The 125,239-nt window shown below is 44.0% G+C and overlaps 2 protein-coding genes across 3 annotated transcripts in view; one reads left to right on the top strand and one right to left on the bottom strand.

Moving 5' to 3' along the window:
- The window catches only part of JPH3 (junctophilin 3), a 198,321-nt gene extending 189,787 nt beyond the window's left edge, over positions 1–8,534 (top strand). Inside the window, exon 5 of the mRNA XM_069085594.1 lies at positions 4,405–8,534. Coding sequence (XP_068941695.1) covers positions 4,405–4,485 — 81 coding nt within the window. The 3' untranslated portion in view covers positions 4,486–8,534. The remainder of the gene's footprint in view (positions 1–4,404) is intronic.
- An 11,504-nt stretch (positions 8,535–20,038) lies between these two features.
- KLHDC4 (kelch domain containing 4) lies at positions 20,039–114,385 on the bottom strand. Of its 2 annotated transcripts, none has more exons than XM_069085592.1 (12): positions 114,139–114,385; positions 108,855–108,946; positions 103,539–103,617; positions 99,877–99,975; positions 87,936–88,072; positions 56,476–56,568; positions 53,117–53,276; positions 34,076–34,154; positions 26,996–27,204; positions 24,485–24,887; positions 22,082–22,195; positions 20,039–20,666 (listed from the first exon to the last, which is right to left on the bottom strand). In XM_069085592.1, exons 1-12 carry the CDS (start codon positions 114,235–114,237, stop codon positions 20,491–20,493), a joined length of 1,740 nt encoding a protein of 579 aa, XP_068941693.1. In that variant the 5' UTR covers positions 114,238–114,385; the 3' UTR covers positions 20,039–20,490. The 2 variants fall into 2 exon arrangements, with proteins under 2 accessions (XP_068941693.1, XP_068941694.1); XM_069085593.1 differs by having other exon boundaries at positions 20,039–20,663.
- Between the last annotated feature and the right edge of the window lie 10,854 nt (positions 114,386–125,239).

Here is a 125,239-nt window from a genome sequence, read left to right as displayed (position 1 = left end):
TATGCCAGGCACTGCATTAAGTACTGGAGATACAAATACAAGAAGGAGAGAAACAAGGCACCATATGAGCACTGGGGATACAAATATGAGAAGGAAGGGAACCATAAGCCTGCTGAGGCACAAATTCCCTTCCTTTGTTGTTCCTTTGTTTATTAAGCACCTACTGTGTGCTGGGCACTTCACAAATATCATCTTATTTAATCTTTACCGTAACCCTGGGAGGTGGGTGCTGCCATCACCACCATGTCACAAATGGGGAAACTGAAGACAAAGGTTAAGTGACTTGTCCAAGGTCACCCCAGCCTGACGCTTGATTTAAAGTTGGGTCTTCTGGACTCCAGGCCCAGCACTCCATCCACTGTCTCTAGACAGTCTTTCTGCCCTCGTGTGCCTTAGCTAAAAGAGGAAGGCCAGACATAAAGGGGATTAGCAAGGGGGGTGGTGTGTGCAAGCGCTCTTCTTAAGTTGAAGAGGAGGAGGGTCAAGGGGCTTGCCGGGGCCACACGGCTCTGTCTGTGTACACCGGAGCAGACATCCATTAGCTAAATGCCCATCAGTTAGTCAGAACAGCATCTTGCAGACTCAGAGCACCCAAGGATGGCCCAAAGAGAAGTGACCTGGAGGCCTCAGCCCTCAGTCCTCCCTCTGTGGGATCTTGGGCTCCAGAAGCCACGGTGCAATAGCTATCTCTGGCCTAACCCCCTAGAACAACGCGACCTTGTTTGTGCCCCCCCACCCCCAGTCTCCTAGCCCTTGGACTGAGTCAGCTATGTCAGTCTCCCTGGGTCTCAGGCCCCTGCAGTGAACAGGTTCCCTTCGATGGCTGCTGAGGCCCCTTCTGGCCCCAGGAGAGGGCAGAGGGACGATTGCTTTTCCTCAGTCAGGGTCCTGTTCCCTTGGGCTGGGGCAGGTCAGCTTCCCGAGTGAGAGAGAACCCATAGCAGCTGTAATCTACCCAGCAATGTGCTTCCACCTTCAGAGAGGGGGTTTAAAAGCGCAGGGAGATGACCAGAGGCACACTGATCAGAGCTGCTGAGTCTGGTTTCAGCCCAGGAGACTGGGGAGGGGAACAGAGGGGAGGGGAGGAAGGAGGGCTGGGGAGTCAGTCTCTTAAATGCGGTCCTGGAACGCAAGCAGACAGAGCCACAGTTACCAATCCAGGGCAGCTACCTGGCTGCTGGGAGAGGTTCTGAGAAATCCTTCCCTGTGGTTGGCTCCCCTGACCCTGTTGCTATGTGACCACGTAAGCCTTTCCAACAAGCTCCAAGGCTTGGGAGACAGCTCCCCCCCCCCCACCCCCCATGCCCCAAGTGAACTGAGTCAGTGAGCTCAGAAGAGGAAACGTTAATAGGGCCAGTGTGGAGGCTCCTTTAACAGATCAGAGGGATGAGACTGAGACAGATGGTAAATGTTGCCCAGCTACATGGCCTGTGCCGCAGAGCCCATGCCCAGGGCCCCCGGCAGAGGACAACTGCAGCCAGTCTGGGAGAATCTGAGACCCTCCAGTGCAGGGATGATACCCAGAATCTTCTTCATCAGAGCTCAGGAAAGAATCCAGCTGGAGCCAGTCTTGAGATTCTAGAACCCTTCAGTCTGGGCTGGCTAGAGCGATACCTAGAACATTCCTCATCAGGGCTCAGGCCCCAGGCAGAAGAGAGCTGGAGCCAGTCTGGGAGATTCCAAGGCTTTTTCAGGTCTGGTGAGATAGAACGACATATAAAACCTTCCTCATTAAGAGACCAGGACCTTTATTGTCCAACTCAAGGCCCCAGCCTCGCCAATCCAGGCTGAACTTGGAGCACACGCTAACCTTTCATTTGTGTCTGGTTAAAATATCTACCTACCTACTTACCTAGTGTAATTTTGTAAAGAAATCTGTTTAAAACAGAGCAGTTACATTAAAAATCAGCTAAGTAGAAACAGCTGAGTAGGGAACTGTGCCTCGGTTTACCCATTTTTCTCTGCAGGGCTGGGGAAGGGGCTGGAAGGAACAGTCGGGATTTTCACAATCCCTGGAAGCTGAAGCCAGGCCTGCAGCCCAGGGTGTGTCTGTCCTTTGCTGCAGCCTCACACACACTGAGCTCTCCTGTTTTGATTCAAGGAGATATGGGGGTCAGTGTCTTCCAGACAAGAGTGACTTTGAAATGCTAACCTGACACCTTGGTCCTAAGTCCCCTACTGATCTGGCAGACGTGTTTCCTGAGGAGACCTCTGGCCTGCATTTCCGGGGCAGGGCCCTCACGCAGGGGCCACAGAAGTTTGCCGGAGCATCCTGGCTCTGTTCTTCCCCCCATCTCATCCTCCTCCCCCCATATCCTCCTCCTCCCCCATTCCCTCTGTCGTTAGCACTCCTGTCCAATGCGGTCCACTCCGCCGCCTGGGCTGGCTGGAGGGGCTGGCATGTGGGTGCTGATGCGGCTTCCAAGGAATCTCACTGCAGATTTCCTGTCCCACTGAGGTGCGGCGGGGACGCTGATTGGTTTCAGACAAATTTTGCCCAACAACAGCAACAGTAGCTGAGGAGAAGCTGCTGTTAGAAATCCCTGGGCTGGAGAGGACCAGGACAAAAAGAGGACTGGGAGTGTGGAGGGGTGGGGGAGTGTTGGAGAGAGAGCCCAGAGCCCAGATGCTCTTGTGTCGGGGCACTGAGAGTTTGGGTGATCTGAGCAGGGATTCGGCATTCCAGGATCCAGGGAAGAAGCTGGAGAAAATGCCAAGTAGTGAGGAGAGACAGAGACAGAGAAGAGAGAGAGAGAGAGACAGAGAGACAGAGAGACAGAGATAGAGGAGAGAGAGAGACAGAGATAGAGAAGAGAGACAGACAGACAGAGACAGAGAAAGAGACACAGAGAGAGAGTGAGAGAGAGAAGACCCCTTAGCTTAATAGCTTAGTTTTAACTTGCAAAAAACATCAATAACAGCCAACATTTACATAGTGAATCTCTACAAATATGATCTCATTTGACTCTCAGTAATGCTGGGAGGTAGGTGCTATTATCACCCCTATTTACAGATGAGGAAACCAAGGAAAATGGAGGTAAAGTGACTTGCCCAGGGTCACACAGCTAGTAAGTATCTGGGGCCAGATTTGAACTCAGTGGATTCACTGATAACTCCCTAGATCTGGAGTTAGGGAATTCAGTTGTTCAGTCATTTCTCAGTCATGTCCAACTCTTTGTGGTCCCATTTTCTTGACAAAGATAATGGAGGGGTTTGCCATTTCCTTCTCCAGCTCATTTCACAGATGAGGAAACTGAGGCAAACAGGGTAAAGTGACTTGCCCAGGGTCACACAGCTAGTGAGTGTCTGAGGCCAGATGTGAACTCAGGAAGACTCACCTTCTTGACTCCAGGCATGCCACTCTATCCACTGCACATCCTAGCTGCCACAGAGTCAGGAAGACCCAAGTTCAAATCCTTCTTCAGACATTTACTAGCTGTATGACCCTGGGCATATCATTTCTGCTGTCCTAATTTCCTTGTCTATAAAATGGAGGTGATAACAGCAGCTAACTCCAATATTATTGTGAAGATCAAATTAGCTAATACTTGTAAAGACATCTGTAAACTTTACTTAAAGTGCAGTACAAACACAAACTTCTATTATTACATGTCCTCACAGCAACCCTATGAGGAAGGTGCCATTATTATCCCCATTTGGCAGAGGAGGAAACTGAGGCAGCCTGAGGTGGTGTTTTGCTCGCTAGGGTCACATAGCTAGGAAGCGTCTGACATAGGATCCAAACTTAGGCCTTCCCCCTTCATTGATGGCTTTTGAATAACTGGAGTGGGGGAGGGGAGTGCCAGCAATTAGCTTCCAGGACTACAAAACGGAATAGGAAAATGGTTTATATGGGAAAGCAGCCTATGTGTGTGTGCTCTCAAAAAAGCAGGATTCTTTACTCCAGCAGGGTTGTGGGGCAGTGGACTCCAAGGGGGTGGGGTCGTGTGGACAACATGGGCTATTCTGAATTGGCCACCAACAAGGACGTCCACCACGGTGGCTCATGTGACTGCCTGAGTCATTGATCACTTATCCTTAAGAAGGCCTGCTTTTATCTTCCAAAGGGGTAACCTGAGGGATCCGTGCTCCATTCTGTCAAGGCCATAAGTAGTTGGTATTGCCCATGACCCCATTTGCAGATCAGCCACTGATGGTCCCAAATAGAGAGTGGTATACGCTGGCAACCTCTGCTTTCACCTGGTTTTTCTGGTCCTTAGTATTCTAGTGAAATGTGCACATTTAATCCCACTGATCCCTAAACTGTGGACAGTCTCTCATTCTTCTGTCCTTTTAATTCCCAGTAGTTTGGTTTATGGGGAAATAAGGTTTATTCACTAAAGAGAAAGTTTTGCATTTCTTGTGACCATAAAATTCACCTCTCCTTCTCTCTCTCTGTTCCAGGGCTCAGCTCCTATTCTGGTAGTCATGGTGATCTTGCTAAACATTGGAGTCGCCATTTTGTTTATTAACTTTTTCATCTAATGAGATTGTCTTAGCAAAAATAACAGTTCTACATACAGATGGGGAAAAGGAGAGGAAAACAAAACACAAAAGGGAACGAGCATAACTCTGACTGTCCAACAACTTCCAAGTCTTTTCACAGAAGAACAACATGATTGGGTATCACTCACAGTTTGCCTTTTTTTCTGGGTAATGTTTTTTGGATTTTAGCCAAAATTCTTTGCTTGTATAACACTATGCTGTGTGACATGGCAGAAGGTGGCCGACACGCCAGCCCTCCCAGCTAGACACGGAAAGAGAAGAGAAGGGATCTTGGGAAATCAAATCACCTTTGTCATCACTGTCACCATCACGACAAGGAGAACAGGCTGCTGCTAGCGGGCAGAGGAAAGTCGCGGCGGCCAAAGAGCAAAGTCCCGGAGGAGCGTCTCATTTTGAGCTGGGTCAAGCGAGAAGGAAGCAGCTGTCTTCAAGACACCAGCATCAGGGTTGGGAGATGGAAAGAAAGGTAGTTCATACTTTCTTTTCACTCTCAGTTCCAAGATATCCTTCCTGGTGACGAGCATTCATGGGTTATAGAGTGCAGGGAATAGGAGCTGTCTTTTCCCAATGGGTAGGGAAACTAGCCCTTTTTATTGTCTTTAAATGAGCCTATACTTATGTTAAGGGGAGACTGGAAGAAATGTCTTCCCCTTTTCTACCCATCTAAATCAATTGCTCTTACCATTTTCCAACACTGCCCCATTGGCTTTCTTTGAAAAGGCCAAATCCCTGACCCCCAACTCATAACCTAGGTTTTAACCAAACACAGGTGTGTACAGACACATCTGGGCCAGTGGTTCATTTTTGTATTTGGCATCAAATTCCCTAGCCCAAGTGTTTTCCCTTGCCTCCTTGTCACCCATACACCAGCTCCTAAGGGAAACCATACTACTGGAGGTCCAGGAGTTGGATTCAGGTCCAGATTGGAGTGTCTAGATGGGAAACCAGGGCAGTTATTCAGAAGAGGAATGAATGCAGTCAATGTGTCTGGTACATCTTGCCATGGACAGTTTCCGACATCATGCTTGGGCTCAGAGCATGTGGTATTTTTGCACTTTGTATGCAGGATGTATATTCAGGCTTCCAATATGTCCCTTGTACGCCATCATTGGTAATGACAGCCCCTTAAGGATGTATTGTTTTCTACGATATATGTCACTTAAGTTCATTGGTTTTACCATCTTTGTAATAATGCCTGCCTTGATTTCCCCACTGGTAGATACGCATAGTCATTAAAGATGCACTATCCCTGTTCTGAAGCTGTTCGGGTCCCAATAACAGGATCATATTTTAAAACTCAGTGGCTAAAAGAAAAATTCCTGAGTTCATTAAAAAAAATCTCTACCTCCCTCCCCTTATCCCCCCCCCCAAAAAAAAAACCAACAGTGCAAAAACATACAACCTGAGTGTTGTTTCAGTCAGACCAGGAGATGCAGTTTGTTTCTATCTACTCTGCCAGCGTGGCTTCATGATCTGACCCAAATCACAGGCTAGACCGCCATGTCTGACTGTCCCTCTCTGATCAGTAGTCATTAGAGATAGCACCTTGACATGCCTGTGCGTGGATGTATATGTCTGTATTGACTGTGGACAGATCCACAGACAAACACCTCAGTTCCACATTGGGGAAATCTCTTTGAAAGAGGATTCCACATATAGCATTGTTGGGTATGGCCCAGACTTCTGCACTCTGCTTTGCTTCTCCTTAGCTGTTTTTCTGCTCTGTTTGAAGCAGATTTCTTTAAGACACTGCACTGGATTGCTATATTTTTAACCAGAAATAAACTAAAGATTAGAGCATGTTCCATTGAAGTTTAGTTTTTTCCTTACACACTCACACACACATACACACACACACCATCCTTCTCACAGTTTTGTTTAGTTCAAGGGTCTTTTTTGGGGGAGAGGGTGGGAGGGGACATAGGAGGAGAGAGCATCAGTAATACAAATACATTTCTGACAATTTGCTTTCTAAAGGGATATTACATCTTTTGTACATCTTAATTTTCTGTTCCTCTTTTTTAATATTGAGTGGTTGCTGCAGGGCCTAAAGTGAGCCAAATAAAGATTCTTGTTAACTTGCAGCTCTGAGAATCCTACATGCTGGGATATGGGTTTTGTAATTCTGTTTGCAACTCTTTGTAAAGATGAGCAAGACTTCTTTTGTACATTCCAGTAACTGCATGCCACAAAACGGTACCTACCAATGCAGGTTACATATTTACATGCAAATATTTACATGCAAACACCATACGATATTTAGATATGTATTAAAAAAGCAACAGCACAAAAATGCCTATCATTCAATACGAGAACTAGTGGTTTCATGCCTAGGTACTTCACCCTGGTGACTGACTGTTTTCCATGCCCACCATTCCTGGCTGCCAGTGCACTCCCAACAAATATCCTAGGGCTTTTGTCCAGTGGTCATTAGAGTCACTAGACCAAACCATTTCCTTTCATTCTGAAATGACTGAAAAAGCCTACTCCAATCAAGGCTGCAAAACAGACTCTGGGGTCTGAAAGACAGCTGAAGAGTAGCTTTAATTGGTTTCCAAAACAATGTGATTAAAAGCAAGGATAACTTGATTAATTGTTGCAGGTTGAGCACTTTCTGAAAGCACCTGCCTGTCACACCTTGGCCAGAGCCTCACATTTCCCTGACAGCTACATTACTCATCACTTTCTTCCATCAGGTGTCTACAGACTTGCTTCTCTCCATCTCTTGCCTGAGTACACACATGCTTGTCTCACTAGAGGAAGGTAAATGAGAATTACAGGGTGGGTGGGGCAACATGGAAGCATTCAACACTAGCAGCTATCTCCCAGTGGCCCAAAGCATTTAACAATTTTTTAATTAATACCCAAAGCAATCCTGTAAGAAAGGTGCCGTTGTCCCTATGCTGCAAATGTGAAAGCCGAGGCACAGAAAAGTGAAGGGACTTGGCAGCTAAGATACCAAATCAGCTTGGAGAGGGGCAGGAGAAGAGTCTTAATGAACCATTCTTTGAAACTTGGTTTTCTAAACCATGTTTCAAACAGGGTTAAAACAAAACAAAAAGGGTTTTTTTTTTTTGAAAGAGCATACAGTAAGAAACTTGAAAAATCAGCAATCCTAGTCTTTGTCCTGAAAACAAAGCATTTTTTGGGTCATTTTCTTGCCATTTAGTGGTTAGTCCAAATATATGAAAAGATAACTTGGGAGGAAATGAGTCCTTGATGAAATCAGGTGAAGGAGGACCTGGGAAGGGATTCACTTTATAAAGGGATTTCCTGTAGGATTCAGTCCAGTTGTTTGACTTCTCTGTGCCTCGGTTTATCGATTTTTCTTAACTAAAACTTGAGGATTTTTGTAATGTGTATTTCAGGTTTATTTTGTGCCTTTTGAATTTGATTTCCTGCACAGGAAGCATCTGAATAGTTGAATACCTTAAAAATTCCCCTTATCTATCCTCTTGAACTCATGTGCTGTCAAGATGATATGAATGGTTTGATGTATGTAAAATAAAGAGTATGGACAAGCCAGGCCTAGCAGCCAGACAGAAGGTCAGCATGGCTCCCAAGAAATGACAGCAAATACTGTTGAGCAGATCACAAAGGAAAAAAGATCCCAGAAACACAAGGACTTACTGACTGATTTTCTTGAAGTGACCCTTATCCCTTTCAAACAAATGCCAACATCCTCTATTTTATTGTTTTGAGTGAAAACTTCCCTAAGGATGGTAGGATTGGACATGCCAGTCTCAAGCCAATTCACTGAGATTTCCCAGAGCCATTGGAAAAGAGGCATTTTATGAAATCACAAGACAAGAGGCTGTTATCTCAATTCTGGGTTCTAGATGCTTGATCCTCTGGCTTGTGATGCCAAAAGAAATTATAGACCACCTAGTGTGGAAAATGTCCAAATAGAACCGCCATGTTGGATTGGTTGCAGTGAGCAGGTAGCTGGCTTGTAGGGAATCCATGGGCTGGAGTGGTTTGTCATTCAATTTTGGAAAAGACTTTCTATAAAGTATGGATTAACATGTGTTATGCCTCAACTAGAGCTTTTGTCCTTGAGACACCATGTTGTTCAAATGAAAGGGAGAAGAGGAAACCTTGCAAGGCCTGCTAGTTCATCTCCCACTTCCAATAATAGTACAGCTAAACCATCTCAGGTGGCTCATCATAAGTGACCATTTGGAGATCCCACTTTATGGTGTTTCCCCATCTCTAACTTCGGATGTCTTCATGGTACACACGTCTAAGCTTGTTTCTTCTTCTGCCTTTAAGCACAGATGGAACTAAAAGGTTATCATCGTTTGTGCAATAATTTGTATTTTTCTCTCCTAGGTTCAATCCCATCTCTCTAACTTTTTTATAGAATCTGTCTTCCAACATTTATACCTTCCTTTAGTTCAGGGAAAGTAACTAAGGGAAAGGTGCCTCTCTAAAATTGTGTAAAATATCCACTCCACTAACTTTAACCAACTACTTGATCCAGTGGAGAAGGGATGAATACCAGCATTTTCTTCGTACCAAGTTAAGCTAGGCAGGAGTTCTCAACCTTTTCTGTGTGTCCTGGGGCCCTTGGGCAGTCTGATGAAGTCTATAATACTTTTAAATGCCTCAAATAAAACATGGGATTACAAAGGAAACCAAAGGTTAGTGAAAAGTAAAATGTCTTTTCCTGCCCCCATCTGAGTTCACAGACTCTCCCAGGTTAAGGAGCTGAGACATATTAATTCTTATAGTATATATGAACAATCACTCCTGGGGGCCGGGGAGGGAGGGGGAGAAGTGAGAAGAATTAGACTTCTATTCACTTAAGAATAACAGTCAAAACAGTTAAAGTGAAGAGTAGAAGGCTGAAACTTTGGCCTATTCAAGATAAGCCTGAGGTGTTAGTAATATTGCCTCTCCTCTGGCTGGCAGTGTCGCCTAGATATTATCCAGAATTAAGAGTAAACAAAATGAATCCTTTGACATGTAAGTTCTGAGCAGCATTGCTAAGACTGCCTTAAATGATGCAAGGGGGAGGAAAAAAAAACAACATGCCGTTGCCTTGACTGAAGCAATGCCCTTGAAAAACACAGGGCCCCTAAGATATATCTATCTACATGCCTGGAAAGGATGTGGAAATATATGAGAAGCCTAAAAATATAAGGTCTCATAGATTATAAACCAGGCCAGGCATAGCCGTCGTCCTTGTGGCGTTGTGTCCAGGAAGGATGGGAAAGGTTCTTATTAGTATAAGATGGAAGGGGTTTGAATGATTTGGAGCAGACTTGGCAGCTGAAAATCTCGAGAAAAGATGGCCCAACCATCTTAGGGAGTTGATACTATTGCCTGATGGGGACTTTTACGTTAAAAATCCCTGGATAGGCACATTGACAACAGGAGAGGTTATCTAGCTCTTGTGTGGATGAATGGTTTAATGCTTTGCCTATGGAGAGGGACTGATTGTATTGCAAAATTAGAGCCTGCCTGAGAGGAGCAGATAGTGTTTGTTTCAGTGCATAGTACCAGATTGGCAGCACCAGAGGCATTATTTTGTTCTGAGTCTTTCCTATGCCAGTCTTTGTGGGCAGATGGAGGAGCCTGAAATCAGGCACAGACCCAGTACTTTGCAAGCAAAAGCGCCTTGGCTGTAGGAGTCTGCTTAACATTAAGACCACGGCCCTGGCTCTATTCAATTCAATACACTTCAATCATTTACTGAACGACTGTTAACTTGCAAAATTCTGGCCAGGGTGTCTCAGACCCACAATAATGAAGGTCCAAGTGAAGAATGGGTGCGAATTTACATCCCTACCTCATTTCTTGCTATTTTTCTACCGTTGGTTGGGAAAATGAAAATCCTATTCTGGAGAAAAAAATAAATTTTAGTGGATTACCAAATCAGTGTCCACAGTGAGATATAGCAACTCCAAGAACTACCATGATCTCAGGCTGTACTGAAAAGCATATAATCCCACTGTCCAGTGTCCTCCTCAGTCCATGCCTGGAGTACTGTACTCAATGCCGGGTGCCATATTTTAAGGACACTGAAAAGCTAGGCAGAGTGTGGAGGAGGGCCTCAGAGTTCATGCCACACTGAACAAAGGGAGGGTGGTTTGACCTATAGGAAGATAATAGCTATCTTCAGACAGATGGCTGTCAATGTGGAAGAAAGATTGGACTGTTGTGTGAGGCTTTGGAACAATGGGTTCATTACAGACACAGATTTAGGCTGAGTAGAAAGGAAAAGCTTACAAATAATGAAAACTGTTCAATACGTAAGGTGAATTTCCTAACAGTTAAGACTTATCCAAAAGGGGAGAGGTCTACTTTGGAAGCAGATCTTGGGCAGAGGCTGGAGGACTCTTTGTCGGGGATAATATAAAAAGGTTTCTTACACAGGTGAGATGACCTCCGAGGTCTCTGTTGTTCTCTGTGAAGGGTAGACTAGACCTTCCTTGGAAGGGAGAAGATTCCCCCTCCCTGGAGATCTTCACAGGAGAGATATGCCCACCTCTTGACATGTAGAGATTATTATTCAGGTATGGGTTGAACTAGATATCCTCTGAGACCCCTTCTAACTGATACTCACTGATTCATTCAGTAAACATTTCATCTCCAGTCCCATACTCAGAAGCAGAATAAAATATACACTTCTCCTTGACACAAAAAGTTTGATCTTTTTTGCTTGTCCCCCCCACCCCCCTACAAAGGGGCTTAGTGGACTGAAGTGAGGCAGGGAGTCATGACATTTTCCTTCAAGTACATTTCTTCATGAGGTGATTTTCTGCTTCCCATCCCTTCCCTGTCCAGTTTACCTGGGTCTCCTCCAACAGCTCCAGTATCCTCCATGCTGGCAGCTAGAGGAGTCTTGACCTGTATGAGGGGAAGTCTCTTCCCCAGACAGATGCTGTCCCCTTCACTCTGACATCATTCAAGTTAGAAACAGTCTAACATCTCCTTACATTACGAATAGTCCGTAGGAATTTCAGGGGCTTCGGAAAACTCAAGATTCCTTTTAGGCAGTCTTAGGTACAGCATTCATTGGAGTCTGAGGAAAAGCCATTTCTAACTTCAGTAAATGCCCTATGACAGAGCCCATATTTTGTGGCTGGAAGGTAAATTCTCTGACCAGTCAGGATGGCTTTTCTCAACAGTCAGGTCAGTGTCAGGGGAGTGGACAGTTCATAGCCCATATGATGTGACAAAAATGTCTGACAGAGAAGCGCCCACTTGTCTTTTCTTTAGAAAGGATGAAGGTGTCATTGCTGCCAAAAAGCAGATGGACATCATCTGATCCTCTGTTTTTGCTGCAAAAAGACATTCTCCCAAAGCCAGAGCCTCCCCCGTTCTAGCAAGCCCTGCTCAGCTCATCCCTGTCTCTCTCTCCAGCTCTGGACTGTCAGCTTTCTCATTTGAGACTCTCCAAAAGAAAGCAAGACCTGCCCACTTCAGCACTGTGACTGCCGTAATCAGAATAGCTGTGACCCGCACTCTCACCTAATGCTGGGTCCTCCTGGGGGAAGAAGGGGAGGGCACCCAGGGCCCAGTGCTGCAGATTCGAGTCAACTGGCCAGTTTCCCATTCCCCTGCTGCAGTTCAGCAGAGAGCAGTCCCTGGAGGCGAGGGCTTTCTCTTAATGCCCATGGTGACATTTCCTTGTTTCTGCTGCCTCTGTGACTTCTGAGGTCCTGACTAGCACCCTACTGGACACAATTTATTTATATGGACTCTGAATCTTTGCATCATGCGCCCACCCAAAGTAGCCCGATCTAAAAAGAAAAACCCAATCGTCCTTTTGGAGAGCTGCATATGAAAACTTGATCATACACTAGACATGAAACCACTAACCCTTACATGGATGCCTTTTTGTGACTCCTTAAGTAAACAGTCTAAATCTGCATTTTTCTTTTTTCTGGTTCTGTTCTTTTTGTTTTCCTGGTGCATGTAAACTGTTTGCTGATACAGTGCAATTATTTTGTGCATTGACAAAAAAAAAAAGGGAATGTTGAATATATTCTGATTTTTTTTTCTCATTGATGAAGTGGCTAAAAAAAGTTACCTCGGCCTTTTTTCTTTTCTTTTAGCTGAAAGAAAATAGCTTGGTTACTTAAAAAATGATAATAAAATAATTTTCTTTAATGAATGTAATTGATTAAATCATCCCCTTATTCTGCATTTAACTACCTAATGGAAGATGATGAAGGGACACCGTCAAAAGGAAAAGAAATATTATAAATTACACAAAATTTTGAGAAACTCGAATCTTTTTCCGATGAATAACAAGCTCCCTTCTCACTGCCCTTAACTCCCCATGAACTGCTTTCTTTGTGGGGAGTTTTGTTAGTGGCCTAAGAACATTAAGAAGATGGCCTAAATTTGTCTCCAAAGGATTGAATCTAGATTGACAGTGTCCCTTTAAAAAGGTCTTTTGAAAAACGTCTGGATTTCCTGAAGGAATACTGCAACAAACATTTGGCCAAGAAATACTAGATGCCACCTTCACACCCAATAGTCACCATTTTGCACTTGTTGTCCAACAAACACTGATTAAATATTTACTGAATTCAAGATACTGTGCTATGTGTGACAGGGAAATATAAAATGAATAATATTAATGGCTGATATTAATAGCTAATATATTAAAACATTGCCTGGCACATAGTAGGTGCTTAATAAAAACTTGCTTCTTTCCTTCCTAATATTTTTATAATCATAGACAGGTTACTTTTCTGTGCCTGTTTCCTTCTTTGTAAAAAGGGAGATAACATTTATACCCTCTAACTCAACAGATTATTGTGAGGAAAACACTCTGGAAACTTTAAAACACTGTGGAAGTAGACAGTATTATTTAGCATCTTAAAGTTTACAAACACCATGTGAGGTAAGGTATTAGGAAACCATTTTACAGATTTATTCACTCTGCAACATTAAGCACATACCCTAGCATGGCTTTGTTCGAAGTTCTGAGTCTGCAAAGATAAAAAAAAAAAAAGACCTCATCCCGTTGCTCCAGAAGCTTACAATTGGAAGGGATTCAACATGGACACAAATATAATAAAAACTGGTGAACGAGCATGATAAAAACAGAGCTCAGAGTGTTCAAGTTGGAGGGGGAGATTATTAATAATAGCACTAGTACTGACAGAATGCTTTAAGGTTTGCAAAGTATTTTACAAATATCTATTTAGTCCTTAAAATGCCCCTAGGAGGTGGGCACTATTATTTTCTCTATTGTACAGATGAGGAAAGTGAGGCAGACTGGGGTTATGTGGATCATCCAGTGTCACACAGGTACTTAAGCGTCTGAGGCAGAATTGGAAACTCCAGGTTCAGTGATTTCAGCAAAGATGCCCAAAGGAGGAAATTGAGGCAGGTCATATGTCCCATGTGGCCCCTTATCCTCAAAGAGCCTAATTATCTGGCACTGCGCCCATTTTCATTTTAAGTGCATGTCATCCTTCATTTTAAGTGATTCCTGCTTAAGAGGATCCGTCTTCCTCCCAGGATGTAGATGCTGTCTCCCCTCCTGTCCCCAGGCCTGAACAGGCCTCCAATTTAATTTTGTTTTCCCTGGGTAATTCCTTCTTGGGGCAGACTGAACAGGGTTTCAAAGTCCTCTCTTTGCAGAAAAGAAACTACTGTCTTAATAGATCCCCCCATACCCTTAGTTCATCTGTCAGCCAGGATTTCATCTGATAAGCAATGCAAAGAAAAGCCTCGTGCTGCCAAAGGTCATCATCATCATCATCATCATCATCATCATCATCATCATCATGGTAATTTTTTAAAAATCAAAATATTTCCTGGGCAGTTATCAACATGGCATAAGGACATTGCGCTAGGGCCCATTTAGGTTTTAAAAGCCACACTACAGAGGGTGAGGGAAGGGGAGAGGGAGGGGGGATAAGTATTTATACAGCACTTCCTCTGTGCTAAGTGTGTCTTACAAATATCTCCTTTCAGCCTCACAACAACCCTGCATTTTTACAGTTGAGAAATCTGAGCTAGGCAGGGGTCAAGTGATTTGCCCAGGGTCACACAGCTAATAAGTGTCTGAGAACGGTTTGAATTCAGGTCTCCCTGACTCCAGGCTGTCAACACCAGGACAGCATGGTTCAGATGCTCCCATTGAGAGGCTGGATTACTTCCTGATCTTTACCAGGAAGGGGGAAGGGGAAAGGTCAGGGGAGAGAAGGGCTGTTAGGTCTGAGGGAAAGGGAGGAAATTGGGAGAGGCAGGGTGATTGGTATAGGATGGGAAAAACTGAATTTGGATGCTGAGGACACAGGTCTGGAGTCCCACTCCTGATATTCAGAAGCAGTGACCTTTAGGCAAGATACCTCCCCTGGGCCTCAGTTTTCTTCTAATCCTAATAATAGCTAGCATTTTTATAGCACTTCAGGATTTGCAGAAATCCTTCATGGTATCTCACGAGGACAAACCTCCCAACCCTGTGAAATAGGTGCTATTAGTATTACCATTTGACAGGTGAGGAGAATGAGGTTAAGTGACCTGCCCAGAAACTTATACCGTGTTTCCCCGATAATAAGACACTGTCTTATTATTTTTTGACAGAAAAACACCAGAGGGCTTATTTTCAGGGGAGGGCTTATTTTAATGAACATTGACAGCAATTTTAATAAACAGGTAAATGTGAACCAAAAAAATGTACTTTTATTCAATAAGCAAATCACTGGGGAAGAACAGGATGACGCGCTCACTGCTGCAGCTCTGATTGGATGCAGCTCGGAGCGCGGTGTGCGTTTCACGGGGGGCGGGGGGACAGTGCATACAGAGGGTACCGTAATGTAGCATGTAGCTCAGGGGATCACCTTCACTACAGTAGCAATCTCAATAGGGCTTATTTTCGGGGGAGGGCTTATTTTAGAGGAATCTTACACAGTAAGGGGAGGGCTTATTTTCGGGATAGGTCTTATTATCAGGGAAACACAGTAGCTAGTAAGTATCTGGGGAAACTTACATCTGAGGATTTATGGTTCAGCTGTTTTTTCAGTTGTGTCCAACTCTTTGTGGCCCCATTTGGGGTTTTCTTGGCAAAAATACTGAAGTGGTTTGCCATTTCCTTCTCCAGCTTATTTTACAGATAAAGAAACTGAGACAAAAAATTAGGTTTTAAGGATGAGAAAACTGAGGGCAAATAGGTTTGTGTCTGTAAGTGGCTGAGGCCAGATGAGTCTTCCTGACTCCAGGTCCAGCACTTTATCCAATGCATCACCTAGCTGCCCCATCTGCAAGTATCTGAGGATACTTCCAGCTAGTACATATCCAGGGCAGGATTTGAACTCAAGACTTCCTAACTCCAAGGTCTGCACACTATCCACTGAAACCCCAAAGCTTCATTCTTCAATGCTACATTTCACCACAATGTCAGAGTATATAACAGAGTCATTTTGTAGGAAGGCAGGGAAGAAATGGTGCTTTGCCCTACCCTAAGATCTGGTCTCTGGCAGGTTCAAGTAATGAACTGTTATTTCATTTATGTATGACCAGGTCATTATAAATGACCATTTGTTATTTCATTTATTATGAATAACCAACAAATATCCCAATTGGTCCAACAAAAAGCAAATTATCTCATATTAGAAAATTTTAGAGCTCATACCTATGATCCTAGTAAAAATTAGGTCTCCCTATATATAACATTGACTTCCTGGTTTTAAGACACCTATGGGAAATACATTCTAGTGATCATTAGGACATGGAGTAATTATTTAAATAGATATCCAGAACAAAAGTAATCTCCATTCCTCATGAGAGCCCTTAAAATGTTCTCATTGAGGTCTCCAGGTTAAATATTCCTTAGTTCTCCCTTTGATCCTTGGGTGACAAGGTCTTGTCTTAATTCATCTTCTTCCACCAGCTGATGGTTTACTAGTGAGGAATTTTTGGAGTTGGGGATGTTAGTATATAGGACTATTTTTCTAGAGCTAGAAAACACCTTAGGGACCACCTAGTCTAACCTTATTTAACAGACAAGGCAACAAACCCAGGGAGGGGAAGTATTTTGCCCAAAGTTATTTAGGAGTATGCTAGCGAATATTTAACAACCAGCTCTCCAAAAGAAAAAAAAAAGATGCTGTTATGGCATACCTTTCAGTTTATTCTGCATTATGCTGTCTCCATCACCTTCCTAAGTCTAAAAATCAACAAAACAAGCCCTGATTTGTAGCATTTGCTGATTTCCAAGGTATATAGGCTTACACTGAAAATTTAATAATCAGCCTGAGCTGGCTCCATCCAGCACATCCTTATTGACTCAACTAGGCAATGGATGCTGAGAGGCAAATTTTGGCTTCATGGTGTTACAGTGGATAGATGTTGGACCTACAGTCAAGAAGACCTGAGTTCAAATCCAGCTTCAGACACTAGCTGTATGGCCCCAGACAGGTCACTTAACCTCTGTCCACCTCCATTTCCTTAGCTGTGAAAGGGGGAGATAAATAACAGTCCCCTTCTAGGGTTGCTGTGAGGATAAATGAGGTGTCTGTAATACTGCTTTGCAAACCGTAAAGTGAAATGACCTTTTGTCAGGGATAGTTTAGAGATTTCTGCTCAGATACAGGTTCAGCTGGATGGCCTCAGAGATTCTAGGCTCTGCTCAAGTGGATAGAAATCAAGCTTCTCCTCCAAACTCCCCTTTTCTCTGAACATGGGGGCTTATCAGAGCCCTTCCTTTTACTCTCAGGTCATTATAACACTAACTAATACAATAACCAAATTCATCAGGGTTTATTTTATGCTAATTATATCTTAGGCTAGCTGTCTCCTGACCTCATCTGAGACACTTTCTGAAAACACTCATATTTCCCCAAAGTGTGACTTACTAAATACAAGGTGTCCTTTCTCCAACATCGGAAATCCTCAAACCTGTCTTGATTTAACCTACGTCTGGGGACCAAGAACCCATTTACTCTATCTGCCCACTTCCTCCTTTTAAGAATTCACTGAAAAATCCCAACAGAGGTTGGAACCTGCCACAATCAACCCCACTAAAATAAAGACCTCTGAACAAAAGACATTTCCAAGTTTCAGCCAAAAGGTTCACTTGATTTATTTCAAGAAAGTCACACTGTAATTTCAGCCCAACCAAAGAATTTGAATGATCATCTGGAATTTAACAGGATTTGTTCTATACAGCCAACTTGATAGGTCTGCTATTGTGAGCCAGGGAGAGATAATGTCCATCAGTTGTCCATACACTTCAGGAATCCTTCCTTGTGATCTCTTCTCACCCAAACTTCCACGGGACAGGCTAATGAGTGCCCAATGGGCTGGTTTGTTCTTGACTTCTCTCTGTCCCCAAGTCCACAAAGGGTGCCTCAAAGGTGGTAAAAGGAAACAGGACGAATCCAGGGTCCACAAAGGGATAATTAACCACTGAGTGGGGCTTGGGGGAGGAGGTTACAGTGCAAAAAAAACTAATAACAAAAAACCAAGCTGAACAAACCAAACTGGACAGGTATGTGAGTCCAGGCTGTATCTCCTCGCTGGCACTGGGCATGGCCATTTAAAAAGACAAATTAGCTCTTCAGTAAGGGCATAAAATGAAGACATTCTTGGCTTTTTGGCTGGTTATTCATTACCATGAACCACTGACTGAGCATTAAGTATATTCTGCTTGGCAAACCAACCCACTGATGAGACAAAATAAAAGCGCGCACATTTTCTGCTGCTCCCTAACTGAACACCACGGATTCTATTCTGGGTTATCTCACAACCCTGGATAGTATTTTTACCTCTCCCCTGCTGTTTGCATTTAAGGTGCTTTCTTTATCAGGGCTGTTTTAATCATGGCAATTACACAGTACAGGCAGCTCATTTTATTGAAGCTTGTTTATTTAATCTTCATTGGCTTCTAATTAGCCTCTTTCAGTCAAAGGGACTGACTCTCTACTGATAACCTCACAGAAGGGAGAGAAAAGACACTGCCGGTACCATTTGTACAATAAATGTGTCTTTTGGCCTGCGTTTGATTTAGCCGACTCCAAAAAAGATCGTCCTTCTTCAACTCTGGTTCCTGTAGCTCTGCTGGAAGAAAACATGCCTTGGATTGACAGAGCAAGGTCAAAGCCCAGGAACAGACGCTAGTAACAGGGTCCCTCCATCACCAGCCCCCAGACCATCACAACAAAAGGTCATGGGGTATAATCACTCCCGGGCTGCCTCCTCTGTATGGCTGTTGTGAGCATCAGAGCCCTGGGAGCTGCAAAGCTCAGACATCCAGGCTGGTAGATGGTGGCATTACTATCGAGCAGGTAGGTGGTAAAGATCTGGAATCAGAGAGGCCGGGACTCAAATCAAGCCTCCCACACTGGCTATATAACCTTGGGTAAGTCGCTTAAACCGTTTACTTAACTGTAAGATGGGGATAAAAAGGACATCCACCTCCCAATGTGGCTGTGAGGATCAAATGAGTTATGCATGCATGTGTGTGTGTATGTATGAAGAGCTGTATGTTATGTGCGTGTGCACGTACACACACACACACCACTCTGCTAACTTTAGAGTGTCACCTGACTATAATTAACAGGCCTCACTATAGCATTTTAGATCTGGAAAGGTCCTTAGGGATCTAGTCTGCCTGCATGTCTTACACACGAGCAGCCTGAAGCTAAGAGGAATCCTGTCATCTGTCCACAGTCCCAAAGACAACAGGCAGCGTGCAGTCCTGATCAAGCACACGACAACGGCTGTCTTGTCTCACTCCATGGGCACCGCTACAGAACAGGACGGCCATGGTCTGTGCCCCGGCAGCCTGCCTCTACTCAGTCCCTGAGCTGTGTGGCCAAGTACCAGGGCAGCTCTGGCTGGACAGTCTGGGCCAGCCTGGGGCCAACCCAACACTATTTCAGGACATGGGATGACCTCTATGTTAAATCCTCTTCCAACTATGTCCTATGAAACATTGCCACAATCCTAAGCATGACTGCACTGTTACAAAAGCATTCACATTGAGTCCCAGTATTTTTTTTAATGTTTTCCTGTAACAGGAGGGATGACTGCTGGCTAACAAATTCGACTTACTATTAAAGACTATGAATTCTTACACAGGATGCTCAAAACAAAAAAAAAAAAAGCTGTTCTGTTATTTCATTTCTAATGCTTTCACACTGATTATGTATCAAAATGGTGCTGCTGTCATTAACCTAATGGTAACTGTATACTGACTGTGTGCTCATCACCACACAGCGCCCAGAGATCACACCAGCTTATGCCAGCTTCTAAAGGAATGCCCTCTTCTTGTGAGAACTGATCAGCCAGCTAGCACCCACTGCTGACCAGGCCCCGTGCCGAGAAATGGCAAAGGGCTACAACCAATTCCCCTTGGTTTGTCCTTTCCTTCTGGGGGATCACACACTCTCATTATCATTCAGGGAAAGTGAAAACCAATGGGAAAGGACCCCTAAAGGAACAACTGGGTACAAGAGGGAGTTGAAATCAAAACTGAAAATTAGGTTTGGAACTGTGGTAACACCAAGAAAAGTCCTGAATGTGGCAACGAAATGCAGTTCACAGAGAAGCCGCAGAGTGAACCAAACAAAGCACTTTATTTTGTGAGCCAACCTTGCTTCTACTTCCTAAGGGGTCAGAGATTAAATGTGCTGAAGCATCTGGGTTTCTAGAGAACCAAAGAGTAAAAGGGTTTCCAGTATACACTTCTTGTTTCTATAAAGGCTTCCAAGCCTCCCTGGACCTCATTATGAGCTCTCCGTTCATCCTTCTGAAGGTTTTATGTTCCAGGTCTGGCCCTTGGGCCCAGTCAGACGGTTTCTGGGCACACTCCCGGCTGGTGGGAGCTCTGCTCCATGCACTGCCCTGATCCCAGCTGAGTGACCCAGACACGCTGCTCTTCCCAGGGTTTTACACTGACCTGGTAGGCCACTTAGCAGTGGGCTCAGTTTATACAGTAGTAACATTTTCAATAACGTTAATGATTTGAACTACTTTGCCCATTCTGAGAAGTAAACACCAATTTTGTCCTTAAACCGAATCACCATAAAAGGTCTTGGCCATGGCATGCGCTACTTTGATCACTTTCTTTTCCTTTGCATCAGGCCCCATGTTGTTCCGAGCGACCTTAATCCAATATTCTTCAGTCCGAGGCAAATAGTCACTGTATTTTTCATTAGGCTCAACCACTGGATGCTGATCACCTTCTGACAATAAAAAATAGAGAGGAAGAAGACAGAGGTTCAAGTTGATGGAGAGCAGGTGGCAGACATTTTGGCAAAAATCAAGTCAAAGAGCACACTGTGGGGTGCAGGAAGGGAGGGGGGTGTTTAGGACCAAAGAGCGGAGGGTCTCTGCTATGCTCCTCTGCTCTGGCCAAACCATACCTGCAGAAATTCTACATCAGGAATGATTTTGATCATCTGGAGACTCTCCACAGGAAGGCATCCACCAAAATGGTGGAGATCAGTGGAGGGAAGTGGGTATTTTTAACCTACAGAAGTCTGAGGGGTAACATAACCACTGTCTTCAGCTAACTGAAGATCTGTAGCATGAAGAGGGATCAGACAGGTTCTATTTGGCACCAGGGGGCTGACCTATGCACAGTGGGTGAAAGTTGCAGAGGCAAATTTAGAATCCATTTAAGAAAAACCTTAGGGGCAGCTAAATGGCGCCACAGTGCACAGGGCCTGGAGTGAGGGAGACCCGAGTTCAAATCCAACCTCACTTGTTAGCTGTGTGACCCTAAGCAAGTCACTTAACCCTCAGTTAAGTGGTTCTACCTCAATTTCCTCATTGTAAAATAAGTAAAATGGCAAACCACTCCAGAATCTTTGCCAAATGGGGTCACCAAGAGTCGGACATGACTAAAATGACTGAACAGCAAAGGATGGCAGAGCTTTCCAAAAGTGGCTACAACCAAGTGTCTTGGGCCGTGGCGGCTTCCTTTAAGCAAAAATGAGATGCCCTTCCCTGAGTGAACTGCAGAGAAGATGCTTGCTCCCCTAAGGGTTGGTCTAGACTGGCCTCTGAAGTCCCTTCTGTGCTCTGAGCTACTCACTTTGTGCAAAAAAGGGTTTTCTAAATAGCAAGCTCTCTCCTGGTGCACTTTCAATGATTCTGTTTTTAAATCCCCATTTTTGTAGAAAATATTTATTGTGCAAAAGCTATACTTCTGGTTAAAAAGAATAAACTAACAATCAAAACCAAAAGCAACTGTCCTCCATCCCCATCTTTAAAAAAAAAATTTTTGCAAGGCAGTGATATACCTGTTCCAGGCGGTGTGCAAACTTCTCTCACTTTGGTGAAGTTTCTGCTTAGGGGTGGGGAACCTGTGGCCTTCTAGGTCCTTAAGTGCGACCTGCTGACTGAATCCAAATTTTACAGAACAAATCCCTAAGGACTTAGAAAAGGCCGCAGGTTCCCCACCCCTGGTCTAGGATCGGCCTCACAAAGTCCTGATTCACTGGTCAGCGAGCCTCCACGCCCTGCTCTGTAGGGTTCCAAGAATAACTCCCACTGTGTCAGCAAACCCTCATCTTGTCCCACCTTTGGGAGGCCCCATCAAACCCTCCCCCTTCACACCAGAGGCTTAGAAGATGAACGAGCACAAGCCCAGTACCTTCATCCTCTTCACTTTCTTCCTCTGTTTCCTCATCTTCCTCTTCCTCCTCTCCCCCTTCTGCTCCTTCGACTTCATCTTCTGAATCACTTTCCTCCAACCATTCTTGAGTTTCTTCAACAATAAAATCAATCAATCAACCAATTGATCAATAAAACTAAGGCCCAGGCATACCAGGAGAGAACTGCAATACATACTCTTCAATAATTCATTATTAAGCAAACAGATGACTTGAAAGACAACCCTCCCATCCTGGACCACTCCCTTCTCTCCCACCCCCCGAACCTGAAAGCAGACAGTTCCAGGTCTGATTAAATGAGAGCAGGATAGGGAGGCAGGGGAAGACTTATCTGAGCGATGAAAAAAGCTCAAGACAACATGCCAAGATCAGAAATGAGCAGGTGTCAAACAGCACATTCATAGCCTGCATGGGAAAAGAAAGTGCCGAGGCTGACAAGGGCAGCTTCTTGGGCAGAGGCCCAGCCCTGCCCGTTCCGCCGGAGCCATCACGGAGAGCTCGGCTTTTAGCCACTGGCAAGGGAACTCAAGAGTGAGGAAGGGGACAAGCAGAAGCACTGGCTCCAAGGAAGAAGGGACAAAAAGGCAGTATTTCTTGAATAAAAAGTTTTGAGGACTCGGTCCGTGGGCTGGGCTCTAGACAGGTAGGGAAGGCAGGCAGGGTGATGATCTCTCAGAAGAAGGCAAGGAAGCTGGATGGTGCCCAAGGAGAGAAAGTGTGAATCATCCCATGCCAATCCTTCTACCCTTCCCCTGATTCCCTAGGCTAAAGGGAAGGCCTCAGCCCCATGGGGAATAATGATGCTAATATTCGCTGGGGCTGGGAACTTGGTTTAATTTAATTTTAAGGTTTTTTCTTCCCCCTTTAAAGATCTTTCATTAATTTATATAGACTTTAAAGCTCAGAATCTTTTAATAGCACCAATGCCAAGGAAATGAAGCCTGAAAAAGCTGACTTGGCTGGTCAAAATTAAAGCAGATTTTTTTTAAAATGCACACTAGCACAACAACCATTTGCACATATCTGTCTATTCCACAGCGGGATACACCTCACAAACTCATGTTTTCCATGGTGTAACAATGAGTGTTTCAGCCACCTGCCCAGGCTTCCCATTCAGCCACTGGAGGAGGAAGGGATGACCTGGGCCACTTCCCGTTGGGGGCTCTGTGCTCACCACATCAAGGTGGAGAACATCTGCTCTGTACTAACCCAAGCCAAAGAACAGAAATGTGGATTCTCAACTCCCCGTACTTTCCTCTCACCAACACCCAGGTGGGTGATGCAGTCTGGGTTCCTTACATAGTTGAACAGAGTAGCTCTTTCCCCCTTCTTTCCCTCTCAATCTAACAGAGAAAGAACTTCTCTTCCCTCTCCCAGGCCTCCCACTTGTTCACTCTCATCTCCCCCTCTCTAATCGGATATGCCTACTCCAAGCTTGGAGGACCCCCTGCTTCCCCAAGTCTGCCTTCTAATCATCTGCTATGTTCAAATGCAACGACTTTCCAAAATTCTCATTAAAAAAGTCCTGTGCTTTCTGGGTTCCCTCTTCGCAGTGTCTTCCATTTTACACACGATATCAACATTTTCTCAGAATCCATCAGCGTTCCAAGATCTCACCAATGCTTGTTGCTCCAGCAGAGCAAGGAAGATACTTCCCGTTCTGCTGCCTGTCAACTCCCTCATTCTACAAAGAAAGACATGCCCTCCCTAGCGTCAACCCTATTGATTTTTCTTCATTCTTCAGTCCTGAGTTTCAAACAGGAGTAGCGAGCTCCCTGAGTCCTCAACAATTTTCTTTCCTTTAGAAAAAAGTTAAGTGGAAAATGAACATTGATTAAAGAAAGATCAGAGGAAATATTTCAGAAGTGACAATAAATAAGGCTAAAGAATTCAAAATCAGAGGTACAAAAAGATTGTTAGAGGAGACTAATCTGTGCCAAGTTTAGTTCTTGTGCATAAATACAGCGAGTCTGACAACCTAAGGAACAAGGCCTCAGCTCAAATCTGCTCTGCAATGACTCACCTGTCAGCAGCGCCCCAAAAGGCCATACTCAAAGATATGCAGCTAAGTCAACAAGTCTAATCCATGGTTAACAAGAGTCTTGTGATATAACTAACCAAGCTGTCTAAAGACACCAGGACATGGGGACTGAATTTTAAAAATATTTATTATGTTCTATCAGCCTGTCTGTCCCTCAACCTCACACTGCTGATAGATGAATGAAAACTGAATATTGATGAAACTAGCCAAGTGGGTTATGTTGGGGAATGAGTAAGAAGACAGTCCTAGAAGGGTCTGGATAAGAGCACGCCAAGGCCTTTGGCAACTCTTCCTCCCTCCCTCTCTCCATCTATGTCTCATGTCAGCCCCAACCCAAGCTTACTGGGATCCATCTCTACCAAGACCTTCCATTCTTCCATCTTGTGCAGATCCAGGCAGTAGAGATCATTGAGTGTGAACTGGCGGTCCCCAGCTTCAAACATGCCGCCATAGACGTAGAGTATCCCTTGCTTCACAGCCAGCATGGCATTCGAGCGAGCACAGGGCTCTACCACAGGGCCACTGGCCTCCTCAGAGGCTTCCTCCTCTTCAGACTCAGAAACTGCTGACGTCCCAGCCACAGGGATCACTTGTTTAATGGTCATGACTGTTCCATCCTCCGCCACCACCTCTTTGACCTCCTCCTGTGACTCTGGGGGACTAGCCTCTTCCCTCTCCGGATTCTCAACACTCTCGGGCTCTGATTTTCTGCCTCGCCTGCGTTTCCTCTTCTCTGCTTTAGGGCCCTATATTGATGAGAGGAAAGCACATGACTGGGATGCAACAAGCTTTAAAAAGTGTGCAGCTTAAACAAGAGATACAAAGGTCAGAGTCTCTTCCCACCCCTGGGCTCCTCCATTCAGGATATACTTTCACAGAATGGCTGAAAACCTGAGGGAAATCTGTGGCAGGAGAGCCCTAACGCCTGCACTCTGGTGACCGACAGAAAGCAGACAGCACTGGATAAAGAGGAGCTGCCCCTCTCTCTTCAACTACCGCTTCCATGTTGGGAACAGAAGGCAAGAGAAATGAAGTCACTTTGCCATAGAATCAAGATACAATCAGTCAATGGGAACTTCAGGCCCTGACTGGGAAACCCTCCACACCTTCCGAGGCTGGAAAAGACACACCACACTTCAGGAGCAGTCATTGGCTCGCCAAGGAAGCCTGTCTTGAGTAAAAATCCAATTTGCTCCTGAGGGCCAACTGAGACGCGTGTTGTCTCGTTCCCACCAGCTAGTCACCAATACACCTGTCAGGAAGCCCATGGACTGGAGACAAATGGTCTGACAGGAGTCAAAGCCCTCACTTCCAAAGGTTTTCCAAATGAAAAACTATTTTTAGGTTGTTTTCCTAAGGAAAGAAAGCTTCTAAAAATTATCCCACGGATTCAATCCTTTCTTCTCCTCCCACATGATGACTAGTGTTGCCCTGGTAACTTTACATGAAAAATTTGCTGCTTTCTCTAAGTTTGTGTCAAATGTGGATTGAATCTGGGTTATTTCATTTCCTCTGTGTGTAAGCGGTGTGACTTCGGACAAAAGTGATTAAAACCCTCTGTGTCTGTCTCCTCACCCCTCGATGGGAAAGGAGCTGCCTTTCCTGGTACTGTAGGGATTTAAGAATCTCCTAAGAGCAGCAGAGGACGCTGAGAGGGACTGTCTAAATGTGAAGTGTTCCTAGGACTGTCTACAAGAAACCAGGCTTCTTCAGAGGCTGGATGTCCATCTTTCATCAAGACCTCTGAGACCAGGAAACAATAAAAATCTACTATAAATCTTCATTTCAGCTAAACTGGAATAAGGCTCACTTAAAACAGTCCAGTTAGAGAATTGGCTATGGCCACAAAAAGATGAGTAAGAGAGAGAGAGAATACCTGGAGAAGAGAGAAAGGGGAAACTGAGGTCACTATAACAGCTGAGTGGGGCAGAAAGGCCATTCATAAAAAGCTCTGAATTCCCCATATGGTAAGAGCTTTCTAATAAACTGTTAATTAAAAGAAAAGTCAGGAAGCACAACCAAAGAGTTCTAAATCTAAAAATGCTGTAAAGCATTTCCCTGGTGATTGCCTTCACTGGAAAGAATCCAGCATTATCTCAGCTTTCAAATTTCCCTCCATCTCAAGTAGCAGGAAAGGTCCAGCCCAAGCAGATTTTCTCTTCTTCTTGCCTCAGCCCCCTGCCCCTCTGGGCCACCTCCCCTGCCCCAGGCTTGGGGCCTGCTGCTCTTTCCAACAGGCACAAAACCAAGGTTTCCATCTCTCCAGCCCCATCCCCTGCTCCTCAATCTCATATGTCTGGTCTCCTGTTCTCTCTGAGCTTGGTTCACAGACGCTGTAGCGATTAGTCAATAACATGCTCTCCCTCCCCAGTCACATACCTGCATTTTAGAGGAAGTTTCCAGGATTCTGAATACTTTAAACTAAAGGAATGACTCTGGTTGAGCAGAATGACAGAAATATTTGTGGGCAAACCATCTTTTATTACTATTAAAATGTCAACTGTGCCTCAAGTGCTGTCCTAAAATTAGAGGCCAAAGCTGGTATCTTCTCTTTTCTGCCCTAAGTTAACAATGACCCAGGTATCAATTTGGCTGTTATCAATGATTGTAAAAGAATCCACAAACCACTAATAACAAGAGAAATGCAAATCCAATCAGCCCTGAGGTTTCCCCTCCCACCGAGCAGAGAGGACAAGACAAGGCCAGAGCCAGTGCTGGAGTGGCTATAGGAGGGCAGGCACACTCACACACTGCTGGGGAGCCATGAAGGGTCACACACACTCTGGAAAGCAGTATGGAATCATAACGTTGTTACAACATATTTTAGGGATAGGAAAAGGGATCATGGCAGTACCTTCAGCTGTCCTGCAAACCAGCGGTTCTTGGCAATGTCATAGAAGTAAAAGTCATTGAAGAAGTCCCCCTCGATGCTCTCCTCCTCCTCTTCATCACAAACGCCCCCAAAAAGCAGTGTCCGCCCACTGGGAGCCGTGGCCACAGAGAAACCAGACCTGGGAGTGGGCTTCACTCCAGAGGGGCTGACCCGAGTCCACATCCATTTGTCTGTTAAGGGAAGCGAGGAGAGGCAAAGGCATTATGGGAAGAGAGAAAAACAGGCCTTTTTCTATCCAGTCACAGAGACCTCCCCCCAAGTCCCTCAGCCTGCTCGCCCAAGGCACAGAAGAATTCATATCAGGACCAGAGAAAGCACTGGAGAGTTCATTCCTTTTGCTCCCTGTGATAACCTTCCACAGGGAGGCCAAGAAAATGGGCCACGGTCAGCATGTTCTTTTACTGATTTATAAACCCTGAAACTTCAATACACATACAATAAAAAAATATTTACAAACCTCTTTGAGAAGCTCAAAAGACCCTTGGAGGCCTATGAATGATGGGATGAGAAGACAATGATCCCTGCCCCAATTTATTGTTTTTTTTTTTAGTGTAAGACAATGAATCAACAAGAATTTATTAATAATAATTATTAAATAAATTAAATAAAAATTTAATTTAATTAATAATAAATTACTTTATTACTATACACTAAGCACTGGGGACACAGAGAAAAAGCAGAAACAGTGCCTGCCCTCAAACAGCTGACATTTTAAGGGGTTTTGAAAAAATGGGGACCTGCACAGATATACATGAGATACACAGTGAGAAGGGAAGACGGTATGAATTACATCTAAGGAAAAGGGCAATGATACCAAAGGTCCCAGGCATCCACAGACAGCAGGCACGCAGGGGAGTAAGAGTGCTAACATGTGTGTTACACATACAAACACACACTGTGTATCTATTGCATGTGTGTGCATGGGTCTTCTTTAGGATGTGCAAAGTGCTTTGCATACATTAGATCATTTAATCCTGACAATAACCCTGGGGGGTCAGTGCTAATATCGACCCCCATTTTGCAGATATAGAAAATGTGACAAAGGCTAAGGGACTTGTCCAAGGTCACAGAGGTAACAAGTGCCTGGGGAAGGCAGTGAACTCAGGGTGCTAAGCACTGGGCCACAATAACCATGGATCTCAAAGGTCAAGTATAGACTTCATATGAATCAGGGATATCTGGTAAGGGAGGTCACTGATTTTAATATTTCAGTGTCTTGGTGGTTTTTAAAACTGTTATTCATGATTATTTACATTTGCTAGTCAAAATGCCCTGTAAATGCATGTGCTTCTTCCCATCTTTCCCTCAAAGCCTCAGTTATGCAAGCAAACATGATTTAGGCCACCCCCGCCACTGCAACACTTCAAGGTACATATTTTAAGGAACAAGTCAGTCAATCAACAGAACCTACCAAGTGCCAAGTGTTGTGCTAAAGTCACAAGTGCTAGGAGACAAAAAGAAGCAAAGTCCCTGCCCTCAAGGAGCTCCCATTCTAAATGCAGGATAAACAGGGAATAATCAGCAGAGGGCAGGCCTGGCAATGAAGGGGTTTGGGGGCAGCTTTCTGGAAAAAGTGGGATTTTAACTGGGACGTGAAAGGAGCCAAGGAGGTCAGTGGTCCCAGCAGAGGAGAGAGAGCACTCCAGGGGCACAGCTAGAGGCCAATGTCAACGGCTAAAAGAGTATGTGCTGGGCCTGGAAAAGTAGGAGGGCGTGGGGTGACGAAGGGCTCTGAACGCCAAGCAAGCATTTTAGATTTGATCCGGCCTAGAGAGGGAGCCACTGGAGCTGAGTGGAGGAGGTGACTTGGCATAAAAGCACAATGGTCTCAGCTGTGACCATGAAAAGCAGACCCCATTCACGCAGTGGCCTCTCTCCCCACATCTGGTAAGTGACCAGCGATCCTCACTCAGCAGTGTTTTGTTTTTTTAAATTTTACTTATAATATAACTAAAACAATTCTATAACACAGTACAATAAAAAAGATGATCGCGTGTGAAACTGCAAATCTACTATGTACAACTTGCTATTCCTTTTAAATATACAAAGTCATTATGTAAATTTCTTTTTTCCTTTTTCTCTTCTCCCCCCCCTGGGAAATGGTCACCATTAGACACAAATGTGTGTGTGTATGCATACACACAGAATTATTTTATGCATACTTCTATTTGTCAGTTCTTTCTCTGGATGCAGACAGCATCTTCCTTCATGCGTCCTTCGCAGTTAATCTGGGCATTTATAATAGTCAAAGAGCTTCTTAAAACCATGCTGCTGTCACTGTATACAATGTTCTCTTGGTTCTGCTCAGTTCACTCTTCGCTATTGGGTGCAGATTTTCCATGTTTTCTAAGATCACCGAGGTCACCATTTCTTATAGCACAGCAGTATTCCATTCCATTCATTTTTACAACTTGTTCAGTACTTCCCACTGATGGGCACCCCCTCAAATTCCGGTGCTTTGCCACCACAAAGAGAGTTACTATAAACATTTTGGAACATATAGCTTCTTTTCCATTTTTCCTAATCATCTTTGGAATCAGAACAAGTAGTGGTATTTCTGGGTCAAAGGACATATAAGGCAGTTTAATAACTCTTTGGGCCATAACCACTTACCCGTCCATCTAGAGCAACTTAAGTTTTACAAAATGCTTTCCTCCCAAAAAGCCCAGGAGGAGGGAGGGGGGCACAAGGACTATCACAGCCGTATTAGAGATGAGAGAACGGACACCCAACAAGCTTAGCTTGCCCATGGATAAGAACTGAAGAAATGAAGCCTGGGATACAAACCCAGCTCCCCACTCTGAGTCCAAGTGAGTGTGCCTCACCTTACACACCAGGGAAGCATCTATAAAGTTCTACACTAATGAGCTTTCTCAAAATCAGGAATTTAAGGACACCCAAGGACTCACTATTTAAAGGAACTCCAGGAGAGGTTATGTGCACAGAGTCAAAGATCCTTTTGCAACTGAAGCTCTAATAGCAGGAAACTGAGATTTGATTCATAGACTTTTTTTTAGCACAATAACTGTCAATCAACATGTGTCTATTAAGTCCCTCTCTGTGCCAGTAGCTGTGGATCTTAACCCAAAGTCCCAAATGATTCCTCTTCCCTGGATACTCACAGACGGCGCATCATAACCTGCCTGCTGGGCTGCTCTCGACTGCACTGCGGTCCCTCTTGACCCAGCCAAGTTTTATTCTGGGCCCTTCGAAGGGCATGGCATTCACCACATGGAGAGTTTTTTTTTTTTAACATATTTCAAGGATAACTAGGAAGCTATCCTTAACTTTAAGTTGATATATGTATGCTTTCATCACAAAATCAGACTTGGAAGCAACCACCAAACTTCCTGACTGAGCAGCCCCTTCACAGCATTTCAAATACGTGGGCCCAGAGCCCTCCACTGAAGACTTCTCACTGGGAAGCCCATTTGAAGTTCAGATGGTCAAATGATCTGGTTTCTCTTCCTCACGCTGGCCTTTGCCACTTCCACACTCTTCTAGCTCCATATTCTAGGGTCAAATGAACAAATCATATCCCTCTTCCAAAGGAAAATCCTTCAATTTAAGGAAGCTTGAACAATGAGGCTGACCAAAAAAAAAAAAAAAGTTTGTTTTTTATTCTAATTTCTTCCATTCATGAGATTTGGCCCAGTCCAGTAAAAAAGGTAAACGTCACTGGTTCTATTGCACTGATATGAACATTTCTGGAGTACGGCCATTTTGGGAAACTTTATCTGGTCATCTTGTGTGTAACATGGCCCAGTGGTCCAGGTAAAATATAAACATTCAGTGCAAAGAGGCTGAACTCCTTACCCAGAGTTTTAAAAGTCTAGCACACCCACAATATCCAGTCTGATTATCTAGCACCCCAGAATGCTGTATCATAATCACTGTCTCTCCACAGGGAGGAACAGAAGAGAAAAATCAAAGAATAAGCATTTAGATAATAATCAATTCTTATACATGTCAATCAGTGAGGAACAACTCAAAATGTTTTATGTGAAGAAAAATTATAAAAGACATTTTGTATTTCATACTGTAGAATACAAGGACTCAATATCCTGACATAGTAACACAGGAATGTCCTCACATAAAGTATGAAAAATGAAAAAATGATGCTTTAAAATAAGCATATACAAATAAAAGAACAATTTTCCCCTGATTCACAAACTAAAGTGGTCCTGCACTAAATCCCAACGAGAATTATTGATATTAATAGGGCACTGGGCAGTTTACAAAGCACCTGGATCCTACAAGGAAATGCCCCTCCATTATCAGTCTCTGTACAGGAGAGCTAAGTGGCACAGTACATAGTCGAGCACTACACCAGGAGTAGGCAAGACCCAGGTTCAAACCCAAGCCTAGACACTTACTAGCTGTGTGACCCTGGGTAAGTCAACTAACCACTTTGTCTCAGTTTACTCATCTGTAATATGGGAATGATAACAGCACCTATCTACCAGAGTTAATGTCAGGATCTAATGAGTTGAAAATCTTAAAGCGCTTTATAAATGCTAGAGCTATTATTACTATTAGGAGTAATCATATCTTAGCAGGTACCATCCTTAAGGCTTCATTTGTTGTTCTGAGAATTCCAAAAATCATACAAGTTCTGTTACTTGACCATTAGCTGAGTCAAATATCCTTTTTGAGAATGAGGATGAAGTATAAAAGTTGCACAGTACCAAATACTTTAAGGAAGAGGAAAGAAAAAAATTCTTGCTCACCCAAATACTAATTGTATAGGCTGTTTATGAAGCCACCAAGCAGAAAGAATTACCTCTGCCTGGGATTACTGAGGGAGCAAACCCTTCATGGCTCTGGGCCCATCATCGTCAAGGTCCTGACAACACTTTTTCTAACGTTTACTACTCCTGAAATGCCACTCTGGAGTGGGCGATTGTAAAAATTATTCACATCCTTTAAAAGGAAGGAGCAAAGCACCACAGAGGATTTCCAGCAGCAGCCCCAGGATGGCTATCACCATGTGTGTCACTCTGAATTGCACTCACTCTGGCAAATTTGGTGTGTGTGCACATGTATGCAAATGAAGGCAGGTCCAAAAAGGAGCCAGAGCTGACCCCCGAGGACCTACCAATGTTATAAGGGGACAAGCAGGCCCAACAAAAATCATGGCAAAGCAAGCAGACACCTACCTACCTTTCCAAGATTTTCCCCAACTGCAACCCTTTATGAAGCCTCTTTTCTAGTCAAACTGGAATATCAGCTATTCCCTGAACTCTGCTATCCAAGTCCTGCTGGCACAGGTCCCCTCCCTCTTCCATCTCCACCCTCCTGCAGAACTCAGCTCAGGCGCCACCATCAGAAGAAGTGCTCCCTGATCCCCCAGGTGTGGGAGCTCCCCCATTTTCCTCGTTTGTGGACACATTCCATCCCTCCTATAGAAAGCAAGCTTCCTGAGGGGAGGGGCTACTATCTTTTGGTCCTCATATCTCAACACCTGGCAGTGTCGACAAATGCTTGTCAGACTAAATCGAATTAAAGTCCAGAAAACATGTTAAGGTTAACATTCTATCCTCCAAAATAGAGCTTTTACATTAATAACAATGTAAGGGACAAACACAGACATACCCCTATGGAGCCCTTTACATTTGGTAAAGAACTTTATACATTATAACATTTGAGCCTCAAAACAACCCTGTGGAACAGGCACCACAAACCATCTGGCAGAAGAGGGTAATTCTTGGTGAGCCTACATGACCTGCCCATGACAGAGAAGGAAGGGGGTGGGATCCAAACCCAGGGCTCACCTGCCTTCAAGGCCACCACACTTCACTGCCTTTCACAGTTTAGAAGGAGCACCCTGTCCTGGAAGTGGGAGGTCTGGGGCATGCCCACAATGCCCATCACGTGGGTGCCTAGTTATACAGACACCATACAGCCTCGGTCCAAATGGGGGAATCCTGGGAGAGGAGGAAGCCGTCAGTGGGGAAGTATCCACTGCCATGGTTAGGGCCACTCTATCAGGTCATGTCCTAAGGGGGCGTAAACAGAGTTCCTTGCCATGGGGTGAAGCCCCTCCAAGGCACATTCAGAACCAAGGGAAGAGAGGAAGATTCCTTAACACTACCAGGTGAGGTGCTGTTCACCACAGCTTTCCATATCACTTAAACGTGATATCATAGAAGTGCTTGAACCTGATCTTGGAGAAAGAAGAAAAAAGTAAATTGTAGTTCATTTTGTTTAGCATTAATACAGATTCACAATAAAGGTTGTTTTCAGGGGATGTCTCAGAGCTGAGACCATGGAAGATCATCTAATGCTCCAAACCTTTCATTCTACAGATGAAAAAATTGAGGCCCAGAGATGTTCAATGACTAATCCAAGATCACACAGCTAGTCAGTCAGTGATAGTGCTGGAACTAGGAAGCAGGCTTAGACTTAGAGTATCCTGATTCAGCTCTTACCCATCCTGGGAAGGTCTCTGGGGTTCCATTTCCTCCCTCGCATCTCGAGAATCCTGTGGCCCCCTAATGCCCATGATCATACAGGGATGCAGTGGGGACAGAGGGCTAGTCTCAAAGCTAGAAAGAAATAACTGGAAGAAGGTTCTATACTTGACCATTAAATTTATGAAAAATGCACAATCTGAACAAAGTGACCAACAATGAAATGAGCAGAACCAGGAAAACAATGAATGCAGTTACAACAACACCATTAAAACAAACAATTCTGACAGATGTGAGGATCAGCCACGATGCAGGGGCTGATGAGGAAGCAGGCTCTCCTCCTCACGGAGGGCCAGAGTCATACAGGACTGATCACAAAATGAAGGCGTCTGCACATGCCAAGGAGAGCAGAGCTTTCTGGCACAGATGAAATGTAATATTAAAGCGTCCCTCAATGAACTCTGATCCTCCCCACGGGCTTCCTACTTGGTCCACCCTTGTGCAACCTCTGATAATCCCTCATCATGATCTTGTTTCTCTAAGAGGAAGAAAGATGGCCTGGCTTTTGACAAGTGCCTGGAATCAGGGCTGGTGTGAGCAGGCACCAGGGGCCCAGCAGGTACTGTACCTCCTTCCTTTCCTTCCTCACACTTCAGCAGGAACATGTCTGAATGCAGAGTGCCCCTGTCAACATCCTTCTTCACTCTCTGCAAAAGGAAAAGGGAGACTCAAGTAATTAGGACTGACATCTACACCCAAATATTCATTCAGGGCATCCCCATAAGCTACAGAGTTTCTTTTTTTAATTATTTTTAATTTTCAACATAGATTTCCATAAGATTTTGAGTTACAATTTTTTCTCCCCATCTTTCCCCTACCCCCCCACCCCAAAGTAGCAGCCTACTGAATACCTCTTCCCCCAATCTGTTCTCTCTTATATCCTCCCCCATCACCCCCCTAATTTTCTAGTAGGGCAAGATGGGTTTCTATACCCTAGTGCCTGTATATCTTATTTCCCAGTTGCATGTAAAAAACAACTTTTTTTAAACATTTGCTTTTCAAACTTTGAATTCCAGATTTTCCCCCTTTCTTCCCTCCTCACCCACTCCCACTGGGAAGATAAGCAATTCAATGTAGGTTATATATGTGTAGTTACCCAAATCATTTCTATAGTAGTTATACTGTGAAAGACTAACTGTATTTCCCTCCATCCTATCCCACCCCCCACTTATTCCATTTTCTCCTTTGACCCTACCCCTTTTCAAAAATGTTTGCTTCTAACTACCCTCTCCCTCAATCTGCCCTCCCCTCTATTCTCCCCCCTCCTATCCCCTACTCCCCTATTTTCCTATAGGTTAAGATACCCACTTGAGTGTGTATGTTGTTCCCTCCTTATGCCAAATTCAATGAGAATAAGGGTGTCCCATTCCCTTTCAACTCCCTGCTCTTCCCCTCCATTGTAACAGTTTTCTCTTGCCTCTTTTATATGAGATAAGTTACCCTACTCTATTTCTCCCTTTCTCCTCCTCCCAGTAAATTCCTCTCACCTCTTAATTTTATTGTTTAGATATCATCCATTCATATTCAACTCATCCTGTGTCCTCTATGTATACATGTACACACATATGCCCAGACACATATATATTTATACACATAAACATCCTCCTATACATATATATATAATATACATACACACACATATATTCCCTTCAACTATCCTCATACTGAGAAAAGTCTTATGAGTTACAATTATTATTTTTCCATGTAGGAATGTAAATAGTTCAACTTTAATAAGTTACTTATGATTTCTTTTTCCTGTTTACCTTCTCATGCTTCTTGTATCTGAAAGTCAAAATTTCTGTTAAGCCCTGGGTTTTTCATCAAGAATGCTTGAAAGTCCTCTATTTCATTGAATGGCCATATTTTCCCCTGAAGCATTATACTCAGTTTTGGTGATCAGTAGGTGATTCTTGGTTTTGGTCCTAGCTCCTTTGACCTCCAGAATATCATATTCCAAGCCCTTTGATCCCTTAATGTAGAAGCTGCTAGGTCTTGTGTTATCCTGATTGTGTTTTCATAATACTCAAATTGTTTTTTCCTGACTGCTTGCAGTATTTTCTCCTTGACCTGAGAACTCTGGAATTTGGCTATAATATTCCTAGGAATTTTCTTTTTGGGATCTTTTTCAAGAGGCGATCAGTGAATTCTTTCAGTTTCTATTTTGCCATCTGGTTCTAGAATATCAGGGCAATTTTGCTTGACAATTTCTTGAAAGATGGTGTCTAGGCTCTTTTTTCGATCATGGCTTTCAGGTAGTCCAATAATTTTTAAATTATCTCTCCCGGATCTATTTTCAAAGTCAGTGGTTTTTCCAACGAGATATTTCACGTTTCCTTCTGTTTTTTCATTTGTTTGGACCTGTCTTATAGTATCTTGATTTCTCATAAAGTCATTAGCTTCCAATTGCTCCAATCTAATTTTGAAGGAGTTATTTTCTTCAGTGACTATTTGAAATTCCTTTTCCATTTGTCAAATTCGGCTTTTTAAGGCATTTTTCTCCTCATTGGCTTTTTGGGCCTCTTTTGCCATGAGTTAGTCTATTTTTTAAGGTGTTATTTTCTTCAGTGTATTTAAGATACAGAGTTCTTAAACCTTTTTTTGTGTGTCACAGACCCCTGGGGCAGTTGGGTGAAGACAATGAAGCCCTTTACAAAATCATGGTGTTTATTTTAATTCATAATTAAGGAAATGCTAAATTTTTTTTCCCTATCCAAGTTCATGCCCCTTCTGAAACCTTAGCTTCAAAGGGAGATTTAGAGTTGGAAGGGATCTTAGTGCAGTCGCCCTGTTTTGCAGAAAGGGAAACTGAATCCCAGAAAAGTTAAATGACTTGTATTAAGTTCTTTTAGGTCTAAAGTGGCAGAAGCAGAGTTTGAATTAATGTCTTTAGACTCCAAATCCAGCAATCCTCCCAAAGCTGGGGACACTGCTGCCTATGTTTAACTATGCTATTTACCTGAGCCATCAGGTTCTTCCTGGGGCATATAAAACAACCCAACACCAAGGAGGAGCTCCCCTAAATGTTTTGGTCTCATGTGGTGGAGACATCTTCTGGAGCTTCTCGTAAGGTGAGTTTGGTTTTCCTGTTCTTTTCCTTCCATGCCGGATGAGTAGATAAAAAAGGATTTATTTTAGTAAGTGATCATCACTTCTATACCCTTGACTTTGAACTCATTATCTCAAAATTAAGTATATGACTGACAACTCATTCTCTAATTAAGAATGGAGAGGGGAAAAAAGTGAAGAGGAAAAAACCCGACAGCTCCGATTACCATATGTTCAAGCTTAAAATATCTTCCTCCCGCCCTCCTTCTCCCTGGAGCTCCCCACAATGGCTTTCGCCCAACTTGCTCTATTATAAGGTGGCACCATTCAATATCACCACGGTGATTTTTTTTTTCTTTTTAAAAAACTGTTTTAACTCCCGTTGACATTATATGCACTCAAATAGATGAGAACCAAAGAAAGATAGTAAAAGCAGAAGCATAAACTGCAATAAACAGAAAATAAACACCCAAAGAAAGCCAATCACGGAGCAAAACCAAAATCAAAAACTGCAAATGATGAAACAAAGTAACAAAAAACCATTGCAAAGGCTCCTGAGAAAATCACACCTCTGGTTACCTACTGGTAAATAAAAGGCAAGGGGAATCCTACGACCTATGTTCCATCCCTTTTCGCCTGTTCTAGTACTTGCTTATTTGTAATTGCCACCATCTTATAAAGAAGGGGTTCTTTACCTTGGATCTGTGAACTTTTTTTTTTAAAACATTTTGATAACCATATTTCAATATACCTGTTTCCTTTGAAACCCTATGTATTTTATTTTATTTTATTTTATGTCTTGGGGGTCTATGAGCTTCACTAGATGCCCTATGCATCCACGACACAAAAAAAGTTAAGAACATTCACTATAAATGGAGATTCAGCCTCATGGGCAAAGAATCAAATAAATACTTCATCAAACAACTGGCTGCCGAAACAAAATTAATTAAATATTTTAAAAACAATCCCACCTCCCAATTACTCCAGAACTTTAGGTATAACTAAGCCCAGATGTGTCTTAAGTCTTCTTGTCTTCACCTCCAACTGATGCTATCATCCTAACCATTACTCACCCCAGCATAAACAGCATTTAACCTCATATCTTTACAAACATCACAAATAATAACTATAATAGTAGTAGTGATGATGATGATGGATTATGATGACAGAGTTAGTTAGGGGGTACACCTGGAGTCAGGAGGACCTGAGTTCAAATCCAGCTTCAAACACTTACTAGCTCTGTGACTCTGTGCAAGTTACTTAACCTCTGTCTGCCTCAGCTTCCCCATCTGTAAATGAGGATAATAATAGCACCCACCTCCCAGGGTTGTTGTGAAGATCAAAGGAGATAACATTTGCAAAATGTTAACACATAGTAGGCACTTAATAAATGCTTATTCCCTTCCTTTCCCTCTCCCTAACAACTTTCAGTACGTTTTAGGGATTCCTCATTTCCTTTTGTACCAATGTCAGACAGGGCTGAACATTATAGGGAACTTAGCACATCAGCACTGTGGTTTTTAGGAACATCTTTTCAGTAATGATGACAATATTTATATAGTTCTACAGGGCTCACAATGCACTTTACATATGTTAAATTAACAAAGATGACAAAGATAAGAATAGTCTACTTGGAGGGCTTGGGGGAATTTAGGCATAACAGTACAAATGGTTGGTGGACCTTCCAATCAGTACAACCATGTTGAAAAACAATTTGGAATTATTCAAATAAAGTCACTAACACGTCCCTATTCTTTGACCCAGAGATCCGATTTCTAGGCTTATATCCCAGAGAGGCCACTGATAAGAAGAAATTCACCACATACACCAAAAAATTTAAGACAGTATGTTTTAGTATAGCAAAGAACTGGAAACAAAGTAATACCCGTCAATGGGGCAATGGCTAACACTGTGATACATGAAAGTCATGGGATAGTTCTCTGCTAGAGGAAATGACTAACATGAATATGGAGAAGCATGAAATTCTTCTATGACTTGATGCAAAGTGAAGTAAGTGACAATGACCTTGGTGGTGTCAACATAAAGAACAAGTAACAGTAAAACAATCAAACTGAATGTTGCCAAACTAAAAAGAGCAATCTTGGTCCCACAGAAGGGACATGACTAGATCAGAACAAATCCTTTTATTAAGGGGAGATGTCCTGTGAAGTCTGATTCAGTCAAAGGGCTGCAGCTGAGGACCTGGAGGGCCCTGAGACAGATACTTCTCCCTATTCCTTTGTAGGTGTGTCTGCAGGACTGGGGCAGGAGGGGAGAAGTGTCCAGGAGTATACAACATTGCATTTAGTGCCAAATTTTTTGAGTTTTTGATTCGTTTTGCTAATCCCATCCCCCTTCACTTTTTCTTTTTTGCATTTTTAAAATAAAATTCTTTGTTACAAGGGAAAATTATCTGGGAGGGGAGGGATACAGGAAAAAATCTGGACAAAGTAAAAGATAACAATTAAAATCTTTAAAAAAAAAGTTCCCTCCTTTTAAACTAGAATATTAAATTACACCCCTCTTTTCCTCGGAACCTGTCAATCAGACAGGAATAAAGTTTGGCTAAACTGGTGCTCTGTTTCAGTTTGAAAGACCAAAGAGTGGCATTAGAAGGAATGATTAAGAAATAAAAACCATAGTTAACACCCACACAAAATAACTGGCCATGTAACTTTGGGCAGGCAAGTTACTTAACCCCAACTGTTAAAAAAAAAAAAAGAAAGAAAGACCAAATAGCTTCTACTCTCCACAACTATCAGAGCATTATTTAGAAATACTAGAAATTTCAAAGTTGGCCACATCTACAGTCAGATATAAGAAAAACACATTTCAAAGGTAAAGCTGATTTTGTTTTTGTTTTAATTATCTGCCATTTTAGATGGTCTGGGCCATGAGTGCAGCCTAGAGTGTCACTTAGATGAGTGAAACCACATGGAGAATCTGCCTGACTTTTCCACAGTGGCTTTCTGACTCCCAAGAACAATGAGCACAGGGCTAAGAAGCCTTGAAAGATGAGTGTGTTGGGGGGTGGAGATGAAGAAGAGGGCTACCTTTCCGGGGCCTGGATTGTGGAGCCAACAAAGCAGGGGGGCTAGAACACAGAGGGCACCCACGAAAGCCATGTGAGAGCAGGCTAGAAAGGGAGGCCAAAGCCACATGGTGGAAGGTCTTACATAAATGGCAAAGGAGTCTGCAATTTATTCTACTGAAGGCTTCTATAAAAATTTAATATTTCCCCTCAATTCACAAGCAGTTGTTGTTTTCTCTCGCCTTCTCTCCTCCCCTCCCCTGATTGGGAAGAAAAAGAGAAACACAATCCTTGTAACAGACAGTGACAGTACATAGAACTCAATGAATCCCTGCCCCTTCTGTCCCTCTCGGCAGAAGGGGAGCAGCACGTTCCATCATGGGTCCTCTTTCTTGGACTGAAGCAGGGCTTGCCCTTCAAAGCTGTCTTTACATGCTGCTTACAAAGCTGCTGCTATTCTTCAGAAGACTCAAGAACGCTGAAAGACCCAGTGATTTGCTCTAATTCCAGAGGGCCAAGGATGAGGCACCGCACACGCACCTCAGGACAGAGGCGAGGGCTCTGGATCTGGAAGGAACGCCATGGGGTCTGTCTGGGTCTTCTGCCTGACTATAAAAATCTGTGTGTTTGTTTTTTCCATTGAGGAAGGATAGAGATTGGGGAGAGAGAAGAGAGTTTTGCTACTTGAAAAAAAATTACGACAGTAATGCTGTGACTGGATAAACTGCTCTTCTGGACCTGCTCGTTTCACTGAGCCTGAGTTCATACAATGGTAAGGCAGCTGCTAGCATGTCTATTGTGCTCTAAGGTTTCCAAAGCACTCTACAAATATTATACCATTTCAGCCTCACAAAAACTCCAAGAGGTAGATGCAGTTATTTTCCCCATTTTACAGATGGTGCCAGAGGCTGGATTTGAACTCAGGTCTTCCTAACTCCACGTCTAGTACTCTGTCTGCACCTCCTAACTGATGGGTGTAACATAGAACCTGAGATTTATTTTAATTTGCATTTCACTAATTATTAGTGATTTGGAACATTTTTTTCATATCACTATTTAATAGTTTGGACTCACTGAAGGTTAGAGAAGAATGCCAGGGTAAGAGCAGTGCCATAGGAAGGTGAGTCTGACAGACATCTGCAGGCAGCCATCTGAGGGACCAGAAAGTGGAGAGGCTACTGCAATAGTCAGAGCAAGAAGGGATGGGTAGTAGCCATGTGAGCAAAGATGAGGCATCTTCAGATGGGAGGGATATCATGCAGGTAACCATCCATGAGACTGGGCAACTGACAGGCTAAGAGGATGAGGAAAGGCAAAGAACTAGGTATGAAGTCAAGTTGTGAGCCTGAAGGACAGGGAAGAAATAAGGAGGTCTGGAGGACAGTGAGTATGAAAAGGCAGGACGTTGAGCTGGAGATGCGAATGGGACACTGAGGCGGCTGTGCCCAGCATGAAACTAGAGGGCAGAGAAAGAGCAAGATTCAGGCTGGATCAATAGGTCTGGAAGTGATCTGCATAAAGATAATTAAATCCACAGGAGTTAAGATCCTCAAGAGAAGACCCAGGGTAGCACTTTAGGGGATACTTAGAATAGAAGACAGATGATGAACTAGCAAGAGATTGAAAAGGAACAGTTAAATACAAAGCAATTAATGTCAACAAAAAAAGTGTTAAGGAAGCCAGGAGAGAGGAAAGTGTGCAAGAAAAGGGGGTGATTGATGGAGAAATCAAGAGGACGCCAGAGAAAAGGCTTCTTTTTGCTCATGGAAACCCTCCTCTTCTCAGCTGTTACTGCAGTGTTGCCAAAGAAAGGTCCCAAAGAGGGGGGTGTGAGTAGACTGCCTCCTCTTGGTCCAGGGAGTTAGAGAGCACAAAAGAAAAGGGAGCAGGTTTCCCCCACATGCCAGATGGAAAGAGCATGGGACGAAGAGCTGGATGAAACAGAATCTCTTCACAACTGAGTGGCAGTGCCAAAGAACCCAATGGGAGGATCAAGGAGGAAAGAGATTTGACAAGATGGTTGGGCCAAGGTGGAAAGGGATGAGAGGGAGGGGAGAAGCAGCAAAGGAAACTGTTCCTAACTCCTCAGATCTCAGAAGCATGGCCTAGGGCATCAAGAGATGAGAATGTGCCAGCCACATCCAGGAGAAGGATCAAGCACCTAAGGCCCCCACCTTTCAGAAGTCTATCCTGACTGACTTTGACACTGGAGCACTGAGTGTGAGAATCCACAGTCAAACACTGAGAAGCTGGAACCAGAGGAGGTATAAAGTTCTGGCCAGGCAAAAACGTCAATGAATACTTGGTGACTGGGGCCTGAGGACTGGCTTCGTGCCAAGCTGATGGAGGATGGCAAGCACCTGGGAGATAGCCCTGATGGCTCTGGGTCTCTGGTGATCAGGGCCCCAGGATCCCAGGTCCGCTCCCATTCCAAGATAGTAAGAGAGGAAGTACACCTAGAAGAATCTTCACATTTGGTTAGGTTGCTCCTCACTAGACCCCTCCTAGAAGCTTTTCTGGCTTGGTTGGGCCTGTCCAGTCTCTAGGAATCCTGGGGTTCCACCATGCCAGAGGACTTCAGTGGAAACAAAACATAGTGACTAATGCCATCTACAGTGCCAATCCTCTGCCCAGATGGAAAATAAAGCTGAAAAAAAAACTAAGAAAGTTGCCCTTCTGGATTCAGTTTTCTAAGCCCCTATTAAATTAAGTTGATCCACATAAAAAATTAAAGCAATTGCTAGGAAAATACTGTATACTAATTGTTTGTTCTACAATTTGAAGGGGGAAAAACACTCTGGTTGCTTTAAATTGGAACTGTGAGTGGGAGATGAATGTGTGGGTACAGATATGAAGCAGGGTGGGGGTGGCAGAGGAGGGGGGCAGAGGACAAGAGAGACAGATCTGCTGGCAGCGCAGCTGTTTGCCACAGAGAACTCAACAAGGTGGGGCGGGGAAAAGCACACTGAACACAAAGTGCAGAGCTGAGTGCTGTCAGCTCCCACGTCATACAGGGCTTGTCCAAATAACTGCTATCATTCATACTGAGAACACAAGGCCCCGTGAAACTGGCACGAGAGGCCCCGATCGCACTCTGCTTCACTGACTGAGAACAGACAATTCCAATCCAGACTCCGTGCCTGGAGTTGTCTTTTTAGGAATTCAAAGAGAAACTACTTTTAAAAATTCAAAAGCACCTCCCCATTACAACATCCATGTGGCTGTCAGGATAGCCAGCCCTATTTCAGAAGAACCTCCCTGCTTTCTTCCTAACCTGTCAATGCTACTCATCTTGGTCCAGCAAGATTCCTGGACTTCAATTTGCCAAAGTTCTCTTTCTTTATTGTTCTACATTTCCCAGAGTAATCACTTCATTTTTATGCCCTCCACACAGGTGGCGTTTCCCTAAGGCTGAGCAAACACTGGATCTGGACTTGGGTTCCAGTGCTCCCTCTGCTCCCTGACACCTGTGTGATCTGGGCTGAGTTACTCTCTTCACGAGGCACCCGTAGAAGACGAGGGAGCTCTGGACTCTGTGGGCGGTGTCCAGCTCCGATGTTAGTGTGTGTGCCAGGTGCGGCCATGACAGCGAGAGGCAGCAGGGGGCCGCCGTTCTGCATCCCAAGCCTAGCTCCCTGCTCCGTCTGGGCGGCCCGGCTACAGGGCCTACGCGGGTTCTTCCGGCGAGGTGCAAGGCAGTGAATCTTCTGACATCTGCACAGCTCCATTCAGTGGCCTCGTCAGACAGACTGCTCGGGTTGCCTAGCAATACAAAGCCCTCTCTACTTTCCACAGCTACAGATGCAGCTGCTGCAGTCCCATCTTTTAAGAAGATGGGGGAAGAGAGGACGACCAAGGGAAAACTTGCTATAAGGTCAGAAAACTCTGAACATGTAAGCTCGTTTATCCAACCAGACTGTACGTGTTGCAGAATGCTGCCCTACAGGAATGTGTCCAACCCGCACAAAACAGGCGTGCCAAACCATCTACTCCCAGCTATTCAAGTGGGAAGCATTCGCAACACAGATTAATTGTTCATGTTCTTCTGTTAATTTCTATAAGGGTTTCAGCTGAAATACCATGTAAATCAGTCAGTTCACACTCTTTGCTGCAAGAGGAACATTTCTACTCTATGCCTATTTTGATAAAGTGAGGGAATATTTAATTTGACAGTCTCGACTAATTTTCACCTTAATGAATGAAAATAACTGGTTTCCACAGGGAGGAATCTAGCCCCTACTTTTTCTTCCAGCCACCCTCTGTGCCTAGCTCTCCCTAACACAATCTTCCCCTTGGGGCATGACCACTTGACATGGTCCCATTTCCTATCAGAAACTCTTAAACTCAAAGCATTATAGTTTCACCCAAGAAGGCTATATCTCTGAAGAGTTCACAGTTCACGCTCAATACCCAGTATAGACCCAAAGTGTAAATCACCTTTAATTCTTGCTGGTGGTGTTACATGGCTGCAAAAACCCCAATCTGCAAAATGCCAAATGCAGGCAACCATGCCATGGACAGTCACTGGCAGGGGTCAGGAGGCTTTAGCACGCTGTCAAAGATGGCATGCATGTAAGAAGGGGCCTAACAAGGGACAATCTGGACAAAGGGGATGTGAAAAGGCAGCAGGCTGGTGTCATGTATAGAGGATACAGAGGAGGAACCATCTGAGTGAGCACTACCCGGGCTGACCCTCTAAGGAAAGATGTGGATAAACATCACACAAGATGAGAAATGTGCATGGGCCAAGGTGTGCAGCACTGGCAGAACACCCAGAATCCTAAATCCATTGTGTAATGACTGGGGCTACACAGAAAGTCTTTCTGTTTCCCGGGATCTGGAAAAAGTTAAGTCAATCCCAGGACGTGAGTCCTTGCTATGGGGAGCTAAGAGTCCAAGGACCTGCTCTGATTCAGAATCAAATCACACATCAGGACACGGGGCTATGGAGAGGGATTCTACACTTCCTCTTCCCAGAAAGGGCCATCCTTCAGTGGGCCTCACACCAAGTATGTGGCATCACACACCAAGCCTGGGTGTTCTACTTGTTTCCTGCAGCTCTGACTCCTCTGTGCCCTCAAGCAGTCACACGTCTGTCAATGTGCAGGCTCTAGGGAACCCAATTCTCTTTTCCTGCTTTTTGACTCAACTGCTGAACCAACAGCACAACTAAAATGATGTTTTGGTGTCTGATGGCACTCAGCGTGGGTCTGTGTTGAAACAAGAACAAAGCTAAATTTCAGAGGGTGGCGTGGCTGAGGCAACGTTCCCCATGCACATCGGTGTTTACCTTCTCTGCTCTCATCATGATGGCAACAGGATGGGGAAAACAGCCCCAAAGCTGAAGCTGGGGAGAAGGGGAAAGGCAAGAGGCAGATGCAAAGAGCAGTCAGTCCAACTGTCAAAAAGCATTTATTAATGCTTCCTATGGGTGAGGCACTGAGTGGAGGGCTGGAGATACAAAAGAAGACAAAACCACCCCCAACCTCACAGCACTCAGAGTGGAAGGGAAGACAACGTGTAAATACCTACATACACATGAAATATATACCAAGTGAGTGGAAGGCATCATCAGCCAGGGATATGGGAAAGGTCTTCTGCAGAAGAGGGATGTGGGCTTAGTTTTGAAGGAAGCCAGGAAAGCCAGGAGGCAGAGAGGAGTGGGGAGAATCCCTCTACCAGCACAGTCAGGAAACGGGAAGTCCTGTGCCTCCTTGGAAGCAAGCAGACCAGTGCCCCTGGATGCCAGACAGCCACTGCACCAAATAATGGCCTACTTCAATTAAAGATGCACGCCGTATAACCTTAACCAAGTGTTTACCATATTTATAAGCAGGCACCTCTAAATCTAGTATTACAAATCATCATATATGGTACATTTTGCAAAAGCTTCCAATCAAATTAAAAATACTGCTTTTTTTCGCTGTGCCAAAATACTCAGAAAGGGTTTATTAGCTTTAAGCCATCAGCAAATCCGTTGGCCAACTGGTTATAGAAAATGAGATGAGCCTTCATTTTTCTGGGAGGGGAAGGGCAGAGTTAGAATCCAGAAATTCTCCAGAGGAAACTCAATATATGATAAACCAACCCAGAAAAGGCCCAGATTCTACTGAGCTACAAACTAACAAAAGGGCCTCAGCTGCTCTCCCTGCCCACAGACCCATGTCTGCTTAGCAGCTCTGACTGTTCTCCAATCTCTGAGGGAAAGAGTAGTCAACAATAATAATAGCTGGCATTTATATGATGCTTTAAGGTTTGCAAAACGCTTTCCAGAGATGAACTGCTTTCACTCCCAGACACTGAAGGCAGGCACTATCATCCCAAGCCACACACAAGTAGGGGGATGCCCAGGGCTAGTTACATAGCTAGTGTCTGGGGCAGGATCTGAGCTCAAGGCTTTCTGACTCCAGGTGCTGAGCTCTGTCCACAGTACCACCCAGCTGCTCGGGAAGAATGGGGCAGACGGGCATGGAACGCATGGAAATGCAGTACATGGGCAGAAGACAATCTCATGCCATCTGTAGAGTTTTAACACGCTGCAGAGAACAGCAGAGGCGTTTCTAACTCAATGAAGGCTCCTTCCTCGCCCATCTCATGCCCCTGAGCGCCGATCCTCTTCTGGGGCTGCGGCGGCAGTGAGGCATCTTGCCTGAGACAAGCACCACAATCCTGCTTCCATGCTGCCAGCACCACCACCAGACCCATTCTGAACATCAGAAGCCCTCCCAATGGCTGCCAATCTAACACTGCTGAGGACATGAGGCCGGAGTGAGACAGAAACTGGGGCCGCCCACCATCTGGCCCAAAGGGCTGCCCAGCACAAAGCGAGGCCAAGCGAGTCAGTCCAGAGCCTGTCAGAGGCCTCCAATGGCTTCCCAAGCTCGGCTATCATTACAGCTCCTGCTTTGACTTCTTACTTCACCTGCAGAATTAGTGTCTATTTCGCTACATATTTATCCTCATTAATTCAAGATCATAGTTACATACAAATGTCAAATAGCTCCATCTGCAGCTCTAATGCTTGCTTTTTCCAGAGGGAAAAGAGCTCACTCAACATCTGGGAAACTGACTTTAGACAGACCAAGATGTGGTAAAGCATCTCACAACGACAGAAGCCACTGTGCTCCTGGAACGTTCTGGACACGGTTCTGCCTCCTCGCCTGTGCTCACACTATTCCCCCCCCCCCCTCCTGGGGGTGCCTACTTTCTCCTCAAGGATCCCAGAAACACTTTGAGGCCCGGGTTCAAGTGCCGCCTTCTCTGACAATAGCAGCCCATGACAATCTCTCCCTCCTCTGGACAATTCCCATCTGTTCTCTTCTTTGGCGTTCATAACATGTCGCCATGTGGATGAGTCTTGTCTGCCCAGATTTGATGCTCATTTCCTGGAGAATCTTTCTTGCTTGTTGCCCCCACTGCACACAGAATCCATGGGGTTACAGAGCTGCAGCAGCCCTTAGATCTCCCCAGAATCCTCCTCAGAGGCCTTGGCATGGCATGCTGTGGCCATGACATTGGCCTCTCCAAGACTGCCCACAGCATGCAAGTTGTGGTAGGTTCTACTGAACTGGAATGACTTTAAGTGTGGCCCTGAGTGGTGGGCTAAGGCAGGCCTACGCAAGCACATTACATGGGGAAGCAGCAGGTTGTGGGGAGTTATAAGAATTTCAAGATGGAAGTCCCCTGGCACATAGGATGACAAACCACTAGGAGCTGAGGGATCCCAATGGCAAAGAGTTCCTGCCACGTGGGTCACCAGAGTTCAGATTTCTGGTTTCATGTATAAAAGAAGACACTAGCCAATGCCACCAAGTGACAAGAAGACTACGGGGGGCTTGGGAGAAAGCCCCCCTCTCACGTCCCCCATCCCATGGGATAAGACCAGGGAACCCTGACCGGCTTTAGAGTGGGGCCCTGGGCAGGAAGGAGAAGGAAGAGAGACAATGTCCACAAGCAAAAGAAAACCCTCCCAGCCCTTTGCTGTCACTTTAACCCCTTAGGCCCTGAGAGAAAATCCAATTGCTTCCCTAGGTCTCCTGGAAGATAGAGAGAATTTTTCTGGTTCACTTTCTCTTTGCTGTGTTCAGTGAATATGTTGTGAGCACTGTCTGTTTACATTTTGTGTCTGGTTATTGGAGCAGAATTGGAAAAAAAGAGAAATACGTTTATGACTCACTTTTTAATATGGACTTCCAAAATGTGGAAGGAATGTGACTGTTTTTTATAAACTAAAATATCTTAGACAAATGTTTAGGGTGTACCTCCCTAGGACCATGTGCTCAACAAGACCCCAGTAAAAGACCAATTCTGCTCTCCTAGGACCAACCTAGCTAACCACAGGTGGGCACATCACCTGAAGACTAGTCACCTGGTGATGACTATTTTTTTAGCCACAGCAACTGATGAAACAAAGGGAAAAAAAAATGGTTCTCATGCCTGTGTGATCCCCTCCTGCATCTGCAGTGACAATTACAGGGTGATAGGAATGGGCCAGAGGGCACTATAAGAATCGTAAACATAACTTTTAGAATCCTAATAAATTTTCACTTGAATACTGGTACTCTCAATGCGAGATCACTGTATAGTGACCATCCGAAGGATGTAGCTCTGGAAAGGGTGACCTATATCAGTCTGGGCTTTCTCACTAAATAACCAAAGCAGAAGAAAGAAGAACGCTGCAGCTAAGGAGGCTGGCTCACAGGGACCCCAGGCAAGGGTAAAGAGAGGAGCTGGATGGCTGGGCTCTAGAACATGCTCCAACGTGAAAAGAAACATTTTTTCATGAGATATCTGGTCACTACATCTTGCAGTCCTAACTATACATATTTGCAAAAAGACAACCAAGAAAATAACTGCAGCTTATCCTCCAAATCAAATCACTCTGCACTGTGATACAGGAGACTTCAATACAAAGGTGGACAAAGGTGAGGAAGGAGACAAGCCAATCACAAGCACTAAGGGCTGTTGCTGTGAATAACTTTAAGGATCTCATCACATACCGTGTTTCCCCGATAATAAGACCTATCCCGAAAATAAGCCCTTCCCTTACTGTGTAAGATTCCTCTAAAATAAGCCCTCCCCCGAAAATAAGCCCTATTGAGATTGCTACTGTAGTGAAGGTGATCCCCTGTGCTACACGCTACATTACGGTACCCTCTGTATGCACCGTCCCCCCCCCCCCCCTAAAGAACAGGATGACACGCTCTGAGCTGCATCCAATCAGAGCTGCAGCAGTGAGCGTGTCATCCTGTTCTTTATTGAATTCATTATTGAATAAAGGTACATTTTTTTGTTCACATTTACCTGTTTATTAAAATTGCTGTCAATGTTCATTAAAATAAGCCCTCCCCTGAAAATAAGCCCTCTGGTGTTTTTCTGTCCAAAAAATTAATAAGACAGTGTCTTATTATCGGGGAAACATGGTAGCATAATGAATTTTCTATTTATTCAGCAATAAACTAAAGCAAAGCATTCAAGATACTAAAGCACAAAATTCACAACAATATAACATAACAACTTATTACTGAGGTGGCCACACAGTCTTAAACAAAACATAACATTCTAAGTCACAATCTCCTCAATCAATACAGAGTACCCAAGCAAACCCTTCTTTCATCTTGACTCCAGTCTGGCTGTCAATCATCCTTAAGGGGCAGCAGAAAGAACAAACACCATCCACCCCTAGGTCACGAGGCTGACTTCCAAACCCCAGGGCTCCTCTTCCACAGACTGACTGCTCCCAGCTCTTGCCTGGATTCACACACAGGCAGCTCTCTGCTCAGGTTCTGTATCTCAGCTCACGGGGACTGCTCTTCAGGTACTGTGTCTAGGAAGACAAAGCTCAACAGGCCTACAACAGTATTTACACACAATGCCGGCACTACCATCTCAATTCACTTTCTGTTTGACAAAGTAACACAAACCAACAGACAAAGCTTCTGTCTGAGAAATCAAACACAAACCAGCAGTCAAGTCCCAGGACTTCTCTAACAGCAGGGAAGCCCTCTTTCAGGGCTTCTGGTAAAGTCCTCTTTCAACATCACAAACATTTTCCCTCTCAGTTCTGCTCAGTCCCAGCTCATGCTAGAGCTTTTCTCTGCTCTGCTCCTTCCTGTTCTGCTCTTTTGGCGAGTTCCTCCCTCCTCACCATCATCTAGGTGATGACCTATTAAGGCCTATGAAGGGCAGGAAAGGTCTCCAAACTCCCTTAGGCCGATTAAGGGCAACACAAACTTATACTGTTTCCAACAAAGACTTGACACAGTCACAGGCAAGGCTCAAAGGTGCTCCAATAGCTGAAACAAGCAGTAGAGTACCACTTTGCTTGCCATTATGGCCTGGCTCAGAAGAGGGAAGGAAAGGCCAGAGCCTGCAGATTAAACAGAAGCTTCACAAACTCTCTCTTCAAGAAGAGAACCGGCAGGTGTGACACCTGGTAAGCACCAATAACTCCCTAAAGAAAGGAACAAAGATTTTTACAGGAAGGAGAAGTCTTGCTATGGATGTTGCACAGTCCTCGTTGGGCTATGTACAATCACACCACAGACTCATGAAAAGCAAGGAAGAGGGTATCCTGAGGAAAAGATTCAGTGTACAATGGAAACAATTTAGCAAATGTAAGTGAATAAATGAAAAGTAAAAAATGGTAACTGGACAGTGGAAATGACACTGCTACCGACTCTATCATAATTTTATCCTGCAATGCATACAAGAAGATCAGCAGGGCCCCAAAAAGCAGCGAACTGGACAAGAAGGTTTTAGGCTTTTGAAGGACACAGTTAAGAGAGTGGCCAAAGGCAACACCAGGTTTGAATATGATTTGTAAAATCTTTCTTAAAATCCTTAAGAAGGATGATGGACAAGTACAAGTAATATCTCACAAAGCAAAAACAAGCAACTAAGAATGAGCGCCATGAAGGTTTAAAGAAAGAATGTCAATATATCTAAGTAAGCCGTTATCCCAAGGTCATTCAAGGTTGAAAATGGAAGGACTGCAACCAGAAGAAAAATACATGAGATTTTCAAAAACTAACAAACTGTTTTTCTCCCCAACAATAACAGCAGAATCCTCACAACTGGACCCGGACATCCCAGGCCCAGATGTGTTTACAGAGGAGCTAGAAATAGAGTTAAGAGGAACGAGGACAAGAAAAATAGATGGATGAGACCAAGTATAAAACAAGGCAGCCTGGGCTGGAGTGCCACCATTAGCTCCTCTGTGCTTTCCTTTTGTATCCTATAAATTTATTCAAGACAACCCCAAGAGGGAGGTGCTCTCACGCCTCATTCTGCACAGGAGGAAACAAAGGCAAACAGGGGAAGCTGCCTGCCCAGAGTTGGAGAGCCAGTCAGGGTCTGGGGCAGGATTTGAATTCAGATCTCCCTGCCTCCAAATCCAGCAGTGCTCTGTCCCCACACATCTGTACATACACCCACATACCACTTTGAAAGCCACTGGCACATTCCTTCTCTATACAACTACCCAGAAAACATAAAAATGCCCTTTCTCTTGAGAACAGGAATTCTTAACCTCACACCCCTTTGACAGTTTGGTGAAGTCTGTGGGCTCCTTCTCAAAATCCTGTTTTTAGATACCTAAAATGCACAGAACACAAAGAAAACCAGAGATTAGTGAAAATAAAGATTTTTTTTTCCCTAACCCAAGTTCATGGAGCCCCCAGATCTGTAGAACCCCCTGCTACAGAAGCCAGAGGACAGGAAAGCATGCTAGTCCAAGAGAAGGGTGGGAATAACAAGCTCTCACTTTTAATACAAAGTTTGTCTTTGGGAAAGAGACAAATGTATTTAATCATATCCATTAAATAATAACTGTCTGACTTCCACCAGGGCTCTCTGCTAGACCACTGGCCTTTTTCTTAAAGCAGCAGGATTTCCACCTATACTGACAAGGTTGGGGTACTCAGAACATGGGGGGTGAAGGGCGCATTATTCTCAGCTGTGATGAGGGTGCTGTTTGCAGCTGTGGGCACCACATTCTAGGAATAAGCCTGACAAGTCAGCATACGTCCAGGGGAAAAGGAACCAGGATGGGGAGGGGACAGCATACAATGGGTCACAGGCACCATCTGTTTAAGGAACTGGGGAAGTAGAGAGAAGACAAAATTGAGGAGGGGCACAGAAGCTGTCTTCAAATATTTTAAAGACAGCCCTGGAGAAAAGAAATTAGCCTCATTCTGCTCGGTCCTAGAGGAGTTATGGCCAGAAGCTGCCGACAGGCAGATTTCACGTAACACAAGCAAAAGTTTCCTCACAATGAAAGCTATTAAAAAGAGGAAGGGACTCCCCTTCCCTGGAGGTTTTCAAATGTAGGGCAGACAAACTCTGGCTGAGCGATGCATGTTCAGGTATGGGACAGATTAATGAACCCCAGAGGTCCTTTTCACCTTGGGAGGCTCTATGATTTCAGGATTTTATGTGACAAGACCCTACAATTAAAAGTCTCTGGGAGGCTCAAGAGGTTTATTTCCACCCTAACCCAACCCTGACAATGCCAGAATCGTCTGCCCTTTAATTAAAAAGCCTCCAAAGACAGAGGACTGCATAGTTGAAGAAAACCAGACCGTACTCTTAATGACAATTGTAACCATGGTTTGCAAAAGTGTTTTTCAAATTTATTCTCAAGACAACCCCAGGAGGCAGGTGCTACCACCGCCTCATTCTGCACAGGAAGAAACAGAGGCAAACAGGGGAAGCCGCCTGCCCAGGGTAGGAGAGCCAGTCAGGGTCTGGGGCAGGATTTGAATTCAGATCTCCCTGCCTCCAAGTCCAGCAGCGATCTGTCCACTGCACTGAGATGACTCAAAGCACCCAGGGCTTCACATTCAAGTGTCCAAAGCCCACAAGGTATTTTAACTACTAGAAGTAACCATTTGCTGTCATTAGCTCCTAGGACCTTTTTTTTTGGAGGGGGAAGGCAGGGCAATTGGGGTTAAGTGACTCGCCCAATGTCACACAGCTAGTTTTTGTATTAAGTGTCTGAGGCTGGATTTGAATTCAGGTCCTCCTGACTTCAGGGCCGGCGCTCTATTCATTGCGCCACCTAGCTGCCCCCTCCTAGGACCTTTTAACAGCAGAGGCTGATCTTCAGAAAAAAGAAGGCTTCAGAGCAGAATCCCCTATGCCATTGTTGGCGGGAGGCAGACTGGGATCATGGAAAGAGCAGCGCCTCTGGCAGCAGACAGACGACCTGGCTTCAGCCCCAGCCTGTGGTGATTACCATAAGAACCCTAACCTCTGTGGGCCTCAGTTTCCCCATCTGTAAGCTGAGGGGTTAGACCAGGTGGCCTCGGAGGTGGTCAGGGGGAGGGTCAGAATGCAGCAGCATGCCTCCTTGTGGTTTTTCACCAGAAAGGACTCTTCCCGCTATGGAGAGCCACAGGTAGACTCTGGTTTTGCCCGTTTCTAGTACGGATCTTAGAAGTAGACACGAAATATTTTTTAAAAAGTATTAGCCAAGTTCCTCAGGATACCTTTTCTTACAACACAGACGCTGAAAACAATGGCGCTGCTTACCTGTTTGGAGTAGCCACCATAGATGATGATGGTGCCCTCTGAAGAGACAGACATCTGACAGCCAGACCGGGGCGTGGGCCCTGTCCCTGATGGAGAGAGCTTGTTCCATGTATAGGAGTCCAGGCTAAAGGCATACACGTCATTGTAATAGATGTAATCCCTGGTTAAAGTAAAGGTAACAATGAAAACCATTAAAGAGAAGACTTTACCAGGCAGGAAGGAAGGTCAAGAATTAGCCACCTTTCAAGCAAACTTAAGGAAATCTAGTCTCAGTTTCACAGAGCCAAGCTGACAGCCTTACAGTTAACTGTGTTCTTGATGCATGAAACACAAGTGAATGATACTGGGGCTGGGGGAAGGAGGACAACACAAGGGTTTCTTTTGCATCAATGCATAAAAGGCTTAACATTAAGTTACTCACCCTGCTTTCCCTGAAAACAATGTCCTATTTCTCACAGTTTTCAGAACAGAGGGGAAAACCAACTATACTGGACCAGCATGTGCAGCAGAGAGAACCTATTCACAGCTAGGTGACAATGGCACTCCTTGCTCTAGAGGGATGAAGGAAGGCGCAAAGGCTAAAGCTCGAGTAGCTGATCAATAAAGAATGTGACAGCCAGGTCTGAGCATCCAAGCAACTGGCTTCCCTTAGGAGCACAGTCTCTGGAATAGCTCCCACAAGGCAAGGGTTAAAGAACAAACCCAAGGTTGGCTAGGTGACCAGCCCTGCTGTCAAGAGGACCTGAGTTCAAATCCGGCTTCAGACACTTAACACTTACTAGCTGTGTGACCTTGGGCAAGTCACTTAACCCCAATTGCCCTGCCTTCCCCCCTCCAAAAAGAAAAAAAAAAACCAACCCAACAAAGAACCCTAGCTGAAAGAAAGGAGGAGAATATCGGGAGCTAAAGAAGGGCCAACACCAAGAATGCACCAGGGAGCCCAGGAAGTTTTGCTTTTCCTAGGACATGTTTGGCTGAGCAGTAAGGAAGGAGACAGGGTCCCCACAGGGCAAGCAGGAGAAAGGCTGCACAGCCCCTTTGTGGCCACCTTCAGGCCCTTGTGCTCCGATCACTGCAGCGGCCTTCTGATCTACCTCTGCCCTAAATCCCTTCCATCCTCCACAAACCTGACAAAGTGCTTTTCCCGAGTGCAAAGTGGGACCCTGTTCCAATCAGCAGGAGCGGCTCCTTCAGGCCCCTACGGCCAAACATCAGCTCCTCTGTTTGACAGAACAGCTCTTCACAGCCTGGCCCAGCCCACCTCCACAGCCTGACAAGGCACGCTTCCCCTGCCTGCCCTCCCTGCATTGCCCTTGGCTGAGCTGGAAAGGTGGAACATACCCTCTTTAGCTTATCCCCTGCCCCGACTGCCCGTGCCCTCCCAAACTGGAAAGGATTTATTTTTGGTCAGTCAACAATAAGCATCTACTGAGCTGGGCACTGGGATAAAAATGTAGACGGCCCCTGACCCCAAGGAGCCCCCAGGCTGACAGAGGGAGATAACACATAAATGGGGATCACAGCAGTGTCCACCTCCCAGGGCTGTGAGGAGGACCAGAGGGGACAGCCACTGTCCAATGCTCAGCACTGTAGGTGATTGATAAGAGTATGCCCCCCCCCCCACTCTGCACACCCATATACATAGACACTGTGTCCCCCAATAGGATGATGGCTTCATTCTTTCTATCTGTGCCCCGGCACCAAGCACAGAGCCTGGCACACAGGAGGTGCTTGGTAAGTAACTGCTGACTGAGGGGTATTTTTGCCGTCATCTTTGAATCCTGTTTCTCTGAGAGAAGAGATGCCAGGCATGACATGAGCCACAGTCCCCATGTCGGTGGGGCTCTACAGCCTCTGGGGAAGGACCCTGCCCCCCCTCACAGACAGTGCCTGGGGAGCGCCTGCTCTTGCTAACCCCAAAGTGTTTTCCTCCTGTTCTGGGCGGTGACCCCTCACCAGCGGGCCCTTCCTCCCTTCCCAGCCTCCTTACACCTCCTACCCCAGGCATAAGGCGTGACCTAGGATCTGGGGACCCGGGCTTCCGCCTGACTCCACGCCTTTGCGTGGCCATCCCATGGGTGGGGAATGCTCTCCCTCCTCCTCTTGGCCTCATGGATTCCCAGCAGAGGCCTGTCCCAGGTCCCTCCACCCAGGCTGTGGCTCCCCTCTGAGCCAGCTCTGGGTTTACCCTAGGTACACTCTGTATGTATTTTATACATGCACGTGTCTTCCCCATTAGACTGTGAGTTCCCTGAGGGCAGGGACTGGCTTTGCCTTTCTTTCTGTCCCTAGCACTCAGCAAAGTCGCTGGCACATAGCAAACAATAAATGCTTGCTGAGTGGCCAGCAAAGTAAAGTGACTCAAGTCCCAAGGCCAGTGAGACACAAAGGTCCTGCAGCTCCGAATCCCCGGGCTGCTTCCTGGGCCGCCCTGCTCGTCTTCATAAAGAAGACAAGTTTCATAGAGCGCCAGAAGTCACTTTATGAGAAGCAACTCAAGAAAAGACCATTTTCAAAAATTTTCAGATTCTATAGCTTTTCTTCAAGTGTATGTTAAAAAGTTAACCATTTTTAACTCACAGAAGTTAAAAGTTGACTGTTAACACCTTTGATTTAAAAATGTCAAGAGATTCCTTTAACTAATTCCTTAATTCCCACATCTGCGTGCCTCCATGAATACCTAAAAGGCCAGACAAAGGAATTCAAGGATTTCCAAATGACATGATCTCTTGGTTGCCACAGCCCCCAGAACACAGGAAGCCCTTAAAGCTTGCTGACTGACTGATAAAAACGAGTGCAGTACTCCAGTAGATAAAGAAACCACCACAGAACTACTCTATATCCACGTGGCTAAACTATGTGCTGACATCAGATTACAGAGACAGTCACAGGACCATCTGACTTAGAGATATCTTCTAAATCCCTACCTTTAGGACATCAACGTCAACAATGAAAATTAAGCATTATGTATTTCCCTTAAAGCATCCCTAGAAAAAAAGATTTCTGTGAGAATCTTTCCATCTCACTGAACATGAGGTTCCCCCTACTGGAGGTCTTCCAATGGCATTCAGATAACAACCTGTTAGGGTACTAGAAAAGGAATTTCTGCTCAGGAGGGGCTGGACTAGCTGGCCTCTGGGTCCCTGCTACCTTTGAGATTTGATGGTTCTGTCAGCTCAGAATGGTTCTTCCCATAATATCTAGTGGGGCCCTCACAGTTCCAATCAAAAGAGCAGGATTAAAGAACAGAACAGGGAGTCTCTGAGGAAAGGGCTTGCTGATACTATTGGTTCATCGTGGAGCAAAACCGGGAGAAAACAGTATATTCATAGAATTAATTTTCAGCCTTTAATACCAACCTTGTGCTCTCATGGAATCCACCAAAGATGATTAATTGTCTCTTCCAAGGCACCATTCGATGCCCACTCCTGCCCGAAGGCCCTCCTGTTGCCCTGAAATAAAAAGAACAGGAAGGGTGAGCTCATCTAGGAATTTCTGATCATTAAGTTTTTAGTATAAGTTACTATAGTGATGCCGTATTATCATTTCTCATGTTCTCAGTAATTCCTTGAGCTCTGACACTCAGCATGGCAGAGTGGAAAGAAAGTCAGCCTCAAAGCCAGGAAGAGCTAGGTTAAGGTGCTGCTTCTGACACACACCAGCTATGAGACCCAGAATAACAGTGGGTAGAGAGCTGGTCTGGAGTCAGAAAGACCAGAGTTCAAATCCAGCCTCAGACACTAGTTGTATAACCCCACACAAGTCATATAACTTTTTAACCTCTCTGTGCTTTAAGTCAGGAGAGTCCAAGGGCCAAATCCAGCTGCTACATGCTTTTGTACTACCCCAGAACTCAGAATGTTTTAAAAATACAACAAAACTTTATTTAAAATTTAAAATGTAAAAACAACTTTCAGGGACTTGGGTGGGGGTGGGTGGGATGTGAAGGGTCAGGGATTACCCAACACCTTAGTTTGCAGACCCTTACCCTAGGCTAGGGGTAGAGAACTTGAAGCTTCGAGGTCCTCTAGCAAGGCCCATTGAATGACTCCAACCTTCACAGAGCAAATCCTTTAATTTAATTTAATTAAATCCCCACCCCCTGTTCTAGGCAACCCTTTTAAGATTCTCAGATTCTACAGAGAAGGCACAGCCTGCATTGGCAGAAAGACTTCCTCTCAGCAAGTTCCCCAAACCTGTGGAATCAAAGGTCCAGTCTTTCTGAGTCTCAGCCTTTCTATCTGTAAAACTGGGATAGTACTACTACTTTACAGGAATGGTGTCATAGACAGGGAGCTGGACCTGGGGTCAGAAAGAGTTCCCAGGACGTTGGGAGGACCACAATTTGTGTCCAAATCTTGCCTTAAACATGTACAGGAGGCATAACCCTGAGTAGGTCACTTAACTTCTTTCAGGCCGAGGTTCCTCATCAAAATGAGGGGGCTGGACTTAATGGATTCCAAGGTCCCTTCCAGCTCTAAACCTATGGAATTATGCATATAAAGTCCTTTAGAAATATCTGTTATCGTGTATTCACACATCTGTTACAACCCTCAACTCGGTAGCATGAAAATATTTTTGTCCTCAAAAAATAACTGGAAATAAAAGAGTGCTCAAGGACTGTGAAATGGTTGAACAACATGTAGCAAAGCAATGAAAAAGAATGTTACTGCTGCATAAAAATCAAAGACCATAAGTAGGTCAGAGAAACATGGGAAGAATCCTATGAACTGATCCAGAGGAAAGAAAAGAAAGCCATAATAATGGGAATGAAAGCACCACGAAGAGGGGACTGAACTGACTGTTGAGAGCCAGTTTCAGTCCAGAAAATGGATGCCAGGACTGTGGAGAAGGAGGGGGATGAAGAGGAAGTGGACAGTGAAGGAGCATTCCATACAGGCTAAGACTCATTCTTCACCCTGAGACGTCCACGGTTGCTGCTAGGGTGGGCCCCTTCTCCCAGGATGGGGGGAGCACCTCTATTTTGAGGACGAGCTCAGACTGGCCAACCTCCATTCCCTTCCCATCTGTGCTTCTGACTTTCTGGACTTGAACACCCCCAAACCCTCACCTCTGTCCAACTCCCTTTGGGGCACTGTCTTTCTCTATTAGAATGTAAGCTCCTAGAGGGCAGAGACTGTCTTTCTTCTCACTTGTATTTGTACCACCGGTGCTCAGCACAGCACCAGGTATGGAGTAAGTGCTTAATAAATGCTTATGCCTCTTAGTTTTACTTAACTCTTCTCTTTGTTACGAGAGGGTTCTATGGGCGGTAGAAGGGAGGAAGTTGTACATCAAGGAAATGATTATGATATAAAACAAAAGTAATCAATAAACCTTTTGAAATTCTATGTGATGCTGAAAAACACATGTATAATTTAATATTTACAGTGAAACCTCAAGTCTTTCAAACCTAATTTTCCCTTAAGTTTGTTGAAATCTTTTAATTTTCTTCTTCAGGATCTCTCTGGTTTATCCAGTTCCAAAAGACAAGTGTTGGGATCATCTACAAATACTGTCTTACTCTTTCTTTTTCACATTTTCATGAGCTTTTCCATTAAATACTTAGATGCCATTTATATATGTTCTCTAATACTATGCTCAGGCTCACAAAGTCAGCATGTATCAGAGGTGCATTGATTTAATTTGGTGAATATATTTAATATTGATATGGTTTCATTTCTGTGACACCTTTAGGTATAATGTAGTTCTCCTGTTTACCTCTTGCTGACGTTATCAACTTTCTAGCTCCTTTATCTAAAATCATGATTTTTTGATTTCATATTTAAAAATCACACGAAGCACAATACATTTTGCACCAGCCCTATATTTTAATTCTGTATGTGTCTTTGTGTTTTAGTATTTCTCGTCTAGTTCTGCAATAATCTACTGGAATTTATTTCTTATTCACTTTAAAATTTAGTGTTTCTTCTAATAAATCCTATTTTTCCTTTCTTTAAACTGGCATTAGGTCCTCTGGTTTGTTTTTATTATACTAATCTCATTCTATTTTCTTGCCAAGAATCATCCCTTCCCACCCACAGGTAATGAGACAAAGCCCCAAATTCTTGTATTTACTTTTATTATTACTATTCTTTCTTATCCTTCTCTTCCTCAGAATTCTTCCAATTCCTTTCCCCCTAATCAATCCATCTCTTAGATCAACTAAATAAATCATTATTAAATAGTAACTGTTTCTCTTCTGGCCAGGAATCCTCAGGATCTTCCCCTCCCAGTTTGATTTTTCTTTTTTATTAAAGAGGCCATCTCTTGAGTAACTCCTTAAAGAGGCCTATTCACTAAATTCACTCAAAAGTGAGAACCTGAAAAGACCTTAGCCTAAAAGGGCCAGGGTCTCACACTGCATCCTGGGCCATCTCCAGTCGTCCTGATGAATATCTGGCCACTGGACCCATATGGCCCTGGAGGAGAAAGTGAGACTGGTGACTCCCTCAATCAAATCAAGTCAACTGCAAGTCATGTTATCATCTCCCTGATGTCCAGGTCCTCTTTGAGAATGAAGGACAAACACAATAAAACCTAGATCAACTAACATTCATCTGGAGTTCCCTTTCCTAAGAAATGTTAATTTAATTCATTCCTTTCCTTATGCCTTTTCCCTTCTAAGATACCCTAGAACAAGGGTGGGGAACCTGTGGCCTCAAGGCCATACATGGTTCTCTAGGTCCTCAAGTACACCCTAACCCAACTCTAAATACTTTGGATTCAAAGGGCCACATGTGGCCTCTAGGCCACAGGTTTCCAACCGTGCCCTAGGATATCATCTATAAGGGATGGCTTCTGAACATGATTTTTTTTTAAGACAGTATCTAGACAGAAAAAGCCTTGTGCCCTCCTCTTGAATGTAGCTCAGTTAAGAGAGTGATTACTGATTTCCATCTCGTTGTTTGAAGGAATTTCTATGGTGGAGTTCTATTTCCAGAAATATTAATTCGTGAAGAAAGGAGTATAATGAGGTGGAAACAAAAAGTTCTATATTAAGAATCAAAAAAGCACCAACTTAATTCACTCTATTCCATGTAACGACTGGGTCAGTCACAGTTCCTTGATGCACTTCAGTCCCTGGAGACCAATCTCCTTGCCCAAAAGAGGCATGGAACAGAGAACTGCCCCAGGAACAGAGTCCTTTTATGTATCCCTTCTACTCATTTGCAATCTAGTACAAGGTCAAGGTCGTTAAGTACCCTCTGACCTCTTGGGAAATGTATTTTGGTGAACTTCATTTTGATTTCCCCCAAAAGTTTTGACCTTTGCCTCCCCGCAAGCTCTTTCTATGATCCTCCGGCAAAACAGACAGCATTCGCTTCTATTCTCTTGCTCAGACTAGAAAGTGGGGAGATCTACTAAGCCCCAGACTGCTGTCCCTCCCTGGAGTCCCTCTTGCCTAGTAAAGGACATGGTTCACAAGAGCATATATGGCACTCAGGGATTTTGCCCCATTAGAAAACTCTTGATCCCTGTGGTCCCATCCCAAGCATATTAATGAACAAATCTAGAATACATGTTCTGATCCAAGAAGTACTGATTCTATACTCATCTCTTTCTTGATCAACTTTTTTTTTGAAGTAAATCCTAAAATGCTTTGCTCTCTCAGTGGCCCTCATACAAGATGAGAATTGGGAGGGGGAAAAAAAAAACACAACAGCTTAGTTTAGCCCCAGAGAAAGGGTTGTTTTTTTTTTGTTTGTTTGTTTAATGGATGCCTCTTCCAATTCAGCCAATAGATGCCTCAAAATAAGGGTTTTAAATGCATTTTTAAAAGCACAGAGAAAAACTACTGAAAGAACAATAAATTTTTTTTAAATAAAAGAAGCCCTGCCATGGAGGCATATAAAAAATTAGTTTCTTGATTAGTCCTTTCTTACTCTGTATATGTGTCTGCCTTCCTTAAGTTTGCTTGGCTTGGTGAATTTACAATCCAAGTATCCTGATGCTACATAATGAATGACTTAAATTATTATCCCTTTGGCTGAAAGTTCATCTTTTTTCACTGAAAGATTTCTACTGATGCTCAAATTTGTAGGATATTTGTAGGATACTGATGATTTTTGCTAACCTCTTGGACCTTGTTTGTGGGTCTGTGTTGATTTTTATGTTGATGATTTGTGTTGAGTTCTCAGACCTTGTTGGTGGGTCTGAGTTGATTTCATGTGTAGATAGTGAATTGATGATGGTGTCAGCAATGTGTATGAATATTATTGCAGCTCTGTCAAGCATGCTTTCTCTTCCCAGAAACAGGAACTGTGAAGGACTACAGGTAGGCTGGACACTGTGAGTTTCAATATGGAATAGGCACTGGATGAAGAACTGGACAAGGAGCTGGACAAGGAACTGGGAGCTGCCTGCCTTTGAACCAGGTGATAGTTGGAGCTGGGACCATGTAAGAGGAACCATGGAAGCTGAGAGCCAGCCTTAAGTTAAGCTGAAAGAAGACTTTACTTGGATATTGTGAACTGACTGAGAAGATTATGATTTACTGTGACCTAGGGGTGGAGAACTTTGACTTTTGTACTTAGTGACTGAATTAAGGATTTTGTGATTGAATAAATGAATGTATTTTGTTCAAAACTATGTGACCACTTGGTGAAAACTATGCGGCCATTTTAGTGGTAAGTTGTTGCATTGTGACATGGTGAATGCTGTATTTTGATTTTCTGTGAATATTTGCTCTGATTTGTTATTGAACAGAGTTTGCTATACTATGTAATCAGAACCTTGAAAGCTGTTTACAGCAGCAGCCCTCTGGAAAGCTGCTTGTGCATGGCTTTACAGCAGCTCCAGTTGATAGGAAATTTTTCCTGATATTATGACCAAGGAGTCCTCTTTGTAACTCCCCCCACTGTTACTGATGGTTCTAGCCCATGGTAGAAGTCAAATTCCTTCTATAGGGAATCCTTCAGATATTTAGAGCGAGCAACAGCATCCCCCCTGAATCTTCTGCTCTCTAAACTAAAAAACATGAACTGGCTGCTACAATCGATCCTTATCCACCACTAACTCAAGGCTTTTCACTGTCTTGACTGCTCCTTTGCACTTCCCAGTTTGCCAATGCCCTTCTTAAATGATGACACCCAGAACTAAACGTAATATGTTCCAGGAGGTTGGTCTCATAAGGACAGAAAACAGGGGGAAGGATTATCACATTTCTATTCCTGGAAGCTAAGCCCTTTTTTATGTAGCCCAAGGTCCCATAAAGTTTTTTGGGGGGAGGATTCCACATCACCCTGGTGACTCATATTGAGCCTATGGTCCCCTAACCCCCACACAATCTTCTGAACTGCTGCTGCCTAGCCACAACTCCCTCATCTTAGACATGGAAAGCTGATTGTTTTTGTATGCAAGTGCCAGACTTTACATTTATTCCTACTGAATTAAATCTATTAAATCCAGCCCAATCTTCTAGCCTTGTCATCTGAACTTGTGACATTTGCAAATTTGATGCTCAGAGCATCAATGCCTTTAAACAAGTCCATGATAAAAAACAGCACGGGACCAAGCACATATCCCTGGGGCATTCTACTGAGGACCTGCTTCCACGTTGAAACTGATTCCATTAACAATGACCTGAGTCAGAATATGCAACAGTCAGAACATCCGAGTACATTATTTGTCTAAGCCATCTCTCTGTCTTTTCCAGCATTCCCCTCATCTACTAGTTTAGTAACCCTACCCAAAAAGATAAGGAGATTCCCTTTCTAGATGTTTGGCAACCCTCTGCATGGCTGCCAAATGATCCATTCTAGATTCTTCTCAAGAAATAAAGTCAAGTTTACTGGCCCATAGTTTACAGATTTTGTTCTCTTCCCCTTTTTGGAAATTAGGACATTTGATCTTTTTAAATCTTGTGGTACCTCTCTTGTTTTCTATTATCTTTATCATTATTATTATTATTCTATACCATTATGTTCATCAATGACATCTGCCAGTTCTTTCAGGACCTAGGATTGTAGTTCATCTAGGGAAGGTGACTTGAATTCATCAAGGATACCCTGGTGTTCTCTTAGAATGCCCTTACTTAACTTGAGTAACTCCCAACACAAGTATCATGTCCCTGTAAGATAACTAAATACTATTTTAAAAAAAGCTACTCCAACATTCTCCCTAAAGTGGGTATTAGGTCTGCTCTCTGACACTAGCATTATGAAAGAATTTCACAGTATTATTATTTCTGAATGAAAAAGTTATTTATTTTTCTTAGCTACATAAGCTCTAGATTTAGAAATAATAAAGCCAGTAGCAAATTTTTAGATTTTTATTCAGCACATATTTAATAATGACAATAGATAAATTTGATGTGTCTTAAAGAGTAACATGGAATTTCAAATTATACTTAAAAATTACATATATATGTATATATAATTTTTTCAGGATGTAAGATTTAAAATGTGCCTCATTACAGCAGGAAATTTAGAGCAAATAACATTAATAATTTACTTTTTTGCAAGGGAACCATTTGAAAAACTCAGATTAAGTGACAACTCCCAAGAAATTATTATTATTAATGCTTTTTCCTAATAAACTCCACTAGTTATCTTAGGCATTTATACCAATGGCTATATTTTATATTCAGTTTTCTTCCCTAGCTTCTCATCAAAACTAAGTCCTATAACAAAATAATGTTTTCATATAAAATTCCTCAAAAGTCAGGCTCCAGTGTTTCCCAAGTCTTCTAGCTTTTCCTTCCAAAGACAATCTTAACCCTCTTCCAGTTGAATAGGCAAAGGTGTACAAACCAATACTTCCTATATACATTTTTTTCCCCAAGACATTCTGAAGAAAACGATAACAGTCTGCTTTACATTCACTAAATGCTCAAAAGATACTGTAATGAGGTTCAGTGCCATGTGCCTAGTATGCAATCCATGAACAGTAATGAAGTATTATGGTTAATACCATAATAATCTTTAAGTTAACCTTAAAAAGTTTATATGACTATGAAATCATAAACTGTGTCTTTTGGTTTGTTGGGGTTTTAAAAAATATTTTACTTAATTGTGTAGCAGCAACTACACTGGTATACCCAGGATGGCTGCTAGCACAGGTTCTCAGATCTGCTTTACTAGAAAAGATAGCTAGCTGTTCAAGAGGACAACAATCTTTTAAAATTACATTCACTAGCTGAGGGGAGAAGTCAGCACCCTGAACTTCAGAGAAAATACAAGCAGAGAAATAAAAACCAACAGACGGGGCTCTGAATGCCTGGATCAACTATAAACTTTACATATATCCTTGGATAGAAAGAGCCTTGACATCTGAACAGTCAGGGAGCTCTGAACATACACATGCAGCCACTCAGAATCTCGACCCCAGAATCACAAGATTCTCATAAGAGAGCCCCCAAAGCAAAACAACAACTCAAGAATATACATACGTTTCTCAGAGTCAGAAGGCATGTCAAACCTTCATGACTCAGTGCCTAATTAGAAATTAGCAAAAAGTGTGAAAGCCTTCCCACAAGCAAGCCTCCCCTAAGCAAGCTTCCCTTATTGGGCTCCATGTGAGGCTTATTAATTGAGGGGGGAAGATCTTAAATTAATTAAATTTTTAAATTAAATTTAAATTAAATTAATGTTAATGGTAACATTACAAATGGGTACAGCTGGCTTATGATTTAAGTGTACCCCCGGAAAACCAGGGTCTAGGTAAAGCTAAGCCATCATTCCTAAGTTCTCACACAGAAATGAGAAAGCTTGTTCAAACAAAAGAAGCCCATGAAGATCTCCTGTTATTTTTCAGGTTTAGCTCTTGATCATCTCACATTTTATTTAATTTAATGTATTTATCTGCTGACAAAAGGTTAATGCTATAGTATGGCCCACTCTCATGTTTAGAGAATGAGAAGGAGACAAAATTCTCACAGACACTTCTACAGGATTCCCTTTCTGCTTTACAGAGGCAGCAGACCACATCTGGGCTATTTAATTCCTTTTTCAGGTTGTGAAGTGGCATAGGTCCAGGATTTAGAAGGTTATTGTGGCTTATGAAATTATCGTATATTCTATGTCACCACTTATATATCAGTGGTGCAACAACGAGAAAGGCTGGCAGTAGATTTCAAGTCCCTTTTCAATCATCTCCTCTTCAGGGAAGATTTTTAGGAAGCTGAAATTGGAAATCTAAAAGAATGAAAAGTACTGAAGGGACATGGTGGTTATATACACTATTAATAATTTATTAGTTATACCTTATATGTAGTCATTTATGCTGAAAAACAACGATCAGAGGTGTCTTTAAAAGCGCTCTTCCTTCAGTTAGCATTATCTAGTTTTTCAAAACTGTCACAGCATTTGTAGTTCACTGTTCCTCATTTTCCACCTAAATGATTAGACATCATAGACATCACTCAATATAGAGAATCTGGGTACAAATTCAGATAGGGAATCAGAAATGCATCAAAGTAGGGGCGGCGAGGTGGTGCAGCAAATGGAGCACCAGCCCTGGAGTCAGGAGGTCCTGAGTTCAAATCCAGCCTCAGACACTTAACACTAGCTGTGTGACCTTGGGCAAGTCACTTAACCCCAATTGCCCTGCCTTCCCCTCTCCAAAAAGAAAAAAAAGCATCAAAACAAAACAAAAAATTTCCCTAAATAAAGTTTAGTTCCATTAATTAAAAGAATTTTCCAACCTGTGTAGAATAAAATTTTCTATCAGTATTAACTTACTATGTCTGGAAGTTTATCCCTTTAAGTCTGGAAATTTATCCTTTCAATTCCCTTAAGACAATTCTATATTTTTACACTCCAGGTAATAAAGACTATCCACTGAAGGCAGGCCACTAGGTGAAGAATTCTATGACCAAGGCAACCATAAAACAGGTTGTTAAAAAAAAAAAAAAAGAAAAAAGAGCCCTGTACACATATTTACTTATACACACACACTCAGTTATACAACTGGAAGGAAAGTAGACTTGGCCTGGATGGCCCCAGAGAGAACTAAGTGCAATAAATAAACGGTACAGAGGGACAGATTTAGGCTCAATGTTTAAAAAAAGACAAAAGCCTTCCCAATGATTAAAGTTGCACCAAAAAGCAAAAAGTATCTCTGGAAATAGTGAGTTCTCCCTCACTAGAAGTCTTCAAGTGAAGGATAGATGACATTTTGTCACAGAGACTGTTATAGAAAAACTGGAAATAGATGAAAGTAAAGACATTGATTCTGATTACTAATATTTCTTAGAAAAGTCAAACAAGCACTATGAGAAGGCCAAAAACTTAAAATTAACAACAAACACTTGATCTCCTAAATGAACAGGCAAGAGAGTAAAATGCTACACTGGTTCTGAATACAAGATCATTTGCAAAACATTAGAGAGATGGACAGCACAATCGGTATCACTCATCTCACTGTCCCCCACCTCTCCACCCCCTAAAAAAAAAACACCAAAAAGAAAGGAAGGGGAAAATGAATCTTTAAAAACCTTGGCCTGAGGCCCAGCCAGATGAAAGCATCTATTTACACATGAAAATATAAGTATAATAATCAAATGTGGAATGGACTAAATCTGTAAGCATTTCTATAATAATCTATTCTCATCACTGATGTGACTACGACCATTTCAAGCCTTTATCATCTTGTGCCTAAATCATTGTAATAGTTGCTGGTGGATGTTTGCCTCAAGTCTCTCTCCACTGCAGTCCACCCTGCATTCAGCCACTAAAGTGGCTGCCCATTTTACTCTCCTCTACTTAATAAACTACAGTGTCTTCCTATTGCCTCTAGGATCAAGTTTTTAAATCTTTTGTTTGGCGTTCAAAGCTTTTCATACCTTAACCCAGCCCCTTCTTTCTAGTTTTCTTATACCTCACTCCCCCAACACCTACTCTTTAATCCAGTACCATTGGCCTCTTGGCTGTTCCACAAACAAGACACCCTATTTTCACTCTGGGCATTTTCTTTGGCTGTCCTCCCATGCCTATGAAGCTCTTCCTCCTCAATTTGCCACTTGGCTTCCTTAGCTTTCTTCAAGTCCCAACCAAAATCCCGCCTTCAACAGGAAGCCTTTCCTAACTGCCCTTAATTCTAGTCCTTTCCCTTGGTTAATTATTTCCAATCTATCCTGTAGATAGCTTTTTCACACCTGTTTGTTTGCTTGTCACTTCCCCCATTACAGGGTGAGCTTCCAGAGGACAGGGACCATTTTTGCCTTTTTTTGTATTCCCTGGGCTTAGCACAGTTCCTGGAGCACAGAAGATACTTAATTGTTGTAGCTGTTTCCTTGTTTTTATCCTTCACCCTCAAAGAGGACCAGAGTAAATGGGATTTAAGTGAGGCAGGGTTGCAAAGCCATCAGTCCCACTCTTTCTTCCAGTCACCAAGGTCTAGCAGCAAGAGAAAATCAAGATGAGTGGTGAGAGCCTGGAATGCAACGGATAGCCTTGGCATCTTCAATGTCTGACCAAGCTCTAAGCCCTCCACAGCCCCTGGCTTCAGCTACCTTCCTGGCCACTACTGTTCTCATCCACCCATGCCACTGGGGAAAGTCTTCACATGCCTGAGACAGATACCCTCTAACTCAATCACAGGTTTGTGAGCCATCAGTTACCCTCCAATTAAGGCACTTAATATTTATTAACTGTGTGGGATACAGAGACCCTAATCCAAACTGACTACTCAGAGAACTCTCAAAGTGAAGGTAGAAGATTTATTAGAATCTTGCAAGAAGCAGGCGGTCCAGTCTCTGGGACAGCACCCAGAGAGAGCAGGCCGAGGTACAGAAGCCAAAGCTGGGTTAAATAAGCAAGGTAACGTTACACAACCCTCCCAAACATTAACCTAATTATTACTAATGAGGCTCTAATCTTGTTAGATAACATACATAATACATGAGGTCCACTACTCAAGTGCAGTAACAACCTCAGAATACTGTACCCCCTTCAGTCTAACCTAGATACATCCTTATGTGGGCATGGGTGCCTCAAGGCCACTGCCTGTTCCCTGATTGGTCAAATCCACCTGCTGCCATCAGCTCCTTCCATTCTACATTGTTTCATTTTAGTATTATCTAGGAGTTCTCTGGGAACTCAACTCCCTTCCAAGGCTACTGCCTCAAATCCCCCAAGGACTAGGAACTCAACTTCCTCCAAGGTTACTGCCTGTTACTTTTTATCAGCAGTCTTGTTCAGCAATTCTTGCAGTTCTGTAGAAACTTAACCCTTTGTTACCTTTCACACTACCATTCCTTTCCCCAAACTCCCCAATCTAGAAACACCTCTAATTTGGTCTCAATAGTTAATCCAATCAATTGTATTAATGTATTAATATTCAATAGCTCTTACATTACCTTGAAATATACAATGACTTACATATATATGGGGAAACAATACTGAACTGAGTTACAAAATACAAGGAAGTAATAAGAATGTATATATGATATTCAGAATGGGGAAACGTCACTGTAAGTCATTCCACACATTGACTGATTAGGAAAAAGGGGTAAGGGATCAAAATACTGTGTACAATCAAACAGGTTAATTATAGCAAAAGTTCATATTTACATAGCATTTTAAGACTTACATTTTAATGGTCATATATTAATCTCAACTACAGGATCCTAGCTATAAAGGGAGAAATAAGCCAGAGCCTGGAGTTAGAGGAAACAACAGAAGGGAGAGGGTCACAGTGAGGATGAAAAATGGATTTATAAGTAAGGCAAAGATAGCAAGAGAAGGAAAGATTAGGGTCAGCTAGAGGAAAAAATAATCTTTGTAACAAATTTCTCTGATAAGTGTTTAGCATGCAAGATACAGAAATAACTGGAAGACATGTGTTATGTGTGTGTACATATACACATACTCACACACATATATAATATATACACATATTACACACACACACACACACACACATACACACACGTAGATGCCCCTGAACCTTTAACCAATAGATATGCAAAGCATATGAACATTCTTAGAATTGCTAACTGTTAGCAACCATTTGAAAGAAAGCTCTGAATGATTTATACTAAGAAAAACACAAATCAAAAGAGCCCTGAGGTTTCACCTCACATCCTGCATTTGCAGAGGTGACAAAATATGGGGATAATCTCTGCTGGAAGAGTTGTGGGGAGATGAGCACGTTAAAATGTCCATATTTGGTGGAGCTATGAATGAGTATAACCTTATTAGAAATAAATTTGGAATCAAGCAAATGAAGTTACTAAAAAGTTCATACACTTTGACCTAGAGATCCCTTTACTAGGCTCAAACCCCAAGGAAACCACTGATGGCAAGAAAGCACCCACCCCCTCCACGTTACATTAAAATACTTATATAAGCACTTTTTGCAGTAGCAAAAACTCAGAAACCAACTAGACTGAACACATTTTGATACATAAATGTAACTGAATATTAACTATGCTGTAAAGTGGCAAATGTGATGAATACAGAGAAGTATGGGAAAATCTACAAGAACTAATTCAGAGTGAAGTAAAAAAAAGCCAAAGAAATATACAAGGCCTACAACAATGTAAATGGAAAGAATCATCACCCAAAAAAGGAAAACTGAAATGTTTCCAAATTATAAAGAACAAGTATGGCTCAAAGAAAGGGACTTGAGAAGCCACCCTCATTCTGCTTTTTCTCAGAGGTGGGAAGTCCACAAAGGTCGTATGTTGCACATATTTTCAGACTTTTTCAATGTATTGATCACTTATGCTCTTTAAAAAAAAAACCCAATGATTTGTGATGTGAGACCGCTCTATGGTAGGGGAGGATACCAGGGGAAATTATGGTCATAAAAAAAGACACCAATAATAACATTTTTAACAATTCTGCTGATCTCTTCCCTTTTTCTTCCTTCTATTTTACCTCAAATGCCTTCAGAATGATTTTGTTCAGTTGGATTTCCTGACAAGTTTTCTTATCCTTCCCTTCTTTGTTCCACTTTATGAAATGAAACTCTTCATAATCATCTGTCTTGCTAAGATTTTTCCCAATGAGTTTATCTTCTTGCAGTATTATCTTTCTTTGCTTGGCAAGCTTGACTAAGGTGTTTTTTAGGTTCTTTTGGTGTCTTTTTTATGGGCATTTATCCACCTTTCCTTATAAATTCCTTGTTTAGTTTAGGACTGTGTAGTTTTTACTGCATACTATATGATATTTGATCTAATGAGGCAATGGCCTGACAAAATGCAGACAGCTGATTCAGGTTAACTTCCACATCAACAAGTCATTCTTTCATGTTAAATTATAATCCTTTTCATTTTTTGGTAAAATGATTACTGGGCCCTCCCCATGTCCAGTGCCTCTGGCATTTTCTCAAAGAAAACATTTATTATGTAAAGGTATAAAAGCACTTCAGGGTCATCCATAAGATTTTAGCCTCTCTCATTTTTTCTTCCTGCACTGTGCTGCCTGGTATATGTTTAATATGCTACCTTTAAAAATGCTAAATTATTGTTTTACTACTATGTTTTAAAATATAGAACTACAGAACAAAGCCCACATCACTCATACCCAAAATTACCAAATCCAAATCGCACCATGTACATGTGGGGTCCACAGCTCACGGGGGCCAGTGTTCTGGTAATTGCTTAAAATGATTTGTTTTGACCACATCACTAACATGTTTTACATTGCTATGACATTATATTACTATCGCATCATGTTTACTATATTCAAGAGACTTTTTTCTCAATTATTTTGCTTGAACTTAAGAGTAAGCAGCCACTAGGAGAACAGTGATGGCCTTACGGCCTCAACAACAGCAAACATTCTGGCTCCAAACTTTCAACACAGACTCCATTGGTTGACATCATCTTGACCCACTCCTGACAAAACCAGCCTCCTATAAGACAGCTGGGGTGTGAGGTGGGCAAAGGCAAAGTCACATTTAGTTCCATTTAATTCCCCAATCCCCTTTGCTTCTCTGGAGGACACTAGAAGAGCAGCAGTTCCCTGCATACTCATAGAATTTCAAATTAAGGTACTTAATCTTTCATATTCTTTCCCCTAGTCCCAAGGCATAATTTTTACTTGGTATTCAAGCATAAGGAAGAAAAACTATCATCACTTTAAGCAGCTAAAGCAAAAGCAACTCCCATAAGAGACAAATAGAGGAGAACTGCCCAGAGACTTATAAATAAATTGGTCCCTGAATAGATTTCAGGGTTTGGTAACTAAGAGCTCTTTTAATTATGTAATTAAAAAAAAAAAAAACTTTTCTACCCAAGACAATAGCATTTAAAAAACAACAAACATTACAATAGCTTTCATTCAAGGCTGCTGGGTTAGCTAATGTGGCACCCCTTATTTGTGACTGTGAATGTTTGGGGATAAATCAAGAAAACCGCTTGGGAAGTCAGAGAGTCAGGAACACTAAGCAGAGGCTAGCCCTGCTAGCTGGAGTCACCACTCAATAGACAAAGAAAGGCTGGACATCGGGCAGATGTATTCTGAGTAGAGAGAAGTGCCAAGATGAAGGAGATCTTCACAGGATAACTTCATCTTATAAAACATGCTCTGCAAAAAGATGTGCTTCTAGAGAAAGAGGTTCAAGACAATGTCTCCATGTGAGATTCATGAAGTCACCAAGGTACTTATAATCACCAGTGAGAGGAACCAGGTAACACGGTGACATGAACAAGTAACTGAGAGCCAGGGGAGCCGGGTCCTGGCCTTGGTTCTGTCATGAATTGGCAAGACTATCTTCTTATTCTGATACTTCAAAAGTCAGTCATCCAGCCTACGTCTGAAGTCTTTCCCACTTGGTAGGCTCTCGGAACTGGATGAATAGCCAGTCTCAAAGAGTATTGTCCTGTTTCCATTGCATCTCTGAAGGAGGGCTCCCATGGAGAATCTCAGGGATCTATGCATAGCTCCTTGCTATTTATTATTTTTAATAAAGTATTTGGATAAAAGTATAGACAGTAGGCTTATCAAATCTGCAGATGAAATAAAACCAGCGACAGCAAACAGTAGATGACATTCAAGATGCAAAAAGGTGTTTGGCCTGAAAAGAGAAGATTCAGGGAACAGTGATGTCTTCAGGTATCTCCAAAGGGCTATCCCACAGAAGAACTTATATAGAGTCTACTTGGCCCCAGAGAGTAGAAACAGGAACAACAGGTAGGAAAAGCTCCTAAAATGAGACCTGCTCCAAAAGGAGAATGGGCCACCTCAGGTGTGAATGGGCTCCCCCTGACTAAAGGTCTTCAAGTACAGCCGGGATGACCACCTGCTGGTTGTGTGGCAGAGAGAACGCTGGATCCCTGTGTCCTCTCTCCAAAGGCACAAAAGGCCACTTCTCCACCCATTCTCCACCCAGCCTTACGGAACTGCTGCCACCAAGAACACCCAAGACATGGTGCCTTCTGACTGAGCTTCTCTCTGGGCTTCCTCAAGAATCCTTTTCACATTCTGGCAGTGGTGGGTGGCGCCTGAGGGCATGTGCAGTGCAAAGTGAGCATGCTGCAGGGAAGGTGCTTGAGACTACAGGGCCAAGTGCTGCCAGAAACACTGCAGAGTCATTAAGCTTTGAATTTAAGTTAATTTTTGGCCTGTACATTCAGAAACCTTTTACTGTGGCCAACAGGGTGGTGACCTATGGTTTAAGAAGCGCCGCTCTAAAGCTGATCCTTGGAGGGAAGAGCCTGTGGCCAAACCACTGGGCGAAGGAAGGCGTTCCAGACAACTAGAACTGCAGGAGAAGCTTCGCCTTTGAGAAGCCGGGCTCTCTAGCACGTCCTTGCTCCAAAGAGGCAGCAGAGAACACAGTCAAGAAAACAGTCACAAGGTAACGGCAGGTCCCCTCTCTGGGCATGTATAGATTCATATGTAGCAATTACAGTGGAAGGCTTCCTCCCTCGGAATGCCTATGGCACTTCCAAGCTCTACCGTGCGATGGAAGATGTTTTCCTGACAGTCTCTCCTCAAGGCTCAGCCTGGGTGCTGGCTTCTCTCATCACGCCCAGATGAAAGCATCCCTCCTCCCGTTTTCCTGGAGTGTTTTCTCTAAATCTCATAACCTCTGTCCCCATTGCTCTATCTCAGATCATGCTTCTGGGATATACGGCAGCCATCTCCTGTACTCCAGCCTCCCTCAGGGCAGAAACTGAACTGGCTTTCACCTCTGGGCCTAGGGCCATGCCTTACACACAGGAGGCGCCCAATGATCACTGAATGTTCTTCGATTTTTAAATGTCACACAACTCTCTCCCCAGTTTGATTTCATGTGAGGAAGACACTGTATTTCACATAATGCTCACTGAACAGCAGATACACCAGTACTTATGGACTACTGAGTCAAATGTACTGAGTCAAATGTACCCGTGACTCTAGGCCAAAGGGGGGTATCTAATGTCACTTGTTATCACACCACAATCCTGAAGCCTGGGAATCTAAAGGGACTCAAGTGTACCTCAGCAAACTGCACATCACAGAGATTCAAATAAGGAGAGAACGAAAAACATGTAAAGAGTGTTCTGATGTTACAAAAGATTGGCGGTGTTGTGGAGAGAGCACCAGGCCTGGAGTCAGGGAGACCCAAGTTCAAATCCAGCCTTGGACACTCACTAGCTGTGTGACCCTAAGCAAGTCACTTAACGCCTGCCTGCCTCAGTTTCCTTTATCGATGAAATGGGAATATTAGCACCTACCTCACAGGGTTGTTATGAGGATCAAATGAAATAGTCATTGTGAAGTGCTTTGCAAACCTTAAAGTACTGTGTAAATAACAGCTATTGTTATTACTAATGTGTTATCCCAGAGTAATGTCAATTCTGAGACGTGTGTACTCTATGGAACAAACTTTTCATTAAACCAAAGAACTGAGAAAGGAAGGGAAAACATTCCAGAAAAGATGTGCTTGATGCCACAACCACCTTTCTCGTACAGTCAAGCTTCTGTGAGTTTGAATGAACATAATCTGAATGCAGCAGATAAAAAGTCAGCAGGAGACCGAGTCTTTGGTGTGATGCACCACAGCCCTCACATGCTCAAGGGTAAGGACCTGCCACTGGCTTCTCCACACAAGGCTCCAGTGTATTGACAATTCTACTGCTTGTTTTGACTTCCCAGCTGAGTCAGCTACGACCACACGGTTAACTCTAATGGCAGCAGCCAAGTTCTATTGTGTTTTGTAACTAAAAAAAGGGGAAATTTTGCTATAAAAAGATTACATCTTCCTATACTCCCCCTCCAGAAAAAAACAAAACCACCAAAAAGCCAGTTTATATTTGAAATTCCAAGAGGCTTTTCAACTGCCATCACTCCTAAATGTAGAGTCGTTAAAAATTAATGTATCCCACTCAGCAAGAAGCCTTTATGCACAGCACAAAAATACATGTGTAATACTGTGGGAGTTGGGCTTTCTGTAGCTTTAGAACCACGGCATTCCAACAGGGAAAGCTGGCACTCGGAGAACACTCCCCAAAGCAACAGAGAGGCAGCCTGCTCCTCCTTCCAGCAGGCCTCAATGGCGACCTCTGTAACAAATGTATATGACACCAAGGTGCATCAGAGGCATTAGTCTTGGCAAAGACTCCCCCTCAGTTTTTGGGTTCCAGGTAGAAGCATAAAATAAATTAATTCCCAAATCTGCAAATAGCTGTTCCTTCTTAACTTACTAGTCTTACTAGTCTTTTTTTTTGTTTGTTTGTTTTAAATTCCAGTGTCTTGTTTTTACATCACCTTTATTTTGGACTATATTCTCTCCCCCACCCCTTACCCAGAAAGCCATCTCTTGAAACCAAGAAAAGAGGGGGGGGAAAGTCAATTTTATCAACACTAACCAATCCCTTGTTGGAGTCTGGCAATATATACAATGTTCTACAGTCAAGTTCGCTTGTATGTGGGGGCTGTAAGAGACATTTTGTCATTAATTTTGTTTAAAAATCAAATACTGGTCATTGTCCCAAGACAGCATCAACAACCAACCCGGCCCTACTCTATGTCGGGTACAAGGGATACAGCCAGGAAAACAGGAGAAAACAGCTCATTCAGTAACTGAGCTTGCTGAAACCTAACTGCTTAAGGAAGCAGTGCAAGGATGCTAACAGCCAGCAGTGACAAATTCAAGATCTAACAGCTCACACTGGCAGGGCACTTTCTCAGACTGTGATGAGAGAGATCTAACAGGCAACAAGAGGGACAGATGCGACTCTAAGTGCAAATGAGGGAAGAGAAGGAAGTCCACCAACAGGCCAGTGACTGGCTTCTGTCTGTGGGCTCTCAGGTCTCCTTGCTGTGGCAGTTAATTTAGACTGGTCAAAATCATCACAAAATATCAATTAGATATCAATGTGATTTCTGTTGCTCTACACACTTAGATTAAAAAAAAAAAACACTTGACAAGCACAAGAGGAAGGAAGCAGGATTAAATACCATTCTAGCTGAAAAAGACCTGGAGGTCTAAGCGGACTACAAACTCATTAAGTCAACAATGACAAGGTAACAGGATTTTTACACCCTGAGGCCAGCTCTCCAGGACTGGGATCACTATTTCATGAAGGGCTCCAGCCATGCTTATTACATTCCCAGATCAATTCGTGCCCCACACTGCTCTGTGTCCTCACTGAAAGCCTAGAGCTTTGGGCCTGGAGTCAGGGACAACTGAGTTCAAATCCAGCTCTGGACACTTATCAGCTAGGTGGTCCTGTGCAAGTCACTTAGCTTGTTTGCCCCAGTTTCCTCATCTGCAAAATCAGAATCCTAAGAGACTTCAAGAGGTCATACAAATCAAATGAGATAATATTTGTACAGCACTTACACTGTACAGCCTGACACACAGCAGGTGCTCTATCAATGCTTATTCCCTTCTCCTTCTTCCCCCTGTGGGGGGCAGGAGACTTCATGGACTAGCATCCACCCAACCACTCACACCCACCCAGAGGCACACAAAACTACTCCACCGAAGCTCTAAGTGATCTGTGAGCTGGGAAGGCTTTGTGGAGAGGAAACCTTAGGTACCTGGAGAACATGGGAATACACTCCAGAGGAGATGAGCAAGAACACAAAGGCAGGACGGGCCAAGGAAACTCCAAGTGGGTGAATAAACCCACCCAGCAGGAACACAGAACCTTCAGGAGAGAGGGGCAGCCGGATGGCCCAGGGGATGGCACTAAGCCTGGAGTCAAGGAGGCCTGACCTCAAAGCTGGTCTCTGGAACTTCCTGTGTGATCCTGGGTAAGTCACTTTACTTCTGTTTACCCCACCTAAAAAATGAGGATAGTGACAGCACCTCCTTCCCAGGAAGCATTTAACCCAGAATGTGGCACAAAGTATTATGTAAACATTAGCTACTGTTATTTTCATTAATAATGCTATTATTATTACTAACGTTAATATCATCTTGCTGGAATTTGGGCATTAGCTGTTAGCAGGAGTCAGTAACAGCTCTGAAAGGTCTCTGACAGGATGGTAGGGGTCATTCAGGATTATCCTCGTGAACATTTTCATACTGGATTAGAAGAAGTTATTCTAGGCAGAGATCCCGGTTAGGAGTTACTGAAATAGTACCAGCATGAGATGGGAGAGCTGCTCTGAATATAGAACAGACTCAAAATTGGTGATTAACTGGATAAGGGGGGAGAGGGAGGAGCCAAAGATAACTCCAAGGATTATAATTTGGGTGCCTAGGAGAATGAAAGAGGGAAATTAGAAAATCAGAAAGCAATATGGTAGAAGGAAGATGACTAATTCAGTTTTGGAGAGGTTAAATTTGGGATGATGGAACGTACTGGTTTGTCTACCCTAACAAAATGTCCAGGTACCTGGGCAGCCCGGGACAAGGAGGAGCCATCATTCCAGCTACAATGGGATCAATACTTTGCTTGACGCAGTTTTGTGGGTGAAAGTCTTGTCTCTTGCATGACTGGCTTTTTTTCTTTTTCTTTCTTTTTATAATATTTAATTTATTTTTCGTTTTCAACATTGACTTCCATAAAATTTTGAGCGTTAAATTTTCTCCCCCTCCTCTTCTTCCCCGAGATGGCAAGGCTCTACTTATACGTTCGTATTAATATATTTTCACATTATTCATGATGTAAAGAAGAATTAGAACTAATGGGAGGAACCACGAGAAAGAAGAAACAAAACAAAACAAAAGGAGAGCAAATAGTCTGCTTCCATCTGCAGTCAGACCCCATAGCTCTTTCTTTAGGTGTGGATAGCATCATGAGTCTTTTGGAGTTGTCTTATATCCTTGCACTGCTGAGAAGGGCTGAGTCTATCAAAGTCAGTCATTGCACAATGGGGCTGTTACTGTATTCTCCTGGTTCTGCTCATTACATTCACCATCAATTCATATAAGTCTTTCTAGGTTTTTCTGAAGTTCACCTGCACATCATTTCCTATAGCACAATAGTATTCCATTACATTCATATACCACAACTTGGTCAGTCATTCCCCAATTGATGGACATTCTCTCAATGTCCAATTCTTGGCCACCACAAAAAGAACTGCTAGAAATATTTTTGTACATGTGGGTCCTTTTCCTGTTTTTATGATCTCTTTGGTATATACATACCTAGAAGTGGTATTTCTGGGTCAAAGGATATGCAGTTTTATAATGCGCTGGGCATAGTTCTAAATTGCTCTCCACAATGATGATCAACTAGTTCACAACTCCATCAACAATGCATTAGTGTTTCAATTTTCCCACATCTTCTCCAACATTTATCATATTTTGTCATGTTAGTCAATCTGATAGGTGTGATGTGGTACCTCTGTTGTTTTGATTTTCATTTCTCTAATCATTAATGATTTAGAGCAATTTTTCATATGACTATAGATAGCTTTAATTTCTTCATCTGAAAACTGACTGTTCATATCCTCTGACCATTTATCAACTGGGGAATGACTTGTATTCTTATAAATTTGACTCAGTTCTCTTTTAGAAATGAAGTCTTTGTCAGAGACACTATCAAAATTTTCCCCCAGTTTTCTGCTTCCCTTCTAATCTTGGTTGCATTAGCTTTGTTTATGCAAAGCCTTTTTAATTTAATGTAATCAAAATCATCCATTCTGTATTTCATAATGTTCTCTATCTCTTGTTTGGTTATAAATTCTTCCCTAGATAGAATATAGATCTGACAGGTAAACTATTCCTTGCTCTCGTACTTTAGCCTTTATATCTAAATTGGGTACCCATTTTGACTTTATCTAGGAATAGAATGTAAGACACTGGTCTATGCCTAGTTTCTGCCATACTATTTTACAGTTTTCCCAGCAGTTTTTGTGAGTTCTTATCCCAGAAGCTGGAGTCTATGGATTTATCAAATAGTAGATTATTATAGTCCTTGACTATTGTGTCCTGCATACTTAACCTATTCCACTGATCCACCATTCTATTTCTTAGCCAGTACGAAGTAGTTCTGATGACTGCTGCTTCATAATACAATTTAAGATCTCGTACAGCTAGGCCACTTTCCCTTGCATTTCTTTTCATTAATTGTCTTGATATTCTGGAGCTTTTGTTCTTTCAGATGAATCTTATTTTTTTAGTTCTACAACGTAATTTCTTGGTACTTTGGTATGGCACTGAATAAGTAAATTAATTTAGGTAGAACTGTTATTTTTATCATATTAGCTAGGCCTACACATGAGTAACTGATATTTTTTCAATTATTTAGATCTGATTTTATTTGTGTGAAGTGTTTTGCAATTGTGCATAGTTCCAGCAGGTAGACTCCCAAATATTTTATAATATCTACAGTAACTTTAAATGGAATTTCTCTTTCTATCTCTTGCTGTTGGGCTTTGTAATACATAGAAATGTCTATAATTTATGTGGGTTTATTTTATATGCTGCAACTTTACTAAAGTTGTTTATCATTTCAAGCAATTTTTTACTTGATTCTCTAGGATTCTCTAAGTATACCATCATATCACCTGCTAAAAATTAAAGCTTTGTTTCTTCTTTATTTTAATTCCTTCATTTTCTTTTTCTTCTCTCATTGCTAAAGCTAACATCTCTAGTACAATAATGAACAGTGGTGATAATGTACATCCCTGCTTCACCCTCGATCTTACTGGAAATGCTTCTAGCTTACCCTCCTTACACATAATGCTTGCTGATGGCTTTAGGTGGATGCTTCCTGTTGTTTTAAGGAAGATGCCATTTATTCCTATGCTCTCTAATGTTTTTAATATGAATGGGTATTGTTTTGTCAAATGATTTTCCTGCATCTGTTGAGATAACCATATGATTTCTGTTACTTTTGCTGTTGGTGTGATTACAGTGAGTTTTCCTAATACTGAACTAGCCCTGCATTCTTGGCATAAATCCCATTTGGTCACAGTGTGTTATGCTTGAGATAAGTTGCTGTAATCTCCTTGCTAATATTTTATTTAAAATTTCTGCATCTATATTCATGAAGGAAATTGGATTATAATTTTTGTAACTGGCTATTTAAAAAAAAATCACACATGTGTACAGGCTAGACCTCTTTCCCTCCGCTTAAATTTCCTGCCTGTTTTGACTGTGGACATACAGATGCACCTTGCATACTCTGCTCCTCCTGTAGTGTCAAAGAAAAGAGGAAAAAGTGCTTTCAGCACTTAAAGCCCCACCTCACCGAACAAAACTGGACTGAGAGTATGATCAGACGTGGGTGGTTTGATTTCTGGCTTCCCTCCTGAAATGTTATGGGTACATGTTTGTGCGTGGCTATGTGCACAACTCAGGAAAGCTTTCTAAGTAATTATTACTTAAAAAATAAAAAGTTAATGGGCGGCCAGGTGGCTCAGCGAGTAAGAGCACCGGCTCCAGTGTCAGGATGACCTGGGGATCAAATCTGGGCTCAGATACTTAGCACCACACCAAGAAATAACTGGCCGTGTAACCTTGAGCAAGTTACTTAACCCCGATTGCTTAAAATAAATAAATAAATAAAAAAGCTAGAGAGAACATCGGTAGATGACCAACACTTGGCAGTGGCTGTTGGCCTTTGTCCCATAAAACAAAATGTTGAAGTGATGAAACCAATGATAACAGCTTCACTGGGAATTCAGTTTTCCTGATTCTCACTGGGCTATATGTTTCTCCTCTCTGTTCTAAATCTTTATGATGGTGTCAATCAAAATGCTTCCACTACCAAAATGAGCCATGGGTGTGCATTAAGCACGAATAGAAAGGAGCATCACTATATGGCCCTTTGATTGCCAAAATAACTGTAGGAGGGGCAATGCTCCGATCCCAGGGCAATCTGCCTGCTTTGGGTCATTAGAACAATGAATGGGAGAGACACCCCTGAGTGACTGCGGTCTCCCCAACACCCCTTTGTAGGCTTTAAGGTATCATCAGTGATAGGAATATTACCACCATGCCAGCCTTAGCCTTCAAAGATATTAAACAGCCAGTACTGAAATTCCATCAAGCATACCTGGTCTCTCACTACCAGTATATTAAAGTGGCTTTCCTGAAGACTTCTTTTCTTCTTTTTGATTTATGAAAGAATCTGCCATGCACAGTTTTTATATAATTGGAAATTTTACCAACACTTTTAAAATTCGTTTTTTAATGGTCTAGGACTATGGTTCGGTCAGCGTAGGGAGCTCCTACTGTGTAAACTCCTCCCACTAAGGCAATTCAGCAATTATTTCATCTGCAACTTGAAGTCAGAGACAAGGTGTGCAGCAGACAGATGGCCAGTCCTAGAATCAGAAAGACCTGAGTTCAAGTCCTTCCTTGTACCCATAAAATAGCTGGTGGACCAAGAGTGAGTCATGTAATCTCTCAATAACCAAGGGAACCTATGAGATCACCCCTTCAAAAATAACCAAGAGGATGACCTCCCAAAAAGAAAACTGTCAATGTTGGAAGGGCTATGGGAAAACAGTCATGCTAATTCATCACTGGTGATGACTGGTCCAAGAATCAGGCAAGAAGAATCACTAAGTTTTTCATCCCCTAAGACTCAGCGATCCCACAATAAGGCCTATACTCCAAGAAAAAAGAGGGAAAAAACAAAGACCCAATAAATAACAGTGTTCAGAGAATCATTCTTTGTGGTAGTGAAGAGCTATCAACAAAATGAAAGCCCAATAACTGGGGAATGGGTAGAATATTACTGCACATTAAGAAATTGTGCACATGAGGAATTCAGGGAAGCATGGGACAATTTTTAGAAACTCGCAGAGAGAAACAAACAGAAACATAAAAACAATAGACACAGTGACCACAATAATGTAAATGAAAAGAAAATCAAACTCTGAGCCCTACATAACAGAGACGGCTCAGTGGAGTCAGGAAGACTAGAGCTCAAAGCCTGCCTCAGAGAGTTATGAGTTGTAGAACAGCAGATAAGCTGCTTAACCTTGGAGCCTCAGCTCCCTCCTCAGTAAAGTGAAGGCGGCTGGGCCGGCTGGCCTCTGAGGCCTCTTTCAGCTGTACATCTACTATCCAATGAGCAGAGAGATGACCAACGGCAAGAGCTGGACATAACATCATATAGCTTGTCAGACTCGTGTGTGTGTGTGTGTGTGTGTGTGTGTGTTTTACAGAAAGGAGATCAATCTCAACCCCCCCATCAGGAACAAAATTCTAACTCAGCCTGGGTACACACAAGCTCTAATGGCCTCAGCTTCCTCAGCCACAAAAACAGAGATCACTCACCTGATGATCTCCCAGACTTCAGAAGTAAAGATGTGACTAAGAGTCATTCCTCACGGGTTAAGTGTTCAAAGGTTCTAAAAAGGTTCAGCTTGCAAACTACTGATGATTGCCTACACAAGAGTTTGCTCCCAATAACGCACAAGATGAAAGCAGAGGGGAGATGCCTGGGGGGAGGCTTCACCTGGCCCCCATGTACACGAAGCAACAAGAACAGGTAACACTGCGGATGTCCGTGCAGTAGGGAATGGTTAAAAAGGTTGTGGTTCACAACTGTAACAAAAGAAGTGACGAAGAGATCTATAAGTGGGAAGGTCTTCGTCTTACAGATGAGGATACTGAGGCACAGAGAGTGTAAATCACTTGCCCAGGGTCACACGGCTATGAGGGCCATGACTCTTAAGTATCAGTGATAAAAGGGAAGTTAAGTAGAACCAGGGAAACTAAAATAAACAATGGCCACAACAAGGTCAACAGAAAGAGCCAGAAAAGAAAACTAGTCATGCTGTATAAGACAGTGACCAAGCTGCGGCAAGGGGTGCCTTCCCCCACCCCATCCTTGCAGAAGTCAGGGACCACAGGTGGGAAATGGCCCATTTACTGCCAGACTTCACTGGGGATGATCTGTTTTCCTCTTTTTAAAAAAAGAAAACAAGACAAATCCCCAACCCCTTTATTATAGGGAACAGGCATCTAGGTAGAGGAAGGGGCAAAAATATATTTATAAATGAAGGTGAGAAAAAAAAAACCAGGAGATGTCAATAAATCTTTTTAAGGGCTGAGAAATGACCAATGAAACAGATCAAGCTGAAAAGTAAAATGAGGGCCAGGCTTAAGATGAGTGTCTGTGCTTCCCACAAGACAAGACTCTTCATGTTCCTGGAAGCCTCGACCAACAAGGAGCTGGGAAGAGTCACCTCCCAGAGAGCTGCTGAGAAGAATCTTCCTTCTCTGTGTTTGCTCCATCTCACTTTTTCCTTTCAGATCAATACAACGTGGGACAACGGGCAGGGAGAGAAGAGGAGAGGAGAAAAACGTGAGCAGGTATGTCGTAACTTAAAGCACAGTGAGCCCAATGTTCTGCCCATGCCAGCTATGACATCGAGGGAACCGACGACCCATACAACAGTGTGTCTGCCCACTGCCAGCTGGCCTCCACCTCAGCAACCCCAAAACTGAGCCCTGCTCCGCGCAGAGTCTGGCCTGTTTTAATCATTAGTCTGCCTACATTTTCCCATGGCTATACCGTGCTCTGCCAATTAAAAGTGTGCTGTGCTTATTAAAGGAAGCTCTAATAAAGAGCTGTTACCACCTGAAGTGAAAATCACATTTTATAAAAATTATTGTTATAAAAACAATACTTACTTTATTCTCCATTTCTAAAATCGAGATTCTACCACTGCTTTAGAAATTCAAGTGCTCCTGGTTCCTGGGTAATTACCACACACCATCACAGGAGCTAAGGCAACAGTGGAAGGCTGGGCTCCAAGAGCCCCTCAGAACCCTCCTGGTGGTTACGGGGGACAGAGAGCTGGCCCTGCAGCTCAAATCCACCGCAGACAAGCACTCCATCTCCGTCTCACTCAGCTTCCGCATCTGCAAAATGGGGATTCCAACAGCACCGACCAGGCAGGACTGCTGTGAGGGTCCAGTGAGATGACAGTGCCCAGTGCCCAGCACACCATAGGTGCTGTATAAACAGGGGCCAGAACAGTGCTTGTGATTATTCTCAAGTGCCTTTCCTCCTCCCTGCTCAGTAAGTGTGTTAAGTAGCAAAGAGGGGCCTCTGCCAGCCTGTGCGCCAGACCTGAGGACTCTCTTATGGAATCAGAGAAGAAAACACTTTATTCAGGACCAAGTCTGAGCTGGAAGGGGGGACTTTCGAAGCTGCCAGGCCCCCCTACACAACAACATGATAACAGTAACAGCTGACACTTGTAAAGCATGTCAGAGTTTACAAAGTGTAAACTCTGGGTTTAAACATGTATAAACATGGGTTATATTCTTTGACCCTTACAACAACCTTGTGAAGTAGGTGCCGTTATCATCCCCGTGGCAGACAAGGAGAGAGGTTAAATGACTTTTCCAGGATCACCAAGGCTAGTAAATGTCTGAGGTTAGATTTCAACTCATGTCTTCATGACTGAACCCAATACTCTAACCACAGTATCACCGTGCTGCCCACAAGAGGTCCCTGAACTTTAGCTGAAGGTCTCCTGTGAGGGGGAGCCCACTTTGTGCCAATGGATCCCCTTCCACTTTGGCACGTCCCTAGAAGTTAGGAGGTGCTCCTAAGATAAGCCCCGATTAGCCCCTCTGCACCTCCCCTCCCCTGCTGTGCCCAGCTCAGCCCCTGGGGCCGAGCAGAACAAGGCTACTCTCCCTTCCACAGGCCACATGCTGCAGAGACTTGAGGGCAGATGGTGCATCCCCAATGATTCTGCTCCAGCAGGACCTGTGTTCCCTCACCACTTTGGTGCAGGACAAAATGCAGCACTGGCCTGAAATCAGAAGACTTGAATCCAGACCTTGGTCCCACTGAAAAGCTGTTCTACCACTGAGGCAACCTAACCTCTTCACTCCTTGCGCATCTTTCTATAACTGCTAGGGGCAGGTGACTGGCGAATCTGCATCAATGGTAGGACTCCCCAGGCCAGGGAAAGCAAGAAAACAGATTTCTTCTAGCTGGTACGAAATAGGCATCTGGGCAAGAAAAATTCAGGGACAAAAGATCTAACTGGTTTTTTGCAGAATGGGCATTTTTATTTAAGGGATTACATGGAAAGACATTTTAGGAAATTGAGTGTCTACCCAAAGAACCAGACAGACCCAGGAAGATGAGTAGGCCAAGGAGTACCTTGTGTAGACAGATATCAAGGACACAGCAAGGTAAAAAGATGATGAGACAAAAAAGAGAAGAGAAGCTGCCATCTCTCACCAGGATGTCACAGACACTATTTCTGTTTCCTACAGGCAATTCTGAACACTGAACTTCGTTTCTTTTCTGAGGGCATCATTACAGTACACATATGCAAAATGGTAGTTAACTGCATTTTATGGATGACGAGGACCCCGCAGATGTTAGTTTGCTTTAAACACTAATGCAAATTTGGGAGCCAAGCTTGGGACTGACCTTTACTTTGTCCCTTGTCTTCCAATTCTGGACTCGGCATACACTGTCCCCTTAAAGCCTGTTCAAGTATTTCCGTATACTAAATACAAACCAATATCTACTTATGAAATTCATTCCTCAAACCCTGGTGGCAGATCTGAACACTGGAAAATTATGGCTTTCAGGAACTTTTATTCATGTTATTCATTTCCCCAATAACTGCTCCTGGTTCATGGTTAGCCTGAGTCACTAGAAGAAAAAGAAGACTGTCTGACAGTGACAGCCACGGGGAACAACAATGTGGAGGGATCAAAGCCAAGGTGGAATTACAAAGATCTTCTATGGCCCCTTTTATCTAGGGCCTGCGACTGAGAGGTCAAATTAAAATGGCAGCTAAGCCTTGGCTTCAGCATTAAAAGCCACACAACAATGCTAGGCTGCTGCATCTAGCTTCAAAGCAGAGTTTCTTTTGATGGACTTATTCCCAATAGGAGATTATGTTTTTGGCTAATACACCCTAAACAGAACACAAGTTAAAATGATAGCACCCCAAGTTGTACACTTGTTTGCAAAGCACAAAAAAGGGCTTTCTGCAGCTGAAAAACCCTAATGGCTCTTACTTACATCTCATCCCCTAAAATGTTCCCATGTGGTCAAGTGTTAATGCATCATTTTCTCCACAAAGGAGGAAAAAATAATCAACATTATTTTAAAATAGGAAATAATAGGAACCACTGGCTTTAGACAATGACTCAACACACAAAATACAATTCAAGTCCTTTCTTAAGGCACTAAAATGAGAACCTTCACTGTGTTATTATTGGGATGAAAATGTTTTTACTAAGAAATAACAGGCTTTCTGTACCTCATCTGTAAAATGGGGGCACAGTTGTCCTCTAAAAAATAAAAGAGGGGCGGCCAGGTAGCACAGCGAGTAAGAGCACCGGCTCCAGTGTCGGTATGACCTGGGGATCGAATCCCAGGCTCAGACACTTAGCACCCACCCAGAAACACCTGGCCGTGTAACCTTGAGCAAGTTACTTAACCCCGATTGCTTTTAAAAAAATAAATAAATAAAAAGAAAAGAAAAAAAACTACTCTAAAGCAACTGAACAAAACGACACACTAGGAGAAATTCTAAAGATTCATAATGTAGACTGGCAATGTGACTTTAAGACACCCTTCTTGGGCATCCTTATGCCCTCATATGTACTATGATGACGATGATAGATGATGACAGCATCAGGAGCTCAGGAGCGGGATCTGGACTCAAAAGGTCTCAGGTTCAATGGCTGGTTCTGCTACTTCCTAAATGTGACCCAGAGAGTAAAGTGATTTCACTTCCCTGGGCCTCAGTTTCTTCATCTGTAAAACAAGGGGGTTTACAGCAGAGAGCTGCTGAGGAGCCTGCCAGGTCTACATCTATGATCCCACTAATAAAAATCACACACATTTATACAGCACTCTTAAGACTTCTAAATATCATAATCTCAAACAAGGTGATGACATCTTAAAAACATTCTGTTAAACCTATGCCTTGGAAAACTTCTTTATGTCTTTCTACATGAATTCAAGGGCTTATCTGGAAAGAGGGTAGGAGGAATGATACAGCATAAAAGTATAATGAAATGATGGGTGATACTGCCCTTGGTGTCTGGGTATTAAATTTCTCAAAATGGAAAAAAGAAAGAGTTCAAGTCTCACTGTAGAGAGTCATTATCAATTCACAGATGAAAAGAATTAACTGCATCTACAAACAGATCCACCGAGGACTGAAACATTCTGTTTTCTTTTCAAAGAAGCTAAGTAGGAAAATGGGAGAGAGAGAAGCCAGTCAAAAGATAACCAATGGAACCAATTATTCTTCTGGAGACAAATTAATGCTGCCATCCACTTCTTCTCTGGCAAATGAACCAAGGTCAGTGGGGTCATTTTTACCTTGCAGGTGCATGGTAAGCTCTGTATACAATCATTAGTCTATCACCTCTAGGTCTCAAACCAATTAGAGCAAGCCCAACACTGCTGCTTTTGAGCGCTAAGAGTAGGCATTAAACATCTCCCTTTTAACAGCAATGACCTTCCCTAAAGTGAGGATGGTTACTTGGATTTGAACAGTCCATTAAATGACTTTACTAATTTCATAACAAAACAGACACCATTTCTTGCTCATTTCGCTACACCAAAGTAGCTTCTTGTTCACTGTTCTGAAAAGTACAGATAGTAGGATCCCCTTTTGAAAGGTCTCGGTGCAATTTAATGCTGGGCTCAAAACTGCATTAGGAAAAAGCTCAACGTCATCTCTGTTTAATTATGGCAAAAGTAACGATGCACCTTAATTCCTGATTTTAAATCTGTCTGATTCCACTATGTGGGTACTTCCCTTGTCTCAAGAATTTGTTTTATTAATGGCTGAGAATTTGGAAAAAAAAATCCTAAGAAAATGATGCATTGGCTCCAAATAGGCTCACACAGCCCCCATGGAGGCAGGCCCTGACAACTTTTCGAGAGAATCACGTTATAGATATGTACATAAATCCAAAGTCTGATAAAAGACAAAGAGGGCCGGGGTCACCCATCTATGCCATTCTGTCAGCCTCAGAGAGCCTGGTCCTTCTAAGAGGAACTTAAAGGCTTCTCTCTCCCCTGCCCTTGCCCCCTCTACTAATTCTTTGTGAACCAGACACTGAAGGAAGGCTTCTGTCAGAATCACACCACAACTCTGCAGGGAACAGGCCCATTACAGGCAATCTCGGAACCCAGGATTCACCTTTAAAGAAAGACAGATGGTTCAATGGAAAAAAAAAAAAGCATTAAAATATGATGGATGTGGATGTTGAGAGCAGGGGAAGAGAAGAGCTGAAGCCCAGTGCTGATCAAGGCAGATAATGGAGAGCAGTTAAACAAAGCCAGGCAGCAGAAGGCAGCTCATCGAGGTGACAAATATACTGTTAGATAAAGGGACTCCAAATCGATTCCTTTGTCTTTCAGCTAACATGGAGGTATCTTTCTGAGGGCTCTGTTTGCTTCCATTGTGCCAAGTTCGGGCATTTCTGAGACACAAACCTAACAAACCTAGGAAGAAATGAAGTAGTTGGGAAAACAGCAGCAAAGACTTGGGCAGGGCACCAAGCATCTTACTTGATTTGTTCCCAAGTCCTGGTGGCCAAATGCAGAACCCAGAGATCTTTATAGTGGTAGAACTGTTCTCCATCAGGAGAAGCAAACTCTCCTCCAAACACCCACAGCTGTCCGCCTCCTTGCGGGACCACTGCTACCTGCCGAGAGAGTAAACAAAGAGATGCTAGGGTTACCTATCTATACCATTCTGTAAACGAGAGTAAAGACCACTCCTGGTCTGATTCCCATGCTGACCCCGTGCTTGAGGTTATCAATGATCACTGCTGCATTCACTGCTCCTTCATGAGAGATGAAGTGTAGTACCAACAGGCACAAGCCTCCTGTTCACAGACCCGCCACAGGCTCCCATACTCACTCACGCTCTGGCACTTGGGCACTGAATCAGAGATGTAGCAAAGACTCTCTCTTCAAATTCCCTCATACTCACCCCTCTATGACCCAGGAGGCTCTGAGTTTAAGGGCCCGGGCAGCTTCCTGAGTGTGTGATGAATTAATACCCTAAGGAGAACAGGCCATTCTTGGGGCAGGAGAAGCACTGTGCATGCCCCTTCTCCAGCCTAGACTGTGGCAGGAATGCAAGCACTGACCATGGTCCCTTCAGGTCACTCTGCACACCTGCTGGAACGTAGATTCTCCATCCCTGCAGGTCTCGCCTGGAGAGCTGCCAAGAGGGAGCGTATTAGTGTCAGCTCCAGTGCACGCCCTCCTCACCTCACTACTTAAGAAAACCTCGGCAGCCTCAGTCCATCCTGCTTCCCTTCCCTGCTCTTACTCGGCTCCTCTTTCCCTCTTCCCTACCTCCTTTCCCCTTCTCCACCTCACAGAAGTCTTTCTCCCCCCCTAGTTCTGGCTTTTCATATCCTTCACTACAAATCCTTCTTCTCTGTATCTTCCTTCAACTTTCAAGTCCTTCCATGTTTCCCCTCCCCAGACCCAATCTCTGGCCTTCTTTTCCAATTCCAAACCCTTCACATTACCTTCTCACATCCTTCTCCACTCAAGTCTTTCTCCTGGCTCTTCTCACACAACCTTCTCTCACAAAAGCCAGAAGTGGAATCTAGAGACTAGCTCCCCCAGAAAATTCACTCTGGCATCTCTGCTCGTGGACAGTGATGTCCAAGTCAGTGAAAACAATTGAGGACTTGGAGCAAGAAGGCAGGCTCAAGTCCCTGCTAGTCACTGGATATTAGAGAAAACTAGCCTTCAAGTCAGGAGGTCCAGGTTCAATGCCTGTCTCCACTGCTTCTGACCTGGGTGACGTAGGGCAAGTGACCTGACATCTCTGGGCCTCACAGATCATTGATTTAGAGCAAGGGGCCTCAGAGGCCATTGGTGCAAACCTCCCATTTTACCAATGAGGAAACTGAAGCTGAGAACATGGGAGGGAATTCTGTAAGGTCACCTAGGCAGAAAGGAGCAGAAGTGGCCTTTCCTCCAGTTCTAGAGTCACTCCCGCGCTACAAGAACCTACAAAACAGAGGACAAAACTGGACTGGACCACTTGCAATGTCCCTTCCAGCCAAAGAGCAATTATCCTAAGACTACTCTGAACTACGGCTGTAAATGTATGGCCCATTTATTCCATGATGTGAGGAGGGCACTCTGCAGATCTAAAGCACTATGCAATGTGAACATATCCTTCCAGGAAATTCTCTAAGCCCAAATCTAGGAAGAAAGGCATCAATGCCTGGGATTAGAGGTGCTTTCTGTATTACAGAGACCTGTAACATAAAGTATCTTTAAGGTAAGCCTAAGCCTGAAAGCCTGCCTTTGTGGGTCAGGGCGCTTCAAGAACATATCATTTGGGGAGTGAGAGTGTTCTCTCCTTGACTCTGATGATAACCACATAACTCAGGCAAAGGATTTCAGGAGTCGTCACTAAAAAATTCATTTTCCTACAGTCAGCCTGATGACGACTTTCGATCTAATACATTTTTAAACTATTAGACCTAGATGAAATATTAGAAGTCTCCAGTATAGGAGCTCTTCACCTGAAGTCCAAGGACCCTAAAAGGCCCATGGGCAGGTATCAAGGGGCCTTAAAGCTGCAGTGGGAAAAAAAAAAAAAAAACTTGCTTCTTTATGTCAAGAGAACAAGGTTCCTGTGCAAATCTGTTTTATTTTATGTATTTTTTTAAAAAAACACGACTTTCCAGACGGCTATTGAGGAGTTGAACATATAAAACATTAAGAACCTCTGTTCTGTCAACACCTTCATTTTCCAGCTGCAAAACCAAGCCTGAGTGTTAGCTAGTATGGCTCTGTGGCCAAAGACAAGCACCAGACAGTGGCAGCAGAAACATTCATAAGAAGGCAAAATTAAGTAAAAACAGAAGATGCCCCCAACCAAGAGAGACTGAGAAAAAACCCTGCAACTTAAGAGATCCCCAAATTTTCCAGGAGATAGAGGTGGACAACAAAGTCTTAGCAGAAGAGAAAATTCTAATGAAGGAACATCCCTAACTACTCCTTGACTGCAACCAGCCAGAAAAGGGGCAAGAGACGGGTAAAAATCCAGGAATAGCGACTGAGTAATGCCTGATCCTACTCACAAGGATCACTCCTGCATCCAACAACACACAGTCCTTAACTTTCAAGGGAACCCAAGAAGCTTCAAAATGTCACAAAATAATTTATACACATCAAAGACAGGTGTCCACCTGCCCAAGCAGCTGTGGACTGGCACAGATGAAGAGGACGCCATTTGTGTTGGCTTTCCTTCTCCATTAGCCAAGGACAGGTATTAATTAATGCGAGGACATGGCCAGGGGCAGTCAATGATGCAGTGCTTCTGACAGTCAGCATTAAAGATAACACACAGGCGACCCGCCAATATGTGAGTTTTCTGTATCGTGAGTCTTTTTAAAGGGCAGAGGGAGGATCCAGTCTGCAGTGCCCTGCTGGCATGCCACCTGCTGGACAGTAGCACGTCCAAAGCCCTCCTCACGCACCTTCGGGCCCCGCTACCTCAGGTGAGCAGGGCAGTGCTTATACGATTCTCACTAGAGCGTGGGCATGAGTCTTGGGCTGTAATGTACGAGGTCCAGCCAGGTCCACCACAGCTAGAAGCCTCCAAGTTTATCTCTGTAAAACGTTCAGTAAAAAGCATGGCACAAGCGGAAGGGGAAAGAGAATCCACATGCAGAGAAAGAACTAGAGTCTGAAGGCAGACTGAAGCCAACTGCTCACCCTCTCTGTCTTTTGTTTTGTCCCTTCTTTCTCAGTATTCACTACACTGGTTATAATCCTCCTTCACAACTATATTTGATTGCATGCCACCATGGTGGGGGGAATAAAATGTGGAACTCAAGGAACTGTGGAACTGAATGTGTAAACTAAAAGTACATACACAAATTTTGAAAAAAAGGAGAAAGAGATCAGAGGAGGGGGTTAGAGACAAGAGCAGGAACTGAGCAAGGGGAGGAAGAGAAGGACTCTGGGACAGGATGACAGGAAGACAAGAAGGTAAGACAAGGAAGAGCTTATTGTCCAAGGGTGGGAACTCTGGTCTCGAGACCACACATGGCCCTCTAGGGCCTCAAGTGTGGCCTCTGACTGAACCCAAACCTCTCAGAACAAATCCTCTCCATGAAAGGATATGTTCTGTAAAACTTGGGACTCGGTCAAAAGCTGCACTCAAGTACCTACAAGGCTACATGTGGCCTCAATGCTGCAGGCTCCCTACCCCTGGTTTCTTACTGTTATTTCCGGCCACTTTCTTCAGCACTGCATCTTCTTCTCATGAGGGCAGGGGAGGGAAGGAAAGCATTTCTATAGAGCCTACTATATGCCAGGCCTGTGATAAGCTCTTCATAATCACTATCTCATTTGGTCCTCACGACAATCCTGGGAGGTAGGTGTTATAATGATGCCCATTTTGCAGCTGAGGAAACCGAAGCAGAGAGAGGTGAAGTGACCTGCCCAGGGTCACCCAGCTAGTCAGTGTGTGAGGCTGGATTAGATTTCAGGTCTTCCTGGCTCCAGTCCAAGGGCCAGAACAGAGGAGGTCCTGCTTCCTTCAGACCCCCTGACCCAAGTGCTCACCCTCCACCAGCCAGGGGCCGGTGCCCAGCTCCCGGTCTCTTCACAACACCAGCCCTCGCCTCCATTCACATCCTCGAGTATCTGCACTGCCATCCCTCTTCAAGCTCAGCCCCTGCAAACCCTTCTTCCTGCTCAGTCATGGCCCTGGGGGAGCTGACCCAAGATGTTCCTCTTTCAGATCTCACCCTCACTCATAACTGACGAGTCCATGGCAGACCATGCAATACAACAGAAAGAAGGCTGTGTCACTGAATCCCTCTGAGCCCAAGCTTCCTCATCTGTTAAATGCTGGAGAGAGCCTAGATGGCATCTACATGAGAACCTCCTCTCTCTGATCATAAGTAACTCTCCCACTCCCACCCTTCCCCTAACTCTTTTATCTTTCTGAAAACATCCAGCCTTCCTTGGTTTCCCATCCCATCTCCTCGTCTGGCCTTGCTGTCCTCCCTTCAGGCTTGACCCTCCTCTTGGCCAGGTTGTCCACACGCTAGCCTATGGCCCTGGATCCCTCGTATCTCATCACTGTCCCTGACTTGCCCTGAGTCACCCCTTCATTCTGCTGCAACAACAATCAGCATGCCACAATTTAGCTATTCCCGGGCCGCTGGACACTTGGAGACTTTATTTGGTTCTTTGTAACAACTACACATGACTGCTACAAAAATCTCTGAAAAGTTAACTCTTTTGGGGGTTCTCAGTGGCACTTTTAGGGCATATCCCCTAAGAATTTCCTTCATTTCCCAGATTCTAACAAGCAGGACAAATAAAGGATCCATATGTGTTATTTCACGTTGTGTACAATCTCTCAGAGAGAAATGAGGGTTAATTAAACTAACATCAAGAACAGGAAAAGTCACGCTGTGTTAGGACCTTCTGTTCCTGTGCCTTCCCTGTCTCATCTTCTACAGGGTCCAACTCAATGTGCTGGAAACCTGCCCCCGGACCTCTTAATACATTGTGAGCAGAGAGAGGAAACAACTGCTTATTAACTAAAAAAAAAAAAAAAACACTAATTAAAAAAATACCTTCAGTCTCAGACTTGGGCTTGAGTCCCTGTTATCCTTTGTCCTTGCTAATGGCCAGCCCAGCTTCTTTTCAGTTCACATGCACCATGAATACTGTCTTTAACAGAATTTCTTCCACATGAGACATCCCTGGAACATGGGGCTGTCTGGGGACACTCCCCACCCCACCCCTCAGGCATTTTTCCATTTTCGCCTGTCATTGTGGGTCTTGGAAGATCGTGGTACAGCCCCAGAAGAAAATGTGAAAAAGGGGAGCAGAGAACAGCTCAGGGTCCCTGGAAGCACCCCTAGGATTCCACACACAATCTAGCCCACCACCCTCTTCTTTTTCACTGTGGACCCCACAGAAAGTATAATACCTAACCTCTGTGTAGTGCTCCAGTCTGTGAAGTACTTCACAAATGTCCTTACAACAACCCTGGGCAGGAGGAGAATAAACACCTTACCACACTAAGATAACATCTCCTAACAACAAACCTAAAAGATCCTTAAGAAAATTAAATCTGGAAGATTTAATATTAAGTAGAAGTTATTACTAAGCAAACAACTCTTTGAAAACAGCTAATTCCTGGGGTGGCCAGGTAGCACAGCGAGTAAGAGCACCGGCCAAGAGTGGGGATGACCTGAGATCAAATCTGGGCTCAGACACTTAGCACCCACCCAGAAACACCTGGCCTTGTAACCTCGAGCAAGTTACTTAACCCCAATTGCTCAGGGGCAGCCAGGTGGCGCAGTGAGTAAGGGCACCAGCCCCAGAGTCGGGATGACCTGGGATCGAATCCGGGCTCTGATACTTAGCACCACACCCAGAAATAACTGGCCGAGTAACCTTGAGCAAGTTACTTAACCCCAACTGCTTAAAAAAAAAACAAAAACTGCTAATTCCTGTATGGTCTATTCGGCAATTCTCAGTTAAAAAGAAGATTCCATTAACTGCAGCATCCCCCCACCCTTCCCCAGGCAATCCAGATAATTAGGTGTCTGCCACAACCACCTCAGACATTCACAATGCTAGTAAGGGCTAATAAGCACTCGGGACTAATTCTCTGACATCACACGTGGTTCTAAATTTGGATACTTCAAGGATGGAACCTCCCTTGCCAGGTCAGTAACAAACAGGTTTGCTATCAATCTGCAAAGACAACAGTTCCTGGCATCATTCCAATTCACCCTATGTCCAAAACAGGAGGTTTTCTGAACACTGTAAGGTACATTCCCAAGGTAATGGCTGAAGATGCAATCACTATTATGATTTTCTATGTTACTATATAGACTGTGGAAAAGTAATGCAAAATATTTATGTTATTGACTAAATGGATGTTGGAAAATCCACGAGCCCTGCGTAGTGCAGTAACATAACTCTTATAGGGCTAAGTTACAAAGAAGAGATTATCAAAAGGAAAATCTCATTACCCTTGCTGATAACCATATAATCCAGCCTAGCACGTCCCTAACTCTTGGGAAGCTAACCCAGACAGTAGGACAGTAGGAAGGGGTCCTGAACCAAAAGCACCTCCAGACCCTGGATCTTTTTTTCTCCCCAAGATTCTTCAGAATGGGGATGGAGAAGGCCCAAGCAGAGTTACCCTGGCCTCCAGGAATGGGAAGGTCATAATGAAGATCTTCTCCTGAGACTCTGGGGATTCCAAAGAGCTCCAGACTTACTTGTTTCCAATGAGAGACTAACCAGGTAACACCTTGACAATGCTCTCACATGAAGTTTGTGAGGCTGTTGTTTGTTTTGTACTTTATTGGTTGCATTTCAGTAAAACAAAACTTCGTATTCCATTAAGTTTTAACTAACATGGATGTCGCTGCTGTTTTAAGCCTCAGGCCTTTGAAGGAGGCCTTTTTATCCTCTATATTGTCCTTTATATTCTCATAAGATCTGGAGCTGGAAGGAACCTGGGAGATCATCTAGTGCATTTCCTTCATTTTAAAGATGAGAACAAAGGGCCTTGCTCATGTACGGCCACATGAGGGTAAACAGAGCTGAGATTCTAAGTCAGATCTTGTGATGCCAAATCCAAGGCTCTTCTGTCTTCTTTTCTTCACTCTCCTTCCTCGCTTCTTGCTAACTTTGCAATGAGCAGCTAATGAAAGTCTTATTTTGCCGCTAATTCACTCTGCCTAGTGCAGCTCTTAGGCCATAATAAATGAAGTGACTAATGGGATCCCCAGGCACTTATAAATGAGCACCTCTCAGGGCCCGTCTGCCCAGCAGCAGGGACATGAAAGTGGCAGGCTCAGACTGTTCTGACCCAGACACTGAAAACCACAGAACCACCCATGGACCACAGCCACAGCTGCACAGGTACCCACTGTGCATCCAAGAAGCATTTCTCTCCTTCCCATCAGTAAAGGTACCTAGGCAGACTTCCCTATAGTGCCACTGAAGTCCTGTAGTTCAAATTCTTCATTTACACATGAGGAAAACTGAGGACAAATAGGGTTCAGTTCCCTCTCTGAGACCTCACCTGAAATCACAGCATCTGTACAGGTCTCATTTCTCCATCAGCTCCCAAAGGAAGCATTAAGGGTTTATTTGTTTTTTTTGGGGGGGGGGGGGGGGGGTTCCAGTTTTCAAACCCGCCAGCACCATTATGTTCTCCAGCTCAGGACATGAATGACAAAGCTCAGTAGAAGCAGGAAAGGTGCCCTCCAGTTTAGAGGGTGCTTATACATCTATGGAACAAATGACCCTGAACCAGCTAGGAGGATCAGCCCTAAGATGGTCCGGAGAGTGCAGCACAGGCTGGAGGGCCCCTCTAAAAGGCCTGGGCCTGGGCACTCCCTGAAGCCAACATCGGTAGGAGCTCCGGGCACAATGAAGCTGCTACCAGGCAGGGCCACTACGGGTCACTGACAGTGCTGCCCTTCCTTAGGGCTAATCACAGGGTCACCAGAGCAGTGCTAGAGACAAGCTAAGAAGTCCTTTTCTAGTCTAAATCCTTGTTTTACACTTGTCAGAAACTTGTGCAAAAGTCAACTTTTCTGTGGGGAGTCTTAATACCAATTACAACTTAGAAAAAAAGAATTTTTTTGCTTTTTTTGAAAATTATTTTAAAATAATCTAGTAGTTTAAAAAGGGACAAAAAGACCTTCTCAGTTTCTTTAACAAGCCCTATTAATCAGCAAATCTAACAAGTTCTTTGTTTAAAAAAAAAATCAACTTCCAGAAAGAATGTGAATAGGAAGTATTTCTGTAGCACTTCTAGGTTTGTCAGAACAGTAATACCTTATTTTATCTTCTTGACTACACTGGGAAGTGAGTGCTATTATTACTCCCACTTTACAGATGAGGAAACTAAGGCAGACAGAAGCTGTGACTTGTCCAGGGTCACCCAGCTGGGAAGTGTGGCCAGCCTCTGGACTTCCTGACCCAGGATCAGACCCTATCCACTGTGCCACTGAGGAGCAGAAAGAGCTGGAAACAGAACCCCGTCCACTTCTGCCACACATCACTGTTATGCACACTTCTTAAGGAACAAAGGAAATAAAGGAAGGATGCTATTGTTTGGATGACTTTTTAAAAACCTAACTGTAGGGGCGGCCAAGTAGTGCAGTGAGTAAGAGCACTGGCCCCAGAGTCGGGAGATCTGGAATCGGTTCCGGCTTCAGATACTTAGCACCCACACAAAATAACTGGCCATGTAACCTTGAGCAAGTTACTTAACCCCAATTGCTTTAAAAAAAAAAAAAACCTAACTGCAAAATATACAATCTCCCCTCCTAAAAAGCGTGCAAAGTACATATGAGACTGACACTACAGAGAAACTAACCTAAACAGACCCGGCCTGTCAGTCACGTACACAGGCTGTGCCGTGAGCTTAGCTGCCAAGTGTCTAAGCACCAACCAATGCCAGACCTCCCTCCCATCACAACCTTCTGGCTTCATTCTCCAAATTCTGGGGTGAAATCCTCACTTTAACGAAGCACTGCTGCTTTTCTCCATTTGCCAAGCTTCCAAATCACTAGGGCTTCTGATCCCATCTTTCAATGTATTTCTACAGACAATAGATGTTCCAGTCTTTCCAAATTTTAGGGACAGGGGAAATGAGGGCAGAGTGCTCACTGCTTCCCAATACTAACTAGCAGTGGAGATTTATGAGGGCCCAGGCTAGCCAGAGGGCCACACTGTTGGTGTCTCCTCAGACACACGCTGACTCTGGGTCTGACCGTCACCCCCACTCAAGACTTGAGGACAGACCCACGTGAGTTGCCCTGATCCAAGCCTCTTTGTATAACACTGTACAGGGAAGGAAACTGAGGCCTAGAGAAGTTAAATGATTTTCCCAAGATCACACAGACCCAATGGCAAAGCCAGGGCTCTGCTACTGCACCATATCACCTCAAAAGCTAAAGAGTTCAGGCGCTACTATTTGGTATTTCTCTAACCTCGTGGCAGGTTGGGCACATTTGTTCAGGTGCTACAATTTGGTATTTCTGTAACCTTTCAGGAGGTTTGACACATTACTGGGCCAACTTTTCACCTGCTGCTTAAATACACAAAATATTATATATGTTACCACATAATAGTAGAGATACTGAACAAGGAGAATAACACCTTTACTATAGTAATTTTTTCTAAGTGATAAGAGAGGAGTAGGGAACAATGAGGAAAAGAGCTTTTCATTCCACCATCAGTTAAACAACCATGCTAATAATGAAGGAAGTAAGTCTGTTTCTTAACTGACATTCACCGTTCCCTGAAAGTAAATTCCTAAATTTAGCAAAAATGAGAACAAAAAATTTACATTTTAGAAAATAGGAAAACAGCACAAATGTTCAACAGAATAACAGATACCCAACTAAGATATATTAGCATAAGAGAGAATTATGTAGTTATTAAGAATGTTGCTGCTGATACACAGAAATGAATGTGAACCAATGTTAAGTGAAAAAAGCAAAGCAGAAAATAGAATTTACACTGATTACAAAATGTGCCTATGCACTAAAACAGAAAGTGTACAGGATGTACACAGTTAAGATTAGATAGTTTTGAAACCAAAAGAAGCATCCCCAAGAATGTGCAACAGACAGTGAGACATCTGAGGGCAGACTGTCCCTTTTACAAGGCCCCATCTCTGGGCATGCTGGGAGAAAGTGTTCTGCCACAATTATTTTTTAACATGAGCAAAAACAGAAAACAGAATCAAAGATAAAACGTATTCCCTACCACTTAACTCCAAATATGGCTTGAGAAAAGGTGAACTTTTGTTGGTAGAGAAATGCACCCTGAGGCCTTTTGGTCTACAGCTAAGAGGCTTATGGCAGGCATATCCTCTCAAGACTTTATCTCGACAGGCATCTACAAAACGAATGGTATGGATGAGGCAGCTGCTAACGTCTTTTTCAGTTCTAATAGATGCCAGTCAGCACGATTCCCAAAGTCAGAAATGAGGTAAGCTGATCTCTCCAGATGACTCTTTTCCTAAGAAAGCTTTATATGAAGTCTCAAGACAGTGAAAGGTCACAGGTTACTCATCTTTACTAAACCACACAGAAAATCCAACTCCAACAGAATATTGAAATCTGGCTGTTTCATGGGTCTCAGTGGCCCCTAACCCATCACCTTCTACTCCTATCCTTCAAGAACAGACGAGGCCCACTGCCAGCCTTCTAGGCCTAGGAGAACCAGGGCTCTACCACCAAGCTCCACAAAAAGGAATCCAAGCAGGGCTTTGGTGGAAAGCCTACAGAAAGGACCAAAGAAGCCTTCTAGCAAATTAAGCAGAAGTCGCCCAGAGGACTTACAGAAAGACACAGGCAGAACACATGGGATAAGAATGTGTGTGTGTGTGTGTGTGTGTGTGTGTGTGTGTGTGTGTATGTGTGTGATTGGCAGCAGGGAAGTTACAGTACCCAGAGCAAGATCACAGATCCATCTAAGTAGCCATGTTTTATGACAAGTCATGGCATTTTAAAGTCATTTTTAATTAAAGGTTGAACACTAAGCCTACTTAGAGGTGGCAAAGATGAAAAGAATTGCTTTAGCTAAAGGAAGGGGTAAGAGATTGACCTGGGGAACTCCCCAACGAGGAGGCTCTTGCTCCCAAAAGCAGGTTGGAACCTTGGTTCCATGTAGAAGCTGTCAGGAACACGGAGAGGCCCAGTGACTTACCCACAGTCATACAGACAGGAGGTGTCAGAGGTGGGACCTGAACCCAAGTGTTCCTGGCAGAGAGGGTGGGAAGCGTAGGGGAGGGGAAGGAATGCTTGACCTGGATACCCGAGTCCAAATCTAGCCTTGGTCACTTAACCTGCTTGCCTCAGTTTCCTCATTTGTAAAATGGAGATAACAGCCCCTTCCCAGGGTTTCTGTGAGGATCAAATGAGACGATATTTATACACTGGTGGCCACAGGCCTAGCATACAGCAGGCACTACATAAATGTTGGCTATGACTTGCTCAAGAAGCCGAGTCACAGCTGAGGAGGACGCCTGCCTCCTGGTGAACACAGGGACAAAAGCCAAAGCAGTGTTTACTTGAAGAATGTTTTTATCAAACTGCGTACGTATGAAAACACCCTGGAGCCTGCCTTCCAGAATGAAAGCACGTTACTTGGGGCATGTATAAAGCGGCTAGCCAGCACGAGTGGGACCATGACATGTTTCTCTCTCCCACATTCCTGTGTCCCCAGAGCACATCCACAACGGTAACTCCTGGTACCAATCCCCATTTACGACCTGATCCACGCCTTCACTGATTTTCTTTTCTCCTTGGCAACCCCCTTCCCAATCAATATAATCCCCAAAACAACGAGGGGTATCACCCAATTATTGTACAGAACCTATACATGCAGGGTCCCAGTGTGAGGCAAGTGTTAAAAACCTAGGTGGAATTACTTGGTAAATACCAAATTACGTTACCTGATGAGCACAGCGCCTTGGAGGTGGATTGGGAATTTCAACTTTTGCCCAGGTATTCTTTCTAATACTGTAGAAATATAGTTCATTGTATAAAAAAGTCTGTAGAAAGGAAACAAAGGATTTAATTGTTATAAACAATTTCCTTCATGAGACAAGTGACAATTAAAAGAAAAAAAACCTCAAATATCAAATTACACTTAACAAATCTTCTCCTAAAACAAATAACAGGCAAATATCCCATGCAAGCCAACAAAAATCATAGTCTACTTTTAACCCTAGAAGAGAATAAAACATACTTTACAAATCTAAAACAGAAACTGCATTCAGTTAATACTAAAATCCAGCTGTTTCTGGGGTAAACCAATTCTTCCTATCCACCATAAGGGCCCCTCTATGATGCTCCTCACCAGTACAGGGTCAGAGGCTTTAGATCCTTTGGAAGGATCTCTAAGGATCATTTTACAGGGAAGGACTACAAAACCTTGATGTCAAGTCACTTGCCCTGAGTCGTCCACCAGGCCAGCAGCAGAACTGGGGCTTATGTCTGGGTCCTCTGCCTCCAAATCTGGCTTGGCTTGCTCCCTGTTACACTATGTCATCTAAAGGAATCAACAGTTAGGGCCTCAGAAGCAACAGGTGCCATTTGGAATATAGCAAAATACTATCTAAGCAATAACACTGAAATACTTTTTAACTTATCTTCTAAAAAAGGAAAGGCGCATACAGAGGCAAGGGCAGTTTCCCTGAAACCATCACCCTAGAGCCCTCTTCTCCAGAGCCTCTCTACACAGGGGAAGAAATTCAACCCCTTCACAGTTGAAAACTCTTCTCTGAGTACATAGGACTGTCAAAATGTTTCTTATAAAAAACTAGGGTTAGGATATTTCTTAACCAAACTGGGGTAAGGATGCTCCCCCCAACCCAAAGGCTCCATGGGTATTTCAGAGCAAAAGTCAAATGGGAATAAGGCTGACCTGCCAGACATAGAACTTAGGAGTGATGGGAAATGATGGCTCACTTCCTCATGTGTCAGGGCTGGTGGCAGAAAGTTTTATCAAGGGTGACAGCCATCAGAAAAGATGAAAAAGGTAAGCACACAGGAAGAGGAATAGTCACAGACAAGCCATGGTATATCTCCAAAATAAACGGAAAACAGATGTAAGGGCATCTATACTTGACCTTGCTATAAAATGTGATAAAGCTTCCTTTCCACTTACAGACAAAATAACTGTACTACAAATACTAGTAACAGCAATAAGTGGCATTAGTAGGGCACTTTAAGATTTACAACAGGCTCTACGCTGACTCGCTGGAGCCCTGCTCACTAAACTGGGGGGCCTATGTCTAGAGGTAAATTCCTTTTCAGCATTTAAGCCTTCAGAGTGAGCAGAGTTAGGAAAACATGAAGATTACAGTAATGTAAATGGAAAGAAAACCACACAACGATCAAAAACGAATGCTGCGAATCCCGGAAGACCACAACGAAGACAATAGTACTGTAAGACTTGCCATGTGCTTGGTCCTCCTGGCACCCTATCTCTGAGCCTTGGCATCTCCTCTTGGAGCTGCTTTCTCCAAGGTCAAACACCACCTCCTACAAGAGGCCTTACCTAAGCCCCCCAATGACTAGGATCTCCCCCAAAATGTTACCTAGTAATAATTTAGGTTCTTACACATATAAATGCCAATCTCCCTCCAAATCCCCAAGAGTTCCTGGCATGGAGCTGGTACTTGGTAAATGCTTATGAATTGACTAAAAACAGGTGCTAGAGGATTATTAAAACAATCTACAAATTAAAACAAGTCTACAAATCTACAAATATCTACAAATGCAGCACACAAGAGTCCGAGTGTGAAAGCAGGATTCCAAGCTATGCCCTTCCAGCCTCCAAGTCCTAGACATGTTGCCTCCAAAAATTAAGAAATAAAACTGATGGAATAACAACAATGGAAGTCAAGCAAATGAGAGAGAATGCACAGCTCTTGGAGAACCTCAAAGCACTGTCTAAATTTCAGCTAGCAGTTAAATCAGGGACCAGCTGATTTCAAGGATACAGGGAATTCCCCAGTGAGGAAAGTCCCTCTCCTAAGGCAGGCAGGCACCCTCTCTGCACCCAATATTCTTGGGGAATAGCCCAGAGCACTGAGGGTTGAGGTTCTTGCCCAGGGTCACAAGTCAGTCACAAGAGAGGAGAAAGTGAACCCTGGTCTTCCTTCCTCCAAGGCTTGCTCTCTATCCACCAGGGTGCGCTAGGATTGGTAGTGGCAGTAAAGGCTTCACATCTGTCAATGCGCAGCTGTCACCTCTAATAGTGGGGGGCCAGCCATAAAAAGGAAGTGGAGTTAAGGCCTGAGAGGGAGATAAAAGATAACCTTATACTGTCTGACACATCTACAAAATCCTTTGGCTGGCTGCAGGCTGTGCAGGCCTGACCTAAAGGGTTCTATAATGCCCAAGAGAGACCCCAGGGGCCTGTTTCTGGTCTGGGCAGCACCTAATGGGTCAAAACCACTCAATAAAGAGTAAATAAAAATGTGCAAGGGCAAACAATAACATGCTAGTGTGAAACCGAATTTATCCTTAGGTCTGCTATTAAAAAAAGACATAAATTACACCAAAAGTAGAAACCACCATGTTTGCCTCCACTAAGAAAGATGGTCAGATCCCTTCTGAATTCAACTTGATTTCAGGAGGGGGAAGGGTGACACTGGGAAAAGAATGTGACTTTACCAACAACTGTGCTTAGAAGCCCTTCATCTTTAACCTGCCAGTGACTCTGCAGAGCCCAGTGGGATGTGGGGGAGCCAGATTTCCCTGGCTCACTTTGTTCTGACATCCAGGACAAGTCAGTGGGGGTGCTGCTGCATCCAGGAGCATGGGGGTCAGACTCTAGGCAAGTGGGCTGAGTGGGCGCACAATGCTTTAATTGGAGCATCCACAAAACACCTTAGCCTGATGAAAAATCAAAAAGGGACCCCTGGTTTATTAGAAATGTCCTTATTCGAGGTGGCTAGGTGGAGCAATGAGTAAAGCGCTGGCCCCAGAGTCAGGAGGACCCGAGTCTGGTTCCGGCCTCAGGCACTTAACACCCACACAAAAAAACTAGCCGTGTAACCTTAGGCAAGTTACTTAACCCCAACTGCCCACCAAAAGGCAAAAAAAAAAAAAGTCCTTATTCACAGCATCTGGGAAGTCAGCACTGACAGTGAATTTTCCTTAAAAAAAAAAAACAAACACTCTCCATCTTTGGGGAGAACACTCATCAGCTATGGATGAAGATGCACAAGGGTCCCTTTGGGTCCCAGAAACAAAGTTGCCACACAGCTGGGAAGGGAGAAAACTGGTGCCAGGCAAGAGGAAGACAAAGGACAGACAGAGTCTATGACAGTCCCCAGAAATGATGAGCTCCTGCAATATTGATGCCAACAGTCACTCCATTCCCTTAATGGAGCCCAGTTCGACTTGTCAAGGACAGTGGTTCACATTTCTTCTGACAGCTAGGATGGCAAGACAATATGAGAAGGGAATTAAAATTATTTTGCTCTCATTCTAGGACAAATGCATATTTCATGATAACTGTATCAGAGATTCATTTTCACTAAAATGAGACCCATGAAAATGACAGTGAGGAAAAAAAAGACAAAAAAAAAGTATACTTTACTTTTTGGCCATTGAAATATTCACCTCCAAAAAGGATTAATTCATCTTTCTCAGGATGAGGAGACAGGGAAGCATTTAACCTGCAAGAGAGACACAAATAGGCATGACCTCAACAGAAAGACCCGTCATCTGGGCGACTTGGCTTAACTGTTGCACCAACAGCAGCTCCCAAACCCACCCTTTTGTCCTTTCCCCTTCTCAAGCACCATGAACGCCATCACCTTTAAACTCTGGCAAGAGAAAAAACGTGATTGGACGTAAAACATCTTGGCCACCAGAGCTGAAAGTCATCAACTGCTTCAGCAGGCCACCCGTAGCCAGCACTAAGGACGCACAGGTCTTTATTGATGTTATCTTTACCCCCCCCCCCCCACTCCGTGTAGCTCAATGCATTCATATACTGTTCGAGTCCTTCCTCTTGTCAGTCAGCAAGCATTTATTCAGGATCTCCTGCATGCCAGGCACTGTGCAAGCACTGGAGGTATCAAGACAAAAGACAGTCCCTGCCTTCAAAGTGCTCCCAGTCCAAGGGGAGAGAAAACATGCCGGAAATTAGAAGAAGATAAAGCTAAGAAACAGAAGAAAATCTACCACAGATCCCAGGGTATTTGACCAAAAATGACATTTACTACCAGAGTCCTCGGCTCGACCTTCTCAATGAACAGAAGTCACAAGGAAAAGTTCATCCCAAGAACATGAGCACAAATCCATGAATAAAAAAGACAGAAAAGTGCATGAGACAAGAAGGCTCCTGCTGACAGAGGGTACCAGGTCAGGTCTTCCCAGGTCTGTCCTGTGGGCTGTAAAACGGGGCTTTATCCATCTAGCCAGAGAAGGGAACCTCTGAGTCACAGCTAGCAAGGCAGCTTGGGGAGCAGTGGGCAGAGCAACATGCCGAGAGTCAGGAAGACTCAAGTTCAAATCCAACCTCAGACACTTAAATAACTGTGTGACCCTGGACAAGTCACTTAACTTCTGTTTGCCTCAGTTTTCTCAACTGGGGATAAAACGGGGATCGTAACAGCACCCGCCTCCTAGGGCTGTGATGAGGACCAAATGAGCAACATTTGGAAGGCACTTTGCAGTGTCTGATACGTTAACAAGCACAACAGAAATGCTGGCTGTTTCTATCACCACTGTCACGATCACTCAGCCTTCAGCTCAGACAGTGACCCTGCTGGCAGAAGGGAAGGAGGGCACCATCCAGCGGCCCAGTGGTCTTCATGACCCTTTCCCAAGGCTGCCTTCTAAAGCCCCACTGCACCCTGTGGCCCGGAGCTCCTAGGATCAGCAGAGAATCAGAGGAGGGAAGATGCACAGGCCAGGGGCTCACTACCACCTGCCCCTCACACAAAACTTAGTTATTTTTAAATATACTGGACTGGAATTGTCTACCTGCAAGTGTAGTTGGGAAGAGAGCAGTCTGCAAACTGCCAATTGAGCTCAGCTGAGGCCCAGGACCAGCAGAGGTTTAAAAAAATGCATCACGTAGACTGTGAGAAAAGGGCTGCCTGGATGGGAACAGGTATTCTGCAGTCTAGAAACAGCTTCGAGATCATCTAGCCTGACCTATGCACTGGACAGATCGGAAACTGGAGACCCTGAAGGTGACCCAGTTTAGCCATAATTCCCTAGTGAGGGGGGAAGAGGACGGAGGCCCTTGCTCTGACAGCTCCACTGTCCCTCGCCTCACACCAATGCCATCACGGGGCTCCCACCAAAGGCCGCCATCCCTGGCCTTGGTCGTCTGTGTGGTTTTCGCTGCCCCCAGTGAACTGTAAGCATGAACTGGGCTTTGTACGTGGGCAGCCAGGAAGTAAATGTCTGAAGAGTAAGACTGGATAAATGATCAGTGCTGTCCCGGCAGATGGTTACTTCTGACAATGTCAATAAAGAGTAAGAAATAAAAGAATCTCATTTCATGAGTTCAAATCCGGCCTTAGACACTTAACACACACAAAAAAACTAGCCATGTGACCTTGGGCAAGTCACTTAACCCCAATTGTCCTACCTTGCCCCTCCAAAAAAGCAAAAAAAAAAAAAAAAAAAGAAGAAGAATCTCCTTTCACTATTACCAAGAGAGAAACTGAAGTTGACTGAGAAGTGACTGGTCCAAAAGGCCCATTTTCACAGAAATGGATCTGAGGAGCACTGACTGCACTATCACCAGAAAACATTCTCATTATGATGGACACATTCTCTGTCAATTAGCATCTCCTCTGTCGAATGCTGTGTTCCCTTCTCTTTTAGTATTTCAACATGCTTAAAAAACTGTGGTCATAACTAGGAAAGAGAAAGTCCCTTCTCTGTCAAAGAGTCACAGGAAAGGATGTCTGCCACCCCCTTTCCTCCCTCCTCCTGGGTGTGCCTGGCATTGCTCTGTCCTGGCTCCGCTCCTACCAACCTGGTCCCTGCTCAATGTCATTTACTGGATTATGGAGCATGAATAAACTATTTATTAAGAACTAACCATGTGCAGAGCAGTGTGCTAAGGACTGGGGAGACTGATAGAAAATGAAGCCAGTGCTGGCCTCAAGGAGTGCCCATTCTAATGGAAGGCAACCCATCCAGGAGATTTCAGCTGCAAATCAGATGGACAAGTTCCTCGACCCAGTAAAGCAGCTGTTAACACCTGCTTCATTCCATCTCCACTGATAAAAATCAGATCAGATTCTGACATGGAACCATCTGATGGTGCCAAAGGCTTTGGGGACAAGAAGGTTTCTCTCTGGGTCTTCAGTAGCTGCAATCCTTGCAGGTGTAGCCATCAGGCTGCCCCTCCCCAGATGCTTCCCAGGATGATGGCAGAGGGCTCAGGGTCTCAGGGAACATTACATGGCACACGCTGTCTTCCGTCTTTCCCTTGGGTTCCCCGCTTGCTGCTTGGGCTAGGCTAGCCTGGCCTCCCTATGGGTGGCAGGCTGGCACAGGAACTGCTTCCCTGGACAATGGCTATGAGAGTTGGGCTGGAAACAGGACCAGTGGGCTGGGGTGCTGATCAGCAGTTGTTGCTGGTGGTGAGAAGGAAGGTGGGCCCCTTCTCTTCTATTTCTCACCCATATCCCACCCCCTTTGTGAGGATGTACCACACAGCTCTGTCCTAGACCTCTCCTCTCTCTACTCTCCCTCACTGATTTCATTAACTCCCATATAGATGACCTCCAAATCTAAGCAGCCCTAGACTCTGCTACAGCCCAGCCCAACTGGACACCTACTGGACATTTCCAACCAGATGTTGGATGACTTGCTCACAGCTTTTCTTCAAAAACAACAACAGTAGCTGGTCAAGCTGGAAAGATTCCTCAGGAAATGGCCTCCACCCCTGAAAGCAGGTGCTCCCCTTTTCTTGTTACATGGATGGGACAGGGGCCACCCTGTATGTACCCATACATAAAATAAAATGTGTACATCACAGAGTAAACCCATCACACTGAAATAAAGAAGGTCTCTTGGCCCTGGCAATGCCTCTGCCCCAGCCTGTCCCCTCCCCCCTCACACTTCTCAGTCTCTTTCGTGTGCTGGCTCCCCCAGGGGGTGTCAGGTCCTAGAGAGCCCTTTTCTTTGCCTGAATTTGTACCCAAGTGCTTAGCACTGTCCCTGGAGAGTATGAGTGCTTAATAAATGCGCAGGGGCTGTCTCACACACCTGGAAAACAATGTAAATGACTTGCCCACAGTCATAAAGCTACATGAGTAAGGACTCCATCTTCTGCAAGGGAGTTCACTGCCACAGAATCTGGATAAGCAGGGAAAGGATATGGACTCCAAGGCTGCCTCCACTACACCACCATTGAGACCTTGGCAAAGTCCTTTCCCTCCCTTGCCCTCCCCTGGTCATAGTCAGACAAGGAAGCCAGTGGCTGTGCAGCCCTCCCAAGCTCTGCCCAGAGGAGCCAGTGACCTGTCTCAGAACCCAGGGCTCCTTCCACAGGAGCACAAGCTGAGGGAGGAGGAAGGGAAAGCATCTACGTGGTGCCACCCTGCACCCTAACCCCGACTCTGAGATACAAAATAAAAGCCCCGGCTTTAGGGAAGCTGCCAAGGATCAGTTCAGGGGCGATGCATTCAGTGTCAGCACTATCTGTTACTTCACTCCTGAGCCTCTGATTAGGTGATAATTAAATCTGCTCAACCTTAGTTGAAACCACTTCTCCCACCTGACAAGGGGAAGGTCTCCGGGGCCTCAGCCCTAGCTTGGCATTCAGATTTGTGACAGTGTCATCTAGTGACTCTTAGATCCTCCTGCGTCTCATTTGAAAACAACAGAGGGAAAAAACCCAGTTCTTAGAAGCAAACCAAGTGGTTTCATCTGCCTCTAACAGAGGGAGAGAGCAGAGGGGCTAGTTCAATGAGCAAGGGGTCTAAATCAGGAGAGAGACGGCCTCCCAGCCTGATCCCAACACTAGCCGAGTGACTGTGGACAAGTCCTCTCCCCTCGCCGTTATTCCTCATCTGCAAAAAAAGGGATAAAACCCTCGTATCACCACCCACACATGGCTGGTGGGAGGAAAACATTCCACAAACTCTCTGGTCTTGTGGAAATGTGAGTTACATGATTTTTCTGGGGCCAAGCATAGATGCGCCATCTTGCTTTCTAATCTGTTGGTGGCAAACAGAAGTCTTTGATCTTCCTCAACTCATTTACAAAGACTCAAATCACAAAAAAATAGCCAGGATTTGGAAATCAGTGATGCTGGGACTCCGTCTGTTCAATACTGCATACTTTGTCACAAAACACTTGGAAACTCTAGAAAAAGGCTTTGGATTGTTGCCAGTCAGTAGACATATCCATTTAAGACGGCTTACACACAATGCATTTTTAAATTATAATTGCCCCTTTCACCTAAGGTTTAAAGCATTTTGGAACAAGCACAGGAAAAAGCCCTCCTTGATTTTCAGTTTTCCACATTATTGTATGTCTTTAGAATGCCTCTCATGGGGTGAGAGGAGGGCCTGGTGGCCCCATCGTTCTTTCCTCCAAAGGTTAACAGCTGGAAAATGAGACAGGTGCTTTCAAGCTTCGGCACACTTTCCCCTCCTGTTGAGCATTTGTGCTGTGAGGCTCAGTATTTCCATGTAACTACCTGACAACATAGTTAAATTTCCTCACTCTCTCTCTGGGGGTGCAGAAGGCAGTGGAAATAACCCCCGGCAGTGGATTTTGCAGAGCAGTTCTCTGACTATAATCTCCAGACTGCTTGATCATTTAGGAAAATGTCATGTCAACAGTCAACATATGATTCCAATTTCCACTATGGAAGTAAAGTGTCAGAATTGCTGCTGAGCACTCCCAAGACCAGAGCTGCCATGGTGCTTACCTCGGTGAAGGTGGAGAGCATGGAGTCTCTATGATCTGGGTCTTTTTGGCATCTAAGGTCTGAAACTGTGCTATCAGAGCTTCCAGGTCCTCCTAAGAAGAAAGAAGACAAAGGTGAGGATCTCTTCCCCTTAATCACAAGACATTATTCTCCCGTTTTGACTAATCGTCCTTTCAAATCATATTAAAGTGTGATTTTATTAAGAAAGGGATGACAGGCAGCTAGGCACATCAGCCACAGCTGGTTCTGAAACCAAGAAGATCTGGGCTGAAGCCCCGTCTCTGCCACATCCTGGCTGTGGGGCCCTGGGCAGTCCCTGGTGCCAACCACCAGCCACAGAGCAGATGAACCTAACAGGATAGAGGGAGTTTCCTCACTTTCAAGTTCCCTAGACCAATGAAAGCACTGGGACTCTATCCCTATCCTGACTACAGGAGATACATAAACATACACATAATTACTTTTTTCATCCATTTGAAACAATGAAATTTTGGATACATCTTCAGGAAAAAAAGGAACAACTACATGATGGGTCTACTATTTAGTGGTTCAGAGTAGGCATTTAAATTCCCACTTAACAGAAGCAGCTAGGTGGCACAGTGAACAGAGCACTGGCCCTGGAGTCAGGAGGACCTGAGTTCAAATCTGGCCTCAGACACCTAACACAAAACTAGCTGTGTGACCTTAGGCAAGTCACTTAACCCCAATTGCCCTGCCTTCCCCTCTCCAAAAAGAAAAAAAAATTCCCCCTTAAACTGTGGGGGGAGGGGGTCCATGGGTGAGAACACTGCATAGCATGTCAGATTTTTTCAATGTACTGATTGGTTTTGTTGATTTTTCTTCTCTTCTATCTTTAAAAGAAATTCTTTATTATATGGAATGGCTGTCAGGGAGGAGGAAGGAGACAGGAAATTTAAGTAATAAACAGAAGATATCAATAAACCTGTTTTTTAAAAAAACTACTTAAGGGGCGGCCAGGTAGCACAGTGAGTAAGAGCACTGACTCCAGTGTCGGGATGACCTGGAGATCGAATCCAGGCTCAGATACTTAGCACCCACCCAGAAACACCTGGCTGTGTAACCTTGAGCAAATCACTTAACCCCAATTGCTTAGGGGCGGCCAGGCTCAGCAAGTAAAGAGCACTGGCCCCAGAGTCGGGATGACCTGGGATCGAATTTGGGCTTAGATACTTAGCACCACACCCAGAAATAACTGGCTGTGTAACCTTGAGCAAGTTACTTAACCCCAGTTGCTTTAAAAAAAAACAACTACTTAATTGCTCAAAACTAAAATAGTTGAATTTGAGCTAATCAAAATCTTTAAGCAAGTGGAAGATTTTTATACAAGTCTGAATCTTACTCTGATAAAATGCTGTCTATTTGTACATACATATACATGTATTTGTGTACCTGCCTCAAATGTCTGAATTTCCTCAGTTCTTCCCCACAAACACACAGTGTAGGCAGTCAAGGACTATGGCCCCTCCAATGGACAATCAGTAGGATATTAGGTGCAGTCTACATTCCAGGCTTTGGATTTTAGAAGCATACTCTCTCTGTGCTACCTGCTGCTCACCCCATCTGAAAATTTCAAGCCTGGACCCCAGATTCCTTTTCTTCAGCCTCTCTGGCACTCTGGCCTTCACCCCAAAGGTGCTTCCTCTTAGCCCTTCCTGTGACCTCCAGTGTCCTTCCCCCTCTGTTGGCCCAGCCATCTCCCTGGCTCCAGACCAGGCCTGACCCCTGACTTGGCTACCAGCTCATCTGGCTGGCTGGCCACTCCCCTAGAATCACCTGCCACTGCTCTGTAGGACCATATGCCTCAGTCATCCACCACCCTGAATTCTCTGCTCCTGCCCCAAATCAAACACATTTTACCCATTACAAATTTATAGCACAAAAAACCTACACTGGACTTTCACTGGGGTTCAATCAACAATCAGTCAAGTATTTATTAAGTGCTAAGTGCTAGGATCTTGGCTAGGTGACAGGGACACAAAGCCAAAAGAGAGAAGAAACAACCCCTGCCCTCAGTTGCATCTGTAAAGCACCAGCTCTGCTCCAGGCAGTAAGAAAGGCAGCAGATACAAGGGAGGCCCAGTGCCAGAAGGGGTCCGGAGGGGTGCTGTGAGGGGCAGGGGGGCAGCACAGAGCCGAGGTTGGCCTGGCAGGGCGGCCGTGGGGCAGAGGCACTCTGCTGCCTCTCTCTGCACCCCGGCCCTGGGCACAGACAAGAGCCACATAAAGGTTTGGTCACTGACTGGTCAGTGCAGCCAGGAAGGAGGGCTGAGAAGGGCTTTACAATCTGTGTGTTCTCTTCAAGGGAAAGGGCAGATGCTGGGGTGGACAGAGGCAGGGAGTAATGAGGTCAGAGAGTCACCTAAGACAAGAGAGGTGGCCAGGGCAGAAGGGCTGGCCTTCCAAACCCAGCCTTTCTGCGCTCTCCATGCCTCCATCCCGCGGGCCACAAGCTGAGGCCCTCTCTCCTCCCCAAGGCCAATCCCTCAGTCCTGCCCCATGGTGCAGGGGGCCCCAGTGCCTGCCCCTGACCCTTTAATCCATCTGAGCTCTGGGCGGAACCTCACCATTTGTCCCCACAGCTCCAAGCAGTAGGGCAGAGCGGAGAGCAAGCTGGCCCCTGAATCTGGAAGGCCTTGGACCAGACACAGACGCAGGCTGTGGGGTTTCAAGGAAGGCGCCAGCCGGCACTGGGAGAGGACACGTCCTCTCCTGGGAGCGCCACTGAAATCACAGGCCCAGGCAGTGCCAGGCCCAGCACCCGGCAGTGCCATGCAGAGTAGGGGCTCTATGCCTGTCACACTAAAGTTCCCTTCCTCCTGGTCACTACCGTCCTTCCTGAAAAAGGTGTCCACACCCGTCAGCTCCCTCTGCCTCCTCACTGCCCACTCTGCTCTTTTTACAAACCCTAGAGTCTGGCTGCCACTGCCTCCTCTCAGACATCAGCAGCCTCTCTGCAGGCCTCACCGCAGGGATCTACACAGGGGTCACCTCTGCCACTGGGGGCTCCAGACACATCCCCGGGCTCACCCCCATCCTTTCCATTTCCCCCCTGTCCCCTCCTCCTCATCAGGCATCTGCATCATCCCCCCCATACCTGCTCCCTCCATGGCCTCCCCGGGGGTACTCTTCTCCCCTCACATCCAGGCCCCTGTCAGTAAGTACTCTTAGCTCCCCCTCCCACTCCTCCTCTCTTCTCCAGGTCCACTGCCACCCTGCCATGGGGGGGGCATCATCACCACCTCCTAGACTTCTGCACCCAGGGCCCAGGGCTCCCCACTGCAGACCCATCTTCTCCCTCATCTTCCACCAGCCGCCTCCCTTCTGCCCACAAATGTGCCCGCATCTCCCCCATCACCAGCCCAGCTGGCGGTCGTCCTCCCTGCTAACCTCTGAAAGAAGGCTTCCTCGAGCACTTAGGCCAGCCCCTGGCACACAGTGAGCACTTAATAAACGCTCACTGCCTGTCTATAATCTCTCCATCCCCCCCTTCTGGATGCTGGCAGCCTGGGACACTGTGGATACCCCTCTTCTCCTGGGGTCCAGGACCCTGCTCCTTCCGGACCCTGGCTGGAACCTCCAGGTCACACCTGCTAGCATGACAAAGGCTCTGCTCTCCTGACAAATTCTTCTGCTTGATCCCATCAGCTCCCATTCAGTCCCCTTTCTGCTGATGATTCTCAGCTCTACTGACCTAGCCCTGAACTCCCTGGCCTCTGGACAGCTCTGACTAGACGGAGGCACTTCTCTCCCTATCCCAGACCCTCCCTTCTTCCTAACTTCCCCATAACTGCCAAATGCACCCCCATCTTCCCAGGCTCCCAGGGTCACCATCTAGCTATCAGCCTTAACTGTCACTCTTTCTCCCAACCCACACCCAACCATCTGCCAAGTCCTTCCGATGCCACCTTCCTAACATCTCTGCCCTGGCACTGCCACCACCTGGCACAGGCCCCACTATGCCAATGTGGTGGCTGGCTGGCCTGCCTACAAGTCTCTCCCCACTCCAGTCTGGCCCCTCTTAGATCTTCCTAAAGGTCAGATCTGACCCTGCCAACACAATACACTCCAGGGGTGTCATATCACCTCTAGGACCAAATCTAAAGCCCCCAAGTGATATTCAAAGTCCTTATAACCTGGTCCTTCTGACCTTACTCTCCTACCACGCACTCTGATGGGTGTGTCTGAGTGTGCACACACACATATATGCATATATATGTGTACATACACTATATATAATATGCATGCGCATAAGTACATATGTGTATACATAATATCACATATACATGTACATGCATGTGTGTATGTTTGTACATACATTATATATAATATGCACACATGTAAGTGTATATGTACGTATATTATATACACACATACATAGTGGCTACGCACAGATATACACATATAAGTATATACAGGCATATATGTGTCTATATGAAGCATGTATACATGTATATACAGTGTTGCACATACAATCACACACAGTGTACACATACAGTCTGTACACACTTTTTTGCCCCTTTCTCCTCATGCAGAGGCTGCCTGTTATTTTGGTCTGGCCTTTCTCTGCATACTCAACAGGGAGTCCCTGGGCCCATAGAGGGCGATGATGCTATCATGCCCTTTTTACAGCTGGGGAAACTGAGGCCGGCGGCGGCAAAGTGGCTTCCCTCGGTTGATCCTTTCCCGTTACTCCCGTGTATAGTTTGCTTTGTTTGCAGGCTCTCCACCCCCCCTAGAGGGCAGGCTCCTGGAGGGCACGGGCTGCCTTTCCTCTCTTTCTGCATCCCTGATGTTTACAGACCTAGCCCAACAGAGGCCTGGGGAGGACGGGTTGGAAAGGGCGGGACCCGGGACTCGCCCGGGGTCACTCGGCCTCGCTGGCCATCTCTCCAGCAATTACAACAACCCCCACCTTGGGAGCGTTTTCAGAGTCACAGCAGAAGGGGTGGTGCGGGGGGGCTTCGCTGTCACCACGACCCCGGCCAGGCAGGCAGCGCAGCGGCAGGACTCGAACCCGGGGGATCGGGCGCCCAGGCCAGGCCCGGCGGCGCCTAGCTACGGCACCCAGAGGCGGGAAGCCTCGGGTTCAAACGCTCCCCCGACGCTAAGCGTGCGGCTGCCCCGTCTCGGCCTCGGTTTTCCCTCCGTAGAATGGGCACGATGGGGAGGCTAAAAGAGGCACTTGGGGCCAACCCGAACGCCCGTCCCGAGCACTTTTCGTCCCCAGCACCGACATCATTCCAGCCGGCCGGGACCCCGTTACCTCCTCTTTCCGGGAGCGCTTGGACACTTTTCTCTCCATCTTGGCTGCGGTCTTCTCCGCCCCTTTCACCTTCTTCTCTTTCTTGTTCTTCTTGCCCATCTTTCTGCCCCTGGCCAAGCGGCCGCGCGTGACCGTGAAGGCGAGTATGGAAAGCCGGCGCCACGCCCCCTCCGCGCCCCCTCCCCCAGCCTAGCTCGCTCCACGCGGCCGGCCGAGAAAGGAGACCGCGAAACTCACATGGCAACATAGAGATCGCGTCACTTCCCGTTACCGAGTGAGGTCACTTCCGCCTTGGAAGAGGCCCGAAGAAGAGAGAAACGTACAGAGGAAACTCCTCGAGAGGGGAAAGTTGGGACGCGCGCCCCCTAAGGGAGGGGAGGGCTCACAGCAATCACAACGGCTTCCTTCCGTTGCCAATAGCATCCTAGGGTTTGGAGCTGATTCACTTTGTAGAGGAGACAGTGGAGGACCACAGAGGGCACCGGATACGACCAAAGTTATACACCGAAGAATGCAAATGTTCAAAAACCTCTCTTCGCCATTAGACTGGAAGCTCCCTGCGGGCAGGGACTGATTCAGCTTTCTTTGTATTGCCCAGCACCCACTACAATTCCCATCTCACAGTAGGAGCTTAACAACAGCCCTCCTTTATGAAATGCTTTACAAATATCCGCCTTTGATCCTCACCACAACCCCGAGAGATAGGTGCCACTGTTATCCCCATTTTACAGGTGGGGAAACTGAGGTTTGGAAGGGTTAAACCCAGTATCCCCTCGCAAGCTAGTAAGTGTCTGAGGCTGGATTTGAACTCAGGTCTTCACACACACACACACACACACACACACACACACACACTCCAGGTCCACTGTACTAGCTAGCTACCTTGTTGACTTTTTGATTTCATCTGTAAAATGGGTACAAGTGATAACCAACTTAAACTAGAATTTTTGCGAAGAAAGTACTTTGCAAACCTTTGTATGATCACTTAAATAAGGGGGAAAATAGGAATACTGATCACTCTCCTACTCCCCTCCCCTCCATCAGGCATTGACAGTAAAAGAGGAAGAAAGAATGTGAGATGAGATGCAATTTTTTTTTTAATCTACCTAGAATTATTAGGGAATTGTAGAGGAACTTATCTCCTAATCACTCAATGAATGGGGGGAAAGAGTCCTATTTGTCACTTCCATTCACTGTACCTTTTTAAAAAGAGGGAGAAAACAGCTCATTCCACTACCACCCCCACTCTATAAGAGGGAGATCTGAATTGATCTAACTCAGATCGTTGAGATGAACTTTATATTTTTCAGAAAAATGTATAATAATTTTCAGAGAAATATAAATATATTTATATATTAAATATATTTATAAATAAAAATAGAAATATAATAGTTTTCAGAGAAAACTACCTACTCTCCACTGTACCCTTCATCGTGGCTTCTGGTTGATGCTTACATCTTCATTTGTGACATAGTAAAACATCAGAACTTCCATATGGAATCTTGGAGTTAATTTCATTCCATCCCAAAACTCCCAAAGGACTCTGCTGACAGAGGATATAATAGCCGTATACTTCTATCTCTAAAGGACTCTCAGAATTAGATTGGGAGGCTTTCGGACAAAAATATATGTCATAGTGATTTACACCAGGGTGTGATTCTCATTACCAGGAAGAAAGAGAATAGAACATTAAAAATGAGACCAGAGACCAAAAATAGAAGAAAGATTAAATACCGAGGCCTCTTTTGGTGAAAATCACATTTTAAAACCTGGTGAATTCTCTTAGCTCTAATCTATCATTGCCCAAGTGTGTGTACATTTGTGTGGTCAGATATCTGAGCCAGAGGGGGGGGAAATTCTGTGCTAATTACTGGCATTGGAAGGAAGTGGATTGTCAGTAATAGTATTAACTTCATGCAAATATGCTATGTAAATAGAAAGCTACCCTCAATTCCTGTTCAGCCTAATCAGTACTAAGCAATATTTTTCTAGCCTGCCACACTAGATTACACGGAACAAAAAATAATAATAACCAGTATTTGCATTATAATTTAAGGTTTACAAAACACTTTACAAATATTGTCTCATTTTATCATCACAAAAACCCTCAGAAGCAGTTGCTATTATTATCCCCATTTTACATATGAGGCAATTGAGGCTAAGTGACTTGCCCAGGGTCATGCATCTAATATCTAAGGTCAGATTTGAACTGAGACCTATGTACAACACTGTATATAATGCTATACTTACTGATTCTCCTCAAATGTGGATATATAGTAAAATATACTTTGTCAATTAAGAGAGATTGTCCTGGTGAGTGGGGCCTTGGTGCTAAATGGGTAATTGATGTCCCCCTTCTGTGAAGTAGTTAATTTGTTGATTGATTGATGATCATATATAGACATTCTGCTGCAGACAGAGAGCTGATATGGGGGTCAGCAAGAGGTCGGAAGGGCAAGTATTGTTATCAATACTTTTTAGATACCTGTATTGTGATATTTGCTACCATAAGGAATTCCCAGGAACAAAACTTCTCCCCATGCACAGAAGAAACTTTTCTGTAATTTAAGATTTGACTGCCCTGGACATTGAAAGATTGAGTGACCTGGCCTCCAGTCACACAGTTAGTCTGTGTCAAAGGTGGGATATAAAGACCCTTTGGTAAACATGGGCCAAAAGGAAAACCCTTCCTGGGGGCATTAGCTAAGTTCAGAGAGTCTCATTACCAGGTTGATGGCAGAATGATGAATTTTTCAGCCATAACAACTTCTTTTTTAATTAAATTATTTACTTTCAGTTTTTAACAATCACTTCCATAAGTGTTAAATTTTCTCCCCCTCCCTCCGCAAGATGGCTTGCAATCTGATATGGGCTCTACACATATTCCTATTAAACACATTTCCACATCAGTCATGTTGCATACTTAGCAACTTTCAAAAACCGTCTACTGAGCCATAGAGAGAATGAGATCAATCTTGGTGGAAGGAGCACCTACCCCATTGAAGAAGGCACTGGTGTTACTCTCACTGTCATTATAATGCAAGGTATATATTCTTTTTTTTTTGAGGGACAACTGGGGTTAAGTGACTTGCCCAAGGTCACATGGCTAGTGAGTGTTGAGTGTCTGAGGCCAGATGTGAACTCAGGTCCTCCTGACCCCAAGGCCGGTGCTCTATTCACTGTGCCACCTAGCCGCCCCAAGATACATATTCTTATTAATATCATATAGACTTAACAAATTTCACAGATTTGTAATTTTCTTAGTATGGGAGCTCTGTACCCTAATAAAGATGGCAAGCCCTCTGTGACTTAGCAGACCATCTTCAAAAGCTACTGTAATGGAAGAATCCATCACCCTGAAGTCAGTGTAACCATGGACAGGGTCATAGATCTCTCTGAATTTAGCAGCATCCACACAATGTAGTGTTTGCAGAGCTAGACCCAGGATCTGAAAAACCTAAGATCATAATCCAATCTCAGACAAGCTGTGTGACCCTGGGCAAGTCAATCAATCAATAAACATTTGTTAAGTGACTACTACGTGCCAAGTTATGCCCTAAGCACCTGGGATATCAAAAGAGGCAAAAGGCAACCCTTGCCTTCAAGGAGCCTACAATTAATGGGAGAGACAACACACAAAGAAATACTGACAAAGCAAGCTCTATACAGGATAAATGAGAAATAATTGGCAGAGGGAAGTCACTTAACCTCTGTCTACCTCAGTTTTCTCAACTATAAAATGGGAATAGCAATATGATAAATAATGGTGGGGATTACAACAATACCTCTCTCCCGGATCAAATGAGATAAGATTTGTAAAGTGCTTCACAAACCTTAGAGCACTCCTTAAAGGCTAGCTATTATTGTTAATTAAGAGTTGGAGGTTTTTCTTCTCCATCCCAGGACAGAATAAATAGGAGAGAAGCAAGAACCCTTTCATCTCATCAAAAATGTTATTGTTAATAATATAGAGGCTATACAATATGCCAGTGCTATAGTCCTAGTCCAATGCGTCATCACTCTGGGAGCTTGGGTAGGTTCTACCCTGCTGCTAAGTCTAGAGAGTGATCCCAGGCATGGACCATTTGTCTGTTTTCTATCATGAGAGTAGGTGATCATGATAATGGCTAGCATTTATCTAGTGCTGAAGCTGAAGCTGAACTCAGGTCTTCCAGGTCCAACATTCTGTCTACTCTGCCATCTTACTGCCTCTGATAGCTAGTATAAATAATGTAGGACTTATCAAACATGTAGTTATTCAATCATTACTGACTCTTCATGACCCCATTTTGGGGTTTTCTTGCCAATGATACCAGCATAGTTTGCCATTTCTCTCTCTAGCTCATTTGACAGATGAGGAAACTGAGGCAAACAAGGTTAAGTGACTTGCCTAGGGTCATACAGCTAATAAGTGTTTGAGGACAGATTTGAACTCACATAGATGAATCTTACTGACTTCAGGACTGGCGTTCTATCTTCTGTGCCATCCAGCTGCCCTATTTCACACAAGTCTCCCAATAACCCTAGGAGGTAGGTGCTATTAGAATTAGATTGTCCTCTGGTCTATTCTCACTCCCCATTACACAGCTGCCTACTTGGTATCAATCCAGGAAGGCTCTTCCACCTTGGTCTGGGTAAAAGTGAGAGAGCTGCAGGCTTGTCAGGGTCAGAAATCCCTGTCCTGCAAATGGGGCTATGGATCTGAGCCTCAGTCTCTACACTGAAAGGTTTCTGCACTGACCTTCCTGGATAGATGCCCCCTACCCAGTGCCCCCAGCCTATTTCCCTTTGCCAACCTTTGCTGGCAGTTTATTCATGGCACTCTTCCCCCATCATGGCTGGAGTGGTTGTCTAAGAAAGCTTTACTGTTTCTCTTCACTCCACCATCCTGTCAGTCAATTTCTTTGATTCTCATTGGTTTCTTAATCTCTCTCTTCTTTTTAATTCTTAGTTTAGCAGTCTGAGTTAGCCAGAAATCCTATAGCACCTCAGGCTTTGGGATCTCCCTGGAAAGCATTTTCCTACAAATTCTTGGGCAACTGAGTGACTCAGAGGATAGAGTGTGGGGCACAGACTAAAGGAGATCTGAGTTCAAATCCTGTTTCATACACTAATAGTTGTGTGACCTCAGTTTCTTCATTTACAAAATGGAGATAATAACACCTACTTTACAGAGTTGTGAAAATCAAATAGATTCATAATGCTGATATAGAAAGAACTTTACAAACCTTAAACTGCTATATAAATGCTAACCATATAATAATTATTATTATTCTCCATGCTGTGCCCCCATGGTAGGTATTGGATGGATCATCCATTTTCATTCAGATGGCCCAACCCCTCCATGTGCACTGACAACAACGAGGTTACAACAGTTATTGGTAACTCATTTTGTGTTATACAGGGAGAAATGGGTGAGGACCTCAGTTCAAATGTGTGACCCTGGGTAAGTCACTTCCCCTCTGTCTGCCTCCCTTTCCTCATCTGTAAAATGAGGACCAAAATAACATCTACCTCCCAAGGTTATGACAATCAAATGAGATGATATTTGCAAAATACTCTGCAAACTTTAAAGCACCACATAATTGCTAGCTAACCCTCCTCCTAGTATTATTATTATTATTAAATGAATGGAAGCAAGTTAGCCAGTTCAGTCTCTTTCCTTCTCATAGAGAGAACAGCTGAGTGGTTCAGTTAAAGGGTCAGCATCCTTCCCACTTTTGAGGCAAGGAGGGAAGACTGTAGCTCATCTCACGCAGTCCTCCATGTCTGCCATTGGCTCTCAGTCCAGCAAGGCTCACGCTTCCTGCTCCAAATGTAGCCTCCAAACATCAGCTTTCAGAGTCTTTGCGGAAAGGGACAGAGCATCACAGATCTTGACTCTATAGACTCCACAGTGTTGAGATGGAGGATGAACCCCAAGGACAATGCCCCATCCCCCAGTTCCTTAAGAACACACCTAAAACAGCTTCTCCCCAGCTCCAGTTCCAAAATATTAGTGGTTGGAAGAATCCTTGGGAACTGTCTCTTTTCCTCTGTGTGTGTGTAGAAAAATTTTTTTAATTCTCTCTCTCTCTCTCTCTCTCTCTCTCTCTCTCTCTCTCTCTCTCTCTCTCTCTCTCTCTATATATATATATATATATATATATATATATATATATATATATAAAATGAGAGAGAGAGAGCATATTCCTGAATTGGAATCTGGTATTCAGTATAATTGTATATGTACGTGTGTGTGTGTGTGTGTGTGTGTGTATATACACCAATACATATATACAGATGTACACGTATAATTATTCTAAGTCCCAGATTCCATTCAGGAATATACCCAATAATTGTGCATATAAATACAACACAATTTCCACATACATATACAATAATATACATATAGAAATGTGGTTTTGCTGGCAGGGATGGAGAAAACATTAAACTGGGGAGATCAAGCATGGTTTCCTGCCTAAGATGGAGCCTAAACTGTGCTTTGAAGGAAGCTAGGAATTCTACAAAATGGAAGTGAGGAAGGACAGCTTGGAAGGAGCCTTATATAATGTTGTCTGAAAGGAAAAACAAGTATGTCAGTGTGGCTGGAATTTGGGATTGCATGAGGCAACAACATGAGATCAGGATGGAGGCAGATCATGAAAAGCCTTAAATGCCAAACAGAGGTAGTAGGGAACCAATGCAACTTCTTGAGCAATAGAGTGATGTGATAAGTCCCATTTTTTAGCAATATTAAATTTTTTTGCTTTTTAGAAGGGGGAAGGTAGGGCAATTGGAGTTAAGTGACATGAGGGATAAAAGGGTTGTTTGCAGCAGTGAAGGTCTAGATTATCTAAAATCCATTTGTAGTGCACCTGGCATGGTTGTGTGACCTTTCCTCAGTGGTGCTCAACAACAAGACCAGAGAACATCGATGGGGAAAGTAATTTGGGGTTAAGAGTTCAGAAAAAAATGAGAAGTGATAGACAAGGGTGGGGGAGCAAAGATAAAGAACAGCATTAAGATAATAACTAACTACCTATAAAATAGGATTGAAAAATGAGACCAGAATAAGGTCAATGGACAAGGAAAGCCGGAAGAGTGAAAGTAACTAGAGATTGCTGTGAGGATAGATAGGTTTAGCAGGGGTGAAGTTATGGGGAAAGCTAAGTGAACAATAGAAGGACAGGTTTGGGTAAGATAAAGGAATGCCAGCCTTTTGGATAATGGAGGCAGAATAATTGTGAGTGAGGAAATCCTCCTTATGTGCGGCTAAGATAGAGTGAAGGTATAGGTCGGGGTGGGGAACCTGCAGCCTCAAGGCCACACGTGAAAGGCTGGCTTGAGGACCTAGATGGCCACATGTGACCTTGAGGCCACAGGCTCCCCAGTCCTGGTATAGGTCATGGGAATTAAGGAGGAGAATGAACCGGGACGTTGTAGCAGCAAGCACCCTAGCATACCCAGGATGGCTGTTAGCACAGGTTCTTAGATCTGCTTTTCTAAAGGAAAGCAACTCAAAATCAGTTAATAATCTAACTTTAATCCAATCAAGCATATATCATTTACCTAGTTCAGGGGGGAAAGTCAGCACCCTGGACTTCAGAGAATACAAACAGAAGTTACAAGAGAAAAAAACACAATTCAGCAGACAGGGGACTAGGGTGACCTCAAGCAAGTGACTGCTCTCAAGGCCTCAGTTTCCCCATTTGTAAAGTGAGGAAGTTGGACTATATGATCTCTCAAAGTTCTTCCAGCTTTAACATTCTATTATTCATTAGATGAGCCTTTTAGCATTGATTTATGTGTGGCTAATAATGACATCCCTCCCCTTAACCCTAATCAGCTGAAATTTTGCCCAATCCCTATAACTGACCCTGAGGGACACCAGGTAAGAAAATGTATATGATTTAGTGCAAGTCCATCCAAACTATTGAAAAGAAAAAAAGTAAACAACTAGAAATTCATGACCCAAAGTTGATAGATCAATAGCTTCCTCTTTATATTTAAAGAACAATTCATTAATAATGGAACAGCTAGGTGACAGTGGATAGGGTGCTGGACCTGGAGTTAGGAAGACTCTGCTTCCTGAGTTCAAATCTGGCCTCAGACACTCACTAGCAGTGTGACCTTGGGCAAGCCACTTAACCCTGTTCACCTCTGTTTCCACATAAGTAAAATGAAGAAGGAAATGGAAAACCACTCCAGTATCTTTGCCAAGAAAACTCCAAATGGGGTCATGAAGACTTGGACATGACTAAAAAATGACCGAACAATTGTTAATAATCTTTCTAATCATGTTTTCTGGTGTTCTGTAAAAGTCGCTTTTAATGGCATCTGGTAATAAACAGTTCATTTTTGCACAGGGGATTACAGATGTAAATTAATTAAGAGAAGGGACACTGTCAAGAAAGGAAGCAGGCATCACACATACAGAGGCTGAAAGTATTGAGGATCACACCTCAAACTATAACTTTGCACTAGCTAGAATCTCACTAGGATGAGGAAGGTATAGGCCCTGTATTGTAGGGCAACAACAATGTATACCGACAAAAGCAGGCAAAATTGCTTCAGGTGGTACCTGTTGAAAGCAACTCTCTCCCCCTTCATCTCAGACTGTGTATCTATTTCTAGGGTCTTGTCTTCAATAACAGAGAACTTTGGGGATTAGTTTCAATTATTAATCTCTCTTCCTGTTGATATTCTCTCCCATAAGTCAACTTTGAGCTGGCTCATTAACATGATTGCAGAGGAACTGGAAAGGTTTGTGATCTGGGGTTAGGGGAAAGGATCATTATTTGTCCATCTCCCTATACACCTCCTACCAGATGCATCCCTTGCTTTTCCCAGACATCTGACTATGTTCCTCATATGTTCCACTGATTATGCAAAAAGAATTAATAGCAGAGGGTGCTGGAGCCAGGGAATATTTATATGGCGGATCTCAGCTTCAGAGGTTGCATTGAGTACACAATCATATGCAAACAGAAAATCACACACCAACACTCTCTCTACCTTGGTCTTGGCTCATAGACTTTTTAAGTTGAAGAATTTACCATCAGTGCAGTAGCTGACCTTGACGGATGCAGCAAAGTATAGAATGATTCTCTCCTTCTTGTGCTAATTTTGACCTAACAATTAGCACCAAGAATACACAAGTGCTCCATCAGCCACCACCACACCATCCATACTTGGAACCATCAGTTACAGCAAATGGAGAAGCTTTGAATGCTGTGGATAAGTTCACTTACCTTGGTAGTATTCTTCCCAGGGATGTACACGTTGATAATGAGCATTGTCAGAGCTAGCTCAGTGTTTGGGAAGCTCTGAAGGAAAGTATGGGAGAGAAGAGGTGTTAGACTGACTACCAAACTGGAGGTCTACAAAGTCATTGTGCTGACCTCATTGTTGTATGCCTGTGAGACCTGGACAGTCTGCCAGCATCATGCCAGGAAACAATCGCTTCGATGTGAATTGTCTGAGGAAGATTCTGAAGATCACCTGGCAGGATAAGGTTGAGGTCCTTACTCAAACTAAAGTGCTAAGCATTGAAACTGCTTCAGAGAGCACAATGCTGCTCAAATGCTAAAGCTATGCTTGCCAAAGACTATTTTATGAAGAATTCACACAAGGCAAGTGTTCACATGGTGGTCAGAAGAAGTGAAACAAGGACACTCTCGAGGTCTCTCTTAAGAACTTTGGAACTGATTATGTGACATGGGAGACTGACACAGGACCGCTCAGCATGGAGTGCCCTCATCAGAAAGGGTACTGTACTCTCTGAGCAAAGCAGAATTGAAATAACTCAAATGAAATGCAGGATGTGCAAATTTAGAGAATCCACCCCAAATGTTCACACAGACTATTTGTGCCGACCTGTGGTAGAGCATTCTGACCTTGTATTTGTCTGATCAGCCACAGTCATACACGTTGAAACTTGACTATATCATAGTAATGTCATTTTGGTCCTCTTTGAGAATGAAGGACAACAACCAACCGACCTTGGAAATGGCCAGATGCTACAAATAAGACCTTGAGTTATTGTTTTGTTGGTTAAGCTTAAGAAAGTGATGGATAAAATGCTAATAAATAGATGAAACTTAAAAGTGTATCCTGTGGGGCGGCCAGGTAGCACAGCAAGTAAGAGCACTGGCTCCAGTGTCAGGATGACTTATGGATCGAATCCCGGGCTCAGACACTTAGCACCCACCCAGAAACACCTGGCCGTGTAACCTTGAGCAAGTTACTTAACCCCAATTGCTTAGGGGTGGCCAGGTGGCTCAGTGAGTAAGAGCACCAGCTCCAGTGTTGGGATGACCTGGGGATCAAATCTGGGGTTAGATAGTCAGCACCACACCCAGAAATAACAGGCCGTGTAACCTTGAGCAAGTTACTTAACCCCGATTGCTTTAAAAAAAAAAAGTGTATCCTGCTTTTCAAAAAGCTGGTTGCTAAACGTTTACCAGCACATTCCTGGTTAGTAGCTATTTTATATAAAGGAGGACATTAAAATACTATAGGGAAGGGTGGGCAAAAAGTTGATTGAATATGCCTCTAATTGAAGGAGCAGAAAATAATTTTTTTTTCTGTTTAGTTTCCTTCCTCTGAAAAAAAGGGAGAAAAACCCCAGAAGAATTTTTTAGTTAGCAGGAGATTGTCTCCCCAACCTAGAAAAATGGAAGAAGGGTATTGTTTCTGAGGGGAGTTCTGTTTATTTTACAAATCATTATCCTTTTCAGTGCAAGAAACATTGTCATATCCCTCAGAGGCTGAATTCAGCAGTGGTCATAGTCTTTTTTGAGAGAAAGAGCTGGGCATACAAATGCCTGAGGAGTCAGAATTTCCCAATATGGTCCCAAGATGAGGGATGAAAAAAAGTTCCAAACCTGCTACCTTACTCTGTTCTTTCCAGTGTCTTTTTCCTGGACTTCTCTGGGGGGAAAACAGTCTTCCAGTTCCACAGTGTAAATGCTGGTAGACTCTGGGGAAACACCTCTCATATCCATGGAGATTCCAAAGTCCAGTCCTTGAATCTTTTTTGGGCCAGTGGATGTGGAGGGCAGAGAAGAAGAAAGAAGAAGAAGAAGAAGAAGAAGAAGAAGAAGAAGAAGAAGAAGAA

Source organism: Petaurus breviceps, unplaced genomic scaffold (assembly GCF_028583685.1).
Source record: "Petaurus breviceps papuanus isolate PSGF00001 unplaced genomic scaffold, PetGlider_PUasm1.0 176, whole genome shotgun sequence".
Lineage (NCBI taxonomy): Eukaryota > Metazoa > Chordata > Mammalia > Diprotodontia > Petauridae > Petaurus > Petaurus breviceps.
Note: the sequence above shows the minus strand (reverse complement) of the source record. Positions and strands in the feature narration are given on the sequence as shown.

Excerpts from the sequence above, each read along its gene's own strand:
- KLHDC4 (XM_069085592.1), bottom strand. The coding sequence starts at position 114,237 with ATGGGCAAGAAGAACAAGAAAGAGAAGAAGGTGAAAGGGGCGGAGAAG. Across the intron at positions 99,976-103,538 it reads AATATTTCAATGGCCAAAAA|ACTTTTTTATACAATGAACT; the intron begins GTAAAGTATACT and ends TCCTTTCTACAG. Across the intron at positions 53,277-56,475 it reads GGATTCCATGAGAGCACAAG|GGATTACATCTATTACAATG; the intron begins GTTGGTATTAAA and ends TACTTTAACCAG.